The 102,216-nt window shown below is 50.2% G+C and overlaps 2 protein-coding genes across 4 annotated transcripts; one reads left to right on the top strand and one right to left on the bottom strand.

Annotated features, from left to right (window-relative positions):
* The first annotated feature begins 22,556 nt into the window (after positions 1 to 22,556).
* LOC116955589 (alpha-2,8-sialyltransferase 8E-like) lies at positions 22,557 to 65,610 on the top strand. 3 transcript variants are annotated; one of them, XM_076053253.1, is made up of 12 exons: positions 22,557 to 22,746; positions 24,016 to 24,126; positions 49,591 to 49,650; positions 50,268 to 50,357; positions 56,714 to 56,800; positions 57,748 to 57,834; positions 58,241 to 58,382; positions 58,943 to 59,055; positions 61,756 to 61,848; positions 62,709 to 62,826; positions 64,902 to 65,036; positions 65,357 to 65,610. In XM_076053253.1, exons 1-12 carry the CDS (start codon positions 22,733 to 22,735, stop codon positions 65,585 to 65,587), a joined length of 1,281 nt encoding a protein of 426 aa, XP_075909368.1. In that variant the 5' UTR covers positions 22,557 to 22,732; the 3' UTR covers positions 65,588 to 65,610. The 3 variants fall into 3 exon arrangements, with proteins under 3 accessions (XP_075909368.1, XP_032832628.1, XP_032832625.1); XM_032976737.2 differs by lacking the exon at positions 24,016 to 24,126; XM_032976734.2 differs by lacking the exon at positions 22,557 to 22,746 and having other exon boundaries at positions 23,531 to 24,126.
* A 7,563-nt stretch (positions 65,611 to 73,173) lies between these two features.
* Positions 73,174 to 101,492, bottom strand: LOC116955590 (alpha-2,8-sialyltransferase 8E-like). Its single transcript, XM_076053254.1, has 9 exons — positions 101,204 to 101,492; positions 100,918 to 101,007; positions 98,218 to 98,304; positions 89,590 to 89,731; positions 84,537 to 84,649; positions 82,422 to 82,514; positions 77,780 to 77,897; positions 73,731 to 73,865; positions 73,174 to 73,421 (listed from the first exon to the last, which is right to left on the bottom strand). The coding sequence occupies exons 1-9, from the start codon at positions 101,353 to 101,355 to the stop codon at positions 73,191 to 73,193; spliced, it is 1,161 nt and encodes a 386-aa protein (XP_075909369.1). The 5' UTR covers positions 101,356 to 101,492; the 3' UTR covers positions 73,174 to 73,190.
* Positions 101,493 to 102,216: the final 724 nt, after the last annotated feature.

Here is a 102,216-nt window from a genome sequence, read left to right as displayed (position 1 = left end):
GCCACCTGCCCTCTCGTGCACCGTTCCGGCCTTCATAGTTGCTCGCTAACAGCACTTGCCCCAACAGTCTGTTCAGGCTTTACGGGGGATCTTTGGCTTTGTAGCCTGGGTCGAGTTGTCGTGCACTTCACCTTGGCAGACGATCGTTTCCCGTGGATGACCGGAGCCATGACCCTGGGTCTTACGGCCGATGTTACAGCCATCATAAATACTCGCACGACCTCTCCCCTACCCTCCCCAACCCCCACAATGGACATTAGATGCTTCACAGAACGTTACACAAGAGTGAGAAAACTTCAGCAGAAGTGGTTACAGTGAGGTAAAAAAGTATTTGATTTTGTACGTTTGCCCACTGACGAAGAAATGATCAGTCTATAATTTTAATGGTAGGTTTATTTGAACAGTGAGAGACAGAATGACAACAAAAAAATCTAGAAAAACGCATGTCAAAAATTTTATAAATTGATTTGCATTTTAATGAGGGAAATAAGTATTTGACCCCTCTCCAAAATATGACTTAGTACTTGGTGGCAAAACCCTTGTTGGCAATCACAGAGGTCAGACGTTTCTTGTAGTTGGCCACCAGGTTTGCACACATCTCAGGAGGGATTTTGCCCCACAACTCTTTGCAGATCTTCTCCAAGTCATTAAGGTTTCGAGGCTGACGTTTGGCAACTCGAACCTTCAGCTCCCTGCACAGATTTTCTATGGGATTAAGGTCTGCAGACTGGCTAGGCCACTCCAGGACCATAATGTGCTTCTTCTTGAGCCACTCCTTTGTTGCCTTGGCCGTGTATTTTGGGTCATTGTCATGCTGGAATACCCTTCCACGACCCATTTTCAATGCCCTGGCTGAGGGAAGGAGGTTCTCACCCAAGATTTGACGATACATGGCCCCGTCCATCGTCCCTTTGATGCAGTGAAGTTGTCCTGTCCCCTTAGCAGAAAAAACACCTCCAAAGCATAATGTTTCCACCTCCATACTTGACGGTGGGGATGGTGTTCTTGGGGTCATAGGCAGCATTCCTCCTCCTCCAAACACAGCGAGTTGAGTTGATGCCAAAGAGCTCCATTTTGGTCTCATCTGACCACAACACTCTCACCCAGTTGTCCTCTGAATCATTCAGATGTTCATTGGCAAACTGCAGACGGGCATGTATATGTGCTTTCTTGAGCAGGGGGACCTTGCGGGTGCTGCAGGATTTCAGTTCTTCACGGCGTAGTGTGTTACCAATTGATTTCTTGGTGACTATGTTCCCAGCTGCCTTGAGATCATTGACAAGATCCTCCCGTGTAGTTTTGGGCTGATTCCTCACCGTTCCCATGATCATTGCAACTCCACGAGGTGAGATCTTGCATGGAGCCCCAGGCCGAGGGAGATTGACAGTTCTTTTGTGTTTCTTCCATTTGCGAATAATCGCACCAACTGTTGTCACATTCTCACCAAGCTGCTTGGCAATGGTCTTGTAGCCCATTCCAGCCTTGTGTAGGTCTACAATCTTGTCCCTGACATCCTTAGAGAGCTCTTTGGTCTTGGCCATGGTGGAGAGTTTGGAATCTGATTGATTGATTGCTTCTGTGGACAGGTGTCTATTATACAGGTAACAAGCTGAGATTAGGAGCACTCCCTTCAAGAGTGTGCTCCTAATCTCAGCTCGTTACCTGTATAAAAAAACCTGGGAGTCAGAAATCTTTCTGATTGAGAGGGGGTCAAATACTTATTTCCCTCATTAAATTGATTTTTTTTGTTATTCTGTCTCTCACTGTTAAAATAAACCTACCATTAAAATCAAAGACTGCTCATTTATTTGTCAGTGGGCAAACGTACAAAATCGGCAGGGGATCAAATACTTTTTTCCTTCACTGTAAGTCAAAATCGTAATTAAAGTATATATTTTTGGAGACTCCATCCCACCGTGCACATAAATGCCGCGACTCGCCTGGCGCGGATCATTCTGTCGTCATGTCGTCCAAGCGCAGCGAGGGCGAATGTGCAGAAGAAACAAAACTTTGATTAGCGCATCGTGTAGAGCTCATCAAGAGGAATAGAATGCCGTATATTTCGCCTTCAACAGACATAAAATGACGTCGCAACGCAGTTAATACGAGAGCCGGGGGCTTATGGGACTCCGGGGTCCCGCCATGAGGTTCAATTGTCGGAGTAGGAATTATAGTAGTAGGAATTGTAGTAGTAGGAATTGTAGTTATAGGAATTGTACTAGTAGGAATTGTAGTAGTAGTAATTGTAGTTGTATGAATTATAGTTGTAGGAATTGTAGTAGTAGGAATTGTAGTTGTAGGAATTGTAGTAGTAGGAATTGTAGTAGTAGGAATTGTAGTTGTAGGAATTGTAGTAGTAGGAATTGTAGTAGTAGGAATTGTAGTTGTAGGAATTGTAGTAGTAGGAATTATAGTTGTAGGAATTGTAGTTGTAGAAATTGTAGTAGTAGGAATTGTAGTAGTAGTAATTGTATGAATTATAGTTGTAGGAATTGTAGTAGTAGGAATTGTAGTTGTAGGAATTGTAGTAGTAGGAATTGTAGTAGCAGGAATTGTAGTAGTAGGAATTGTAGTTGTAGGAATTGTAGCAGTAGGAATTGTAGTAGTAGGAATTGTAGTTATAGGAATTGTAGTAGTAGTAATTGTAGTAGTAGTAATTGTAGTAGTAGTAATTGTAGTAGTAATTGTAGTTGTAGGAATTGTAGTTGTAGGAATTGTAGTTGTAGGAATTGTAGTAGTGTAGTGACATCACAGATGTCACTGTGTGGTGCCTGCCCGAGAGAGAGAGGCACGGCGTGCGATGCATTGTCATCGCGGACACCCCGTAGGTGGGTGTAGTACCAGCACTAGACGGGGCTCAGTGAGCGCTGGGATAGCGCTCAGTGGCACCACGCGTGGCGTGCAGTGCTGACTCCTACAGGAGGGAGTGTGAGAGTGTCAGCCATGGGATTAGGTTACCCTGGGCCATGGCACTCTGGTTGACCCCGGAAGGCACGTGACGGGTAAGATCTATACAGTGGCCCCAGGCAGGGGCTAGGGAGTGGTCACGTGTCAGGATAAAATCCTATGGGAAGGGTCGGGAAACGACCAGAGGTTTCTCTAAGGTGGTCGTGGCCAAGGAAGTGTAATAGTAGTCACCCCCAGTTACCCCGTCAGCTGAACTCCAGTCACCCCATCAGCCACCCCCAATCACCCCATCAGCCACTTCTGGTCAGCCCGTAACCACGACACTGTCACGCAATCAACGTTTCCCACCCAGCGCGTGGCTCTGTACAACGACGACGGACTTCCTTGCCCTTTTGGACCCCGTCGCTAATGGCACTTGCCCTAACAGTCTGTTAAGCCTATACAGGGAATCTTTGTTTTGTGTGTTTGGGATGAGAGTGGCACAGGTGGTGCATCTCCCAGTCATCTCGATGAGTCAACCCTGGGCACCCTGGCTCTGTCCACGTGACCTCCTGCCGGCAGCGAGCCGTCGACGCCTTCCAAATGGCCGCGAGGCTGCTCCGCGGTGACGTCGCCATTGCGTGGTGGCGAATGGCGCCCGTTGGCATTGGATAGGAGCGGTGGATGCAGTGGTTGGCTCGGCGCTCCGAAACCACGGACGACCCGAGTTCGATTCGGCAATACGAGTTCACCCACTCACCCACCCCTAACCCACCCACCCCTCCCCGATGACCTTTGGAGAGAGGCTGAACGGAGTTCATGAGAACTCGTGGGCACGCGCCACCTTGTTGTGGACGCCCCAACACAGAAAATCAAAACCCACGGGGGGGGGGGGGGGTTAATTTTCCACAAAAGCTGCTCGCATGGTCCCACGTCCAAACCGCATCGTCCACTGCACAAAGCCAATAGCAGCGGCAGCAGCAGCGGATAGCTGATGCCAGAAAATGGACAGTAAAAAAAACGCTGACTGAGAATGTGGGGTCTGTGCGTCATCCAGAACAGGGCCGTAAGTACAACTCGGAACGACACCCCCAGATCCACACACACGAAGGACGAGGAGGATGAGGCTTCATCACAGCCACTCGACCACTCCGCTGTTGGCTCCTGACACGGTTCTCTGTGGCTTGACACCGCCTGGATGTGACATTGCAGCCTTCAGCATCTACATCATCACCACCACCACCACCATCATCACGATCCATGGGCAGATAGCCTGTAGGTGTCCACTGCGCATGTGCTTACGATTTCGTTATCGACATCAGCCGTACGAAAGATCCAGAGACCACCATGAACTATTCACTGCTGGATGAAGATCAACGTCTCTAACCTGTGGATTGTTCTCCAATCTGCGTGTTCCTCTGTCTCTGTCTCTCAGTGTAACTCCAAGCACGCATCTCTCCATGCTTTCACCATGAGCACCATCATCTATCCACTGCTCGATGAAGATCAACGTCTCTAACCTGTGCACCTGTGCTATGTTCTCCAATCCACACAGATCCGTATAGATTGGAGGTTCTAAAGAAATTCGTTTTCAATGTAGTATAGTGGTGTAGTGTATAGCAGTGTAGCATGTAGTGTATAGTGTAATGTATAGGAGTGTAGTATAGAGTCGTGTACAGTAGTATAGTATAGAGTAGTGTATAGTGTAGTAGTGTCGTCTGTAGTGTATGGTGTACTGTATATCAGTGTAGGATAGAGTAGTGCTTTGATTAGTAGTATAGTATAGCGTAGTGTAATGTATAGTGTAGTGTATCGTAGTGTAGTACAGCGAGGGAAAAAAGTATTTGATCCCCTGCTGATTTTTCACGTTTGCCCATTGACAAAGAAATTACGTCTATAATTTTAATGGAATGCTTATTTGAACAGTGAGAGACAGAAAAACAACAAAAAAATCCAGAAAAACGCATGTCAAAAATGTTATAAATTGATTTGCATTTTAACGAGGGAAATAAGTATTTGACCCCCTCTGAATCAGAAAGATTTCTGGCTCACAGGTGTCTTTTATACAGGTATCGAGCTGATATTAGGAGCACACTCCTAAAGGGAGTGCTCCTAATCTCAGCTTGTTACCTGTATTAAAGGCACCTGTCCACAGAAGCAATAAATCTATCAGATTCCAAACTCTCCACCATGGCCAAGACCAAAGAGCTCTCCAAGGATGTCAGGGACAAGATTGTAGACCTACACAAGGCTGGAATGGGCTACAAGACCATTGCCAAGCAGCTTGGTGAGAATGTGACAACAGTTGGTGCGATTATTCGCAAATGGAAGAAACACAAAAGAACTGTCAATCTCCCTCGGCCTGGGGCTCCATGCAAGATCTCACCTCGTGGAGTTGCAATGATCATGAGAACGGTGAGGAATCAGCCCAAAACTACACGGGAGGATCTTGTCAATGATCTCAAGGCAGCTGGGACCATAGTCACCAAGAAAACAATTGGTAACACACTACGCCGTGAACGACTTAAATCCTGCAGCGCCCTCAAGGTATCCCTGCTCAAGAAAGCACATATACATGCCCGTCTGAAGTTTGTCAATGAACATCTGAATGATTCAGAGGACAACTGGGTGAAAGTGTTGTGGTCAAATGAGCCCAAAATGGAGCTCTTTGGCATCAACTCAACTCGCCGTGTTTGGAGGAGGAGGAATGCTGCCTATGACCCCATGAACACCATCCCCACCGTCAAACATGGAGGTGGAAATGTTATGCTTTAGGAGTGTTTTTCTGCTAAGGGGACAGGACAACTTCACCGCATCAAAGAGACGATGGTCGGGGCCATGTACTGTCGAATCTTGGGTGAGAACCTCCTTCCCTCAGCCAGGGCATTGAAAATGGGTCGTGGATGGGTATTCCAGCATGACAATGACCCAAAACACACGGCCAAGGCAACAAAGGAGTGGCTCAAGAAGAAGCACATTAAGGGCCTGGAGTGGCCTAGCCAGTCTCAAGACCTTAATCCCATAGAAAATCTGTGGAGGGAGCTGAAGGTTCGAGTTGCCAAACGTCAGCCTCGAAACCTTAATGACTTGAAGAAGATCTGCAAAGAGGAGTGGGACATAATCCCTCCTGAGATGTGTGCAAACCTGGTGGCCAACTACAAGAAACGTCTGACCTCTGTGATTGCCAACAAGGGTTTTGCCACCAAGTACTAAGTCATGTTCTGCAGAGGGGTCAAATACTTATTTCCCTCATAAAAATGCAAATCAATTTATAATATTTTAATACTTTTGACATGCGTTTTTCTGGATTTTTTTGTTGTTATTCTGTCTCTCACTGTTCAAATAAACCTACCATTAAAATTATAGACTGATCATTTCTTTGTCAGTGGGGATCAAATACTTTTTTCCCTCACTGTATGTAGTGTATAGTCGTGTAGTATGTAGTGCATAGTAGTGTAGTATGTAGTGTATAGTAGTGTAGTATGTAATGTATAGTAGTGTAGTATGTAGTGCATAGTAGTGTAGTATGTAGTGTATAGTCGTGTAGTATGTAGTGTATAGTAGTGTGTATGTAGTGTATAGTAGTGTGAATGTAGTGTAGAGTAGCGTAGTATGTAGTGTAGAGTAGTGTAGTATGTAGTGTATAGTAGTGTTGCATGTAGTGTATAGTAGTGTGAATGTAGTGTAGAATAGCGTAGTATGTAGTGTAGAGTAGTGTAGTATGTAGTGTATAGTCGTGTAGTATGTAGTGTATAGTCGTGTAGTATGTAGTGTATAGTCGTGTAGTATGTAGTGTATAGTCGTGTAGTATGTAGTGTATAGTAGTGTCTATGTACGCATGTTGAACTTCTTTCGCACCGTACATAGCCAACCGTGCTAATCGGAGGTGCGCGGGGTAAGGACAACAAACTGAACACACAGAGCAGTTCTGAAGAAATTAATTTTCAATTTAGATTTGCAAGTGCACATATCGGAAGGAAGAGCGTTCCAGACGGCCGCAGAAGCGCGTCTGAAAGTGCTTCTGCAGCCGTCTGGAACGCTCCTCATCGTTTCTCTTTTGACTGTGATTATAACAAGAGGTTTCACCGTTTCTGGAAACAAAGCAAGCGATAATAAGATGCTAAAATAACCAAACAGAATCCTTCTTCAAGCAATGGTGTCCGCAATAACCACACACAGTACTTGTGGTGCACATGCAACAACAAAAAACACGCTGCTCCGGTAGTATGTGACGCACACACCAGAGACAGCTTTTTTTATTCTTCTTTGGTTCCTTCGGTAAAGTCACATAGAATGATAATAAAATAATAAATTAATAAAATAAAATAACACAATAAAATTCTCACGAGACTGTCCCTTCACCTGATGAAGGCCACTTGTGTTGTGGCCGAAACGTCGTGAGAATTTTATCGTGTTATTTTATTAATTTATCATTTTATTCTCATTCTACGTGACTTTATCGAAAGAACCAAGAATATGAATCCCTGCAGTTACGAAAGCTTTAAATAGAGACAGCTTTCTTTAGAGCCTGGTCTAACGCAGCGAGTGGGTTAGTGAGCGTGTGGGAGGGTGGATGAGTGAGTAAGTGCGTGGGTGAGTGAGTGGAGTAAGCTCATGATTCGTTTGCATCACACGCCGAGTAATAATCCCACCAACATTCAACTCCCACAGAGGTGGTGGACGAGGTGAGTATGGGGGGGAGAGAGAGAGAGGCAGAGAGTAACCGCTGGTACGACTATAAGCGAGGGAGCGAAGTTGTACGCCTGCGTTCTGAACTTATTTTGCACCTCACGAAGCCAACAGTGCTAATCGCGAAGGTGTAGGTATGGGGTGAAGACAGGGCAGCATAGGACAGAAAATTTCTAGATAAGAGGGTAACAGAACCAGCATAGTTTTGGATAAGAGGGTAACGCGTGATGGGAGGGTTCTGGATAAGAGAGTAACACGGGGAGGAGAGTTCTGGATAAGATGGTAACATATGATCGGATAGTTCTGGATAAGAGGGTAATACATAATAGGAGGGTTCTGGATAACAGGGTAACACAGGACAGGAGAGTTCTGGATAAGAGGGTAACAAATGACAGGAGCATTCTGCGTGACCGAGGGCAGGACTGGCGAATTGGTGATGGGCGAAATATCGCGTAGTTGGCTCGCTCGCTCGCTTCACCCGCATTGGAGAGCTGGAGACTTGTAGTAGACGTAGCAGATTCCCAGAGACAAGAACACGACGAAGATGAAGAGTGCTGGAAATCGGGTTGTCACCATGGCGTCGCGTGAACCAAGTCCCCGGGGAATCCTCCTCCTCATCATCATCGTCTCTCTCTCTTGGTCACCTCGGGAGCGTCGTCACCCCGAGTGGGTGAGTGGCGGCAGGGGGGTTGTTGGGTGTCGGGGTGAGGTCGGAGAGAGGAGTGAAGTTGTGGAGGGAGTGTGGTGGTGGTGGTGGTGGGGAGGGGGGTGGGTGGCTGAGATGTTGCGGAGGGAGGTGGGATTGATAGTGGGTGGGTGGGTGAGTGGGTGGGTGAGTGGGTGGGTGAGTGGGTGTGATGTAGTAGGTGAGTGGCTGTGATAGGGTGGGTGAGTTGCTCTCTTCACCCCCCCCACTCCTCTTCACCCCCTCCCCCACTCATCTTCACCCCCCCCCCACTCATCTTCACCCCCCCCACTCCTCTTCACTCCCCCCAACTCCTTTTCACCCCCCCCCCACTCCTCTTCACTTCCCCCACACCCCTCTGGCTCCATTCATTCATTTACTCACTCCAGTTGCTCGCTCCATTCATTCACTCCAGTCACTTGCTGCAATAATTCACTCCAGCCACTCGTTCGCTCTCTACATTAATTCACTCCAGTGACTCGCTCGCTCCATTCATTCACTCCAGTCAATCGCTCGCTCCATTCATTCACTCCAGTCACTCGCTCGCTCCATTCATTCACTCCAGTCACTCGCTCACCCTATTCATTCACTCCAGTGACTCATTCGCTCCATTCATTCACTCCAGTCACTTGTTTGCTCGCTCCATTCATTCACTCCAGTGACTCGCTCGCTCCATTCATTCACTCCAGTCACTCGCTCGCTCTATTCATTCACTCCAGTCACTCGTTTGCGCTCTACATTCATTCACTCCAGTGACTCATTCGCTCAATTCATTCACACCAGTCACTCGCTCACCCTATTCATTCACTCCAGTCACTCGTTCGCTCCATTCATTCACTCCAGTCACTCATTCGCTCTCTACATGAATTCACTCCAGTCACTCGCTCTCTCTATTCAGTCACTCCAGTCACTCGTTCGCTCTCTACATTCATTCACTCCAGTGACTCGCTCGCTCCATTCATTCACTCCAGTCACTTGTTTGCTAGCTCCATTCATTCACTCCAGTCGCTCACTAAATTAATTCACTCTAATCGCTCGCTCCATTCGTTCACTCCGTATCACTCTCCTATCGCACCTACAACTAACTACACCTGCCAGGAGCGTGGTTACTCCCTCCGTTAACTCCACTCACTGACTCGCTACAGCCGTGTTGAGGACGCGGGTCTGCTGCCAGACGCTCCGACTGCACCGTCTCGTCCACCGGACGTGTCCAACCGCACAGCGGCGAGTCAATGGCCATCACCTCCCCCGCCGTGCATAGCATCAGCGGGCTGATCCTGTTGGAGAGCGCTTATTAAGGCCGGAACGGCACACGAGGGTTGTGAGTGTGTGGGTGGGTGGCTGGGTGTGTGAGTGGATGTGTGTGTGGGTGTGTGGCTAGGTGTGTGTGGGTGGCTGGGTGTGTGGGTGGGTGGATGGCTGGGTGTGTCGGTGGGTGGGTGGTGTGTGGGTGGGTGTGTGTGTGGGTGGCTATGTGGGTGGGTGTGTAAGGGTGGCTGTGTGGGTGTGTGTGTGAGGAGCGGTAGTGTAGCGGTTAGCGCGCTGCGCTATGAACCTGGCGACCCGGGTATGATTCCCGCTCACGGCCAACACCAGTGACAATTATATGAACTGGTCCTGGGCCTCCCATAGGTCGACTCAGCCTGAAATGAGTACCTGGTGCGATGTGTAAACATCGCCACTGGAGAGACAAAGGCGGTCGGGCGTGGTGCTGGCCACCCACCCCCTCGTGTACCGTTCCGGCCTTCATAGGTGCTCGCTAACAGCACTTGCCCCTACAGTCTGTTAAGGCTATACGGGGGATCTTTGAGTGTGTGTGTGGGTGGATGTGTGGGAGTGTGGGGGCTACCGTCCCCCGCCATCACCGAATTGTCGGGGCCATTGCCCCCCGACTCCCCCGTTCCATTCATACCGCTACCCCCCGGTTGTTCTGTGGGGTTTGGGTTAGCGAGGGGCCCCTGACTTCTTTACCGACCGCGTAGGCATGCACTTGCGGCGTGATATGCGAGATCGGCGGCGTGCTGCGGTGAGCGTGCTCGCGAAGCAAGACTCCGTCCCGCACGGACAAACGGGCACGGCGTGCCGATGTGTGATTCCCTCACACACACGCTCCACGCGTCCAGGCAATAACACACCCGATGCCGCCACCTGCCAGCCCCGTACACCAATCACACGCGAGGGAGTTGGGGTCGGGGGTGAGGGGGCAGGGGTGTGGGCCGTGCGCGCGCGGGTGATTGGAGGGAGTCGCCTCGCTCCGATTTAAAGGGCCGTTTAAACAGCCGCGCGAATACGCGCACGCCAGGCGCTTAGCTCGCTACCTCGCTATTAGACAATCGCGCAGGCGCGTGACCGCAACGCAGTCACACAGGCACGCGAGCGCTAAGCACTACTGTAAGCAATCGTACAGGTACGCGAACACCAAGCACGCTCTACCCTCCTCTTCACGCTCCCAAAGACCACACGACACAGTTTATCCCCCCTACTCGTTATTTTATGTACCGCGAGTAACCCGTTAACTACACGTGATTGTGTGAGTCAGCAGGCCCTCCAAGCCTATCCTTCGGGAACCCTAAGCTCAATTTACCCTGCCTATCGCTCCGCTCTCTACCCTCGATTGAATTGTTCACACTCGCCTCTCTCTTACTTACGCTTACTTCCACTCTGCTGTGCTGAAAGCTGTAGATGGGTGAGGCTGTGGGTCGTCTCCGTAGAGGGTTGAGCCTGGCTGCGCTGGAGCTTGTCACACGGACGTCTCGAACGGCTGACTCTCCTGCTCCGTGGACCGCGATGATTTGAAGAACTCTGGTCTACTGTCTCCCTCACCTGCTTTTTATCCTACCTATCACAAAAGGTATTGCACGGACCCTGCACTTGCTCGCCCGTGCCTTTTCATATTCGGGTCTATAATCCCACCTATGACAAAAAGGCATTCAGATGCTTCCGTACCCGTGCCGCCCTGCCCAATCGGAGGCCGAGTTATTCTAGTCCCTTTCACATTCGGATCTGTAATATTACTTATAACAAAAGCGTTCCGCTGTTCCCACACCCTGGGCTGCCCTGTCCATTCAGATGTCGGAATGCTCCTGTCTCTAATTCTACCTAGAACAAAGGCGTACCGCTCTTCCCACGCCCCGTGCCGTGTGTGTGTGATTTCATCCGCGGTGGCTCTACGGCCTCCGCCGTGACCACGTAATTTTAATATCAGGTCACGGCGCCGCGGTGCACGTCAGCCAACGGGGGGAGATCGCCAAATTTCCCGGCCGCAGGAAACCACGAAGCTTGATCCCATTAGGGGCTTCTGGATAAAAACCCGTCGGCCAGGTGATCTTCCCTCCCGGCTCTATGTCGGGTGTGTGTGCGTTCGTGCGGGGGGGGGGGCAGCGAGGGCGCGCCGCGTCGGCGTTGTCACCCCCCGGTGGTGGTGTCACGGCGGTGGGTACGGCCCCCGACGGAGCTGCTCCGCTGCGGCGGCACCACAGGAGCTGTAGGGTAGCATTTAGCGTGCTGCGCTACGAACCCGGCGACCCGAGTTCGATTCCCGCTCACGGCCAACACCAGTGACAATAACACTGGTCTACAATTTTTTTAGACGTCGTCTGCTTCAGAAATGAAATGTGCTGTTTAGTATGGATTTTAATATGCTGAATAAAAATATAACAATTGAAACGAGGGGAGGCCCAGGACCGTTTCAGTTAATTATCTGAACCGGTCCTGGCCCCCCCGAGGTCGACTCAGCCTCAAATGAGTACCTGGTGCGGTGTGTAAACATCGCCATTGGGGAGACAAAGGCGGTGGGGCGTGGTGCTGGCCACTCGCCCTCTCGTGCCCCGTTCCGGCCTTCATAGGTGCTCGCTAACAGCACTTGCCCCTACAGTCTGTTAAGGCTTTACGGGGGATCTTTGTCTTTGTGGCCCGGGCCGAGTTGTCGCGCACTGCACCTTGGCAGACGATTGTTCCCCGTGGATGACCGGAGCCGTGACCCTGGGTCTTACGGCGGATATTACAGCCATCATAAATACCCGCACGACCCCTCGGCTCCCCTCCCCACCGCCCACAACGGACGTTATGCAAGAGTGAGAAAAGTTCAGAAGAATTGGTTATCACAAGACGAGGTGTAATAACTCGAGTCACGGCCACTGAGCTACAGAGCTCTCTTTAAGTTCCGTTTAACCCGTAGTACTGGTAGGAACCTCTGGTTACACCACCAGCCCACAGGGGATTATTGTGTCCGTCCGTCGTGCATCCAGAAATGGGAGGGGTGGTGCTGGGTGGAGAGGGGAGGGTGGGGAGGGGCTGGGTTGGGAGGGGAGGGGAGGGTGGGGAGGGGCTGGATGGGGAGGGTGGGGAGGGGCTGGGTGGGGAGGGTGGGGAGGGGCTGGGTGGAGAGGGTGGGGTGGGGCTGGGTGGGGGAGGGGCTGGGTGGGGGAGGGGCTGGGTGTGGGGTGGGAAGGGCTGGGTGTGGGGTGGGAGGGGCTGGGTGGGGATGGGAGGGGAGGGTGGGGAGGGGAGGGGAGTTGGGGAGGGGCTGGGTGGGGAGGGGCTGGGTGGGGGAGGGGCTGGGTGTGGGGTGGGGGTGGGAGGGGTGGGGCTGGGTGGGGCTGGGTGGGGAGGGTGGGGAGGGGCTGGATGGAGGAGGGGCTGGGTGGGGGAGGGGCTGAGTGTGGGGTGGGAGGGGCTGGGTGGGGGTGGGAGGGGTGGGGCTGGGTGGGGCTGGGTGGGGGGTGGGAGGAGTGGGGCTGGGTGGGGGGTGGGACTGGGTGAGGAGGGGCTGGTCACCCGTGGTGCCCTTATAAAACTCAACGTTTATCCTACTCACGCCGGCTTGTGCCCGCCCTCACAGTCGGGCATATTTGCGGAATACACCACGTGGTGCCGTTGACCCTGGCCATTGACCGAGCAACCCAACGTTTCTACCAGCTCCCTCCGCAGAAATGTGTTACGAGCAGGAGTAGTTGGAATCGTAGTAGGATTAGGAATTGTAGTAGTTGGAATCGTAGTAGGATTAGGAATTGTAGTAGTAGGAATTGTAGTAGTAGGAATTGTAGTAGTAGGAATATTAGTAGTGGTAATTGTAGTAGTATGAATTGTAGTAGTAGTAATTGTAGTAGCAGGAATTGTTACAGTAGGAATTGTTGCAGTAGGAATTGAACCTTATGGCAGGACCCCGGGGTCCCGAATAAACGGAAGTCAAAATCGTAATTAATTCAATTGTTTTTGGCGACTCCGTCCCACCGCCGACATAAAAGCCGTGACCCACCTGGCGCGGATCATTCTGTCGTCATGTCGTCCAAGGGCAGAAAAGACAAATGCGCAGAAGAAACACAACTTTGATTAGCGCATCGTGTAGAGCTCGTCGAGAGGAATAGATTGCGGTAATATTCGCCTTCTATAGACATAAAATTACGTCGCAACGCAGTTCATGCGAGAGCCGGGGGCTTATGGGACCCTGGGGTCCCTCCATAATGTTTAAATGTAGTAGTAGGAATCGTAGTAGTAGGAATCGCAGTAGTAGGAATTGCAGTAGTCGGAATCCTAGCAGTAGGAATTGTAGTAGTCGGAATCGCAGTAGTAGTAATCGCAGTAGTAGGAATTGTAGTGGTAGGAATTGTAGTAGTGTAGTGACATCTGAGATGTCACTACACTAACCAGAGAAGCCACCCGGCTGCCATCACAGCGCTTCCCCCACCACCCCCCACATGAACACACACATGCACTCACCTAGGGCCACGTAGGGGGGGGTCACCTGCCCCTGAGTTTTTACCCGAGAGCCCCCCTCGTGGGGGGTGCTCCACGGTTTCTCAGGGCCAGGGAATTGGCAGACCCCCCCCCCTCCCGCCCCCAGGCCGAATGACACTGCGGCGCCGTGGATTAACTTAAAATTGTATGGCCACGGCGAACTCACTGAGAACCGCAATGAGGAAACACCCAAGGCCTACACGCGGTTCGGCAGGCGGGTGGGGAGTGGGGCAGAGTAGCGAGCGACAGGAAGGCAAGGGAGGGGGGTGCCTCGTCTCCGCACCACGTGTGCAGGGACCTCGCCGTGGCACAACGTGTGTTGGGGCGGTAGCCAAGGAGGAGGACCTCTATGCCGTGCACTCGGCTAAACAATAGGGGGGCGGGGGGGGGGCGTCGGAGAGGGGTAAATCCGAGGCTCCTGATTGGATGAGAGGCCAGCGGATCGGCGGCGCGTGGGCTTTGAAGTAGGAGCAAAAACCGGGATGAAAATGGGAAGCAAGTCCTCTTTTGCCCGGGGTCTTCTGGAGTGAGGGACCGAGGAGTGATCATCCCCTGCTACTCGAACGTCCGTGAGACGGGTCGCAGAGCAGCCAGGTCCAGCCTCCAGCAAAAGCCACGCGCGGCCTTGCCTTTCCGCGACTTCCTACACCTCGAGATGGGAGCGTAAGTACGGAGAGGAGAGGTAAGTCCGAGGAGAAAATCCCGTAGGGGGAGCGAGTAGGGAGAGACCAGGCAAATTGAGTCCTAAACCGCCGGGAGATGGGATAGATCTGCCCTGCTGGCCCACACTAACGCGGGTAGATTAACTCTAATTAAACAGAGAATAAATCGCCAGTAGACGTTAAACCGTGTCGTGTTGTTTCTGTGAGTACGGAGAGGGGGGGGGGTGCATGGTGTGGTGTCCTGTGTTTGCGCACGGGTGTGTAATTTCACCCACATGTGCGCGCTCGACGCGTACGTTAACCCGTGAGCCTGCGCGCTGTGGTTTCCTGTGTTTGCGGAAGGTGCACAGCGGCGATCTCGCGGGGCGGTTCGTACAGCCCCTTTAAAATAATGCCACGAGGAGCAGTAGCGAGGGGGGGAGAAGAGGAGAGCGGGGGAGGCACAGGAGAACGGGGAGACGGGGGGCAGCCGCCCAGACATATGTAGTGAAATCGTGAATGCCACTGAATAATGCCGGCTCTAGCGAGGCACGGCGTGCGATGCATTGTCTTTGCGGACACCCCATAGGTGAGTGTTGTACCAGCCCTAGACGGGGCTCAGTGAGCGCTGGGATAGAGCTCAGTGGCACCACGCGTGGCGTGCAGTGCTGACTCCTACAGGAGGGAGTGTGAGAGTGTCAGCCATCAGATGAGGTTACCCTGGGCCATGGCACTCTGGTTAACCCCGGAAGGCACGTGACCAGTAATATCTACACAGGGGCCCCGTGCAGGGGCTAGTCACGTGTCAGGGTAAGATCCTACGGCAAGGGTCGGGAAACGACCAGAGGTTTCTCGAAGGTGGTCGTGGCCAAGGGGGCGCAAGCCACGACCCAGGAGCATATAAACCGGGGTCCCCACAGGCACCGGGGCTCGGCGTTGCCGTCATAATCCGAAGATCTACGATCTATGTCCAAGAGAAGAAGTCACCAACACGTGGACGGGGACCCCAGCCAGGGTCCTGTCCATTGTAGCTACTCCCAGTAACTAGCGAAGTTAGCCTGGTGGTCCACCACCATAGGTCATCTAGTGAAGGGGCAGTAACCCCTTTGTGTTAATGTGTTTGTGTTAATAAATACGTGTTGTCTCCAAAATGTACGTCTGCGACTCGGTTGAATCCACTACAGTAGTAGGAATTGTAGTAGTAGGAATTGTAGTAGTAGGAATCGGAGTAGTAGGAATCGTAAAAGTAGGAACAGTTGTAGTAGGAATTGTAGTAGTAGGAATTGTAGTAGTAGGAATTGTAGTAGTAGGAATTGTAGTAGTAGGAATTGTAGTAGGAATTATAGTAATAGGAATTATAGTTGTAGGAATTGTAGTTATAGGAATTATAGTAGTAGGAATTGTAGTTGTAGGAATTGTAGTAGTAGGAATTGTAGTAGTAGGAATTGTAGTAGTAGGGATTATAGTTGTAGGAATTGTAGTAGTAGGAATTGTAGTAGTATGAATTGTAGTAGTAGGAATTGTAGTTGTAGGAATTTTAGTTGTAGGAATTGTAGTAGTAGGAATTGTAGTAGTAGGAATTGTAGTAGTAGGAATTGTAGTAGTAGGAATTGTAGTATTAGGAATTATAGTTATAGGAATTGTAGTAGTAGGAATTATAGTTGTAGGAATTGTAGTAGTAGGAATTGAACCTTATGGCGGGACCCTGGGATCCCAAAAAACCGGAAGTAAAAATCGTAATTTATTTATTTATTTTTGGCGACTCCGTCCCAACGCGCACATTAACGCCGCGACCCACCGGGTCGATCATTCTGTTGTCATGTCGTCCAAGCGCAGCGAGGACGAATTCGCAGAAGAACTTTGATAATAGAGACCCCATAGCCTTGCACAGAGACCCAGAGACTCGCACAGAGACCCATGGACTCAAACAGCAGTACATCGAGACTCAGAGATTTGAACCACCAGGGGGCAGTGTATCCCTGGCGAGCGACGCCAGAATTCAGCCCAGGCTCGAATCGGTGGAGGTCGTCAGTTTGCTGTCCCCTAGCGGTCCAGAGCCTCACATAGAGACCCGTAGACTCACATAGAGACCATTAGATTAACATAGAGACCCATGGACTCATACAGAGACCCATAGACTCACATCGACACGCATATATTCCCATAGACACCCATAGATGAAGAGAAACTAGATAGACAAGAAGACCCATAGACTCACACAGAGATCCATTGACACTCACAGAGGCTTATATACTGATATAGACACCCGTAAACTAAGAGAAAAATAGATTAACATTGAGACACATTAACTCACCCAGAGCCCCATAGACTCACATAGAGCCCCATAGACTCACACAGAACTCCTTCGACTCACGTAGAGACCCATAGACTCATATAGAGACCCATAGACTCACGTAGAGACCCATAGACTCATATAGATACCCATAGATTAACATAGATATCCAAAGACTCACACAGAGACCCACAGACTCAAATAGTAACGCATAGAATCACATCGAGACCCATAGACTCACATAGAGACCCATAGATTCACATAGACAAGCATATATTCCCATAGACACCGATACATTAAGAGAAACTAGATAGAAAAGTAGACCCAGAGACTCACAGATACCCATCGACTCACACAGAGGCTCATAGACTCACATAGACACCCGTAGACTAAGAGAAAAATAGATTAACATTGAGACACAGATTCACAGAGCTCCTTAGACTCACATAGAGCCCCATAGACCCACATAGAGACACATAGACTCACGTAGAGCCCTATATACTCACAAAGAGACATATGGACTCACACAGAGACCCATAGACTAAGAGATCAATAGATTCACGTTGAGACCCACAGACTCACATAGAGACCCATAGACTCACACAGAGTACCAGATACTCGCATAGAGACCCATAGACTCACATATAGACCAATACACTCACATAGACATGCATAGATTCCAATAGACACCCGTAGATTAAGAGAATCTAGATAAACAAGTAGATCCATAGACTCACATAGAGACACATAGGTTCATATAGAGCCCCATAGACTCACATAGAGACACAGACTCACGTAGAGCCCTATATACTCACAAAGAGACAAATAGACTCACACAGAGACCCATAGACTAAGAGATCAATATTCACATTGAGGCCCACAGACTCACATAGAGACCCATAGACTCACACAGAGACCCGCAGGCTTAGAGTCCTGTATCAGAAGTAAATCGAGGCTAGTAGACTTCAACCATCAGAACTACAGATCCATAGACCCTAGGGGGCAGTGTAAGGGGGCAGTGTAACGCTGACGAGTGACCCGAGTGTTAAACCCACAGGCTCCAGTCGGTAGTCGTGAGTCTGCTGTCCCCTAGCGCTCTATAGTCTCACATAGAGACCCATAGACTCACACAGAGACCATAGACTCAATAAGAGACCCATACAGTGAGGGAAAAAACGCATTTGATCCCCTGCTGATTTTGTACGTTTGCCCACTGACAAAGAAATGATCAGTCTATAATTTTAATGGTAGGTTTATTTGAACAGTGAGAGACAAAATAACGATACAAAATCCGGAAAAACGCATGTCAAAAATGTTATAAATTGATTTGCATTTTAATGAGGGAAATAAGTATTTGACCCCTCTGCAAAACATGACTTAGTACTTGGTGGCAAAACCCTTGTTGGCAATCACAGAGGTCAGGCGTTTCTTGTAGTTGGCCACCAGGTTTGCACACATCTCAGGAGGGATTTTGTCCCACTCCTCTTTGCAGATCTTCTCCAAGTCATTAAGGTTTCGAGGCTGACGTTTGGCAACTCGAACCTTCAGCTCCCTCCACAGATTTTCTATGGGATTAAGGTCTGAAGACTGGCTAGGCCACTCCAGGACCTTAATGTGCTTCTTCTTGAGCCACTCCTTTGTTGCATTGGCCGTGTGTTCTGGGTCATTGTCATGCTGGAATACCCATCCACGACCCATTTTCAATGCCCTGGCTGAGGGAAGGAGGTTCTCACCCAAGATTTGACGGTACATGGCCCGTCCATCGTCCCTTTGATGCAGTGAAGTTGTCCTGTCCCCTTAGCAGAAAAATACCCCTAAAGCATAATGTTTCCATCTCCATGTTTGACGGTGGGGATGGTGTTCTTGGGGTCATAGGCAGCATTCCTCCTCCTCCAAACACGGCGAGTTGAATTGATGCCAAAGAGCTCCATTTTGGTCTCATCTGACCACAACACTTTCACCCAGTTGTCCTCTGAATCATTCAGATGTTCATTGGCAAACTTCAGACGGGCATGTATATGTGCTTTTATTGAGCAGGGGGACCTTGCGGGCGCTACAGGATTTCAGTCCTTCACAGCGTAGTGTATTACCAATTGTTTTCTTGGTAACTATGGTCCCAGCTGCCTTGAGATCATTGACAAGATCCCCCCGTGTAGTTCTGGGCTGATTCCTCACCGTTCTCATGATCATTGCAACTCCACGAGGTGAGATCTTGCATGGAGCCCCAGGCCGAGGGAGATTGACAGTTCTTTTGTGTTTCTTCTATTTGCGAATAATCGCACCAACTGTTGTCACCTTCTCACCAAGCTGCTTGGCAATGGTCTTGTAGCCCATTCCAGCCTTGTGTAGGTCTACAATCTTGTCCCTGACATCCTTGGAGAGCTCTTTGGTCTTGGCCATGGTGGAGAGTTTGGAATCTGATTGATTGTTTCTGTGGACAGGTGCCTTTTATACAGGTAACAAGCTGAGATTAGGAGCACTCCCTTTAAGAGTGTGTTCCTAATCTCAGCTTGTTACCTGTATAAAAGACACCTGGGAGCCAGAAATCTTTCTGATTGAGAGGGGATCAAATACTTTTTTCCCTCACTGTAGATTAATATAGAGACCCGGAGACGAAGAAAAATATCGATTGATATGGAGACCCACAGACTCACACAGAGACCCACAGACTCACACAGAGACCCATAGACTCAACGAGAGACCCATAGACTCACACAGAGACCCACAGACTCACACAGAGACCCATAAACTTACACAGAGACCCATAGACTCACACAGAGACCCACAGACTCACACAGAGACCCATAGACTCACACAGAGACCCATAGACTCACACAGAGACCCACAGACTCACACAGAGACCCATAGACTCACACAGAGACCCACAGACTCACACAGAGACCCATAGACTCCACGAGAGACCCATAGACTCATATAGAGACCCGAACACTAAGATAAAAAATAAATTGATATGGAGATCCATAGATTCACAAAGAGGCCCATCGACTCAAAGCGAGACCGATAGACTCATATAGAGACCCACAGACTCAAAAAGAGCCCCATAAACGCATATAGAAACCCACAGACTCATAGGGACCCGTTGACTAAGAGAAATATAAATTGATATGCAGACCAATAGAATTACATAGAGACCCATAGAAAAATATAGAGACCCACTCACATATAAACTCGTAGAATTACATAGAGCTCCATACACTCACACAGAGACACAGACTCACACAGAGACCCATAGATTAAGGGACTCATAGATTGACATAGAGACTCATAGACTCACACAGAGACCCATCGACTGACAGAGAGAGCCACAGGCTTACAGCCCTGTACCAGTAGCACATCGAGACTCATAGACTTGACCTACAGACCCATAGACCCTAGGGGGCAGAGTAACCCGAGCGAGCGACCCAAGTGTTTAGCTCAGCTTCGAGTTGGTAGTCGTGAGTTTGTTGTACCCTAGCGGTGCAGAGCCTCTGCCGTCCGCGCTATCGACTCGGTTGTGGAGATGTTAACTACCTCGTCTGGTATGAAGGAGGTCATGGGCTCGATCCCGATCCTGAAGCCTGCTGTATATTTGGAGTTTGCGTGTCTCTCATCATTAGCATCATCATCACGGTGCCTAGGAGATGTTCACTTCCTCGCCTGGTATACAGGAGGACGTAGATTTGAATGTCTCTCTTTCTCTCCCCGTGGTCGCGTGGATTTTTCTCCGGGGTCCTCCGGTTTTATCCCTCTCCATTTATAATCGAGCGTTTTGTGTGTTTGGCGGCTCTCCATTTCCACGGGATAATTCACTTGGTTGAGCAATCCTTTGTGGCCAGGTCGCTTCTAAGAAAATATCTATAGTATAGCTCAGCGGGGGGCCTTAACGTGGTAAATGAAAAATAATCGGTTTAACTTCGCACATCTGTCTCGTCGCGACAAAAAAGTGAGAAAATACGTAGAGAAAAGTAATGTTTTACACACCCCATCAGCCCAATGGCGTACCTTCAGCAGGACCGACTCAGTGCCAGCCGACTCCGGATTCGACTCAACTCGCTGCGGCATCGCGAGATCGGAATGCAGACGGCGGGGGCAGAGGAGCGGAGAAATTCGCTTCCTCCCTCCGCCGCGTCTGTTTCTCTACGCAAAAAAATATTTTCTGAGACTTCATGAAAGGTGTATTGACGATTGCTTTTGTTTTTACACAATCCCATCAGCAAAAGGTCAAAGGTTCAAGCGGTCTCTCTGGTCACGGGCACGAGATAAAGACATTGCCAAAGTGGGGGGCGGGGGGGGGACAGGGGGGGGGGGTGGAGTCCCTGGGATGTAATCCACGGCAACATCATAGGTCATTAAACTATTAAACGATATTGTTTTTATTTTACCGGGTAAGGGCCCACTGAGCAGCTTTGTAGCTCTTTTTCAGAAGCGACCTCCTGGCCATCACAACTTGATAGCTCCAACGAAGTGGACTTATCATCTTCATCATCGCGTAGAAATTTAAAGCAGCAAGTCAAATACTCTAAACGCGTGGCGTTGATTCTGAATGTTGGAGGGTAAACCCGGAGGGCCCGGAGAAAACCCCACGTGACCACCACGGGGAGAAAGAAGACACGCAGACTCTAAATATACAGCGGCAGGTGTCAGGGTCGGGATCTCACACACAACCTCCTGTGCAGTGTTGAATCTATGGTGCAGTGTTGAGTCTATGGTGCAGTGTTGAGTCTATGAGCAATGCTGAGTTCGATCCCGACCCTGATGGCTGCTGTATATTTGAATCTTGCGTGTCTCTCTCTCATCATCATCACGGTGGCTAGGAGATTATAACTACCTCGCGGTCGTGGGTTCGATCCCAAACCTGACGCCTGCTGCTTTATATTTGGAGTTTGTGTGTCTCTCTCTCTCATCATCACGGTGGCTAGGAGATGTTAACTACCTCGCCTTGTATGCTGAAGGTCGTGGGTTCGATCCCAAACCTGACGCCTGCTGCTGTATATGTGGAGTTTGCGTGTCTCTCTCCCCGTGGTCGCGTGGATTTTTCTCCGGGGCCTCCAGTTTTCCCCTCCACATTTAGAATGAACGTCACCACGCGTTTAGAGTATTTGGCTGCTACCATGCATTTCCACTCGATGATGATAAAGATGCTAGGCCCACTTCGTTGGAGCTATCATTTGCTATAGCCAGGGTCGCTTCTGAAAAACAGCTACGTAGCAGCTCAATGGGGCCTTACCTGGTAATATAAAATAATTTCGTTTGGTTGCATGTCCACGTGTCGATGCTGGGAGCCCACCCCATTCCTCTCTTTTCTATTTTTTTTATACGATCAGAGGAAACAAGAAGATGCTCGGTGTAGTCGTCACTTTGCTTCGTTCATCATTTCGTTTTTTCAATGCTTTGCTTTTTGTGCCCCCCCCCCCCCCTGTCTTACACCTTCCCTCTCTCTCTACACCCTCTCTCTATTTTTAACGATCAGAGGAAACAAGAAGATACTTTGTGTAGTCGAACCCCTCTCTCTACCCCACCCCACCCCCTACTCTCTCGCTCCCGTCTCGAGCGTGCGGACAAATTCCATTGCGACGAAACCAGTCACAAAAACCGGATTCCCCCACCCCCCGCCACCGCTTAAAGGAGAAAAAAAAAAAACCCCAGAGGAACGCGTTGCTTCTGAAACAATGGTGGTGAATTGTGGGGTACACCTGTGTCGGTGATGGTGGTGACGAGAGGAGAGAGAGAGAAGGGAATAGAAGGGGAGGGGATGGAAGATTGCGTAAACTTCAGTACACGACGAACTGCCGAGCCTGAAGAATGTTCAAATTGAGGTGTGTGTGTGTGTTTATCCATGTCCTTTGTGTGAACATCGTCACTCGAGAGACAAAGGCGGCCGGGCGGGATGGCTGGCCACCCACCCACCCAACTCGTGTGACCGTGTCGGCCCTGACAGAGAGCCTGCTACTCGCTAACAGAGCTTGCCCCGATAGTCTCTTAAAGGCTACACGGGGGATCTTTGTCTTTGTGCCGTAAAGTGGGGAGCCGGTGGCGCAGTGGTTAGCGCCGCACGGCGACCCACGCCGACCCGAGTTCGAGGTGCACTCGAACAGCCACTGACAACGTGGCAGCCAATATTCGAACCCCGTCCTGGGCCACCCCACCCGTCTAGGTCGACTCGGCCTCAAACGAGTGCCCGGTGCGGTGAGAAAAAAAAACATCGCCGCTTAGGGAGACAAAGGCGGTCGGGCGTGGTTTCTGCCCCCCTCCATCGTGTGCCACAGTGCCGGCAGCCTTCACAGGTGCTGCTGTTCTCGCTAACAGCAAGCGCTTGGCTCGACACGTAGTGGTCTTTCGCGACCATTATTATCCATGATAGAGGTTTTTGGGTGAGATCGCATAAATATATTTGTTGTTTTTAAAAAATATTTTTTGTATATTCTAATTAAGCGATCTAACTCAAACCTCGAATATATTTGTTATATTTATTATATATTAATATATTTGTTATATGAAAAATCATATTTACGCCATCTCACCTAAAAAAAAAACCCCTCTATTATGAGCGAGGACCTGCACCGATTTATGTTGCAAGCTATCTGGGTGGTGGGTGGAGGGGAGAGGGACCCTGTATCTTTTGTGTGGTGTCTTCTCGACCCGCCTCCTCTCCACCTTGCAGCGTGTGCCAGCCTCTCTCTCTCTCCATCGTAGCCGGTCGCTATCAGCACTTGCCCCGACATTCTGCCGTGAGGGTGGGGACGGGTAGGTTGGGGTTTGTTGGGTGTTGGACCTTTGTCTCTATCTTTGTGGGCGCGCGTGCGAAATACTTCCAAGTTCGCAGACCAGAGTCGAGCGCTGCTGTAGCCGTTGTTGGTCGATCGCTTGGTTGATCGATTGATTGATTGGTTGATTTATTGGTCGATTGATTGGTCGATCGCTTGGTTGATTTATTGGTTGATTGATTGGTCAATTGATTGGTCGATCGCTTGGTTGATCTATTGGTTGATTGATTGGTCGATTGATTGGTCGATCGCTTGGTCGGTCGCTTGGTCGATCGCTTGGTGGACCAACTGGAGTTTGCTTTCATCGAAAACGATGGCCAGGGTCGTGGGGCACCTGACGAGACAAATCACCGTGCCCTTCCTGCTGGCCGTCATCTGCATCAGCGTCTTCATGTTCAACTATTACAGCCAACTCACGCAAGTTCACTGCACGTAAGAGGAATGCATTCTACAGACGCGCACACACACACACAAAGATAAAGGTCACCCGTAGAGCCTCGGGTACGAATTTTTTTAAAGAGCAAGTAACGTTAAGTCACGATTATCTGAGCCCGTCCAGGGTCTCCCCTAGGTCGACTCGGCCTAAAACGAGCACCTGGTGCGATGTGTAAACATCGCCACTAGTAGGGAGACAAAGGCTGCCCGGGCGTGGTGCTGGACACCCTCCCCCTCGTGTGCCACGGTGCCGGCCTTCACCCGTACTACTCGCTAACAGCGCTTGCCCCAACAGTCTGTTAACGCTATGTAGGGTGATCTGTCTGTTGGTGGTGGTGAGTGGGGAGCGGTGGTGCAGCGGTTAGCGCAACGCTGCTCTACCAACCGGGCGACCCGAGTTCGATTCCCGCTCACGACCACCAACACCAGTGATGGCTATCCGAACCGGTCCCTGGGCCTCCCCTAGGTCGACTCAGCCTTAATGGAGTACCTCATGTGGTGTGCAAATGTTAGCAATAGGGAGACAAAGGTGGTAGTTGTTGTGGTTGACAGTGCTTCTTGAGTGGCGATTGTACCTGTGCACATCATTGCCAATGCAGTAGCAGCAGCAGCATCATCACCAGCTAATTGACTCGGACCCATCATCCCATCCATCCGTCTGGGGGTGGATAAAATGAGCAACATCCTGAACTAAACTGCACTCTTGATTTCGCCAGGTAAGGCCCACTGAGCTACGTATATCTTATTCAGAAGCGACTTCGGCACACCAATCACGTGGACATTTATAGGAGCCAAATACTGATTGAAAACTAATTTCTTTAAAACTGCTTTTTGTGTTGAGGTTGTCGTCCGGTTGGCACGGTTTGCTACGTACGCCGCGAAAGAAGTGCATCACACATACATACAAAGGCACGTTGATTCTAAATGTTGAGGGATAAACCGGAGGACCCGGAGACAAATCGACGCGGCCACGGGGAGAGTAAGAGAGAGAGAGAGACACACAAACTCCAAATATACAGCAGGTGTCAGGGATCGAACCAAGAACCTGCTGTATACCAGGCTAGGGAGTTAACAGCTCCTAGCCACCGTGATGATAACACTGTGTAACAATTTGTGTTTTGTTCCTGGGTAGTAAATGTTATTTCCTCATTGCTTACGCCTCAAAAGTACAGAAGATGGCTATTATTATTCCCCACAAGCTTTGTTTTTATGACCAGGGCAGTGATATTTTGAAATGTACCTATTTTCAATGAGAAAACGGGCGAATTTGTGTCTTTTCGCTCACATAAAGTTGTAAACAGGTCCCTGCAGGGTGGGCTGGTAGGACAAGTCTCTGCGCTGTCTATTGCTGATTTTACACCCCAACAGCACGAGATTTCACTTCGTTAAAGTATTGAAAGGGGACGGATGGACGGACGGACGGACACATTAATCTATTGCAAGCTGGTACACTCAGTTTACAACGTCGTTCCTACCAGTAACAGGTCCCTGCAGGGTGGGCTGGTAGGACAAGTCTCTGCGCTGTCTATTGCTGATTTTACACCCCAACAGCACGAGATTTCACTTCGTTAAAGTATTGAAAGGGGACGGACGGACGGACACATTAATCTATTGCAGGCTGGTACACTCAGTTTACAACTTCGTTCCTACCAGTAAAAAAAAAACAACATATGAATCAAAATGAACATGTATTCATACTAAAGTAATACAAAAAAGACGAAGAAAGATTTAGACACCAAGGCGCACTACCACAGGCAGGACTGGCCACAGCGGACCGAGTTCTCTGTGGGGAGGAACAACGTCAAGTGGGGAGCCACTGGTGGACCCCCGGAAGGTGCTGATGCCACCACTGCACATCAAATTGGGCCTTGTGAAACAATTTGTCAGAGCTGTAGATAAGGAGTCGGCAGCCTTCAAGTACCTTCAAGACTTCTTCCCGAAGCTGTCTGAGGCAAATGTCAATGCCGGTGTCTTCGTCCGACCACAGATAAAGAAGATCCTGGAGTGCAGTTAATTCCCCAAGAAGCTCACTAGTAAGGAGAAAGTGGCTTAGAATAGCTTTGTCGCAGTGGTTTGTGGCTTCCTGGACAAGCACAAGGTCGAAAACTATGTGTAGCTGGTTGAGACTGGTGAAGAACTATGTCACAAAGGGCTGTAGGATGTCCCTCAAAGTCCATATCCTTGATGCTCATCTTGATAAATTCAAGGAGAACATGGGAGCGTACTCGGAGGAGCAAGGCAAGAGCTTCCACCAGGACATACTGGACTTTGAACGCCGCTACCAAGGACAATATAACGAGAACGTGATGGGAAACTACATTTGGGGGCTGATTCGTGGAAGTGATTTACAGTACTCACTTATAAATCTTTTGTAGTAATTTTGTGTTAATTTAGTATAAAAAACATGTTAATTTTGATTCGTATGTTGTTTTTTCTGATTTGTATGTAAACGAACACATTCGCCCGTTTTCTCATAGAAAATAGGTACATTTCAAAATAGCATTGTCCTGGACACGAAAGCAAAGTATGTGGGGAATAATTGCCATTTTCTATACTTTTTAGGCATAAGCAATTACGAAATGACACTTACTACCCAGGAACCAAACTTGTGTTACATAGTGTAATTAGACAGTGACACGCAAACTCCAAATGTACAGCAGGTGTGAGGGGTAGGGATCGAACCCATGCCCTCCTGTATACCAGGCGAGGGAGTTAACATCGCCTCGCCAACACACAGCCTATGTGGGACACCACGGCGTCCCACATTGGCTGTGTCTTGTCCTCTATCGCATTGTTCAGGGGGGTTACGAGGGTTGGGGGGGGGTCTACGGATGATATCCCCCACTTTACAAATGTAAATCATCGTCATTTTCATCATTTTGTGTTTCTTCAATCTTCGTGGAATTTCATCGAAATCGTCCAACAGTTTCCGTCGTGACTCGGCAAAGGTGACCTGGGGAGTCAGCGGAGTCTTTGTCTCCCGCGGGTGATGATGAAAATTCCCGGGGCTAATGATCATCATCGCACCAGCCAATGCATCATCGTCTCCTTTAATCATTAGCACCGTTTCCTGTAATATTCGTTGCGCAATCAATTGCACAATGCGCAAGTTGTGTTCAGGAGCGCGGTGGAGCTAGTGGTTAATGTGTGCTGACTCTGCTGACTCTGCTGTTGCTGATGATGAGACGCGGAATGTCGAAACCGGCCCTTGCCGAAAACATTTGGGCAGTTCACCAGCGTCGGTTCAAGCAATGTGCCCCTGACTCTCCTTCTGCCGCTGTTGCTGCTGATGCAACACTGAACGTAGAAACCGGTCCGAAATTTTAGCACGTATTGAAACAATTTTTCAAGGAAACCTGACTCTGCTGCTGCTGCTGATCAGACACTGAATGTCGAAACCGGTCCCAGAGTGTTTTTGCTCGCATTGAAGCAACGTTTTCTAGGAAGCCCAACTCTGATGATGAACGACAATTCAATGTCAACAAACCGGGGTCCAGGGCTTTTCGTTCACGCTGCCGGAAATCCTGCACTCGCCATTGAGGCCGCGGCAGCAGATGGAATGTGTTTTTAAAAAATCCCACTGGTTCTTCCCGTTCCGCTGGTGTAGATGTCACTGGTTCTTCACGTTCCGCAGATGGAAATTCCACTGATGCTTCACGTTCCACAGATGTAGATCCCACTGGTTCTTCACATTTCGCAGATGTAGATGCCACTGGTTCTTCACGTTCTGTAGATGTAGATGCCACCACCGCCATCTATATTGCGCGGGGCGGTCAAAATTACGACTCTCGGTCCGAACAGGCAAACTGGACATACGGAGGCAGGTTTGTTCGTGTCTCTGAAAGTTCGTAAGTCGAATGTTCGTAGGTAGAGGAGTAGTCCCTGTATATACACAGAGGCGTGGAGAGTCGCCGTGCTTCGGTTAACTTGACATCGGCTCCGTGGCCTGTCGCGTTTGGAGACGGCGCGCCCTGATAGGTTATCTCGCGCGAGGTCAACTGCTGTCCCAGAGGAGCTGCGAGGCTGCCCACTTTTACGATCGGAGTGGACTCCTCCAGCCAGTCGCTCTAGGGTCACCCACCCCTCGGTCGTAAACAAACGGACCAAGGGTGAAACGCCACCGATAGGCGCCTCCGATTTAGCTCAGGTGTTCACAACGCACCCTGCAAAATAAGTCCAATGCGCATGCTACGTATATGCTACGTACATTCTACGCACATGCTACGTACATGCTACGTACATGCTCCGTACACGCTACGTACACGGTGGAACCGACTTTGTGGCCCGCAGCAGCACCACACGAACTTTCTCTCTGCTGAAGATCTCTCGTCGTGGTAGCAGCAGCAGCACCTCGACATTCTGTTAGCCTATGGGCAATGTTAGTCTATGGGCAATGTTAGTCTATGGGCAATGTTAGGCTATAGGCAATGTTAGTCGATGGGCAATGTTAGTCTATGGGCAATGTTTGTCTACGGGCAATGTTAGGCTATAGGCAATGTTAGGCTATAGGCAATGCTAGTCTATGGACAATGTTAGGATATAGGCAATGCTAGTCTATGGGCAATGTTCGACTATGGGCAATGTTCGACTATGGGCAATGTTCGACTATGGCAATGTTAGCCTATGGACAATGTTAGTCTGAGCAATGTTAGCATTTTGCAATGTTGATCTATGTGAAATATTAGTCTATGGCAATGTTAGTCTATGAGCAATGTTAGCCTAGGGGCCGCCCATAAATGACGTCACGCACCTGGGGGGGGAGGGGGGTCAAACATTTGTGACGATGTGTGACGAGGGGGGGAGGGGGCGTTTGAGAAATGTGACGTCACATCCAATTGCGCAACTTTAAAGAAATGTTAATTAAATATAATTGTTATAACAACACTAATTTTGATTAATTTTAATTATTAACTATTTGATTCTTTAAATGTACTAAGGTCACCTTTTATTCATTCCATGAAGGAGCATTTTTATTCTCCATGGGGGAATGGAGAAGCACACATTTTGTAAAAATGTTTAATGATTGTTATTAAACATTTTGATTCTAATGATTCTACCAGGGCTTTTCATTCTGTGAAATGAATATGTGATTGTTATAATTGTACACTCCATTTTGCTTAGTTCTACTACAAAGTTTCAAGTATTTTTTAGATTTATAATTACTTTTAATATTTTATAATTATCAGATAATTTCAATATAATATTCTGAACATCTGCAGTTTTAGTTAAACGTTGAATATTTTCAAGTGAATTTTATGCTAACTTTCAGCTTTCCAACGCCTCCTCTTTAATGTTTTCTCCTACAATATCAGAGTGCAGCGCCACATTAAATACGCACTACAATGACAATAGCTTAAAGCGAGTTGAAGCATGTTTTATTTTTTAAATGGAAATATGGTTTTGGGGGGGGGGGTAGAGCTTTGTGACGTCATATTTGAGGGGGGTCTGACTTTTTGTGACGTCGTGTGACGAGGGGGGGGGGGGGTCAAAAATCGTCCAAAATCGCGTGACGTCATTTATGGACAGCCCCCGAAGGTAATGTTAGCCTATGGACAATGTTAGTCTGAGCAATGTTAGCCTATAGCAATGTTGGTCTATGTGAAATGTTAGTCTATGGCAATGTTAGTTAGTCTATGAGCAATGTTCGCCTATGGAAATGTTGGTCTATGTGAAATGTTAGTCTATGGCAATGTTAGTTAGTCTATGAGCAATGTTAGCCTATAGCAATGTTGGTCTATGTGAAATGTTAGTCTATGGCAATGTTAGTTAGTCTATGAGCAATGTTCGCCTATGGCAATGTTATGCGAATAGGTTTTCCCCTTTTTTTCTGGCAACAAAACAGCTGTGTTGAAATGTTAAAACACCAAACTGAAACCTTTTACAAGGAATCATGTCTACATTAACCACAATACTTGTGGTGAGATTGCAAACGAAAAACATACTCTGATAATATATGCATTTTAACACGTAGGCTTCAACACACCGGTGGGCTAAAGTAGTGAACTAGTTGTCTATTGTCAACGTGACACTTTTTTTTGCTGATTGACCGTGTCGGGTGGTGGAGGGTTACGACACATTTATAAATAACGCGATCTAACCCAAAAAACCTTTATTATGAATAATATGATACATTGTCTTTGAAACTGATTGGTCCACACCAGAGGCAGCTTTATTTTGAGCCTTGTCTCAAAACGGTGTTAGACCAGAGTGTTTTTTGTTTGCATTCTGACCACAAGCATCGTGGTTAATGCAGACACGATTCCTTGTAAAAGGTTTCAGTTTGGTGTTTTAACATCTTGGTTCTTTCGGTAAAGTCACGTAGAAGGGAAACAATAAAATAATAAAAATATGAAACAATAAAATTCTCACGACGTTTCGACTGTAACACAAGCAATAATCATCAGGTGTGAAAACCACAGCAAGAACATTTGAAAAAAAGTGGCGTTTTTTACGTTCGCACCACGGAGAGCGATTTGGCAGTTATTCAGATGGACGAGTCCATCTATGTTCGAAAAGAGGAGGGGGGAGACGAAGATAATGGATGCGGTCTGAAAGCCACCGTAAGCGTGAACAATCAATTAAGACTCGAAATGGTTTATCAAATCCTTCCAATGATTGCTAAGCCAGAATCCATCTTCTCGGTTGAAATTGTCTCTGTGTTTGTATATGTGGATAGCCTCATGAACGAATCTCTCATGGTATCCAGGTGGCTTGCAGAGAACCTCTGTCTTGGATAAGTCAATGTCATGTGAGCCTACTGAATTATAACAGTGATCTGCCACGGCCGAGGTGTTGGTCCTACCGTGCTTAACCAATACATACTTCACTTGGAATGGAACTTTCTACAAACTGAATAACTGCCAAATCGCTCTCCGTGGTGCTAACGTAAAAAAAAACGCTACTCTTTTCAAATTTTCTTGCTGTGGTTTTCACACCTGATGATGATGATGATTGCTTGTGTTGCAGTCGAAACGTCGTGAGAATTTTATTGTTTTATATTTTTCTTATTTTATTGTTTCCCTTCTATGTGACTTTACCGAAAGAACCAAGAATATGATTCCCTGCAGTCACGAAAGCTTTAAATCAAAATCTTAACACCTGTTTTGTTAGCAGAAAAAAGGGGAAAACCTATTCTCATATTTTGGTATTGGCAAAGGAGGTCCCATGATGTGGCAATGTTAGCCTATGGCAATGTTGGTCTATAGGCAACGTTAGCCTATGGGCAATTGTAGTCTATGGGCAATGTTAGTCTATGGGCAACGTCAGCCTATGGGCAATGTTAGCCTATGGGTAATGTTAGTCTATGGGCAATGTTAGTCTATGGGCAATGTTAGTTTATGGGCAACGTTAGCCTATGGGCAATGTAAGTCTATGGGCAATGTAAGTTCATGGGTGGTAGAGCACCTGTTTTGTTCATGGGTGGTAGAGTAAACCCACCGTGGGAGTCTGCGCTCCTCCAACGGAGGAGGTGGAGGACGTCTCTCTCTGCTGCAGCTCTCTCGTCCTCGTGACAGCAGCAGCAGCAGCACCTCCACACTCCACTCGCTAGAGTCGATTCTAACTCATTGCCGTGCCACGGCTGCCATCAGTGGCCGGTGATCACTGAACCGCTCCTGCTCCCCCTCCCCCCATCCTACACCTCCCAGCACCAGACCCTCCCTCGGTCACCAGCCCCCGCACTGACTCCGTTTGGTGAAGTATGGTCAACCCGGATGGGTGCGATTTAAAGAGCGCGTAGACCCCCCCTCCATCCTCCTCCCTCCTCCTCCGTCCCCCTCCTCGCCCTCCTCCGCCCCTTCCTCCATACCAACGTCGTTACAACACGGCAGGGCGCAAATCTCGAGAGAGTGTCGCCAAAGCAGCGATGGCGATGATAAGGAACCTGTGCCGAGTCACGTGGTCCCATATGCGACTACAGTACCAGCAAGAACAGCAACAACAATCATCACATGTACATATCGCTTTTCATCAAGGATCTACAAAAGGCCGTAGAGGACACAGCATCAGTCACAGCAGACACTCGGCATGACTGTGTGCGCGTGTGTATGTGTGTGTCTAAGTGTGCGTGTGTGTCTAAGTGTGCGTGTGTGTCTAAGTGTGCGTGTGTGTCTAAGTGTGTGTGTGGATGGGGAGCGGTGGTGTAGCGTTTAGCGCGCTGCGCTATGAACCTGGCGACCCGGGTTCGATTCCCACTCACGGCCAACACCAGTGACGATTATCTGAACCGGTCCTGGGCCTCCCCTAGGTCGACTCAGCCGCAAACGAGCACCTGGTGCGGTGTGTAAAAACATCGCTATTGGAGAGACAAAGGCGGCCGGGCGTGGTGCTGGCCACCCCCCCCCCCCCCTCGTGTGCCGTGCCGGCCTTCATAGGTGCTCGCTAACAGCACTTGCCCCTACAGTCTGTTAAGGCTATACGGGGAATCTTTGTCTTTGTTTTTACTTCTTTCGCACCGTACGTAGTCAACCGTGCGCGCGGGGTGGGGGGTGGAGGTCAACAAACACAAACACAACGACGACAAGCAGTTCTAAAGAAGTGAGTCCGTCAACCGAGATGATGATTTCAAAGTGCGGCTTAGCTCCCAAGTGAGTGGCTTCCTATTGATGAATAATCGGTCAGGCAGAGCGTTCCAGACGGCCGCAGAAACGCGGCGATCGCCACCCTTCGTTCGATGGCTGAGCCAGAGACGCCACCGCCGCCGCCGCTGCTGCTGTGAGAATGCCGACAGGAGTTCGACGGTTTGGGACGATCCTTGATTAAATCAGCAGCAGCAGCGGGGTTTCGTGGTTCATTTGCGGCGAGCCCTTTGTGCATAATGAGTACCGGGGTTTAGCCGTATATGGGTTTGCATTTATTGAATGTGTGAGTCTATCGGTGTTGATTAGAATATTATTAGCCTCTAAGGGATTCTGTGTTTCCCCGCGAGTCTATAAATAGAGCTGTCTGCGAGGCTACGTACCGTCTGTGTGAATCTGCGTGTGTGTGTGTGTTGTCTCCATCTGAGTCTGTGTCAGTCTAAGAGTTGTCCGTGCGAGTCGACGGGGCATTTGCGCGAGTCTGTGGGTCTCTATGAATCTGTGGGTCTCTATGAATCTGTGGGTCTCTATGGTGCAATGAGTGAATTAATTTGGGAATGAGTAACGTGGTGAGTGAGTCAACGGATGAGTGAGCGCGTGAATGAATGAGTAAACGAGCGCGCTATAGTGAGCGTGACGAATGAGTGGGTCAATGGATGAGTGAGCGCGAGAATGAATGAATGAATGAACGAGCGAGCGAGCTATCGTGATCGAGCGAGTTATTGAATGATCAGGGCGCGAAGGAGCCGGTTACGGGAACGACACGACTGAATTGGTGCGCATGCAATCGACCGGCTGATTGCACAGGCGAGCGAAGCGGAGGGGGGGGGGGAATGAAGCAGCGAATGAATGGAGAAACCGGAGCGAGTGAGCGAGGCAGTGAGGTGGGGGTTGCTCTGCTTCTCGGAATCTCTAAATTGCAGATAAACCGGTTCAGGATGTTGACACTACGCTCCTGGTTTCACTGCCGCATCATGTAAAAACAACATTTTTTTAGTAGTAGCAATAATACTAAATGCATCTATAAAACTCCCACGGTACCCGAATTATAAAGTAAACTCCATTGTTCACGGGCCAATTTTGGAGAGAGAGAGAGAGAGATAGGGGGGAGGTCCTGTTCCTCCTCCGTTGAAGGAGCCCAGATCACAGTGGGTTTACAACACCGTCCGAAGGCTTACATTGCCCATAGACTTGCATTGTCCATAGATTTTCATTGCCCATCGACTTACATTGCTCATAGACTTGCATTGTCAATAGACTTACAGTGCCCATAGACCTACTTTGCTCATAGATTTAGATTGTGCACAGACTTACATTACCCATAGACTTGCAATGCCCATTGACTTATATTGCCCATAGACTTACATTACCAATAGACTTACATTACCAATAGACTTACATTATCCATAGACTTACATTGCCAATAGACTTGCATTGCCCATATACTTACATTGTCCATAGACATACATTGTCCATAGACAGACATTGTCAATATACTTAAAGTGCCCATAGACGTCCATTGCCCACAGATTAACATTGCCGATTGATGTACAATTTTCATAGACTTACATTGCCCATAGACTTACATTACCCATAGACCTACATTGCCCATAGACTTACATTGCCCATAGACTTACATTACCCATAGACTAACATTGCCCATAGACTTACATTACCCATAGACCTACATTGCCCATAGACCTACATTGCCCATAGACTTACATTACCCATAGACTAACATTGCCCATAGACTTACATTACCCATAGACCTACATTGCCCATAGACTCACATTGCCCGTCGACTAACATTGCCCATAGACTTACATTACCCATAGACTAACATTACCCATAGACTTACATTACCCATAGACTCACATTACCCATAGACTAACATTGTCCATAGATTTCCATTGCCCCAAGACTTACATTGCCCTAGACTTACAATGCCCATAAACTTACATTTTCCATAGACCTACTTTGCCCATAGATGTACATTGTGCACAAACTTACATTACCCATAGACTTACATTACCCATAGACTTGCAATGCCTATTGACTTATATTGCCCATAGACTTACATTCCCCATAGATTTAGATTCCCCATAGACTCACATTGCCCATAGACTTTTATTGCCAATATACTTGCATTGCTAATATACTTACATTGTCCATATAAATTTTGATGTAAAGCTTTCGTGACTGCAGGGATTCATATTCTTGGTTCTTTCGGTAAAGTCACGTAGAAGGGAAACAATAAAATAAGAAAAAAATATGAAACAATAAAATTCTCACGACGTTTCGACTGCAACACAAGCAATCATCATCAGGTGTGAAAACCACAGCAAGAAAATTTTGAAAAAAAGTGTCGGTTTTCAAATTTAGTGAATTAGATTCACATCAATTGTTTTGGGAAGAGGTAACAACTACCACCATTACTACAGAACTGGGGTCAACGGAGGGCGTGCGCCCCCTACAGCGTTAAATGGTCGAGACCATGAGTGTCGCGACGATGTGGATTGGGGCAAGAGGAAGCCACAATACGTAATAGCCTCAAGGTGTTTGAGCGTGAGAGACAGATCACAATATTGCGGGGCCCCACCCTGACCGATTGTCGCACCCCCTGAGCTGGTAATGTAGTTACTACGTCACTGATAATGTAGTTACTACGTCACTGATAATGAAGTTACTACGTCACTGATAATGTAGTTACTACGTCACTGATAATGTAGTTACTACGCCACTGATAATGTAGTTACTACGTCACTGATAATGTAGTTACTACGTCACTAATAATGTAGTCACTACGCCACTGATAATGTAGTTACTACGCCACTGATAATGTAGTTACTACGTCACTGATAATGTAGTTACTACACCATTGATAATGTAGTTACTACGTCACTGATAATGTAGTTACTACACCACTGATAATGTAGTTACTACGCCACTGATAATGTAGTTACTACGCCACTGATAATGTAGTTACTACGCCACTGATAATGTAGTTACTATGCCACTGATAATGTAGTTACTACACCACTGATAATATAGTTACTGCGCAACTGATAATGTAGTTACTACGTCACTGATAATGTAGTTACTACGCCACTGATAATGTAGTTACTATGCCACTGATAATGTAGTTACTACACCACTGATAACGTAGTTACTGCGCAACTGATAATGTAGTTACTACACCACTGATAATGTAGTTACTACGCCATTGATAATGTAGTTACTACACCACTGATAATGTAGTTACTACGCCACTAATAATGTAGTTACTACGTAACTGATAATGTAGTTACTACGTCACTAATAATGTAGTTACTACACCACTAATAATGTAGTTACTACACCACTGATAATGTAGTTACTACGCCACTAATAATGTAGTTACTACGTAACTGATAATGTAGTTACTACGTCACTAATAATGTAGTTACTACACCACTAATAATGTAGTTACTACACCACTAATAATGTAGTTACTACACCACTGATAATGTAGTTACTATGCCACTAATAATGTAGTTACTACATCACTGATAATGTAGTTACTACGCCACTGATAATGTAGTTACTACGCCACTAATAATGTAGTTACTACGTAACTGATAATGTAGTTACTACGTCACTAATAATGTAGTTACTACACCACTAATAATGTAGTTACTACACCACTGATAATGTAGTTACTACGCCACTAATAATGTAGTTACTACGTAACTGATAATGTAGTTACTACGTCACTAATAATGTAGTTACTACACCACTGATAATGTAGTTACTACACCACTGATAATGTAGTTACTACGCCACTGATAATGTAGTTACTATGTCACTCATGATGTAGTTACTACACCACTGATAATGTAGTTACTACGCCACTGATAATGTAGTTACTATGTCACTGATAGTGTAGTTACTACACCACTGATAATGTAGTTACTACGCCACTGATAATGTAATTACTACGTGACTGATAATGTAGTCACTACACCACTGATAATGTAGTTACTACAACACTGATAATGTAGTTACTACGCCACTGATAATGTAGTTACTACACCACTGATAATGTAGTTACTACACCACTGATAATGTAGTTACTACGCCACTGATAATGTAGTTACTACACCACTCATAATGTAGTTACTACGCCACTGATAATGTAGTTACTACACCACTGATAATGTAGTTACTACGTCACTAATAATGTAGTTACTACACCACTGATAATGTAGTTACTACGCCACTGACAATGTAGTTACTACACCACTGATAATGTAGTTACTGCACCACTGATAATGTAGTTACTACGCCACTGATAATGTAGTTACTACGCCACTGATAATGTAGTTACTATGTCACTGATAGTGTAGTTACTACACCACTGATAATGTAGTTACTACGCCACTGATAATGTAATTACTACGTGACTGATAATGTAGTCACTACACCACTGATAATGTAGTTACTACAACACTGATAATGTAGTTACTACGCCACTGATAATGTAGTTACTACACCACTGATAATGTAGTTACTACACCACTGATAATGTAGTTACTACGCCACTGATAATGTAGTTACTACACCACTGATAATGTAGTTACTACGCCACTGATAATGTAGTTACTACACCACTGATAATGTAGTTACTACACCACTGATAATGTAGTTACTACACCACTGATAATGTAGTTACTACGCCACTGACAATGTAGTTACTACACCACTGATAATGTAGTTACTACACCACTGATAATGTAGTTACTACGCCACTGATAATGTAGTTACTACGCCACTGATAATGTAGTTACTACACCACTGATAATGTAGTTACTACACCACTGATAATGTAGTCACTACGCCACTGATAATGTAGTTACTACACCACTGATAATGTAGTTACTACGCCACTGATAATGTAGTTACTACACCACTGATAATGTAGTTACTACGCCACTGATAATGTAGTTACTACACCACTGATAATGTAGTTACTACGCCACTGATAATGTAGTCACTACACCACTGATAATGTAGTTACTACACCATTGATAATGTAGTTACTACACCACTGATAATGTAGTTACTACGCCACTGATAATGTAGTTACTACACCACTGATAATGTAGTTACTACACCACTGATAATGTAGTTACTACGCCACTGATAATGTAGTTACTATGTCACTGATTGCGTGTGTTCTGCTACGGGCCGGGTGTGTGTCAGGTGTGTTGGGGGTGTGTGTGGGTTGTGTTGGGGGTGTGTGGGTTGTGTTGGGGATGTGTGTGTGTGGTTATGTGTGGGGGGTATTGGGGTGTGTTTGTGGGGGGGTGTATTTGTGGGGGGGGGGGGTGTTGTGGTGTGTGTGGGTTGTTTTGGGGGTGTGTGTGGGGTGTGTGTGGAGTGTGTGGGGAGTATTCGGGTGTGTGGGGGGTGTGTTGGCATGTGTCTGTGTGTGTGTGGTGTGTTGTGGTGTGTTGTGGTGTGTTGTGGTGTGTGTGTGTGGGTCCGGCAAACACAACCCCCTACCTCATCGTGGTGCCGGACGGCACGCTATGGTGGGCAGTGCCATGGGGGGAAGGGCCAATTTAGATTGGTCCTTCCCTTCATGGCGTTTGTAACCACCACAACAGCGAAATGGGGGCTCTGGACGCATGTGAGGGTTTGATAGCCCCTCCATCTTCAATTAACTACCTCTAAACTACGAGTTTAAAAATGTATTAAGCTTGTGCTGAGGCCCCGGGGGGACAGGCGTCTATGACGTCTCCTGGCCAAACCCCATTTGGTGGAGCTGGGAGACTGAATTGTTGACCCTGGAGTTCTTCCAGAAACAACAAAAACCACTACGAGTGGCCACGTGGAATGTTTAAACGCTCCCTGAGGAAGAGAGGCTGCCACTCCTCTGTCGGGAGCTGGACTGGTACCGTCTGGATCTCTGTGGTATTCAGGAGGTCCAGTGGACTGGCTCTGGCTCCTGCCACCATGAGGGGTGGACAGTTTTAAACTCGGGGAAGGAGACTGCCAACAACAGGGAGTGTCTCTTCTTCTGAACAAAAGAATGAAGGCGGCATGGGAGCGTGGCGATGAGTTGTGGGATGCTGTAAGCCCAAGGCTACTTTGGGCTCGCCTTCTCATCAACCAGAGGCGAGGAGTGGTGGTTGTGGTTACCTATGCCCCCACCGAAGACGAACATCCGTGGAGGGATGCAGGCAAGGCCGATGAGTCAGATGCCTTCTATGACCTCCTGTCACAGGTGCTAGCTAAAGTGGCCCCTCGGGATAGAGTCATCCTGTTGGGTGACTTCAATGCCCGAGTTGGTCACGATGCTGGCACCTGGTCTGGAGTGATTGGAAGGCATGGGCCAGATCAATTCAATAAAAACGACAGGAGGCCACTAGATTTCTGTGTAGCCCATGGGCTTGTAATTACCAACACGCTGTTCCGGCATCGGCGCATCCACACAACATCATGAATGCATGTCGGGTCCAAGCAAGAACATCTGCTGGACTACATAGTGACGGACCAACGGATGCGACCCCATGTCCTTGACACCAGGACCTACCGTGGAGCTGATCTGCCCTCTAACCATCGACTTGTCATCTGTAAGATGCGCCTGCCATTTTTCCACTCCAGTGGTGGGGGTACACCCAGGACCCCATTCCAACCTAAGGTGGCCTGGTCTCAGCTAGCTAATGGAAGTTGCAAGCGAGAATTTAATCATCGCTTGCGGCTGGGGTTGGCATCGTCCCCCACTCCTCCTGATGTCAAGGGTAAATGGGCGAAGTTTAGGACTGTGACTCATGCAGCTGCAATGGCTGCTTTGGGTACGCGGTCCAGACCTCCCCATAGACCCTCGCTGACAGAAGAGGATGGTTGAGAAAAAGCGACAGGGCCACTCTCATCGGCTACAGCATGCCACGTCATGCTGTTCGTCTGCTACAGTAGAGGTGTAGGGAATTCCAACAAGACCTACATCTCTGCTTTATTGACCCGGTCAAGGCCGATGATACCATCAGTACGCCTGGGCTCTAGGTTGTTCTTCGTGCTTTCAGAGTCTCTGACCCTCTGCTCACGATCATTAAGAACCTTCATGGTTTTGAGTGGGCCCGGGTGAAACTACGCGGCCATGAGTCGGAGCCATTTCCTGTACACCTTGGGGTGCCACAGGGATGTCCTCTGGCTCCCACATTATTTAACATCTATTTTGACCACGTGGTTTGTGAAGGCTTTGATGGCTGTACCAGAGGAATTTCCATCTGGTACAGAAAAAATGGGAGGCTGATCGATGCCCGGGTGCGATCAAGAGATGGCTCCCTATTGCTCAACCATGTTATGTATGCCAATGATCTGACAATTGCTGCTCACTCAGAGGAGGAGTTGGAGGCGCTGCTGCTGAACCTGGAGCTTGCCACTAAGAGGTGGGGCCTTACCATCAGCCCCACCAACACGAATCACCTGCCTGGGTATTTAGTACCATCGGACACTCCACCCCCACAACTCCCAATTGGTGATACGGCAGTTGTGGAGAGAGTGAAGAGTTTCCCAAACCTGGGCAGTGTGCTCATGACCGGCTCCGCTTTAATAGCAGAGGTCTCACTCCGAATCATTCGAGCGGCATTATCTTTTCATCGGTTGCGTAACGCTGTGTGGAAGCTACCTGGTCTGTTGCTCCGCACTAAGCTTCAGGTCTTCTCGGCCACAGTTATTCTCTCCCTTCTCTATGCGTGCAAAACGCGGACCCCCCTAATGAAACATCTTTGCTGGTTAAATACATTTAGGCTGTCCTGCCTACGATCCATCCTGGGTTTAACCAGGCTAAATTGTGTGAGGAGCTGACAAATTCTTGAAAGATCTGAACAAAGTCCCATCGGTGAGCTCCTCCGGCAGGCAAGGCTGTGTTGGCTGGGTCATGTAGCCCGCATGCCCACCCACCGCATGCCGAAACAGCTTTTGTTCGGCCGGATCGAGGGGGCTCAACGGGCGCGGCACGGGCTAGAGAAGAGATGGAGTGATGTGGTACAGGAGGACGTGGAGCTGAGTGTTCTTGCCGATGACTGGTACCAGCGGTGTCAAGATCGGCCTCTGTGGAGGAGGCTCGTGAAGGACGCTACTGGGAAGTTGGAGGCAGTCGCCCTCCAACAACAACGGAGGGCAGAGGAGCGACGCTCACAACAACGAGCGGAGCGCCGGGTGGCTAAAGCACAGCAGATTGGCACAGTAGGGGGCACAGGTGGTGCATCAGCCAGTCATCTCAGTCAGTCGACGCGTGGCACCTGGGTCTGCCCTGTGACCTCCTGCCAACGGGCGATCGACACTTCACGTGGCCTCAAGGTGCACATGGCCTGGCACAAGCGTCGTGGTGACGTCACCGCCACTTATTGGCGAATGGCGGTTGATGTTGTTTGTGTGTATGTGTGAATGTGTTTGTGTGTGTCTGTGTGTGTGTGGGGAGCGGTGGTGCAGCGGTAAGCGGTTTTCTGCGCTGCGAACCCGGCGACCCGGGTTCGATTTCCGCTCACGGCCAACACCAGTGACGATCATCTGAACCGGCCCCGGGCCTCCCCTAGGTCGACTCAGCCTCAAATGAGTAACTGGTGCGGTGTGTAAACATCGCCACTGGGGAGACAAAGGCGGTCGGGCGTGGTGCTGGCCACCCACCCCCTCGTGTACCGTTCCGGCCTTCATAGGTGCTGCTTGCTAACAGCACTTGCCGCTAGAGTCTGTTACAGGCTATACGGGGGATCTTTGTCTTTTTTGCATGGTGTGTGTGAGTATGGGGTGTGTTGGTGTGTGTGTGTGTGGGGAGTGGCCACCCTCGATCTGCAAACACAGAAGGGAGCATTAAGCCATTGCGTGCTGAGGGTGTACCGACGGGGCACCGTGACGTCTCTTGGTCATTGTTCCCCTAACAGAAACAGCAAACTCTTATCCCGCTGTCAAGACAGGTGTGTCTTTTGCCGGGGAGCGGTGGCGCAGCGGTTAGCGCGCTACGATACCTCTCCGCTAACGGCCACCATCATCTGAACCCCCCCCCCCCCCCACTACTGCCCACCACCTTTATGTCGATTCAGCCTTAAATGAGTACACGGTGGGGGGGGGGGAGGTGTTGTTTGGAAACACTGCCCACCCACCCAGTGTGGTGATGTGTCAGCCTTCGTAGGTGCTGCTCGCTAACAGCACTTTCCCCAACAGGGCTGTTAAGGAAATGCAAGGCCGGAGCCATCGGGTCAACATTTGGGGGGACCAAATGTTACAGGGTGTCTGGGGGTCCCAACCCAGACAAATATCTACATTTTGAAACTAATTTCCTGCCCAAAATATTTTCGCTAACACATGGGATGGACTTATTTTTGTTACAATAATGTCTAATAGTGTCTTGTATTACGTTGCTCTGTTTTTACTTTTTTACCATTTCTTGTTTCATCGTATGTAATGGCAGAGATTAAGGATTAATAAAGTACAACCATAGCCACAATCATACAAACATAAATCTAAGCATTGATTTACATGAAGACAAGTCCAGATATTGTGGCCAAGGTTGAGCAAATTGTTATTTTTATTTACATAGCATAGCAATTATTTTTTTAATAGCAATATATTGGGGGGGGACCTTTTGATGTGTTCCCCCCCCCCCCCCCAATATATATATTATAATTACGGCCTTGAGGAAATGTATGGAGAGCCCAAATAACCGCGTGATGTTGATGCTCAGAACTTCAACATTCGTACACACGTCTCGTCGGATCTCGGATCTCGGGAGATCAAGCAAAAAACTAAAACTATTTTTTTTATTTTACCAGGTAAGGACCCCACTGAGCTGCTGTGTAGCTCGTATTCTTTCAGAAACGGGCTGGCCGCCACAAATTATATCTTCAACGAAGTGGGCTTTTAACGTGGGGAATTTATAGCAGCCAAATACTCAGGCTCGAGATCGAAGCGACGACCTCCTGTATACCAAGCGAGGTAGTTAACATCTCCTAGCCACCGTGATCATGATGAGAGAGAGACACGCAAACTCAAAATATACAGCAGCAGGCGTCAGGGTCGAGATAGAGCCCACGACCTCCTGTATACCAGGCAAGGTAGTTAACATCTCCTAGCCACCGTGGTGATGATGATGATGATGAGAGAGACACGCAAACTCAAAATATACAGCAGCAGGCGTCAGGGTCGAGATAGGAGCCCACGACCTCCTGTACACCAGGCGAGGTAGTTAACATTTTCTCGGGGTGGGGATCAACATCGGCTGGAGCTCGGTCACGTGTAGGGGCCGCGTGTTTCCAGCCTGCCGGCTTGGCCCAGGCGATTGGGGTCGCTGGTTGAACCAAAAAGTATCGAGTTTCACTTCTCCTCAGCTGTGCCTCTTCGCCGTAGCGACGACGATCATGGTGTAAACCACGATAACGACACCGCCACGCGTTTCTTCAAAGAATGCGTACGATTTCCAGAGGGGTTCTTTTTTCATGCAGAAACGTGGCGCATGTAAGACCTCCCTCCCGCCCAGTTGTGTGTGGTGTGCGCGTGTGTGTGTGTGTCAGGGGTGTGTGCTGTGTGTACGTGCTGCGTGTTTGTGTGTGTATGTGTGCGTGGGGATCGGTAGTGTAGTGGTTAGGGCGCTGCTCTATGAACCCGGCGATCCCGCTCACGGCCAACACCGGCGACGATTATTTGAACCGGGCATGGGCCTCCCCCAAGGTTGACTCGGCCTCAAATCAGTGCCTGGTGCGGAGTGTAAAAAAACATCGTCACTGGAGAGACAAAGGCGGCCGGGTGTGGTGCTGGCAACCCACCCCCTCGTGTGCCGTGCCGGCCTTCATAGGTGCTCGCAAACAGCACTTGCCCCAACAGTCTGTTACAGGCAATGTGGGGGATCTTTGTCTTTGCGTGTACAGGGGAGCGGCCTGCGCTTGGCTGCCAACATTCAGGCTCTGTCCTTGAGCCCTGGAGTCGTGACACCAACCACGACCACCCTCAGTGTCAATCAAAGTGAATCACCCGCAAACACGCACTCTGTCCCCATCATCGCAGCAGCAGCGGATTATGGCGAGCGATCGAATAAATAAAGTCGTCACCACGTCGCGCTATATACACTACACTATACACTACACTATACACTACACTATACACTACACTATGCAATACACTACACTATACACTACAATATACACTATGCTATACACTACTATACACTACACTATACACTACTATACACTACACTATGCAATACGCTACACTATACACTACACTATACACTATGCAATATGCTATACTATAAACTACACATGACACTATACGCTACACTATACATTACACAATACACAGCACTATACACTATACGCTATACTATACACTACACTATATATTACACAATACACTGCACTATACACTACACATTACACTATACGCTACACTATAAACTACACTATACACTGCATTACACACTACACTAAACGCTACTCTATACATTACACAATACACTGCACTACACTATACACTACACTATACACTACACTATACACTACACTATACACTACACTATACACTACACTATACACTACACTACACTATACACTGCACTATACACTGCACTATATATTACACTATGTACTACACTATACACTAGACTTTACACTACGATACACTACACTATATGCTTACACCATATGCTACACTGTACGCTACATATTACACTTCACACTACACTATACACAACACTACACTATACACTGATATACGCTACACTATACTCTACACTATACACTATACTCGACACTACACTCTACGCTTACACTATACACTCACTATATGCTTACACTATACACTACACTATACACTACACTATATGCTTACACTATACGCTACATTAAACACGACACTATATGCTTACACTATGTTACACTATACACTACAGTATACGCTTACACTATACGCTACACTATACACTACACTATACGCTTACACTATACGCTACACTATACCCTACACTAAACACTACACTATACGCTTAGACTATACGCTACATTATACACTACACTATACGCTATACTATACAGTACACTATACGCTCAGACTATACGCTACATTATACACTACACTATACATTACACTATGCGCTCCACTCTATGCTACATTATACACTACACTTCTGCGGCCGTCTGGAACGCTCTTCCTTGCCGATATTAGAAAGCCGCTGACGCCCTGCCGCTTTTAAATCACCATCATGATCATCATCTAGATTGACAAACTCATTTATTTACAACCGCTTCTTGTTCTTGTGTTTAGTTTGTAGTCCTTCACCCCCCCTGTCGCACCTCCGATCAGCGCGCCTTCTTCGCTTACAAACAACTCATCGGCACTTCGTTCGTTAAAGAGTGGCTGTTAAACCTTTGGAAGGGGGCGCATAGACATCTCTCTCTCTGTCTCTCCTTCTATCTCCCCGCGTTACGATCAGAGGAAACAAGAAGATGCTCGGTGTAGTCGGCGCTTTGCTTCGTTCATCATTTCGGGTTTTTTTTTTTTGGGGGGGGGGGGTGGTTAATGCTTTGCTTTGTGTAAACCCCACTCACCCCACCCCTTTTTTAAATGAAAGATTTCACAATAGATTTCACGGTCCGCTCTCCTTACACCTTCCCTCTCTCTCTCTACCCCCTCTCTCTCTACCCCCTCCCCTCTCTCCCTGTCTCTCCCTCTATCTCCCGCCACCTCCCGCCACACGCTGTTACTGCTGATGGCAATAAAAGTTGTTTAAAAGTCAAGTCTGTCTGCCCCCCCCCCCCCCCGCCGCCACCCCCCGTCTTCCCACGCTCTCAATCAGTACCTGTCGGGTCGGCGTTGACCAGGCTGACCTTCGTTTGAGGCCGGCGAATCATTGATTCTTTCCACGAAGCGATCCCGTGACCTTGAGAGGAAATAACATTAATTGCGCACCATTACCATCCTCCTCTCCCCTCCTCCACTCCTCCTCCTCCCCCCTCCTCCTCCCCTCCTCCTCCCCTCCTCCTCCTCCCCCCCCTCCTCCTCCCCCCCCTCCTCCTCCCCTCCTCCCCCTCCTCGTCCCACGGCCCCGCGCGTAGATTTCGCAACAAGCTCCGGGTTTTTTTGGGGTTGGTATTTTGGGGGGGGGGTCTCACGCGTAATTTGCATCGCGAGCGGGTCGGTCCGCCCCCCCCCCCACCTCCCACCCACCTCGTCTCCACACCTGTCACGTGACTCACGCATTGATTGTCATTCGCTCCGCCCGAGGCAAGACGGGCAGCCGTGGTCATCGCGTCCGCTCCCGTCGTGACGGTCCGAGCGACGGGCAGCTCTGCTGGTCCATCGCTCTCCCTTCGACACCCGTGGGTGGACGAATCTCCATCTCCTGTGGGTCTCTCGGTGAAGTCACGTAGGTGGGAAAAATAATGGGTCGCGACGTTTCGATCGCAACGCAAGCGATCGCTGCTGCTGCTGCTGCGATGATGGGGACAGAGTGCGTGTTTGCGGGTGATTCACTTTGATTGACACTGAGGGTGGTCGTGGTTGGTGTCACGACTCCAGGGCTCAAGGACAGAGCCTGAATGTTGGCAGCCAAGCGCAGGCCGCTCCCCTGTACACGCAAAGACAAAGGTCCCCCACGTAGCCTGTAATAGACTGTTGGGGCAAGCGCTGGTTGCGAGCACCTATGAAGGCCGGCGCGGCACACGAGGGGGTGGGTGGCTAACACCACGCCCGGCCGCCTTTGTCTCCCCAGTGGGCGATGTTTTTACACTCCGCACCAGGCACTGATTTGAGGCTGAGTCGACCTAGGGGGCGGCCATGAGGCTGAAGCCAAAATTGTTGGGGGGGGGGGTTTGTCTTCTTTCCATCATCTTAACAGCGTCTCACATACATAAATGGTCCCATACAAGATATGAACTCCTCCACTCGAAGCTATTCATTCCTTGGCATTTCCATTGTCCATGTACTGTTCGCGTGGTTCCCTGGTCTAACACCTCCCGATCAGCACGGCTTGGCTACGTACGATTGCGAAATAAGGTCGACGCACATACAAACGGTACGCGCGCATCACCGGCGACGAGGCGATGCTGCATAGGACAGGAGGCTGGCTCTGGTGTATGCAAATCGGCCTCAGGGACCAATGCATCACGTCTTAATAATCATGGGAGCACGTGTGTGTTTGCATTTTTCACCACACGCGTGATGTGTGGCGAAATGTGGACTTTATGATGCCTTGTTTTTTCATCGGCGTTTTCCCGTTGTTGCTCAACATCTTCACGCCTCCCGTGTTCTTGCCAGAACGGATGACGTCTATTTGTTTTTGTGTCAATCAATAAGTAAAGAGCCGTTCATGTTGGTGATCGTGGCGACCGATGGTGATGTTGGAAAGCTACGGTTGTTGTGATGGTTGTGCGGGGAGCGGTGGTGCAGCGGTTAGCGCTACGCTGCGACACAAACCCGGCGACCCGAGTTCGATTTGTCGCTCACGGCACAACACCGGTGAAGATGATCCGAACCGGTCCTGGGCCTCCCCTAGGTCGACTCAGCCTCAAACGAGTACCTGGTGTGGTGTGTAGTAACCATCGCCACTGGGGAAACCAAGGCGGCTGGGCGTGGCGCTGACCACCCACCCACATAATCTTAGCTCTTTCGGTAAAGTCACGTTGAAGGGAAACAATAAAATAATAAACTATATAGGAAACAATACAAATTCTCACGACGTTTCGACCATAACACAAACGGTCGTCATCAGGTGTGTCGGTTTGCATTAAATTATTTATTTTTAAACGGTGTCTTTATTTATTTATAAAAAAACGTCAGCGCCACGCGCAGCGATTTGGCAGTTTATTTAGAAGGACTAGTCCATCTATGTTCTGAACAGAGGAGGGGGGAGACGAAAAATTATTGTATGCTGTCTGAAAGCCACTGTAAGCGTGAACAATCAATTAAGACCTGAAATGGTTAATCAAATCTTTCCAATGATTGCTAAGCCAGAATCCATCTTCTCGGTTGAAATTGTCTCTGTGCTTGTATATGTGGATAGCCTCATGAACGAATCTCTCATGGTAGCCAGATGGCTTACAAAGGACCTCTGTCTTGGAAAAGTCAATGTCATGTGAGCCTACTGAATTATAACAATGATCTGCCACGGCCGAGGTGTTGGTCCTACCGTGTTTAAGGTCTGCTTTGTGTTCACGAATGCGGTCCGAGACATGGCGTTTGGTTTCTCCAATGCAACTACTACCACAGAGGCAACTTAGTTTGTAGACACCAGGGTACTGTATGTCCGGAATTACATCTTTTACAGATGGAACCAGATCACGGATTTTATGTAATGTGTTGAACCGGACCTGGATCTTGTGTTTATTCAAGATTTTGGAGATCTTTTTTGTGATCCCCGCAATGTATGGTAAAGTTATGGTTTTGAAAGGCTTTTCACACCTGATGACGACCGTTTGTGTTATGGTCGAAAAGTCGTGAGAATTTTTATTGTTTTATATATATTTTATTGTTTTATTGTTTCCCTTCAACGTGACTTTACCGAAAGAGCTAAGAATATGAATTACTGCAGTCACCAAAGCTTTAAATCACCCACCCCCAGTTTACGGGTGCCACCACTCGCTGACAGCACTTGCCCCAACAGTCTGTTACAAGGCTGTACGGGGGATCTCTGTATTTAGTGGTGGTGTGTTGTGGTGGTGTGTTGCGGTGTGTGTGGTGTGGTGGTGTTTGTGTGGTGTGTGTTGGTGTGTTGCGGTGTGTGCGGTGTGTGTGGTGGTGTGTGTGGTGGTGTGTGTGGTGGTGTGTTTGGTGATGTGTGTGGTGATGTGTGTGGTGTGTGTGGTGATGTGTGTGTTGTGTGGTGTGTTGCGGTGTGTGCGGTGTGTGTGGTGTGTTGTGGTGTGTGTGGTAATGTGTGTGGTGTGTGTGTGGTGTGTCGTGTGTGTGGTGTGTGTTGTGTGTGGTGTGTTGTGGTGTGTGTGGTGATGTGTGTGATGTGTTGCGGTGTGTGTGATGTGTGTGGTGATGTGTGTGATGTGTTGCGGTGTGTGTGGTGATGTGTGCGGTGTGTGTGGTGATGTGTGCGGTGTGTATGGTGATGTGTGTGATGTTTGTGGTGTGTGTGGTGTGTGTTGCGGTGTGTGGTGTGTGGTGTGTGTGTGGTGTGTGTTGCGGTGTGTGTGGTGGTGTGTGCATGGTGATGTGTGTGGCGGTGTGTGTGGTGTGTGTGGTGTGTGTTGCGGTGTGTGTGGTGTGTGTGGTGTGTGTTGCGGTGTGTGTGTGGTGTGTGTGGTGTGTGTTGCGGTGTGTGTGGTGATGTGTGTGTGGTGATGTGTGGTGATGTGTGTATGGTGATGTGTGTGGTGTGTGTGGTGGTGTGTGTGGTGATGTGTGTGGCGGTGTGTGTGGTGTGTGTTGCGGTGTGTGTGGTGGTGTGTGTATGGTGATGTGTGTGGGGGTGTGTGTGGTGTGTGTGGTGATGTGTGTGGGGGTGTGTGTGGTGTGTGTGGTGATGTGTGTGGTGTGTGTGGTGTGTGTAGTGTGTGTTGCGGTGTGTGTGGTGATGTGTGTGGTGATGTGTGTGGTGATGTGTGTGGTGTGTTGCGGTGTGTGTGGTGATGTGTGTGGTGATGTGTGTGGTGTGTGTGGTGATGTGTGTGGTGTGTGTAGTGTGTGTAGTGTGTGTTGCGGTGTGTGTGGTGATGTGTGTGGTGATGTGTGTGGTGATGTGTGTGGTGTGTTGCGGTGTGTGTGGTGATGTGTGTGGTGATGTGTGTGGTGTGTGTGGTGATGTGTGTGGTGTGTGTGGTGATGTGTGTGGTGTGTGTGGTGGTGTGTGTGGTGATGTGTGTGGTGATGTGTGTGGTGTGTTGCGGTGTGTTGCGGTGTGCAGGTGCGTGGACTGGAACACAGATAAGAAGGAGGTGGCGCAGGAAGAGGTGCACGCAAAGAGGTATGAGGCACAGTCACACCGCATCTGTGACCTGGGGTTTGCGTTCAGGAGGCTGAGATGTCACTGACGTTGGCCGTGAGCGCGAATCGAACTCGGGTCGCCGGGTTCGTGACGCAACACAGCGCTAACCGCTGTGCCGCCGCTCCCCGTAATCACCGTCGCTGCCACCGTCACCGCTACCGTCACCACCACCACCACCACAACGACCACCACCATCACCATCACCACCGTCACCACTACCGTCATCGTCACCACCACCACCACAACGACCACCACCGTCACCACCACCATCAACACCGTCACCATCACCGTCACCATCAACACCGTCACCACCACCATCAACATCGTCACCACTTCCACCACCATCACCACCACTGTCACCACCACCATCAACACCCTCACCACCACCACAACCACCACCGTCTTCACCACCACCATCACGACCGTCACCACCATCACCACCACCACCACTATAACCACCACCACCGTCACCACCATCACCACCACCACCACCATCACCACCACCACTATAACCACCACCATCTTCACCACCACCACTATAACCACCACCACCTTCACCACCACCACTATAACCACCACCCCCGCCCCGTGTGCAGGGTCGCTGCTGTCCCTGCTGTGCGCCGGCCGGCACGGAGGAGCAAAGGAAAGGGAACAGCAATAGTGGCGAGGAAAGTCCACAGGCACAGGTACACACAGGGTAGACACGGGGTACACACGGGGTACACACAGGGTTGACACGGGGTACACACGGGGTAGACACGGGGAAGACACAGGGTACACACAGGGTACACACAGGGTACACACGGGGTAGACACAGGGTACACACAGGGTACACACGGGGTACACACAGGGTACACACAGGGTACTCACAGGGTACACACAGGGAACTCACAGGATACACACAGGGTACACACAGAGTACACACAGGTAGACACAGGGTACACACAGGGTACACACAGGGTAGACACAGGGTACACACAGGGTACACACAGGGTAGACACAGGGTAGACACAGGGTACACACAGGGTAGACACAGGGTACGCACGGTGTAGACACAGGGTACACACAGGGTACATACAGGGTAGACACAGGGTACACACAGAGTACACACAGGTAGACACAGGGTACACACAGGGTACACACAGGGTAGACACAGGGTACACACGGTGTAGACACAGGGTACACACAGGGTATATACAGGGTACACACAGGTACACACGGGGTAGACACAGGGTACACACAGGGTACACACAGGGTACACACGGTGTACACACGGTGTACACACAGGGTACACACAGGGTAGACACGGGGTACACACAGGTTACACACAGGATACACACAGGGTACACACGGGGTACACACAGGGTACACACAGGATAGACACAGGGTACACACAGGGTAGACACAGGGTAGACACGGGGTAGACACGGGGTAGACACAGGGTACACACAGGGTACACACAGGGTAGACACGGGGTACACACAGGTTACACACAGGATACACACAGGGTACACACGGGGTACACACAGGGTACACACAGGATAGTCACAGGGTACACACAGGGTACACACAGGGTAGACACGGTGTAGACACAGGGTACACACAGGGTACACACGGGGTACACACGGGGTAGACACGGGGTAGACACAGAGTACACACAGGGTAGACACGAGGTACACACAGGGTAGACACGAGGTACACACAGGGTAGACACAGGGTGAACACAGGGTACACACAGGGTAGACACGAGGTACACACAGGGTACACACAGGGTACACACAGGGTAGACACAGGGTAGACACGAGGTACACACAGGGTACACACAGGGTACACACGGGGTACACACGGGGTAGACACAGGGTACACACAGGGTACACACAGGGTACACACAGGGAGACACGGGGTACACACAGGGTACACACAGGGTAGACACAGGCTACACACAGGGTACACACAGGGTAGACACAGGGTAGACACGAGGTACACACAGGGTACACACAGGGTAGACACAGGGTACACACAGGTACACACAGGGTAGACACAGGGTAGACACGAGGTACACACAGGATACACACAGGTTACACACAGGGTAGACACAGGGTAGACACGAGGTACACACAGGGTACACACAGGTACACACAGGGTACACACGGGGTACACACGGGGTACACACAGGGTAGACACAGGGTACACACGGGGTACACACAGGGTAGACACAGGGTACACACGGGGTACACACGGGGTAGACACAGGGTACACACAGGGTACACACAGGGTAGACACAGGGTACACACAGGGTTGACACAGGGTACACACAGAGTACACACAGGTAGACACAGGGTACACACAGGGTACACACAGGGTAGACACAGGGTACGCACGGTGTAGATACAGGGTACACACAGGGTACATACAGGGTACACACAGGTACACACAGGGTAGACACAGGGTAGACACAGGGTACACACAGGTACACACAGGGCACACACAGGATACACACAGGGTACACACAGGTAGACACAGGGTACACACAGGGTACACACAGAGTACACACAGGTAGACACTGGGTACACACAGGGTACACACAGGGTAGACACAGGGTACACACATGGTACACACAGGGTAGACACAGGGAACACACAGGGTACACACAGGGTAGACACAGGGTAGACACAGGGTACACACAGGGTAGACACAGGGTACGCACGGTGTAGACACAGGGTACACACAGGGTACATACAGGGTACACACAGGTACACACAGGGTAGACACAGGGTAGACACAGGGTACACACAGGTACACACAGGGTACACACAGGGTAGACACAGGGTAGACACAGGGTACACACAGGGTACACACAGGGTACGCACGGTGTAGACACAGGGTACACACAGGGTACGCACGGAGTACACACAGGTACACACAGGGTAGACACATGGTAGACACAGGGTACACACAGGGTACGCAAGGGGTACATACAGGGTGCTTATGGGATAGACCCAAACAGAGACTCGTAGACTCACACAGAGATTCATATACTCACACAGAGCACAGAGACCCACACAGAGACCCATAGACTCACACCGAGACTCATAGACTCACAAGGAGACTCATAGACTCACACAGAGCACATAGACCCACACAGAGACCCATAGACTCACACAGAGACCCGTAGACCCACACAGAGGACCATAGACTCACAGAGAGACTCATAGACTCACACAGAGGCCCATATAATCACAGAAGAGACCCCATAGCCTCACACAGAGACTCATAGACTCACACAGAGACTCATAGACTCAAACAGAGACACTTAGACTCATACAGAGACTCATACTGACACAGAGGAGACCCGTCGATTCACACAGAGACTCGTAGATTCACACAGAGACTCATAGACTCACACAGAGACCCAAAGACTCACACAGAGACCCATAGACTCACACAGAGACTCATACTCACACAGAGACACATAGACTCACACAGAGACTTATAATCACACAGAAACTCATAGACTCACATGGAGAGTCAGAGACTCACAAGGAGACTCATAGACTCACACAGAGACCCGTAGACTCACAAAAAAGACAAAATAGACCCGCGCAGATACCCATAAACTCACGCAGTGACTCATGAACTCACACAGAGGAGACCCCATAGACTCGTAGACTCACACAGAGACCCCGTAGACGCACGCAGAGACTCATAGACTCACAAGGAGACTCAGACTCACACAGATACTCATAGACTCACACAGATACTCATAGACTCATAGACTCACACAGAGCACATAGACCCACACAGAGACCCATAGACTCACACAGAGACCCGTAGATCCACACAGAGGCCATTGGACTCACAGAGAGACTCAAAGACTCACACAGAGACTCATAGACTCACAAGGAGACTCACAGACTCACACAGAGACACATAGACTCATACAGAAACTCATATTCACACAGAGACACATAGACTCACACAGAGACCCATAGACTCACACAGAGACTCACACAGAGACTCATAGACTCACCCAGAGACTCATAGACACATAGACTCATACAGAGACTCATACTCACACAGAGACACATAGACTCACACAGAGACCCATAGACTCACACAGAAACTCAGACTCACGCAGAGACTCATAGACTCACACAGAGACTCATAGACTCACACAGAGACTCATAGACTCACACAGAGACTCACGCAGAGACTCATAGACTCACGCAGAGACTCCTAGACTCACACAGAGACTCATAGACTCACGCAGAGACTCATAGACTCACACAGAGACCCATAGACTCACACAGAGACCCATAGACTCACACAGAGACTCACACAGAGACCCATAGACTCACACAGAGACCCATAGACTCACATAGAGACTCACACAGAGATTCATAGACTCACACAGAGACTCACAGACTCACACAGAAACTCATAGACTCACACAGACTCATAGACTCACACAGAGACTCACACAGAGACTCATAAACTCACGCAGAGACTCATAGACTCACACAGAGACCCATAGACTCACACAGAGACTCATAGACTCACACAGAGACCCCGTAGACTCACACAGAGATCATAGACTTACGCAGAGACTCATAGACTCACACAGAGACCCATAGACTCACACAGAGACTCATAGACTCACACAGAGACTCACGCAGAGACTCATAGACTCACGCAGAGACTCCTAGACTCACACAGAGACTCATAGACTCACGCAGAGACTCATAGACTCACACAGAGACCCATAGACTCACACAGAGACCCATAGACTCACACAGAGACTCACACAGAGACTCATAGACTCACACAGAGACTCATAGACTCACACAGAGACTCATAGACTCACACAGAGACTCACGCAGAGTCTCATAGACTCACGCAGAGACTCCTAGACTCACACAGAGACTCATAGACTCACGCAGAGACTCATAGACTCACACAGAGACCCATAGACTCACACAGAGACCCATAGACTCACACAGAGACTCACACAGAGACCCATAGACTCACACAGAGACCCATAGACTCACATAGAGACTCACACAGAGATTTATAGACTCACACAGAGACTCACAGACTCACACAGAGACTCATAGACTCACACAGACTCATAGACTCACACAGAGACTCACACAGAGACTCATAAACTCACGCAGAGACTCATAGACTCACACAGAGACCCATAGACTCACACAGAGGCTCACGCAGAGACTCATAGACTCACACAGAGACTCATAGACTCACACAGAGACTCATAGACTCACACAGAGACTCATAGACTCACACAGAGACTCACGCAGAGACTCATAGACTCACACAGAGACTCCTAGACTCACGCAGAGACTCATAGACTCACGCAGAGACTCATAGACTCACACAGAGACCCATAGACTCACACAGAGACCCATAGACTCACACAGAGACTCACACAGAGACCCATAGACTCACACAGAGACCCATAGACTCACATAGAGACTCACACAGAGATTCATAGACTCACACAGAGACTCACAGACTCACACAGAGACTCATAGACTCACACAGACTCATAGACTCACACAGAGACTCACACAGAGACTCATAAACTCACGCAGAGACTCATAGACTCACACAGAGACCCATAGACTCACACAGAGACTCATAGACTCACACAGAGACCCCGTAGACTCACACAGAGATCATAGACTTACGCAGAGCCTCATAGACTCACACAGAGACCCATAGACTCACACAGAGACTCATAGACTCACACAGAGACCCGTAGACTCACACAGAGGCTCACGCAGAGACTCATAGACTCACACAGAGACTCATAGACTCACACAGAGACTCATAGACTCACACAGAGACTCATAGACTCACACAGAGACTCACGCAGAGACTCATAGACTCACACAGAGACTCCTAGACTCACGCAGAGACTCATAGACTCACGCAGAGACTCATAGACTCACACAGAGACCCATAGACTCACACAGAGACCCATAGACTCACACAGAGACTCACACAGAGACCCATAGACTCACACAGAGACCCATAGACTCACATAGAGACTCACACAGAGATTCATAGACTCACACAGAGACTCACAGACTCACACAGAGACTCATAGACTCACACAGACTCATAGACTCACACAGAGACTCACACAGAGACTCATAAACTCACGCAGAGACTCATAGACTCACACAGAGACCCATAGACTCACACAGAGACTCATAGACTCACACAGAGACCCCGTAGACTCACACAGAGATCATAGACTTACGCAGAGCCTCATAGACTCACACAGAGACCCATAGACTCACACAGAGACTCATAGACTCACACAGAGACCCGTAGACTCACACAGAGACTCACACAGAGACTCACACAGAGACCCAAAGACTCACACAGAGACCCATAGACTCACACAGAGACTCATAGACTCACACAGAGACCCATAGACTCACACAGAGACTCACACAGAGATTCGTAGACTCACACAGAGACTCAGAGACGCACAGACTCACACAGAGACTCATAGACTCACACAGAGACTCATAGACTCACACAGAGACTCACACAGATACTCATAGACTCACACAGAGACTCATAGACTCACACAGAGACCCCATAGACTCACACAGTGACTCATAGACTCACACAGAGACTCATAGACTCACGCAGAGACTCATAGACTCACACAGAGACCCCGTAGACTCACACAGAGACCCATAGACTCACACAGAGACTCACACAGAGGCTCGTAGACTCACACAGAGACTCACACAGAGACTCATAGACTCACACAGAGACTCACACAGAGACTCATAGACTCACACAGAGATCCCATAGACTCACACAGAGACTCATAGACTCACACAGAGACCCCGTAGACTCACACAGAGACTCATAGACTCACACAGAGACTCATAGACTCACGCAGAGACCCATAGACTCACACAGAGACTCACACAGAGACTCATAGACTCACACAGACGGGCTCGATGGGCCTGCGCCTCTGCTGCCCTCCTCTGTGCAGGAACGCCGTGACGCTGGCGAAGGCTGTGATGAGCACAGCCTGCACGGAGCTCTTCAGCAACATCGTCAATCGAGGTATTCCAAAGAGGTGAGTGGATCCTCTCCCCGCCCTTCAGAATCTGAATGTTTATTAACACTGGAGGAATCCGATGAGCTATGAAGCTCTTTGTGTCCAGTGCTGAGCTGTTTTTTTCTTTTTTCACCAGGTGTAAGGCCTCCACTGAGCTGCTCTGTAGCTATTTTGTGTTTCCAGAAGCCACGTGGCCATCGCAAATGATAGCTCAACGTAGTGGGCTCATCATCATCAAGATCGTCATGTGTTTAAATTCATAGCAGCAGCCAAATGCTCTAACCCGGTGGTTCTTGACCTAGGGTGCATCACGCATCCCCTGGTGGGGGTGCGTGATGCCCTTTCTGGGGGTAGCGAGACATGGGCATTTTTTTTTTAGAAGGTAAATCATCGAAACACGTTAAGTTGCAACTTACTTTGTTTCATCATTAGACCCCCTTTGCCAGTACCAAAATGTAATAATAGGGTTTTTCCCCTTTTTTCTGGCAACAAAACTGAAATCTTTTTACAAGGATTCATGTGACTGCATTAACCACAATACCTGCAGTCAAAATGCAAACAAAAAACATACTACGATAATATATGCATTGTCCTTGAAACTGATTGGTCCACACCGAGGGACGGCTTTCTTTTGAGCCTCGAGCCAATTGGTGCTCGACCAGATGACGCCTTTTGGCCAGATGACGCCTTTCGACTCCAGCTCACGGCCGACACCAGTGACGATTTTATGAACCGGTCCTGGGCCACCCCCCCCCCACCCCCCACTAGGTAGACTCAGCCTCAAATGAGTACCTGGTGAAGGTGTATAGTAAACACGATCGCCAGTGGGGAGACAAAGGCGGCCTGGCGTGGTGCTGCTCACCCACCCTCCCTCGTGCTCCGCTCCGGCCTTCATAGGTGCAACTTGCTCACGGGCACCTGTGTGTGTGTATGTGGGGCGAAACCTTTGTCTTTGTGCGTGGCAGGTTCAACGAGCAGAACGTCGTGAGTGATGCCAAGGGGGTAGGCGACTGTCCCTGGGCCCCCAATGTCTCCTCCACGCTCCAATTCCAGTGAGTGCACGGTGGGGGGGGGGGGGGGGGGGTGCGGGTCGGGGGTGGGAGACACTGCTGCTGCTGCTGCTGTTAGCGAGCGCCTATTAAGGCCGGCACGGTATACGGGTGGGTGGGCGATTGGATGCTTGGGTGGCCAGCACCGCCACGCCCGTGTCTGTCCCCAGTGCAGTGCCGCTGTTTACGCGGCGCGCCAAAGGTGACTCCGGCTGCAGCCACGCAGGACTGCGTTAGGAATCCGCCACTGATGGTGGCGCCTCACAGCAATTCCCCGAAATTCCCCTCCTACATCGCCCCGTGTCCCCGTGTCTCCCCGTCTCCCAGCGTCACCCCGTGTGTCCCGGTGTCCCCCCGTCCCCCTGTGAAACCCCCCCCCCCCTCCCCACTGTGTCTCCCCGCGTCACAGGGACATTCACCAGAACGTGACGGGCGGCGCGGGGCAGGTGATGGTGACGCAGACGAACTCTCCTGTTCAGTCCAACATCACGTACGACGCCAGCAAGAAGACGATCACAGTGGACAAGAACCTGCACGGCATGTTCATCAAGGTGCTGGCTCGCTCGCTCGCTCGCCCCTTCGCCTGCTCGCTCGCCCCTTCGCCTGCTCGCTCGCCCACCCTCCCACTCGCCCTCTCGCTCGCCCACTCACTCGCCCACCCTCCCACTCGCCCTCTTGCTCGCTCACTTCCTCGCCCACTCTCCCACTCGCCCACTCGCTCACTCGCTCGCCCGCTCTCACTCGCTCACCCGCCCTCCCACTCGCCCTCTAGCTCGTTCACCCGCTCGCTCCATCGCTTGCTCACTCGCTCGCCCAGTCTCTCACTCGCCCTCTCGCTCACTGACTCTCTCACTCGCCCTCTCGCCCACTGACTCGCTCACCCACTCGCTCACCCGCCACGTGTTATGATGCGATGATGATAACACCCGCAGTCTTAACCAGGGCGGACTGCCCGTCTCGAAACGCGAACCTCTGCAATAAGCGGCGAACGCGCTACCACTCATGTCACGATGATGATGCCTGATGATGGCCGATGATAGCTGATGATGATAGCTGATGATGATGATGGTGATAATGATGGCTGCTGCTGATGACGGTGATGTGGCTGCAGGAGTTCCCCGAGCGGAGTGGGCGCTACCCTCGCTGCGCCGTCGTGGGGAACGGAGGGATCCTCGCCAACAGCTCCTGCGGCTCCCAGATCGACGCAGCCGACTTCGTGATCCGGTGAGAGGGGGGGGGGGAGGAGGAGGGAGAGGAGGTAGGGAGGGAGAGAGAGGAAGAGAGAGGGAGAGAGTGAGGGAGGAAGACAGGGAGAGAGTGAGTGAGTTATAAGGTAGACAAGGCCGACTCCGTGATCCGATTAGAAGGAGGTAGAGAGAGGGGAGTGAGAGAGTGACAGGGAGAGAGTGAGGGAGAGAACAAGAGATTGAGAGAATAAGAGTGGGAGGGAGGGAGGGAGGGGAGATTGAAAGAGTGATAGAGGGAGAGTGAGAGACAAGAGAATAGACGGGGCCAACTTCGAGATCCGGTGAGTGAGGGGGGAGAGAGAGAGAGACATGGAGAGTGAGTGAGAGAAATGGAGAGAGGGAGAGTAGACGATGCCGACTTTGTGATACGGTGATAGGGTGTGGGGGCAGAGGAAGGGAGAGCGAGAGAAGGAGAGAGAGTGTGAGAGACTGTGAAAGTGAGAATGAGTGGCTAGCCATCGCATGCCCAAAACGGCTTCTGTTTGCCTGGCTAGAGGGGTGTAAACGGGTGCGGTACGGTCTGGAGAAGAGATAGAACTGATGGGTGAGTGAGTTGTTGAGTGAGTAGTTGAGTGAGGGAGTGAGTGGGTGAGTGAGTGAGTGGGTGAGTGGCTGAGTGACACGGGCTGAAGAAGAGATGGAGCTAATGGGTGAGTGAGTTGGTGAGTGAGTAGTTGAGTGAGGGAGTGAGTGGGTGAGTGAGTGGCTGAGTTGGTAAGTAAATAGTTGAGTGAAAGAGTGAGTGAGTGAGTGGGTGAGTGGCTGAGTGACACGGGCTGGAGAAGAGACGGAGCTGATGCGGTACGGGAGGATGTGGAGCTGAGTGGACTTGTCAATGACTGGTACCAGCGGTGTCAAGATCGGCCTCTATGGAGGAGGAGGCTCGCGAAGGACGCTACTGGGCAGTTGAAGGCAGTCGCCCTCCAACAACAACGGAGGGCAGAGGATCTGAGCTCACAACAACGAGAGGAGCGCCGGGCAGCTAAAACGCAGCAATTTCGCACAGTGGGGAGCACAGCTGGTGCATCTGCCGGTCATCTCAATCAGTAAACTTTTGGCACCTGGGTCTGTTCCGTAACCTCCTGCAAGTAGCGAACCTTCCACACTTCACGTGACGGCCTCAAAAGTGCACATAGCCTTGCACCATCGCCGTGGTGATTTTACCACCAATTAGTTAGGGAATGGTAGCTGTTGTTGTTGAATGAATGACTGTATGCGTGCGCGTGTGTGTGACTGTGCGTGTGTGTGTGGAGCGGTAGTGTAGCGGTTAGTGCGCTGCGCTACGAACCTGGTGACCCGAGTTCAATTCCCGCTCACGGCCACCACCAACGACGATTATCTGAACCGGTCCTAGGCCTCCCCTAGGATGACTCAGCCTCAAATAAGTACCCGTGCGGTGTGTAAACATCGCCCCTGGGGAGACAAAGGCGGTCGGGCCTGGTGCTGGCCACCCACCCCCTCGTGTGCCATGCCGGCCTTCATAGGTGCTCGCTGATAGAAATTTCCGCAACGGTCTGTTACAGGCTATACCAGGAATCTCTGTCTGTGTGTGTATGTGGCTTTAAACATCGTCACTGGGGAGACAAAGGCGGCCGCTCGTGGTGCTGGCCACTCCACCCCCTCGTGTGCCACAGTGCCGGACTTCGTAGGTGCTCGCTCACAGCACTTGCCCCAACAGTCTGTTACAGGCTACACGGGGGATATTTGTCCTTGTGTGTGTGTGCACGTGTTCAATTGTAAGCCGACATGCACATTCGTCGTAAACAACAACAACAAACTCGGCGATGCTTTCCCGGGTACAACAAACGGGACAAACAGAGTGGTGGCGCAGTGGTTAGCGCAGCGGGTTACAATCAGCACCGCGGACAGCTCCAGAGACCCTAACGGAGCTCTCTGCGGTGCTGAATTCTCCACTGACGACTCGGGGCCTGGACCTCTCTGTAAGATTCGCCCGTCCGATCAACCGCTGGTGATTTAATTCTAAAACACAATGTCTTTATACCATCACGCTCGTTTAGCGAAATGTTCCGAACATGACAATCAGAATGGTTATTTTAAACTGTAGGAATCCTATTATGCTCTTTTTTTTTCTCACAGATGTCTGGGATTACCAGCAAGACCCACTGAGCTGCTGTGTAGCTCTTTTTCAGAAGCGACCTGGACATCACAAATCGTAGCTCCAACGATGTGGGATTGTCATCGTCATCACCGTGTGGAAATTTAGAGCAGCAGCCAAATAACTCTTCTGAACGCGTGGCGTTGATTCTAAATGTTGGAGGGGGGGGGGGGATGCGGAGGAATACGGAGAAAAATCCACGCGACCACGGAAAGAGAGAGAGAGAGACGCAAACTCCAAATATACAGCAGCAGGCGTTATGGGTGAGATTGAACCCCCGACCTCCTGTATACAAGGCGAGGTAGTTAACATCTCATAGCCACCGTGATGATGATGAGAGAGAGAGAGACACGCAAACTCCAAATATACAGCAGCAGGCATCGGGGTCGGGATCGAACCCACGACCTCCTGTATACCATGCGAGGTAGTTAACATCTCATAGCCAGGGAAAGCGAACGTGCGACGGGACGAGCGACGACCTCGTCGCGAGTGACGATGAGCGGCGACGTCGTTTGACCCCCACCACTGCCCCCCCCCCTGCACCCCCTCTGCTCGGCGCAGCTGTAACCTGGCGCCGGTGCATGGCAGGTTTGCCGTTGACGTCGGCTCAAAGACCAACATCGTGACGGCCAACCCGACCATCATCGTGAACAAGTGAGAGCTCCCCCCCCCCCCCCCCCCACACCGGAGTGAAGCTAGCCTGGCACGAGCTCCTCCGGCATGGCAGTCAGCTGAGCCGCTCGACTCTCGTTCCCCATCCACCTCGCCCTGGCTCCTGCAGTCATTACAGCTTCCTGCCAGCAGCAGCCAAATCGTTCCACCACTTCACGGTTGACGGCCCGCCTGGGTGGACCTAGCCTGGCACGAGCTGCCTCGGCGGAGCGGCGGAAGCGCTCGCGACCGAATAGCATCGGAGGGATGTTTGAACCGGTCCTGGGCCTCGCCTAGGTCGACTCAGCCTTGAGACGTTTAGCCGGTGCGGTGTGTGAAAAATAAACATCGTCAACTAGATGGAGACAAAGGCGGATGAGTTGGGGGGGGGTTTCTCAGGGTAACATCACTCGGCGATCGGTGCGCTGCGCTGGCCTGCCGCAGCTGCTCGCAAAGAGCACTTGCCTCCCTCGAACAATAAAACGTCTGTTGAGGCTACACGGGGGAATCTTTGTCTCTGGCTGTACTTAACCCCCGGATGGGGAGCGGTGGGGCAGTGGTCAAGCGCTCTCCACCACGAACCCGGCGACCCGAGTTCTATTCTCGTGCACGGCCACCGCCAACGACGAGTGGCGAATATCTGAACTGGTCCCAGGACTCCCACTAGGTCGACTCAGACTTCAAACGATTACCCAGTGCGATGTGTAAAAAAAAAATCAAACATCAGCGACTGGCGTGGTTTCAGGCCACGTCACTTCGCCATAGGTAGGCTCTACCAGCCTGCCATGAGGTGCTCGCAAACGGCACTTGCCCGAAACAGCCAGTGGAGGCTACACGGGTGACCTTTGTATGTGTCTGTGCAGATTCCAGTCGTTGAATTTCCGGCGGCAGCCGTTTGTGAAGGAGATGGCAGCGTATAAAGACACCATCATCCTAGTGTCCGGGTTCTCGTTCGCATCCCTAACGCCGATTGCTATGAGGGTACGAATACAATCACTCACACAGACCCTCACACACTCACACAGACACTCACACACACACAGACACTCACACACACACAGACACTCACACACAGACACTCATACACCCACTCATTTACACAGACACTGACTCACAACAACAACAACAACCGCCATTGGCCACTAAGTGGTGGTGACGTCACCACGACGCTTGTGCCAGGCTATGTGCACCTTGAGGCCACGTGAAGTGTCGAACGCCCGCTGGCAGGTCACGGGGCAGACCCAGATGCCACAGGTCGACTGACTGAGACGACTGGCTGATGCACCACCTTTGCCCCCTACTGTGCCAACTTTCTGTGCTTTAGCCACTCGGCGCTCCGCTAAGTCGCGTCCTTCACGAGCCTCCTCCACAGAGGCCGATCTTAACACCGCTGGTACCAGTTATCGGCAAGTACACTCAGCTCCTCATCCTCCTGTAACACATCACTCCATCTCTTCTCTAGCCCGTGCTGCGCCAGTTTCGCCCCCTCGATCCGGCTGAACAAAAGCTGTTTAGGCATGCGGTGGCTGGGCATGCGGGCTACATGGCCCAACCAACGCAGCTTTGCCTGCCAGAGGAGCTCACTGATGGAAATGTGTTCAGATATTTATAGGATTTGTGAGCTCCTCACACAATCCAGCCTGGTTAAACCCAGGATAGATCGTAGGCAGGCCAGCCTAAATGTTTCTAACTGGCGAAGATGTTCCATTAGGAGGGTCCACGTTTCACAAGCGTAGAGAAGGGAGGGAATGACCGTGGCAGAGAAGACCTGAAGCTTCGTGCGGAGCGACAGACCAGGTAGCTTCCACACAGCGTTATGCAACTGATGAAAAAATAATGCCGCTCGACTGATTCTGAGTGAGACCTCTGCTGTTAAACTGCAGCCGGTCATGAGCACACTGCCCAGGTATGGGAAACTCTCCACTCTCTCCATAACTGCCCTATCACCAATTGGGAGTTGTGGGGGTGGAGTGTCCGATGGTACAAAATACCGAGGCAGGTGCTTAGTTTTGTTGGGGCTGATGGTAAGGCCCCACCTTATAGTGGCAAGCTCCAGGTTCAGTAGCAGCACTTCCAACTCCTCCTCTGAGGGAGCAGCAATTACCAGATCATCGGCATACATAACATGGTTGAGCAATAGGGAGCCATCCCTTGACCACACCCGGGCATCAATCAGCCTCCCATTGTGTCTGTACCGGATGGAAATTCCTCCGGTACAGCCATTGAAGGCTTCACGAACTACGTGGCCATAGAAGGCATCTGACTCATCGACTTTGCCTGCATCCCTCCACTGATGTTCGCCTTCAGTGGGGAAATTAGTAACCACGACCACCACTCCTCGCCTCCGGTTGATGGGAAGGCGAGCCCAAAGTAGCCTGGGGCCCACAGATTCCCACACCTCACCGCCACGCTCCCACGCCCCCTTCATTCTTTTGTTCAGAAGAAGAGCTACACCCTGTTGTTTGGCAGTCTCCTGCCCCGAGTAGAGGATTGTCCACCCCTCATGGTGGCAGGAGCCAGAGCCGGTCCACCTCCTGAATGCAACAGAGATCAGGAGGTACCGGTCCAGCTCCCGACAGAGGAGTGGCAGCCTCTCCTCCGCAGTGAGCGTTCGAACATTCCACGTGATCATCCGTAGTGGCTTTCATTGTTTCTGGAGGAGCCCCGAGGGTAAAGATTCAATCTCCTGACTCACAGACAATCATTTACACACACACACTCACTTACACAGCACAGACATAGACTCACTTAATCACATACACTCACTCACACACGGACACTCACACACTGACTCACACGCAGCAGTCACTCACTCACTCATGCACTCACCTTCTTCCTCACTCACCCACTCACCTAGACATTCATACACATATACACTGTCTGCCTGCCCATCCATCCGATCGTCCATCTGTCTCTCTCTTTGTCCATATATCCGTCTGTCCACGTGTCCACGTGTCCGTCTGTGTCCATGTGTATGTCTGTGTCCACGTCTCTCTGTCCACGTGTCCACGTCTCTGTGTCTACGTGTCCCTGTGCGTGTGTGTGTCCGCCCGCAGCTCATCTTCACGCTGGAGGACTTCGGAGCGCAGCAGAGGGTCGCCTTCTTCAACCCCGACTACATGAGGGCCATCGCACGCTTCTGGAAGGGCCAGGGGGTGAACGAGCCGCGACCCTCCTCGGGGCTCATGATGGTCAGCCTCCCTCCCCCACCCTCATCCCCCCCCCCACCCCACACACACACCCCGTGTCTCCCAGCATCTCCACTGAGTCTCCCAGCAACTTCACATCGCACTCTCTCTCCACCTTTGTCTCCCCGTGTCTCCATCCATCTCCCCACATCTACACCCCACCATCACCACCACCAGCACCTTTATCTCCCCTTCACCTCTCCGTGTCTCTCCTTCTCCACGCGTGCGATTGCCCCCCCCCCACCCACCCCAGCGTCTCCCAACATCTTCACCTCTTCCCCCCCCCAACTGCCCCGCCCCCCCCTCCCCCCCCCCCCCCCCAGACGAGCGTGGCCATGGACCTGTGTGACGAGGTGCACGTCTACGGCTTCTGGCCGTTCGACCGGGCGATCCCGTCCGGGGCGGGCGGTGTGGCGGCGGAGCTGACGCACCACTACTACGACGACCAGAAGCCCAACCGGCGCCACTCGATGCCCCACGAGTTCCTGGAGCTGCTGGCGCTGCACAGCCGCGGGGTGCTGCGACTGCACGTGGGGGAGTGCGCGGCGCCTTGAGGGGGGACGCCTCCTCCAGGGACACGCGGGGGTGGGGGGGAGAGGAGGAGGAGGATGGTGGGGGGAGGAGGAAGAGGAGGAAGAGAAGGAGGAAGATCGAGGGGGCAGGGGGGAGGAGGAGGAGGCTCTCGAACCGGGCGAGGATCTTGTTGTTGACGTGGGGGCGCCAAGAGACGATGCTAGCGGTGATGATGATGATGGTGGTGATGGTGGTGATGATGCGGATGATGATGGGAGGAGGGGATTATTCCGCAGTGCAGCAGCGTGAGGAGCGAGGTGCCCTGCAGCAAAGGCGGGTGAGCGGGTGGGTGGTTGTGGGTGGTTGGCTGAGTGAGAGAGCCTCTATGTGAGTCTATGGGTCTCTACGTGAGTCTATGGGTCTCTGTGGGTCTATAGGTCTCTGTGTGAGTCCAGTAATACCCTCGATTTACGTCTCTCCCTTGTACATCGATTCGCAGATACGTCGTCACTTCATTATGACACCGTGACTACTCCCACCACCACCACCACCCACTACTACCACCACCCACTACTACTACCACCACCCACTACTACTACCACCACCCACTACTACTACCACCATCCACTACTACCACCACCCACTACCACCACCACCCACTACCACCACCACCCACTACTACTACCACAATCCACTACTACCACCACCCACTACCACCACCCACTACTACCACCCACTACTACCACCACCCGCAACTATGACCCACTACCACTAATACCACCACCCATTACTATGCGAGTCTACGGGTCTCTGTGTGTCTGTGTGAGTCTACGGGTCTCTGTCTGTGTAAGTCTACAGGGCACAGTGTGTCTGTGTAAATCTACGGGTGTCTGTGTGAGTCTACGGGTCTCTGTGTGTCTGTGTAAATCTACGGGTGTCTGTGTGAGTCTACGGCTCTCTGTGTGTCTATGTAAATCTACGGGTGTCTGTGTGAGTCTACGGGTGTCTGTGTGTCTGTGTGAGTCTACGGGTCTCTGTCTGTGTGAGTCTACGGGTCTCTGTGTGTATGTGTGAATCTACGGGTGTCTGTGTGTCTGTGTGAGTCTACGGGTCTCTGTGTGTCTGTGTGAGTCTACGGGGCGCAGTGTGTCTGTGTGGGTCTACGTGTCTCTGTGTCTGTGTAAATCTACGGGTGTCTGTGTGTCTGTGTGAGTCTACGGGTCTCTGTGTGAGTCTACGGATCTCTGTGTCTGTGTGAATCTACGGGTGTCTGTGTGTCTGTGTGAGTCTACAGGCCTCAAGTGTAGATCTGAAGTTTTCGTGACTGCAGGGATCCATACTCTCTGGTTCTTTCGGTAAAGTCACGTAGTAGGTAGAAAATAAAATAAATTAAATCACGACGTTTCGGAAGCAACACAAGCGTCCGTCATCAGGTGGAACAGCCACAGCAAGAAACAAATTGCTGTAGTGGGCAAAAAGAGCTGCTTGTGACAAGAGGCTATATAAGGCAAGAGAGGGGAGAGGAGCCAGGGAGGAGAGGGTGGGGTGTGGGGTAGGGGGAGTGGAGCTCTGCCACTTGCACCGCAAGTGCGACACAATGCCGGGGCTGGGCAGTGAGCGGGCCTGCGGGGTAGAAGGCTGAAGACACTGGAGATGCGGATATGAAGGCAAACTATGAAGCAGTTAAGGTTTTACCTGGTTAATAACATCCTTCCAATGACTGCTCAATTTGTATCCATCTTTTCGGTTGGAGTTATGTCTATGTTTATATATCTGATGGCTTCGTGAACAAACCTTTGATAGTAGCCTGACGGTTTGCAGAGCAGCTTGGTCTCGGAAAAAAGCAATATCATGAGAGCCCACAGCGTTATAGCAGTGGTCAGCCACGGCGGAGGAGTTAGTTCGGCCGTGTTTCAGATCTGCCTTGTGCTCGCGAATACGGTCAGAGACATGTCGTTTCGTTTCCCAAATGTAACAATCACCACAAGTGCAACTTAGATTGTAGACTCCAGGGTATTGCATGTCAGGAATGACATCCTTCACGGATGGGATTAGATCACGGATTTTGTGTACTGTACTGAATCGGACCTGGATCTTGTGTTTGTTTAAGATTTTGGAAAATATTTTTGGTAACGCCTGCTATGTATGGTAACGCGATGGTTATGATTTACGTCTCAGTGGGTTGTTTCTCCATGGTTGGAGAAACAGGTTTGCGGATAATGCGGTCCGAATATTCACTCATCTTAAGGGCCTGGTGTAGGTGTTCCAATTCACTGGCTAGGTGGTGTTGGTCAGAAATGCAGTGGGCCCTATGGTGTAGTTTTGATGAGGGAATTCGTCTGTGCCGGATGGTGGTGGGAATCAGGTTTCAGATAGGAATCTGTGTGGGTGGCTTTCCTGTAGACAGTGTCCCAAAGAGCCATCAGGTTTCTTCTCAAATGAAACATCCAGGAATGGTAGCTTACCATCCTTCTCCACCTCCATGGTGAATTTGATGGATGGGTGTATGGAGTTAATGTGGTTGAGAAATTGGTTCTATGCTGGCAGGCCATGTGGCCAAATGACGAAAGTGTCATCCACATATCTCTTCCACAAGGAAGGACGTAGGGTGGGTGTCTGGATGGCATCTGTTTCAAATTTCTCCATGAAAACATTCGCTATCACTGGTGATAAGCGGGAACCCATGGGGATACCCTCATTTTGTTTGTAGAAAGTACCATAGAGCCTCTTGTCACAAGCAGCTCTTTTGCCCACTACAGCATTTTGTTTCTTGCTGTGGCTGTTCCACCTGATGACGGACGCTTGTGTTGCTTCCAAAACGTCGTGGTTAAATTTATTTTATTTATACCTACGTGACTTTACCGAAAGAGCCAAAGAGTAGGGCTCAGTGTGTCTGTGTGAGTCTACGGGTCTCTGTGTGTCTGTATGAGTCTACGGTTCTCTGTGTCTGTGTAAATCTACGGGTGTCTGTGTGAGTCTACGGGTCCCCTGTGTGTTTATGCGAGTCTACGGGTCTCTGTGTGTCTGTATGAGTCTACGGGTCTCTGTGTCTGTGTAAATCTACGGGTGTCTGTGTGAGTCTACGGGTCCCCTGTGTGTTTATGTGAGTCTACGGGTCTCTGTGTGTCTGTGTGAGTCTACGGGTATGTGTGTTTGTGTAAATCTACGGGTCTCTGTGTGTCTGAGTGAGTCTACGGGTCTCTACGTGAGTCTCGGTTTCTTCATGTAAGCCTGTGGGGTTTTTGCGCGAGATTCTATGGACCTCTCTCTTTTAATATTCCGCAGGTATCTATTGGAATCCGTTGACCTCTATGAGAGTCTACGGATGTCTCCCTGAGGTTATGTGGGTTTATACGGGAGTCTATAGGTCTCTGCGGAAGTCGATGGGTCTCTGCGTGATATTCTATGGGTCTCTTATTTTAAGATTCCGCGGGTATCTATTGGAATCCGTGGACCTCTATGAGAGTCTGCGGATGTCTCTCGTTGGGCATGTGGGTTTATACGGGAGTCTATAGGTCTCCGCGTGTGCGTGTGTGCCTCCACAGAGCTCCGTGTGTGGATCCCGGGATCTTTCTCTCTCTCTCTTTCTCTATTGTAAGAATGTCGACCAAAGTCCACGTGAAGTGGAGGTCTCTGTTGCTCGTCCATGACAGTGGCGGAGCGTTTGCAGACGCACGCTGCCATCGACTTCGACGCACGGCTAGGCCCCCGCTCGCTTGAATCGCCGTGCTCCCGGGAGGAGGGCTTAGGGGCAGTCCAGCAAGTGGGCTTTGTGCTGACGAGCTCTTTGTCTGTGCCGGTCACTCCGAGAGCTCTCTTACGCGCGTTATTGTGGATGTTGTTGTTGATGTTGTTGTTGTTGATCGTCGTTGTAAATTCGGACGAATTTGAAAACAAACAATGTGGTCTTTTTTTCCCCCCACCCACCCCCCACCCCCCCCCCCCCAAAGACGTTTGAGACACGGGCGCAGATCTTGTGACTCGCCTATTCGGGCGTTGCATCGCTCAGACTTATTTATTCGTCGTGCGCCCGTTACTCCTGAAGTCAAAACATTGCTGAAGTGGAAATGTCGGCGGTTTCAAACGTCGCTGAATTGAGACGTCGCTGATTTCGGGCGTCGCTGGTTTCGGGCGTCGCTGATTTCGGACGCCGCTGATTTCGGGCGTCGCTGATTTCGGGCGTGTGGAGCGACAGGCCAGGTAGCTTCCACACAGCGGCATTTTGCAGATGATGAAGAGGCAATGAAGCCCCTCTTCTAAACCGCAGTTGGTCATAAGCACACTGCCCAGGTACGGAGACTTCTCCGCTCTCTTTCCACAATCGCCCCGTCACTCGTGGGGAGCTATGGGAGGGCAGCATTTGACGACAGAAAGTAAACGGGCAGGTGCTTTGTTTTTTATCACGGCACCTTTTTTGCCAGCATCAAAGTATGACAAAAACAAGAATAGGTTTTACCCTTTCTGGACATCAACCAGCAGGGTGTTTGGATGTTCGAACACCAAACATATATACCTGTTCCAAGGAACCAAGTCTGCATTAAGCACACACGTCCGTGTGGTGAACATGCAAACAAACGTGCTCTGTTTTTGTGGGGCTGATGGCAAGGCCCCCATCTCTTAGAGGCACGCTCCAGGTTCAGTTGCAGAGTCTCCAACTCCATCTTAGTCATCCACCCACTCACTCAGTCACCCACTCACTCACTCAATAATTCGCCCTTTCACTTACTCACTCAATCATTAACTCACTCAGCCATCTATCCACCCACTTTCTCACTGTCTCACCAACTTACTCACTGTCTCACTCACTCACCCGTCCATCCACCCACTGACCCACAGCAGCAGCACCTAGCGATGGCCACGCTTCGACTTCGAGCTTCTACTGCTGCCCGGCTGTTTGCGCCCGGATCATGTCGCTGCCGTTAACTGCCCCCAACTGACAGCCCACGTGACTGCCCGCTAACTGCCCCCAACTGACAGCCCACGTGGCTGCCCGCTAACTGCCCCCAACTGACAGCCCACGTGGCTGCCCGCTAACTGCCCCCAACTGACAGCCCACGTGGCTGCCCGCTAACTGCCCCCAACTGACAGCCCACGTGGCTGCCCGCTAACTGCCCCCAACTGACAGCCCACGTGGCTGCCCGCTAACTGCCCCCAACTGACAGCCCACGTGACTGCCCGCTAACTGCCCCCAACTGACAGCCCACGTGGCTGCCCGCTAACTGCCCCCAACTGACAGCCCACGTGGCTGCCCGCTAACTGCCCCCAACTGACAGCCCACGTGGCTGCCCGCTAACTGCCCCCAACTGACAGACCTCGTGGCTGTCCCCGAACTGCCCAGAATTTTGTCGCGATGCCACCTCGCACCGTGGCTATCCCGCGGATCTGGGTCGTTTCTCTTCCTCCTTCTCCCGCCCCTGCAATGTGCGCACCATCACGGATGACGGCGCCTTCAATCGCAATTCCGCTGCTGCTGCTGCCGACGACGACGACAAAGTCGGGTATCGGACCAAACCACGGACCAGGTGCTCCTCAACTTGACGGAGAGATGTTAACTACCTCGCCCGTCTACAGGAGGTTGTGGGTTGTATATTTGTGTGTGTCTCTCTCTCTCATCATCATCACGGTGGCTAGGAGATGTTAACTACCTCGACTGGGGTCTACAGGAGGTCGTGGGTTCGATCCCGACCCTGACACCTGCTGCTGTATATTCGGAATTTGCGTGTCTCTCTCATCATCATCACGGTGGCTAGGAGATGTTAACTACCTCGCCTGGTGTACAGGAGGCCGTAGGTTCGATCCCCACCCTGACATCTGCTGCTGCTGCTGTATATTTGGAGTTTGCGTGTCTCTCTCATCATCATCACGGTGGCTAGGAGATGTTAACTACCTCGCCTGGTATACAGGAGGCCGTAGGTTCGATCCCCACCCTGACATCTGCTGCTGCTGTATATTTGGAGTTTGCGCGTCTCTCTCTTTCCCCGTGGTGGCGTGGATTCTTCTCCGGGGTCCTCGGGTTTTTCCCCACACATGTTGAAACATACATTTAGAGTTATTTGGCTCCTGTAAATTCCCACACGATCATTAGCCGCTTCATTGGGCTCTCGTTTGTGACAGTCAGGTCGCTTTTGAAAAAATATCTATATAGTGGGCCATAACTGGTGAAATAACATAGTTTAGTTCGCGTTTCACGTTTCAAACTGATCAACGCATGCTCCATAGCCAACAAGACAGCGCTGATCCAGGATCTGATCAACGATTCGTTACAAGGAAACGCTCGTTACACGCAAAGTGCTTGCCACACTACACTATACACTACATTCTGTACACTTCTATACACTACACTATACACTACACTATACACTACATTATACACTACACTATACACTACACCATACATTACAATATACACTACACTATACACTACACAATACACTACATTCTGTACACTTCTATACACTACACTATACACTACACTATACACTACATTATACACTTCTGTACACTTCTATACACTACACTATACACTACATTCTGTACACTTCTATACACTACACTATACACTACATTCTATACACTTCTATACACTACACTATACACTACATTATACACTACACTATACACTTCTGTACACTTATATACACTACACTATACACTACATTCTGTACACTTCTATACACTACACTATACACTACATTCTGTACACTTCTATACACTACACTATAAACTACACTATACACTACACCATACACTACACTATACACTACAATATACACTACACTACACACTATACTATACACAACACTATAGACTACACTATACACTACATTATACACTACACTATACACTACACTATACACTACACTATACACTACAATATACACTAATCTATACACTGTACACTACACTATACACTACACTATACACTACAATATACACTACACTATACACTACACTATACACTACACTATACACTACACTATACACTACACTGTACACTAATCTATACACTACAATATACACTAATCTATACACTGTACACTACACTGTACACTACACTGTACACTACACTATACACTACACTATACACTACACTATACACTACACTACACCATACACTACACCATACACTACACCATACACTATACACTACACTATACATTACACTATACACTACACTATACACTACACTATACACTAATCTATAGACGGTCATGGCTTCGCGCGCTTTCAGATCCGCTTCTGCGGCCGTCTGGAACGCTCTTTTTTCCAATGTTTGGAAGACACTGGGAGCTGTGCGCTTTGAAATCATCACCCACCCAGGCTGCAGGCCACCTCACTCCTCTGTCCGCTTCTTCCCTCCATTGCGGAATAATCCCCTCCTCCCATCATCATCATCATCCCCATCACCTTCATCATCCCCATCATCACCACCATCGCCACCATCATCACCATCAGTATCACCGCTACCATCGTCTCTTGGCGCCCCCACGTCAACAACAAGATCCACGCCCGGTTCGAGAGCCTCCTCCTCCTCCCCCCCGCCCCCTCGATCTTCCTCCTTCTCTTCCTCCTCTTCCTCCTCCCCTCACCATCCTCCTCCTCCTCTCCCCTCCCCCCGCGTGTCCCTGGAGGAGGCGTCCCCCCTCAAGGTGCCGCGCACTCCCCCACGTGCAGTCGCAGCACCCCGCGGCTGTGCAGCGCCAGCAGCTCCAGGAACTCGTGGGGCATCGAGTGGCGCCGGTTGGGCTTCTGGTCGTCGTAGTAGTGGTGCGTCAGCTTCGCCGCCACACCGCCCGCTCCGGCCGAGACCCCCCGGTCGAACGGCCAGAAGCCGTAGACGTGCACCTCGTCACACAGGTCCATGGCCACGCTCGTCTGGGGGGGGGGGGGGCAGTTGGGGGGGGAAAGAGGTGAAGATGTTGGGAGACGCTGGGGGGGGGAGGGGGCGGGGGGGGGGATCACACGCGTGGAGAAGGAGAGACACGGAGAGATGAAGGAGAGACAAAGGTGCTGCTGGTGGTGGTGGGGTGTAGATGTGGGGAGATGGATGGAGACACGGGGAGACAAAGGTGGAGAGAGAGAGAGTGCGATGTGAAGTTGCTGGGAGACGCAGTGGAGATGCTGGGAGACACGGGGTGTGTGTGGTGGGGGGGGGGGGAATGAGGGTGCGGGAGGGAGGCTGACCATCATGAGCCCCGAGGAGGGTCGCGGCTCTTTCACCCCCTGGCCCTTCCAGAAGCCCGCGATGGCCCTCATGTAGTCGGGGTTGAAGAAGGCGACCCTCTGCTGCGCTCCAAAGTCCTCCAGCGTGAAGACGAGCTGCGGGCGGACACGTGGACACGGACACGTGGACACGGACACGTGGACACGGACACGTGGACACGGACACGTGGACACGGACACGTGGACACGGACACGTGGACACGGACACGTGGACACGGACACGTGAACAGATGCACAGACGGATGTATGGGCAAAGAAGAGCAGGTGGATAATCGGATGGATGGGCAGGCAGACAGTGCTTATGTGTGTGAGTGTCTGTGTGTGAATGAGTGTGTGTTCGTCTCAGTCAGTCGACCATGTGGCACCTGGGTCTGCCCCGTGACCTCCTGCCAGCAGGCATTCGACACTTCACGTGGCCTCAAGGTGCACATAGCCTGGCACAAGCGTCGTGGTGACATCACCGCCACTTAGTAGCGAATGGCGGTTGTTGTTCGTGAATGTACGAGTGTGTGTGTGTGTGTGAGAGTTATCCGGCTTGACCACCTGAATGTGAAATGGTTTTTGTTACTCTGCATCTACATCAGCCATACGAAAGAAGAAGAAGCAGAAGTGAGTGTCTGCGTGAGTGAAAGACTGTGTCAGCGAGTATCTGTACATCTGTGTAAGTGAGAATGTGTGTCTGGAAACTACCAAACAACAGGGAGTGGCTCTTCTTCTGAACAAATAATGAAAGGGGCGTGGGAGTGCGTTGGTGAGGTGTGGGAAGCTGTAAGCCCCAGGCTACTGTGGGCACGACTCCCCATCAACCAGAGGCGAGTGGTGGTCTTGGTTACTTATGCCCACACCGAAGATTAACTTCAGTGGAGGGATGCAGGCAAGGTCGATGAGTCAGATGCCTTTCATGACCTCCTTTCACAGTGGCCCCTCGGGATAGAGTCATCCTTTTGGCTGACTGTAAGGCCCGAGTGGGTTATGATGCTTGGACCTGGTCTGGAGTAATCGGAAGGCATGGGCCAGATCAGCTCAATAACAAGGGTAGGAGGCTGCTAGACTTTTTGTGCAGCCCATGGCTTTGTAATTACCAACAAACTGTTTCGGCATCAGCGCATCCACACAAAGTCATGGGTCCATGCCGGGTCCAAGCAAAACATCTGCTGGACTACATAGTGATAGAACAGTGGATGCAGGCCCAGGTCCTTGACGCAAAGACGTACCGTGGAGCTGATCTGCCCACCGACCATCGGCTTGTCATCTGTAAGATGCGCCTACCATTATAGGACACCATGTCCATCTAGGACCCCATGCAAACCCAAAGTGGCCTGGTCTCAGCTAGCTCATGAAGGTTGTAAGCGAGAATTCCATCATTGCTTGCAGGTGGCGTAAGCATCGACCCCCCCCCCCCCCCCCCCCCCGCTTCCTCCTGATGCAGAGGAGAAATTGGCGAACTTTTTCCTGATGACGACCGCTTGTGTTGTAGTTTTTTGTTATTTTCTGTGAACCTACCTACGTGACTTTACCGAAAGTCCCAAAGAATATAGAAATGGGCGAGGTTTAGGACTCTGGCTCATGCAGCTGCAATGGCTGCTGGGGTGCACGGTCCAAACCTCCCTATGGACCCTGGCCGATGGATGAAACATTCCAGCTTTCTCACCGTCTGCAGCATCCCACGTCGGAGAATGAGGAGGCTTACCGCAGCCTTCGCTCGGAGGTCTAGAGAGCCGTGAGGCGCTGCAAGCTTGGGTGGTGGTCGCGGGATGCTGAGGAGATGGAATTTGCCTCAGTAGCCTGCGATCACAAATCGATCTTGAACTCCATTAAAAAGTAACTTGCAGCACCATGCCAATAACAATCCTTAGGAGAAGGAAAGATGATCCAATCTCCAACCCCGAAGAACAGGTTTGAAGATTTGCCGAGGTCTTGGGGAGGGAAAATCCCTCAGCCTGGAAAATATCTGGGGTGAAGTGGGGATGACCGTGCTGAGGCTGCGATGCCTCAAATATTGGAAGAATTAGTTACCCACTGTGAGTGGCTGGCTGAAGTGCCATCCATTGAGGAAGTACGGAAGGCGATATGGAGTCTGAGATCAGGGAAAGTGCTGGGCAAGGATGATCGCCTAAGCGAAATGTTGAGGGAGGGTGGCGTTTGTGTGCAGATAATAATGTTCTGGACCACTGGACGGGTTCCGCAGGATTGGAAGGATTCCCTGGTGGTCCCCCTCTTTAATAAGGGGGGCCGCACAGACTGTAACAACTACAGGGGCATCTCAATCCTCAGTGTGCCGGGCAAGGAATATTCAACATCGCCTTGCTAGGCAAGCTGAGGAGAGGCTTGCGGAGCCCCAATGCGGTTTCAGAAAAGGGCGGTCCTGCACAGATGCCATATGTTCTGTCTGTCTGCTACAGCAGAGGTGTAGGGAATTCCCACAGGACCTACATCACTGCTTTATTGACCTGGTCAAGGCCTATGATACCATCAGTAGGCCTGGGCTCTGGGTTGTTCTTCGTGCTTTCGGAGTCCCTGACCCTCTGCTCATGATCATTAAGGACCTTCATGATGGTGAGCGGGCCCGGGTAAAACTACGTGGCCGGGAGTCAGAGTCATTCCCTGTACACCTTGGGGTGTGATAGGGATGTTCTCTTGCTCCCACATTATTTAACATCTATTTTGACCACGTAGTTCATGAAGCCTTCAATAGCTGTACCGGAGGAATTTCCATCTGGTACAGATACAATGGGAGGCTGATCGATGCCCGGGTGCGGTCAAGAGATGGCTCCCTATTGTTCAACCATGTTATGGATGCCGATGATCTTGTAATTGCTGCTCACTCAGAGGAAAAGTTGGAGGTGCTGCTGCTGAATATGGAGCTTGCCACTAAAAGGTGGGGCGTTACCATCAGCCCCGCCAAAACTAAGCACCTGCCTGGGTATTTTGTACTATCGGAAACTCCACCCCCACAACTCCCATATTGATGATAGGGCAGTTGTGGAGAGAGTGGAGAGCTTCCCATACCTGGACAGTGTGGTCATGACCGGCTCCGGTTTAACAGCAGAGGTCTCACTCTGAATCAGTCGAGCGGCATTATCTTTTCATCGTTTGCATAATGCTTTGTGGAAGCTACCTGGTTTGTCGCTCCGCACGAAGCTTCAGGTCTTCTCGGCCACAGTCATTCCCTCCCTTCTCTACGCTGGCGAAACGTGGATCCCCCTAATGGAACATCTTCGCTGGTTAGAAACATTTATGCTGGCCTGCCTATGATCCATCCTGGGTTTAACCAGGCTGGATTGTGTGAGTAGCTCACAAATCCTTGAAAGATCTGGGCAAGGTCCCATCGGTGAGCTCCTCCGGCAGGCAAGACTGCGTTCACTGGGCCATGTAGCCCGCCTGCCCAGCCACCGCATGCCTAAACAGCTTTGTTCGGCCAGATCGACGTAGCTAGGCGGGCGCGGCATGGGCTAGAGAAGAGGAGTGATGTGGTACAGGAGGATGTGGAGCTGAATGGACTTGCCGTTGACTGGTACCAGCGGTGTTAAGATCGGCCTCTGTGGAGGAGATTCGTGAAGGACGCGTCTGTGCAGTTAGAGGCAGTCGCACTCCAACAACAACGGAGGGTGGAGGAGCGATGCTCACAACAACGAGTGGAGCGCCGGGTGACTAAAGCACAGCAAGTTGGTACAGTAGGGGGCACAGGTGGTGCATCAGACAGTCATCTCAGTCAGTCGACTTGTGGCATCTTGGTCTGCCCCATGACCTGCCAGCGGGCGTTCGACACTTCACGTTGCCTCAAGGTGCACATAACCTGGCACAAGCGTCGTGGTGACATCACCACCACTTAGTGGCAAATGGCGGTTGTTGTTGTGTGTGAGTGATCGTCTGTGTGTGTGTGTAAGTGTCTGTGTGAGTTTCTGTTTGTGAGTGAACGTATGTGTGAGTGAGTAAGTGTGAGCATCTGTGTGAGTGAGTAAGTGTGTGAGTGTCTGTGTGAGTGTCTGCATTTGTGAGTGTCTACGTACCCTCATGGCAATTGGTGTTAGGGCTGCGAATGAGAAGCCGGACACGAGGATGATGGTGTCTTTATATGCCTCCATCTCCTTGACAAAGGGCGTTCGCCTGGCGTTGAGCGACTGGAATCTGCGGAGACACAATCACGCAAAGATCACCCTGCGTAGCCCTCCAGACTTGTCAGGGAAAGTGCTGTCGAGGACCCATTGCGGCCAGCGATGCGCGCTGACACTCGTGGCTTCGTCGAGATTTGGTACGGCCTGGTGTAGAAGGAATCCCGAGCGCCCGGAGCAAAATAAACAAAGAAAATAATCGCGTGCGAGGGGGAAACGCTTTATTCCAAACCCACACGTGGAGATGAGGCCACACGTTGCTGTTATTGCGCCCTTTCCTGGCAGAGCCATGCACACGAAGTAAAAGATAAAGATCCCCAGCCCCCCACAGTATTCAACGGGCTGCTGGGGCACGTGCTGTTAGCGATCTGCACATATGTAAGGCCGGCACGGCACACTCAAGGCAGGGTGGCCAGCACCACCACCAGCCGCCTAAGTCTCCCCAGTGGTGATGTTTACTACACACCACACCAGGTACTTATTTGAGGCTGAGTCGACCGAGGGAAGACGCCGGATTGGCTAAAAGAATCGTCACTGAAATCTAACTCGGGTGGCCGGGTTCGTAGCGCAGCATGCTAATCGCTGCACTACCGCTCCCAACACCTAACCTGACACACAAACACACACACCTAACAACATACACACACATCCATGGCATACACAAATACAAAGATCCCCTGCATAGCCTGTAACAGACTGTTGGGGCAAGTGCTGTTAGCGAGCATCTACGACGGCCGGTAGGCACACGATGGGGTGGGGTGGCCAGCACCACCCGGGCTGCCTATGTCTCCGCCAGTGACGATGTTTACACACCGCACCAGGTCCTCATTGGAGGCTGATTCGACCTCGGGGAGGCGCATGACCAATCAGATAATCGTCACTGGAATGGAACTCTGGTCACGGGTCCATAAAGCTGCATAACGCTAACCGCTACACCAACAACAACCGCCATTCGCCACTAAGTGGTGGTGACGTCACCACAGTGCTTGTGCCAGGCTATGTGCATGTTGAGGCCTCGTGAAGTGTCGAACTCCCGCCTGCAGGAGGTCACGGGCAGTCCCAGGTGCCACGGGTCGACTGACTGAGATAACTGGCCGATGCACCACCTGTGCCCCCCACTGTGCCAACTTGCTGTGCTTTAGTCACCCGGCGCTCCGCTCGTTGTTGTGAGCGCCGCTCCTCCCCCCCTCCGTTGTAGTTGGAGGGTGACTGCCTCCAACTGCCCAGTAGCGTCCTTCACGGGCCTCCTCCACAGAGGCCGATCTTGACACTGCTGGTACCAGTCATCGGCAATTCCACTCAGCTCCATGTCCTCCTGTACCACGTCACTCCATCTCTTCTCTAGCCCGTGCCGCGCCCGTTTATCCCCCTCTATCCGGCCGAACAAAATGTCTTTAAGCATGCGGTGGCTGGGCATGCAGGCTACATGACCCAGCCAAAGCAGGCCTTGCCTGCCAGAGGAGCTCACCGATGGGACTTTGTCCAGATCTTTCAAGGATTTTTGAGCTCCTCACACAATCCAGCCTGGTTAAACCCAGGATGGATAGTAGGCAGGCCAGCCTAAATGTTTCTAACCGGCGAAGATGCTCCATTAGGGAGGTCCACGTTTCGCAATTATAGTGAAGGGAGGGAATGACTGTGGCCGAGAAGACCTGAAGCTTCATGTGGAGCAACAGACCAGGTAGCTTCCACACAGCATTACGCAACCGATGAAAAGATAATGCCTCTCGACCAATTCGGAGTGAGACCTCTGCTGTCAAACCAGAGCCGGTCATGAGCACATTGCCCAGGTATAGGAAACTCTCCACTCTCTCCACAACTATCCCATCACCAATTGGGAGTTAGGGGGGTGGAGTGTCTGATGGTACAAAACATCGAGGCAGGTGCTGAGTTTTCGTGGGGTTGATGGTAAGGCCCCACCTCTTAGTGGCACGCTCCAGGTTTAGCAGCAGTGCCTCCAACTCCTGTGAGTGAGCAGTAATTACCAGATTATCGGCATACAATATATGATTGACCCGGTTATCAATCTGCCTCCCATTTTATCTGTACCAGATGGAAATTTCTCCGGTACAGCCATCAAAGCCTTCACAAACCACGTGGTCGAAATAGATGTTAAATAATGTAGGAGCCAGAGGACATCCCTGTCGCACCCCTAGGTGAACAGGGAATGGCTCCGACTCCTGGCCACGTAGTTTTACCCAGGCCCGCTCACAATCATTAAGGTCCTTGATGATTGTGAGCAAAGAGTCAAGGACTCCGAAAGCATTAAGAACAACCCAGAGCCCAGGCCAACTGATGGTATCATAGGCCTTACCAAGGTCAATAAAGCAGAGATGTAGGTCTTTTTGGAATTCCCTACACCTCTACTGTAGCAGACAGACAGAAAATATGGCATGCGTGCAGGACCGCCCTTTCCTGAAACCACGTTGGGGCTCTGCAAGCCTCTCCTCAACATGCTTGGCAAGGCGATGTTTAATAATCCTTGCCAGGACATTTCCCGGCACACTGAGGAGTGAGATGTCCCCGCAGTTGTTACAGTATGTGCGGTCCCCTTTCCAATCCTGCGGAATCTGTCCAGTGGTCCAGTCTGTTGTTATCATGTCACGTAGGGCAGTCTGTGCACAAACGCCACCCTCCCTCAGCATTTCGCTTGGGAGATCATCTCTACCTGGTGCCTTTCCTGGTCTCAGACTCCGGATCGCCCTCAGTACTTCCTCAACAGATGGCACTTCAGCCAGCCACTCACAGTGGGTGACTTCTTCCAATATTTGCGGCACCGGAGCCTCAGCATGGTCATCCCCACTTTATCCCATAATGTTTTCCAGGCTGAGGGATTTTCCCTCCCCCAGGACCTCATAGAAATGCTCAGCAAATCTGCAAATCTGTTCATGGGGGTTGGAGATTGGATCACCGTTCTTTCCCCTAATGATGATAATAGGTGTGGTGTTGCAGGTTACTTTTTTAATGGAATTAAATAGCGATTTGTGATCGCGGGACATTGAGGCAGACTCCATCTCCTCAGCAACCCGCGACCACCACCCATCTTTGCAGCGCCTCACGGCTCTCCAAATCTCCGAGCGAAGGCTGCGGTAAGCCTCCTCATTCTCTTATGTGGGATGCTGTAGACGATGAGAGTGGGCCTGTCCCTTTTTCTCAGCCAGCCTGAACACCTCCTTTGTCAATCAGGGTCTCTGGGGAGGTCTGGACCGTGTACCAAAAGCAGCCATTGCAGCTGCATGAGTCACAGTCCTAAACCTGGCCCAATTCTCCTCGAAATCAGGAGGAGTTGGGGACAATGCCAACCCCATTTGCAAGCGATGATGAAATTCTAACTTGCAACTTTCATCAGATAACTGAGACCAGGCTACTATGGGTTTGAAAGGGGTCCTGGGTGTACACCCACCACCAGAGTGGAATAATGGCAGGCGCATCAACAGATGACAAGTCGATGGTCAGTGGGCAGATCAGCACCACGGTAGGCCCTGGTGTCAAGGACATGGGCCCGCATCCACTGTTCCATCACTATATAGTCCAGCAGATGTTCTTCCTTGGACCCGATATGCATTAATGATGTTGTGTGGATGCACCAATATTGGAACAGTGTGTTGGTAATTACAAGCCCATGGGCTGCACAAAAATCTAGCAGCCTTCTACCGTTGCTATTGAGCTGATCTGGCCCATGCCTTCCAATCACTCCAAACCACGTGCCAGCATCATGACCAACTCAGGCATTGAAGTCACCCAACAGGAGGTCATAGAAGGCATCTGACTCATCGGCCTTGCCTGCATCCCTCCACTGATGTTCGTCTTCAGTGGGGACATAAGTAACCACGACCACCACTCCTCGCCTCTGGTTGATAGGAAGGCGAGCCGAAAGTAGCCTGGGGCCTACAGCTTCCCACACCTCATCACCACGATCCCACGCCCTCTTCATTATTTTGTTCAGAAGAGGAGCCACTCCCTGTTGTTTGGCAGTCTCCTGCCCCGAGTAGAGGACTGTCCACCCCTCATGATGGTAGGATCCAGGGCCAGTCTACTGGACTTCCTGAATACCACAGAGATCCAGGCGGTACCAGTCCAGCTCCCGACAGAAGAGTGGCAGCCTTTCCTCCCCAGTGAGCATTCAAATATTCCACGTGGCTACGGACAGTGGCTTTTTGCTGTTTCTGAAGGAATCCCGAGGGTAAGGATTCAATCTCCTGACTCCACCAAATGGGGTTTGGACAGGAGACGTCATAGACGCCTGTTCCCCCAGGGCCTCCGGCACAAGCTTAGTTAGATTTTTATTCCGTGGTTTAGTGGTACTTGGATTGAAGGTGGAGGGGTTACCAGCCCCTCGTTCCTTTGGCCCATGTGGTGGCTACAAACGCCATGAGGGGAATGGCCAATCTAAATTATCTCTCCCCCCATGGCACTGCTCACCACAGTGTACTGTCCGGCACCAACGAGGAGGTAGGGGGTTGTTTTGCCACTACACCACACACTCACACACCCCTGATATGCACACACACACACACACCCCTGAAACACACACACTCACTTCTTTATGATGATGGAGGGATTCGCTGTCACCAAACTTGTTTTCATCCCAACGTCGTTGGAAAACTTCCCGTCCACAGGAGCCAGGTTACAGCTACACAGAGGAGACAACGCCGCCACTCACTCACAGAGTCACCCACTCACGATTATAAACAACGAACCACCACCACCACTGACTCACTCACTCACAGACTCACCCACTCAGGGATCTAAGCGAGGCTCCACCACCGCTCACTCACAGACTCACCCAATCAGGGATCTAAACAATGCACCACCACCACTCACTCACAGACTCACCCACTAAGAGTCCTTAACAATGCACCACCATCACCAATGCTCACTCACAGACTCACCCACTCAGAGTTATAAACAACGTGCCATCGGCGTCATCGTCAAGGAATCCATTTGGAAATCTTGTGGAGCAGCAGGATACCCCCCCCCCCCCCCCGTGGTGTTGTTGTTAAACGGACCCGCGGAAGTGGAAATCGCAGAGCTACCTCTGAGATTCCCTTTCATTCAAGTGGCACGATAGTCGAGACGCAGAACGGAATCCGTGGAAGTCGATATCACAGAGCTACCTGTGCAATTCTATTGTACTCATGCAATTTGACTGTGTATGCTTAATCTATTTTACCTTTTTGTTTTCAAGCGATTTCTTTAACTTTCCTCTACTTTGCACTCCTATCGTTTTTTCGCGTCGTTTTCTGTCGCAAGATTCTGACCCCGTGCCCTTTACTGGACATCTGTCGAAGAAGAGCTTCACAGATCATCGGATTTCTCGAGGACGAATACAGATTCTGGAATCGCTTCTTCGATCGAACTCTGATCCGCACACAATTGGGTGCAGCAATGTCCCCCCTCCACTTGCCCTGCCCTAAGAGAGAGCAAGAGAGAAGACACTTTTGCTCCCGGCGTGAGAGTCAAAACCGATCGCTTTTCACTCTCAGAGATGGGATCGAGCCCTTCGTTCCCGTGAGGGCCGCGGCGTCTTTCGTCACCGGTGCAACGTTACAGGCGACTTTTATAAGGCGATGCCTGGCGGTGAGAGCCAGCACCGCCGCATGCACCAGCGAATACGGCATTCGGCATTTCGCCTTCAAAAGAGCTTGCTTCTCCGTCGAGGGAGGCCCGGCGTAACGACGCGCTGCTCGTGTTGCGCGTGGTGACGCGCGTGGTGACGCGCGTGGTGACGCGCGTGGTGACGCGCGTGGTGACGCGCGTGGTGACGCGCGTGGTGACGCGCGTGGTGACGCGCGTGGTGACGCGCGTGGTGACGCGCGTGGTGACGCGCGTGGTGACGCGCGTGGTGACGCGAGTGGTGACGCGCGTGGTGACGCGCGTGGTGACGCGCGTGGTGACGCGCGTGGTGACGCGCGTGGTGACGCGCGTGGTGACGCGCGTGGTGACGCGCGTGGTGACGCGCGTGGTGACGCGCGTGGTGACGCGCGTGGTGACGCGCGTGGTGACGCGCGTGGTGACGCGCGTGGTGACGCGCGTGGTGACGCGCGTGGTGACGCGCGTGGTGACGCGCGTGGTGACGCGCGTGGTGACGCGCGTGGTGACGCGCGTGGTGACGCGCGTGGTGACGCGCGTGGTGACGCGCGTGGTGACGCGCGTGGTGACGCGCGTGGTGACGCGCGTGGTGACGCGCGTGGTGACGCGCGTGGTGACGCGCGTGGTGACGCGCGTGGTGACGCGCGTGGTGACGCGCGTGGTGACGCGCGTGGTGACGCGCGTGGTGACGCGCGTGGTGACGCGCGTGGTGACGCGCGTGGCACCACGTACCACGTGACATGACGCTGTAGTCGATGTCGCTTTGCTTATCGAAATCGGCTCCAGTGCTTCTTTCATTGCTGCTGGCAGCAATAAAAGTGGTTTAAAAATACCAAAACAAGTATCTCCCTCCCTCTCTCCTGCCTGGTTCGTAGCGCAGTGGTTGTAGCACTGTGGTAGTGCAGCCTCCTTCGCATTTGTGGTGTCGCTCACTCTCTCTCGCCCTCTCTCTCTATCGCTTTTCGCTCTCTCTCTCGCTTATCTCACTCTTCTTCCCTCTCCTTCCATCTCCCTCCCTCTCTCCCTCCCTCTCCCCTCTCGCCCTCCCCCTCCTCCCTCTCACCGGATCACGAAGTCGGCTGCGTCGATCTGGGAGCCGCAGGAGCTGTTGGCGAGGATCCCTCCGTTCCCCACGACGGCGCAGCGAGGGTAGCGCCCACTCCGCTCGGGGAAGTCCTGCGGCCATCATCATCAGCAGCCATCAGCCATCATAATCAGCCATGATAATTAGCCATTATCATCAGCCAACATCATCAGCCGCCATCATCAGCCGCCATTAGCAGTAGCTGTCATGATCAGCCATCATCAGCCATAATCAGCCATCATCATCATCACCATCATCAGCCATCATCATCAGAAGCTGTCATTATCAGCTATCATCAGCCATCATCGTCAGCCATCGCCATCAGTCATCATCAGCAGCAGCTGTCATTATCAGCCGTCATCAGCCATCATCAGCCATTATCATCAGCCATTACCGTCATCAGTCATCATTATCAGCAGCTGTCATTATCAACCATCATCATCAGCCATCATCATCAGCAGCTGTCATTAGCAGCTGTCATTATCAGCCACCATCATCAGCCACCATCATCAGCCACCATCATCAGCCATTACCATCATCAGCCATCATCAGCAGCAGCTGTCATTATCAGCCATCATCATCAGCCATCACCATCAGCAGCTGTCATTAGCAGCTGTCATTATCAGCCATCATCATCAGCCATCATCATCAGCCATCAGCAGCCGTCATCATCAGCAGCTGTCAATATCAGCCATCATCATCTGGATCACGTATTCAAATCCGCCGATGCCGCAACCGTGACCGACTTTGTCATCGAAGACGTGGGGGGGCTACTTCAGGTAGCAGTCTCATGATGTGCAAAGTGGAATTTGCCGATTATTCGCCGACCCGTCACGACGATGTCATACAGAGAGCTGTTTCCCAGACCAGTTCAAAATCGGCGCAGGTATCAGCGCTCCTGATCAAATTTGGCTTGAGCCACGGCAACTCCGCATAAAAATATATTGCCCCAATCTCGAACCCGAGTACGATTTCAAAGGTCATAGAGCGCCCGTGCCTGATAGCGGTCGCGACTTCCCCACGTCGCTGCGACGGGCACATTCAAGCCATCGCGATCGGCGTGCCCGGAAGCCCCAAGGCACCGGGACGGCTCCACTAAAGACCACCGATGACCTCTGTAAGAACGTGGATGACCTCTGTAAGAACGTGGATGACCTCTGTAAGAACGTGGATGACCTCTGTAAGACGGTGGATGGCCACTGCGCCACAGCATTGGTTTGGCCTCGATCTCTCAGCCATCTTTGATAACCCATCGACTGCGAGATACTCACATAACCTGTCAACTCCTCATCAGTGCCCTACCTTATTACAGACAAATTCAGACCCTATTGGTCACCCCGTGCCTTTATAAATCTCAACGTTCGTACTACAAAGTCCCATCACAAGGGAGAAACACATACAAATAGACCAAATTTATGCTTTTTTCCCGTATTTAAACTGCTGTACGCCGTATGGACTTGAAAACGCAATTTCCCTGTACAATAAATACTGGGTTGACAGGTACGTATTAAAAATGGGACCTTTTTGCCAGTATCAAAGTATAAAAAACAAGAGGTTTTACCCTTTCTGGCAATTAAACAGGTGTTAAAACACCAAATAGCAACATTTATCAAGGAGTCAAGTACTGCATTAACCACACACAGTACTTGTGATGAACATGCAAACAAACGTGCTCCGATAATATATGGACATTGTCACTGTTCGCCTTTGGCGTTCTCTAGGTCTGACACTGTTGGTGACAATAGGCCATAAAGAAGTCTGCTGCTGTCCCTGGCGTAGGCCATCAATTTCAAAGACAACGCCCATGTATTATAATTATCAGAGCATGTTTGTTTCCACGTTCCCCACAAGTGGCTGTGTGTGGTTAATGCAGTAACTTGATCCCTTGCAAAAAAAAGGTTTCTATTCGTCGCTTGAACATCGTAACACAACTGTTTTATTGCCAGAAAGGATCAAAGACCGATTATTATTTTTCCATAGGCAAGTACTCATCGAGTGGCTCAGGTCAAGGTTTGGTGCCTTGGGTACGGCGCTGGGGTGGATTGAGTCGTCCCTTATGTGGCCGATCAACGTTCGCCAAGCCGGGCGATGATCAGCCATCGCCTGTGCTGTGCCTCAGTCGGCGTTCCGCGGGGGAGTTTTCGCCCTCTCGGGCCCTTCCTGTCTTACAACGCGCGTCTCTCAGATCACCAATGTCGTCTCGACATCGAGTACCATCAATGTGCCGACGACAGACAGTTGCACACCGCGATGACGTCACGGTTAAAATGCGGAAAGCCTCGTGCATTCCGCGGCGCTCGCGCGTGGAGGTTTCGTTGCACGTAACGGAAGCGCTGCTTGATCCGGTAAAAAACAAAACTAAATCGGAGGTTCTGCTCGTTGGTCACTCGGGCTCGGGGCGACAAGAATTGCGGGAAGATGAGGCTGTGACAGTCACGGACTCCAGGATTCAGTTTTCTACTCGTATCTGAAGAGCCTCGGCACCACACTCGACCAGGATGTGCCGTTTGATTGCCGCATGCAAAATGTAGCCAGGTCCTGCAATGTTCACATCCGGGCTCTACGGACACATTCGACCACTGTTGGGTTGTGACATACCCCAACACGGTGGTGTATGTGTAGCGTAGTATCGATGAGGCTCGATTATTGCAACTCGCTACTCTACGGGATGTCTGGCAAAAAAACAATACCAAGCTGCAGCGTGTACACAATTCCCCAGCGCGTGTCATGACGGGATACTGCAAGATCCGACCGTGTCCGTCCAGTGCTCGCTGAGCTGCATTGGCTTCCACTCGTCAAACGAATTCGTTACAAGGTCGCGTTCATTACACATAAAGTGCTTGCCGCAAATGAAACACAATACCTCGCAGCGGCTTCTGGCTGCCCATCGAACAAAGATGGTCACCGCATTACGCCCTTTTAGATGGGCTCCTGCGGCCGTCTGGAATGCTCTTCCTTCCGATATTATGACGCCACTGGGAGTTATGCACTTTTAAATCATCACCTCGTTTGAAAACTCATTTCTTTAGAAGTGCTACTTGTGTTAAGCTTGTTGTCCTTCCCTGCATCTCCGATAAGCTCGGTTGGCTATGTATGGTGTGAAAGAGGTTCAACATACATAAGTGCCGACATACACATCAGCTATTGTGGTGCCACGACCGTGGAGCAACTCCACAAGCGCTGCAATTGTCCACTACCCCCCACCCTGAGCACACGCACACACGCAGCATTTGCACCCACATAGTGTCCTGGCAGGGGATTGCCTGGCACATCGGGTTTTAATCCGAAAGGGCCCTGGAGGGAAAGTCCCACGGTTTCCCGGTGCCAGGAGATTGGCTGACCCTCGCAGGATAGGTTACATTGCAATGCTTAGTCTTTGGTTCCTTCGGTAAAGTCATGTATAAATAGAAAATAATAAATGACACAAAAAAGAATAATTCCTGCAGTCACGAAAGCGCCAAATCACATTGCAATGCCCCTAAAATTGGTTTAAAATTGTATGGGCGCAGAATCCCTGGGCCAACCGCAATGAGTTACTCACAACATTGGGGGGAGGACGGAGGGCAGAATATTAAGCAAGAAAAGCGCAAGCGCCCTTCCAGACAATGGGCAACAAGGGACAATGGGTGGCCGGCGACCGCCGCCGTGGACTCGAGGAAGGACATGGTAACAGGGTGGGGAGGGGGGGGGTAACCACAGGTAAGCGCATGATTGGCCACTTGGTACAATGGCACCCCGGGTCTTTGAAGTTAAGGGAATAAAAGGAGTAGCCCGGGAAGATTTTGGGCTCTTGTCTTAAACCTCTGGGCCGTCAAGACCAACTCCCTGTCGTCCTGCCTCCTCGAGCCGCTCGCAGCATCCGTGTGATGCCAGCGAGTGCTACTACGAGGCAGTGATAGGTAAAGTTTTCTCTCGTCCTTCTCCCTCCGACTCTCACAGCGTCCGTGCGACGCAGTGAGTACAGCTTTGAGGTACGTGGTAGGACGTTTGAGTGACTGGGTTCTTAGGCACAGTTAGGCTAAGATCTTCTCGTAAAATATTCCCCCCCAGGTAGTGTGTATTTGCGCCATCAATAAACTTTAGTATAGAGTGTCGGTGCAGTGTCATTTCTGTGTGTGTGGGTGGAACCTTGGCGTGGTGTTGGTAATTTGAGTGTGTGTGTGTGTGAGGAACGCGTGTATTTAAAACATAAACAGCCGCTGACGCTCGCGCGCCCATGCAACCGTGCCACGCGAGTATTAGGTCGGGGGCGGGGTGAGTTAAAACCACTCGTCGACGCGCGTGCGTGTGTGTGTGTTAAATTAATCGCTTGCAGGGTCTGATCGCCGGCAGGGGCGCACGCATGCTCGCCACCGCCGTAGCATTAGCGTTAGTGTATGTGCGTGTGTGGAATAACCCCGTGCGGTGGTGAGTCAGCGATTTAGCTATGTACCTCAGAGGGGGCGCTAACACGGGAGGGGGGGGGCAATCACCCAGTCGGCGGGGGCCCGGCGGGAGCCGATCGGCGCGGTGGAGGAGGGAGTGGGGGAGAGAGTGGAGGGGGCAAACGTTGCACCCCAACTGCCCGGCGAAGGTGGTAGGGCGGACGTCGGCCCTCACACTATCCTCAGCAGTAGCAGCCATTATCGTTATCATGACGACATGGGTAGCAGTAGCACGTTTAACGCTTATTGCAGATGCTTTGCGGTTCAAAACTGCGGGTGTCATCATCATCATGACCCACAGCATCTTTACACACAGTGGGCAAGTAGGCGAACGAGTGAGCGGACAAGTGCGCGGATGAGCGAATGAACGGGCGAGGGAGCGAATGAAACGAGCGAGCGAGCGAATGAATAAATGAATGAATGGGCGAGTGAGCGAGTGAATGAACGGGCGAGTGAGTGAATGAGCGGGCTAGTGAATGAGCAAGCGAAGGGGTGAGAAAGCAAGCAAACGATCAAGTGAGCAAACGGACGAACGAGCGAACGAATAGATGAGCAAGTGAATGAACAGGAGAGCGAGCAAAGGAGTGAGCAAGCGAGCCAGCCGGCACCTTGATGAAAATGTTGTGCAGGTTTTCGTCCACTCTGATCGTCTTCTTGCTGGCGTCGTACGTGATGTTGGAGTTGATGGGGGAGTTCGCCTGCGTCACCATCACCCGGCCCGCACCACCCGTCGCGTTCCGGTGGCTCTCCCTGCAAAGCGGGGAGACATGGAGCAGGGGGGAGAGGGGGGGGCACGGGGAGACACGGAGTCACGGGGAAGCATAGAGACACAGAGAGATACGGGGACACGGGGGGAGTGGGACACGGGGAGACACAGGGACACGGGAGGACACGGGGCAACGCGGGGAGACATGAGGACACGGGGAGATGCGGGCATACGGGGAGGCATGGGGAGATGTGGGGATACAGGTGACGCAGGGAGATCTGGGAAGTCATCTTGTCGTGTAACTGACGAGCCATGACACAAACCAGAGTGACTGGAAGGCATGGGCCAGATCACCTCGATAACAAATGGTAGTAGGCCACGACATGTTTGTGTGGCCCATGGGCTTCTGAGCACCAAACATGGCTGTTCCGGCATCGCTGCATCATCCACACAACGTTATGAGGCCAGGGCAAGAACATCTGCTGGACTACAACAGTAACGGAAACCGGTGACAATGCGGGCCCATGTTCTTGGCACCAAAGACCTACCGTGGAGCCAATTTGCTTTACTGATCATCGTCGGCTTATCATCTGTTAGATGCACAACTTCCATTCATATCATTATGATCATAGGCTATCCCTCGCAATCGAGGATGATTGTCTTCCATAGAAAAAATGGATTATCTGTGGGTCCAAAGAAAGCTGAAGAGACCAATCCGGAATCTACAGAAAGAGTGGCAGTGGTGGTGTGGAACTGCATTAGTAAGTCGGGCAGCAGTGTTGTGCTGTTAATGTGGTTGATGACACAATTTCAACTGAGAAGACGGTTATAAACTCAGCAATCATTGGAAAGTTGTCGTCAACCACTTTCAGTCATGACTTGATTTGTAATTTCTCGTCAACATCCACCGTCAGCAGTGTGGATGTGTGGAGCTAGGTGGAATGTCCCCCATCTCTCTACCCTCTCTCTCTCCCCCTATCTCTACCCCCCTCTCTCTCTCCCTAGCTCTGCCCCCCTCTCTCTCCCCCTTTGTCTTCTCCTGCATTAGCATTGGCTGCCCCGCCGATGCTGCTGACAGACTTGGACTGCGCAGCTCGATGCTCAGGGCTGGTCACACGGCTCTTGTGCCCCGCACCTTTGGCTCGTCCATTCATGCTGCACTTGTCCCCAATCCTGCTGACACTTGGGCTACACCCATTTCAAGCCTTGATAAACAGTTGCAGTTGGAGGCTTGCCCCCCCCCCCCCCCCATTTCTCTCCGCCTGATGACGACCACTTGTGTCGTCATCGAAACGTCGTGAGTTTTTATTGTTATTTTGTTGTTTTCTATTTCGGTGACTTTACGGAAAGAACCAAAGAATATGAATTCGTGCAGTCACGAAAGTTTTAAGTCAAAATTTTGGTCTGAGATTGACAGGTTGCTAAGAATCACTGCTCGCATACCATCATGCAGCAGGTGAAGAATGGTGAAACATTTCAGTGGACATCCATACTTTCGGAGAATCTTCCACACTGCTCCTCAGTTGACAGAATCAAAAGCTTTCGTGAGGTCAAAGAAGGCCGTATAGAGAGGCTTGTGTTATTCCTGACATTTTGCTGCAGTTGACAGGCAACGAAAATTGAGTCCATTTGTGCCTCTCGATGACGTGAACCCACATTGGGATTCGGTGACAGAACACAGTTTCAGGAGAGTTATTGCAATGATCTTTTCTGCAGTGGACAGCAAGGTGATCCCCCTGTAATTTCCAAAATCGGATTCATCTCCTTGAGTTCTTTTGGGATTTCCTCGTGTTTTCAAATCTTTAAGAATAGTGCTTGAAGCCATGACGTGAGCTCCTCTGCCCCTTGTTTGAAGAGTTCAGCTCCAGATGCTATTTATTGTTCTTCATTGCTTGATCAGATCTCCTCCATTCTTAGTCCTTAGGGGGATTGGTCCCTGAGTGCTCTGACCATAGGCACTTCTGGTGGCACTGAAAAAGCCGCGCATTATTGGATCTCTGTCTCCTTATATTCCCACCATCTCTTGACTTAAAGCTTTCATGACTGCAGGAATTCATATTCTTGGGTCTTTTGGTGAAGTCACGTAAATTGGTTCAAATAAAATGATAAAAAATAACAAAAAAACTACGACATTTAAATCGCAACACAAGCGTTCGTCATTAGGAAGTAAAAAGAGGGGGACAGCTGCTGAGGCAGGCTGTTTTAAAGGTTTAAAATGGGCGTAGCCCAAGAGTCATAAACGAAGTGGGCGGGGCTAGTGATGTTAATGTGATAGATTAGCATGTAAATGTAAGATCGGAGAGTGGCCTCCACGTGTGCGTGGAGGTGGCTATGTTAATGTGAGAGATTAGCATGTTAATGTAAGATCGGAGAGCGGCCTCCACGTGGGCGGGGTTAGTGATGTTAATGTGATAGATTAGCATGTTAATGTAAAATCGGAGAGCGGCCTCCACGTGTGCGTGGAGGTGGCTATGGTAATGTGAGAGATTAGCATGTTAATGTAAGATCAGAGAGCGGCCTCCACGTGGACGTGGCTATATTAATGTGAGAGATTAGCATGTTAATGTAAGAGCAGAGAGCGGCCACTACGTGCGCGTGGAGGTGGCTATGTTAATGTAAGAGATTAGCATGTTAATGTAAGATCAGAGAGCGGCCTCCACGTGGAGGTGGCTATGTTAATGTAAGAGATTAGCATGTTAATGTAAGATCAGAGAGCGGCCTCCACGTGGAGGTGGCTATGTTAATGTGAGAGATTAGCATGTTAATGTAAGATCGGAGAGCGGCCTCTATGTGTGCGTGGAGGTGGCTATGTTAATGTGAGAGATTAGCATGTTAATGCAAGATCAGAGAGCGGCCTCCACGTGGACGTGGCTATGTTAATGTGAGAGATTAGCATGTTAATGTAAGATCGGAGAGCGGCCTCTACATGCGCGTGGAGGTGGCTATGTTAATGTGAGAGATTAGCATGTTAATGTAAGATCAGAGAGCGGCCTCCACGTGCGCGTGGAGGTGGCTATGTTAATGTGAGAGATTAGCATGTTAATGGAAGATCGCAGAGCGGCAACGTCGAGCTCGGTGAGCGAGGTGGCTGTTTTAGTGTGGGAAATTTAACCTGTTAATGTAAAATCAGAGAGCCGAAAATAACAACTAACGTCTGATCGAGTCGCTCACATTTCTGAAGAGATGCAGCAATACTAAAGTAATACCGATCGCCTTTACACTGACATCTGTAGATGTCACTTCAACCAATGCTAAAAGGATCTTGTTCAGGGCTGGCCTAGCCCTGGTTTCAGAGAGAATACGATTGCTCCCATTTGAACTGGACAATTTAGACAAGACTTTCCTGAATCACACTTAAAATTGACGGAAAAAATTTCTTCAGCTGCCTCAATGTTAGCTAAATGCAAAGATAACCTGATTTCCCAGTTCAACCTCCTTTCCAAGAAGAAACCAGATCCACACATCAAAAAGTTAGATGTTGACAAGACTGTTATCAATCAAGTCAAAATCAAATTTCTGACAGCCTAAAATCGGTTCTAGCCGAAGGGTTGAATTTTGCAGTCACTCCTAAACACATCCCATTTGATGATACCATTGCCCAGGTCTACGTAGCAAACCCACTGGCTATCAACAAAGATTCGTTAATGAAGCCATCCACAGACACAACATCAATCGATCAGTATAAACTGATCAATCATTGGAAGGATGTTATCAACCAGTTTAAGTAATAACTGGCTGTGATGTTCCCACCCTACCACTTTCCGATGTGAGTTGTTATTTTCGGCTCTCTGGTTTTACATTAACAGGTTAAATTTTCCACACTAACACAGCCACCTCGCTCACCAAGCTCAATGTTGCTGCTCTCCGATCTGACATTAACATGCTAATCTCTCACATTAACATAGACACCTCCGCGCACACGTAGGGGCCGCTCTCCGATCTCACATTAACATGCTAATCTCTCATATTAACATAGCCACTTCTCTGCCCTCGTCGTGGAGGTCGCCCTCAAATCTTAAATTAACATGCTAATTTCTCACATTAACATTACTAGCCTCGGCCACTTCGCTAATGACCCTTGGGCTACACCCATTTGAAACCTTTAAAACAGTCTGCCTCGTCAGCTGTCCCCCTCTTTTTTCTTCCTGATGACGAACGCTTGTGCTTCGATCGAAATGTCGCAATTCTTTGTTATTTTCTTCGGACCAATCTACGTGACTTTATCGAAAGACCCAAGAATATGAATTCCCACCATCTGTTTTTCATATCGCGGGCCCTTCTCTGGACCGCTGCCTTAGCTTGTTGGTGATTGGAATTTGATATCATTTTACCAAGCACAAAAAGCCTCGGCGTTTGTGAGCGATGAACTCTTGGATCTCCTGATTATTCTCATCAAACCAGTCTTGCTGTCTCTTGGTAGAGACTCCAAGTATCTCTTTACAGGTGTTAATGATTGTGGGCTTAAGGGCATCCCAAGCGCTGCCCATATTATCCCACTGGTGGCAATTCAAGTTTGACAGTTTTTCATTGAGGCATTGGCGGAAGAGCCCTCGCTTAATTGAGTCCTTGAGACCTTCGACGTTGATATTTTGTAGGCATCTCTTGCACTGCAGCCATCACTTGGGAGACAGTTTTATGGATATGGTTGAAGAGATGAGTCGATGATCAGTCAAGAAATCATCAGCTGCTTGCACAGCCTGGGTGATGCAGACATCTTTGCAATCACGGGCACGTACAATGGGGTAATTGATCAAGTGCCAGTGCTTAGATCGTGGATATTGACATGATGTTTTGTATTTATTTTTCTGGTGGAACAGGGTGTTGGTGATGATGAGTCCACATTCCTTGCATTTAGTCAAGAGGAGGATACCATTACAATTCAATTTCGATTTAAAGCTTTCGTGACTGCAATGATTCATCTTCTTTGGTTCTTTCGGTAAAGTCACGTAGAATGATAATAAAATAATAAATTGATAAAATAAAATAACACAATAATATTCTCACGACGTTTCGGCCACAACACAAGCGGCCTTCATCAGGTGAAGGGGGCGAGACTGTCTGGTAGGACAGCGCTGGAGTGAAAGAGCCACGTTCAGATACGGCCTTTAAGCTGTGTGAGAGGAACAAAGCGCCTTGACAAAGGAATTAGCATATAATTTAGCATTGAAATGGCTGAATGATTAGCTTGTGACTGGTCACAGAAATAGCTATGTTAAAAGTTAAAGCATACACACCCGCAGAGGCACCCATTGTTAAAGGGATTAGCATAGAATTTAGCATTGAAATAGCTAAGTTAAGGCATACACATCTTGACAATGGAATTAGCATAGAATTTAGCATTGAGATAGCTGAGTGGTTAGCTTGTACCTGCTGCAGAAATAGAGCTTGTACCTGCTGCAGAAATAGCTACGTTAAAGTCAGAGCATACACATTCACCGAGGCCCTTAGTACAAATCAAACAGGAGAATTTAGCATTGAAATAACTAGGCGAATCCAGCATTGAAACAACTGAGTGATTAGCTAGTGACTGGTCACAGAAATGACTACACATCTGAGCTATTCACAGTACTATATAGTGAACCAATAAAAACTAAAATATAAATTACCTTCATGTTATCAATAAACTCTATATTCTCCAATCAGCTAAGCTACCAACAATAAGTCGTTATATATCACAATGCTATATGGCGAAAAAATGGGTGGATTCTTACCCTCAAATTTCAGCACCACGGATAGCTACGGGTCCCGTTCAGACGGACGAGTTCGTCCATGGTCGGAACAGAGGAGGGGGAGAGAGACAGCTGCGAGGCCCTAGTATTCTCCAAATTGTAAAACTATACCATTAACCGTGGTGTGAGAGGTATTAAGAGGCAATGCTGGCGAAAGAGCTGCGGTCTGAAGGTCATCGTAAAAATACAATTAATTAAGAACAGAAATGATTTAAAACATCTTTCCAGTGGTTACTAAGCCTGAATCCATCTTCTCGGTTGAAATTGTCTCTGTGCTTGTATATGTGAATGGCCTCATGAACGAATCTCTCATGGTAGCCGGTTGGTTTGCAAAGAACCTCCGTCTTGGAGAAGTCAATGTCATGTGAGCCCACTGAATTATAACAGTGATCTGCCACGGCAGAGGAGTTCGTCCTACCGTGTTTCAAGTCTGCTTTGTGTTCGCGGATGCGGTCCGAGATATGTCTTTTGGTTTCTCCAATGTAGCTACTACCACAGAGGCACTTTAGTTTGTAAACGCCCGGGTACTGTATGTCTGGAACAGCATCTTTTACAGATGGAACTAAATCACGGATTTTATGTACTGTGTTGAATCGGACCTGGATCTTGTGTTTGTTCAGGATTTTGGAGATCTTTTTAGTGACCCCTGCAATGTAGGGTAAGGTGATGGTGTTGAGTGGCTCCACAAGAGAATCCTTCTTCATGACTGGAGTGATGGCTTTGCGGATTGTGTAGTCGGAGTAGCCATTAGCCCTGAGAGCCTGGTGTACGTGCTTGAGTTCACTGGTAATGTGTTCCTGGTCGGAAATGCATTGGGCTCTATGGTATAGAGTCTTGATGAGGGAGTTCTTCTGGGATGGATGGTGGTGGGAATCCGGTTTCAAGTAAGCATCTGTATGGGTAGCTTTCCTGTAGACAGAGTGGCTCATTGAACCATCATTCAGCCATTTCAATGCTAAATTATATGCTAATTCCTTTGTCAAGGCGCTTTGTTCCTCTCACACAGCTTAAAGGCCGTATCTGAACGTGGCTCTTTCACTCCAGCGCTGTCCTACCAGACAGTCTCGCCCCCTTCACCTGATGAAGGCCGCTTGTGTTGTGGCCGAAACATCGTGAGAATATTATTGTGTTATTTTATTTTATCAATTTATTATTTTATTATCATTCTACGTGACTTTACCGAAAGAACCAAAGAAGACATTACAATTCACTTTTCCCACTCCTTCCTTGCCGATGGTTCCATTCCAGAGGTTTAAGTCCCTTCCACCTCCTGGCATTAAAATCACCGAGAAGAATACATTTGTCTCTCACAGGAATGATAGACAGAACCTGGTCAAGGCTGACATAAAATGATTCCTTAGTTTCATCATCGGAGTCAAGATTCGGGGCATATGCGCTGATGTCAGTGGCATGTTGGCTAACCCACCAGTTTGAGACAGAGTCATGAAGCGCTCACTGATTACAAAAGACAACTCGCCAATCTGATTGATGAGTTAATTCTTGATGGCGAAGCCAACCCCGTGCAGCTGCCACTGTTCTTCCTGTCTGCCTTTCCAGAAGAGGGGGGTGTAGCCACCTCCTTTTGCCTTGAGCTGCCCCTCCCCTGCTCGCCGAATCTCACAAAGGGGCACCTCCACGTCCATGGTGTGCCCGTCTGAGTTCCCGGGCCACGATTGCGGTGCAGCGTTCTGGGCGTTCAGACATTCCAGGTCCCCCATTTAATTATCTGACCTTTATTTTAGTTCCCACCACGGTAACAGTGATCCCTCTGGATGTGGCTATCCAGTCGGAAAGGGGTGAGACAGATTATGTTCAGGGCACCTTTTCTAGCCACTTCCCCACGTGGGGTGAGCAGATTGGATCCTAAAGATGACTGCTCAGTCGCAGTTACAGCTGCCAAAACACGCTCCTGTCTCCGCCGAGTGCTAGACGGCCATTTTGTAGCTGCCGCATTCATGTCAGTGTGTGGCTAGAAGCTTCGAAACTTCACAAACCCGCTCCCGTCATCACAAGCCGGTCGCCAAAGGACTTGTATTGAACATGCTGGAAGATGTTGCTCCTTTCACGAAAGATGCCTTATCATGGAGAAGATGTTGCACAACAGCTTCCCATACAATGGCAAGTAAACAAGACAATTGGAGATATCGTTCTGCTGCAGCCTTCATTCGCCCTCACAGTCGTTGAGATCAGTTTTAAATGAAGCCGGGGCTTTCGCGACCAATATTATTCATAACAAAGGTTTTTGGGTTAGATTGCATAAGCATAAATGTGTCGTAACCCTCCACCATCTGACACAGCCAATAAGGTTTGTCACATACTCTTTGGTTCTATTCGGTAAAGTCACGTAAAAAACACAACAAAAAATAAAAAATTCACGACGTTTCGGCCACAACACAAGTGGCCTTCATCAGGTGAAGGGACCAGACTATCTAGAGGACAGCGCTGGAGTGAACACAGCCAAGCTCAGACCGCGACCTTTAAGCTGTGTGCGAGGAAGCAGAGCGCCTTGACAAAGGAATTAGCATAAAAAATAGCATTCAATTGGCGGACTCAGCATGATGAACGATGTAGAGGAGGGGAGCATGTGTAACTTTGTGATCATTGTGCTGATGATGATTGTACTAATAATGATTGCGTCAATGATGATAGTGCTGATGATTATTGCGCCAATGATGATTGTGCCGCAAACGATTGTGCCGATGATGATTGGTCTGATGGCGAGTGTGCTCATGATGATTGTGTTTATGATTGTGCTGATGATGATTGTGCTCATGATGATGGTTGTGCTGAGCAGCACTCACTGGAAGTTGAGAGCGGCGGAGAAGTTGGGTGCCCAGGGGCACACGTGCACACTCAGCACGTCGTTCACGATGCTCCCCTGGCTGAACCTGGTGCACGCACACGTACACACACAACGCACACACGCCGCGATTCTGAATCCAGGAGTCCCCATATTTACCCCACCAGCACCGCCGGCACCGAAACACGCGCGTGACCTGAAGAGGTGTAGCCTTTCTAGTAATAATATTAAGATGTTCAAACGCCAAACAGTTACCCCCCACACACACGCTCGCGTCGCTGATGGCATCGTCCCGTCACTTCTCAGCCTTCGCCTCCGCCACCACCACCCACTACCACCATCACCCACTACTACCACCCACTACTACTACCACCAGCCACTACTACTACCACCCACTACTGCTACTACCCACTACTACTACCACCCACTACTACCACCACCCACTACTACTGCCAACGCCCACTATTACCACCACGCACTACTACTACCACCCACTACCACCACCCACCACTACTACCACCACCCACTACTACTACCACCACCCACTACTACTACCACCCACTATCACCACCACCCACTACCACCACCACCCACTACTACTACCACCCACTACTACCACCACCCACTACTACTACCACCCACTACTACTACCACCCACTATCACCACCACCCACTACCACCACCACCCACTACCACCACCACCCACTACTACTACGACCCACTACTACTACCCACTACTACTACCACCCACTACTACCACCACCCACTACTACTACAACCCACTACTACAACCACTCACTACTACTACCACCCACTACCACCACCCACTACTTCTACCACCCACTACTACTACCACCCACTATCACCACCACCCACTACCACCACCACCCACTACTACCACCACCCACTACTACCACCACCCACTACTACTACAACCCACTACTACAACCACTCACTACTACTACCACCTACTACTACTACCACCCACTACTACGACCACCCACAACTACTACCACCCACTACTACTACCACCCACTACTACCACCTACTACTACTACCACCCACTACTACCACCACCACCCACTACTACTACCACCCACTACTACTATCACTACCCCTGTAACAAAAATCACTTCTTAGAATGACGTTTCGATATTCGTCGTGGCAATCATTTCGACGAATGCCGGGGGGTTGTGTCGCACATAGAGATAAGAGATAGGAGCATCTAAACGTGGAGCTAAGAGAATATAAACGTCGAGATAAGAGTTAGGAGCATCTAAAGGGCAAAGAATCAATCGTGCACACACACACATAGAGTTACACACACAGAGTTACACACACAGCGTTACAGACACAAAGAGTTACACACACACACACATAGAGTTACACACACAGAGTTACACACAAATACAGTTACACACACACAGTGTTACATACACACAGAGTTACACACACACAGAGTTACACACACACAGAGTTAGATACACACAGAGTTACACACGCACAGAGTTAGACACACACACAGAGTTACACACACACGGAGTTACACACACACATAGAGTTACACATACAGAGTTACACACACACGGAGTTACACATACACACACAGAGTTATACACACAGAGTTACACACACAGCGTTACAGACACACAGAGTTACACACACACATAGAGTTACACACACACAGAGTTACATACACACACAGAATTACACACACATACAGTTACGCACACACAGTGTTACATACACACAGATTTACACACACACAGAGTTACACACACACAGAGTTAGATACACACAGAGTTACACACGCACAGAGTTAGACACACACAGAGTTAGACACACAGAGTTACACACACACAGAGTTACACACACAGAGTTGCACACCACACACAGAGTTAGACACACACACAGAGTTACACACACACAGAGTTACACACACAGAGTTAGACACACACACAGAGTTACACACACACAGAGTTACACACACACAGAGTTACACACACACAGAGTTAGACACACACACAGAGTTACACACACGCAGAGTTACACACACACAGAGTTATACACACAGAGTTAGACACACACAGAGTTACACACACACAGAGTTAGACACACACACAGAGTTACACACACGCAGAGTTACACACACAGAGTTATACACACAGAGTTACACACACACACAGAGTTACACACACACAGAGTTACACACACACAGAGTTAGACACACGCAGAGTTAGATACACACAGAGTTACACACACACAGAGTTAGACACACACACAGAGTTAGATACACACAGAGTTAGACACACACAGAGTTACACACACACCGAGTTACACACACAGAGTTGCACACCACACACAGAGTTAGACACACACAGAGTTACACACACACAGAGTTAGACACACACAGAGTTAGACACACACAGAGTTAGACACACACAGAGTTAGATACACACAGAGTTACACACACACAGAGTTAGACACACACAGAGTTAGACACACACACAGAGTTACACACACACAGAGTTAGATACACACAGAGTTAGACACACGCACAGAGTTAGATACACACAGAGTTAGACACACACAGAGTTACACACACACAGAGTTAGATACACACAGAGTTACACACACACAGAGTTAGATACACACAGAGTTACACACACACCGGATACACACATGTTCGTGGTCGACTCACTTGGCCGGAATCCCCTGCACGGCGATCCTCCGGAGGTTCAGCGCGCACGCCATCTCCGCCGCCGTTTGTGTTTCCATGATGTTCCTACAACTGAGCGCAACAACAACAGCAGCAGCAACATCAACAACAACAGCAGCAACTACAACAGCAGCAACAACATCAACGGCGATCGTCATCGACCAGAGGCCGCTCCGAGTTCACGACGCCCATGGACAGTCTAAGACGGAGGTAGTTAACATCTAGGAGATTTATTTATTTTTGGTTAGATCTAGGAGATGTTAACTACCTCGCCTGGTGTGCAGGAGGTCGTGGGGTCGATCCCGACCCTGACGCCTGCTGCTGTATATTTGGAGTTTGCGTCTCTCTCTCTCTCTCTATCCCCATGTTCGCGTGGATTTTTCTCCGGGCCAACCGGTTTTTCCCTCCATCCCTCGACATTATGAATGAACATCCACGCGTTTAAAAAATGTGTCTGCTGCTATAAATTCCCACACGATGACGACGATGATAAGCCACTTGGTTGAGCTATGATTTGTGATAGCCAGGTCTCTTCTGAATAAGAGCGACGTGGCTCAGTGGGTTTTATCTGGTCAAATAAAAATAGTAAAAGGAAGAGGTTTTAAAAAGCGGAAAGCCACTGACGCAGTCACCACCGACCACCTACCCACCAACTACCCACCCACCACTCACCCACCCACCCTCTACCCATGCATTTAGAGTATTTGGCTGCTATAAAATGCCCATACGGTGTGATGATGACGATGGTAAGCCCACTTGGTTGTATAGCAGCTCAATTGGGGCTCTTACCTGGTAAAATGAAATAATCGTTGTTGAGACAAAAATGTTGCCTCGTGGACCATCAAAACAAACTCCTATCCTAGACCTTTCATCGATGCCTGTGTCCTTACTTCAGAGATGGCTTATTGGTGACGTCCACGTGGTTATTATTGGAGATATCCACGCGGTCCTGGCACACGCAACCCACTGGGGGCGTCAGCCTCGGCGTCAGCCTGCACACGTGAATGAGACGCACAGCAAGTGGAAACAATCCACCGCCACCATCATCAATCCACGTGCGTGTGTGCGTACGTACGTGTGCACGTTGAACTTCTTTCGCACCGTCCGTAGCCAACCATGCTAATCAGAGGTGCGGGGCAAGGTACGCAGCAAGCGGACACGATCCACCGCCACCATCATCCGCACCTCCGATTTAGCCGCGGTTGGCTAGGTACGGTGCGAAAAAAGTGCAAAATGCGTACTTACATCATTTAGCAGCAACATCAATCCATATACGCGTGT

The sequence above is a fragment of the Petromyzon marinus genome, chromosome 60 (genome assembly GCF_048934315.1).
Source record: "Petromyzon marinus isolate PM22_M1 ecotype Great Lakes invasive population chromosome 60, UKy_Petmar_22M1.pri1.0, whole genome shotgun sequence".
NCBI classification, from domain to species: domain Eukaryota; kingdom Metazoa; phylum Chordata; class Hyperoartia; order Petromyzontiformes; family Petromyzontidae; genus Petromyzon; species Petromyzon marinus.
This window is presented reverse-complemented; position numbering and strand designations above follow the sequence as displayed.

Coding starts and splice junctions, on each gene's coding strand:
- LOC116955589 (XM_076053253.1), top strand. Junction 61,849..62,708: donor CCGACCATCATCGTGAACAA/GTGAGAGCTCCC, acceptor GTGTCTGTGCAG/ATTCCAGTCGTTGAATTTCC. Junction 62,827..64,901: donor TAACGCCGATTGCTATGAGG/GTACGAATACAA, acceptor GTCCGCCCGCAG/CTCATCTTCACGCTGGAGGA.
- LOC116955590 (XM_076053254.1), bottom strand. CDS start 101,355: ATGTCGAGGGATGGAGGGAAAAACCGGTTGGCCCGGAGAAAAATCCAC. Junction 101,008..101,203: donor CCTCCTGCACACCAGGCGAG/GTAGTTAACATC, acceptor TGTTGCGCTCAG/TTGTAGGAACATCATGGAAA. Junction 84,650..89,589: donor TGCACAACATTTTCATCAAG/GTGCCGGCTGGC, acceptor TGATGGCCGCAG/GACTTCCCCGAGCGGAGTGG.